Source organism: Silurus aristotelis (genome assembly GCF_946808225.1).
Source record: "Silurus aristotelis genome assembly, chromosome: 16".
In the NCBI taxonomy this organism is placed as follows: domain Eukaryota; kingdom Metazoa; phylum Chordata; class Actinopteri; order Siluriformes; family Siluridae; genus Silurus; species Silurus aristotelis.
The window spans coordinates 2,547,341-2,690,741 of NC_139589.1; the positions used below are offsets into that span (position 1 = coordinate 2,547,341).

The 143,401-nt window shown below is 40.2% G+C and overlaps 10 protein-coding genes and 2 long non-coding RNA genes across 19 annotated transcripts in view; 5 read left to right on the top strand and 7 right to left on the bottom strand.

Annotated features, from left to right (window-relative positions):
• Positions 1-2,768: 2,768 nt before the first annotated feature.
• On the top strand, positions 2,769-9,369 carry septin4a (septin 4a). 3 transcript variants are annotated; one of them, XM_083564493.1, is made up of 11 exons: positions 2,769-3,129; positions 3,250-3,346; positions 3,446-3,532; positions 4,136-4,259; positions 4,749-4,883; positions 4,974-5,091; positions 5,167-5,250; positions 5,435-5,531; positions 6,418-6,580; positions 7,490-7,583; positions 8,762-9,369. In XM_083564493.1, exons 1-11 carry the CDS (start codon positions 2,830-2,832, stop codon positions 8,819-8,821), a joined length of 1,359 nt encoding a protein of 452 aa, XP_083420619.1. In that variant the 5' UTR covers positions 2,769-2,829; the 3' UTR covers positions 8,822-9,369. The 3 variants fall into 3 exon arrangements, with proteins under 3 accessions (XP_083420619.1, XP_083420620.1, XP_083420618.1); XM_083564494.1 differs by having other exon boundaries at positions 5,435-5,486; XM_083564492.1 differs by having other exon boundaries at positions 4,974-5,250.
• A 224-nt stretch (positions 9,370-9,593) lies between these two features.
• On the bottom strand, positions 9,594-36,867 carry mntb (MAX network transcriptional repressor b). Of its 3 annotated transcripts, none has more exons than XM_083564489.1 (6): positions 36,708-36,867; positions 30,596-31,211; positions 30,300-30,341; positions 29,201-29,312; positions 13,597-13,789; positions 9,594-12,017 (listed from the first exon to the last, which is right to left on the bottom strand). In XM_083564489.1, exons 1-6 carry the CDS (start codon positions 36,778-36,780, stop codon positions 11,467-11,469), a joined length of 1,587 nt encoding a protein of 528 aa, XP_083420615.1. In that variant the 5' UTR covers positions 36,781-36,867; the 3' UTR covers positions 9,594-11,466. The 3 variants fall into 3 exon arrangements, with proteins under 3 accessions (XP_083420615.1, XP_083420617.1, XP_083420616.1); XM_083564491.1 differs by lacking the exon at positions 36,708-36,867 and adding an exon at positions 34,664-34,800; XM_083564490.1 differs by lacking the exon at positions 30,300-30,341.
• Positions 36,868-44,906: 8,039 nt separating this feature from the next.
• On the bottom strand, positions 44,907-57,736 carry pafah1b1b (platelet-activating factor acetylhydrolase 1b, regulatory subunit 1b). The gene is made up of 11 exons (XM_083564495.1): positions 57,541-57,736; positions 53,340-53,562; positions 51,211-51,295; positions 51,040-51,114; positions 50,682-50,888; positions 48,519-48,687; positions 48,024-48,126; positions 47,323-47,551; positions 47,130-47,231; positions 46,826-46,982; positions 44,907-45,362 (listed from the first exon to the last, which is right to left on the bottom strand). The coding sequence occupies exons 2-11, from the start codon at positions 53,369-53,371 to the stop codon at positions 45,289-45,291; spliced, it is 1,233 nt and encodes a 410-aa protein (XP_083420621.1). The 5' UTR covers positions 53,372-53,562; positions 57,541-57,736; the 3' UTR covers positions 44,907-45,288.
• A 2,071-nt stretch (positions 57,737-59,807) lies between these two features.
• On the bottom strand, positions 59,808-76,924 carry cluhb (clustered mitochondria (cluA/CLU1) homolog b). The gene is made up of 27 exons (XM_083563599.1): positions 76,444-76,924; positions 74,635-76,209; positions 73,852-74,021; positions 71,600-71,771; positions 71,246-71,389; positions 70,968-71,095; positions 70,336-70,490; positions 70,106-70,231; positions 69,834-69,981; positions 69,488-69,580; positions 68,978-69,372; positions 68,583-68,882; positions 67,768-67,985; positions 66,720-66,820; positions 66,471-66,623; positions 66,316-66,378; positions 65,926-66,182; positions 63,936-64,020; positions 63,648-63,801; positions 63,430-63,569; positions 63,224-63,304; positions 62,024-62,149; positions 61,633-61,754; positions 61,439-61,532; positions 60,646-60,780; positions 60,483-60,556; positions 59,808-60,351 (listed from the first exon to the last, which is right to left on the bottom strand). The coding sequence occupies exons 2-27, from the start codon at positions 75,992-75,994 to the stop codon at positions 60,300-60,302; spliced, it is 5,046 nt and encodes a 1,681-aa protein (XP_083419725.1). The 5' UTR covers positions 75,995-76,209; positions 76,444-76,924; the 3' UTR covers positions 59,808-60,299.
• A 1,104-nt stretch (positions 76,925-78,028) lies between these two features.
• On the bottom strand, positions 78,029-84,524 carry ccdc92bb (coiled-coil domain containing 92Bb). Of its 3 annotated transcripts, XM_083564497.1 has the most exons (6): positions 83,940-84,523; positions 83,789-83,835; positions 81,574-81,719; positions 81,416-81,463; positions 80,261-80,634; positions 78,029-79,543 (listed from the first exon to the last, which is right to left on the bottom strand). In XM_083564497.1, the coding sequence occupies exons 3-6, from the start codon at positions 81,701-81,703 to the stop codon at positions 79,226-79,228; spliced, it is 870 nt and encodes a 289-aa protein (XP_083420623.1). In that variant the 5' UTR covers positions 81,704-81,719; positions 83,789-83,835; positions 83,940-84,523; the 3' UTR covers positions 78,029-79,225. The 3 variants fall into 3 exon arrangements, with proteins under 3 accessions (XP_083420623.1, XP_083420624.1, XP_083420622.1); XM_083564498.1 differs by lacking the exon at positions 83,789-83,835 and having other exon boundaries at positions 83,940-84,524; XM_083564496.1 differs by lacking the exons at positions 83,789-83,835; positions 83,940-84,523 and having other exon boundaries at positions 81,574-81,875.
• Positions 82,115-82,889, top strand: LOC310738986. The gene is made up of 2 exons (XR_014537207.1): positions 82,115-82,466; positions 82,745-82,889. It is a non-coding gene; the product is annotated as an uncharacterized lncRNA (long non-coding RNA).
• Positions 84,525-86,497: 1,973 nt separating the features above from the next.
• On the bottom strand, positions 86,498-87,951 carry liat1 (ligand of ATE1; the record flags this gene model as incomplete). The annotated part of the gene is made up of 2 exons (XM_083565378.1): positions 87,643-87,951; positions 86,498-86,808 (listed from the first exon to the last, which is right to left on the bottom strand). The coding sequence occupies exons 1-2, from the start codon at positions 87,767-87,769 to the stop codon at positions 86,498-86,500; spliced, it is 438 nt and encodes a 145-aa protein (XP_083421504.1). The 5' UTR covers positions 87,770-87,951.
• Positions 87,952-91,398: 3,447 nt separating this feature from the next.
• Positions 91,399-97,600, top strand: LOC310738669. Its single transcript, XR_014537132.1, has 2 exons — positions 91,399-92,442; positions 97,056-97,600. It is a non-coding gene; the product is annotated as an uncharacterized lncRNA (long non-coding RNA).
• A 6,791-nt stretch (positions 97,601-104,391) lies between these two features.
• Positions 104,392-107,779, top strand: trarg1b (trafficking regulator of GLUT4 (SLC2A4) 1b). The gene is made up of 3 exons (XM_083564501.1): positions 104,392-105,031; positions 106,598-106,721; positions 106,867-107,779. The coding sequence occupies exons 1-3, from the start codon at positions 104,663-104,665 to the stop codon at positions 106,872-106,874; spliced, it is 501 nt and encodes a 166-aa protein (XP_083420627.1). The 5' UTR covers positions 104,392-104,662; the 3' UTR covers positions 106,875-107,779.
• A 7,328-nt stretch (positions 107,780-115,107) lies between these two features.
• On the bottom strand, positions 115,108-129,775 carry cpdb (carboxypeptidase D, b). 2 transcript variants are annotated; one of them, XM_083564485.1, is made up of 21 exons: positions 129,207-129,775; positions 126,701-126,900; positions 126,459-126,601; positions 125,902-126,068; positions 125,471-125,817; positions 125,096-125,257; positions 124,797-124,958; positions 124,646-124,725; positions 123,460-123,544; positions 122,517-122,662; positions 121,367-121,536; positions 120,738-121,013; positions 119,904-120,099; positions 118,513-118,651; positions 118,302-118,433; positions 118,132-118,227; positions 117,880-117,941; positions 116,593-116,724; positions 115,718-115,903; positions 115,454-115,556; positions 115,108-115,346 (listed from the first exon to the last, which is right to left on the bottom strand). In XM_083564485.1, exons 1-21 carry the CDS (start codon positions 129,728-129,730, stop codon positions 115,132-115,134), a joined length of 3,723 nt encoding a protein of 1,240 aa, XP_083420611.1. In that variant the 5' UTR covers positions 129,731-129,775; the 3' UTR covers positions 115,108-115,131. The 2 variants fall into 2 exon arrangements, with proteins under 2 accessions (XP_083420611.1, XP_083420610.1); XM_083564484.1 differs by having other exon boundaries at positions 125,075-125,257.
• A 1,168-nt stretch (positions 129,776-130,943) lies between these two features.
• On the bottom strand, positions 130,944-134,799 carry cryba1b (crystallin, beta A1b). Its single transcript, XM_083563486.1, has 6 exons — positions 134,723-134,799; positions 134,432-134,513; positions 133,741-133,859; positions 133,512-133,653; positions 132,131-132,273; positions 130,944-131,362 (listed from the first exon to the last, which is right to left on the bottom strand). Exons 1-6 carry the CDS (start codon positions 134,782-134,784, stop codon positions 131,215-131,217), a joined length of 696 nt encoding a protein of 231 aa, XP_083419612.1. The 5' UTR covers positions 134,785-134,799; the 3' UTR covers positions 130,944-131,214.
• Positions 134,800-137,569: 2,770 nt separating this feature from the next.
• unc119a2 (unc-119 lipid binding chaperone a2) overlaps positions 137,570-143,401 on the top strand; it is a 25,142-nt gene continuing 19,310 nt past the window's right edge. The window contains exon 1 of the mRNA XM_083564500.1: positions 137,570-137,982. Within this exon, the coding sequence (XP_083420626.1) occupies positions 137,664-137,982 (319 nt within the window). The 5' untranslated portion in view covers positions 137,570-137,663. The remainder of the gene's footprint in view (positions 137,983-143,401) is intronic.

Consider the following 143,401-nt stretch of genomic DNA (forward strand, 5'->3'; position numbering starts at 1 on the left):
AGAAACAATATCATATTAGAATGAATTTCCTATTACAGGTGTAAAGTAAACAGAAGATAAACCAAATGTAAAATACTGAAACTATGAATAAAATCAAACATAAAAAATAATGAAAATAAAAAAATCTAATTAACTACTGCTATCTAATGATAAACTTTCCAAGGTTACCTCTAGTAGAATATCTAATTTAGTTCTCATTTTGGAAAAGGACAAATTGTCTTTAAGCCACTGAGATCTAGTTGGTGGTTTAGGGGATTTTCAAAGGATTAAACGGCACCTGGCTTAGACGGCACCTGGCTATCAAAGTTGTAAAGGATAAAATATCTAATTGCTTTTTGTTGTACCTGGAAAAATCCACTAGCACCTCAAAAACTACTACACCAGTGTTCTCTAAACACTTCTGGGTCGGATCCAGTACCCAGAGCGAGACACAAGTGAACACAGGAGAAACTTAATTAAGTCATGAACAGTGTAGAGAAAGTCTCAGAAGGTCATGTGATCCCCACAGAGAGTCGGAGACAAGCACGAACAAGAAGGCAACCCGTTTGGGCTCTAAGGTTTTCAGGACGAAAGGATTATTCGAGACCAAGCAGGGCAATGTTCAAGCGATGTGGTGAGAAATGATTTCATTATTCTTTCACCTCATTCATGTTTCGTTCGTGAAAGATTCGACCTTATTGCCTACTGTGATGGATGTTTCATTAGAAATTAATCACCTGAACATGAATTTGGTTCTAAAATTTGAATGTGAAATAATGTAGTAAATATAAAACAGGAAATTTAATTCAACTCAATTCAGTTTTATTTGTAGAGCGTTTTTAACACGAGACGTCTCGAAGCAGCTTTACGGAGATAAAGAGGTTACAAAGTTGTATAAAACAGCGTAGACATTTAGTGCCTATTAGTTTTGTTCTTTACAATTGTACGTTTATCCATAATGAGCGAGCCAGTGGCAGCTGTTGCAAGGAAAATCTTGCAACAGCAATGGCAAGAAACCTTGAGAGGAACCAGACTCAAAAGGGAACCCGTCCTCATCCTCAACACCGAATGTCCATTTATTACAGTTCCATCATTGTTGAATTGTAAAGTAAAGTGTGTAAAAGCAGAACAGTTTTTCAATCGGTGGTCCTCCTGTAGCCATTGTAGCAGACTGTTAATCTAAATTACAATCCAAATCCATCCTCAAAGTTCTCTCAGGGTAGCGACTCCAGGTGGTGCACACTTCCTTGGACCTTAAAATCCTTTGGAATTATAGTTCTATGATGCTGAAATGTTTATAACATCCCCTTTTATCCATGCTTCCATGCACTCGGACCAGAACCTGAGGTAAGGCAGCTGTGAATTAGATATCTTCGTTTCTTTTGTAGATTTGAGCAAATGCGAAGAAGTCGCCTCATGAACCCTGTCTCCAATGTCTTAATGCAGCTTAGGGAATTAGAGTAAGGATTTAATCCTGCTACAGCAGCTGCTCACTAATCAGAAGGGACAGAAGAAATGCAGATTGTTTACAGGACTTGTAACGGAAAATCAATTAATTTCGTTCTTTTATAGGCTTCAAATGAATAAATGTACAAATTTAAATTTAATTCTCATTTTATTCATCATGTACACATACATACAGAATACGACATGCAGTGAAATGCTTTATACCACTGTCCAGCATTCAAGTACAAAAGGAATAAATATAAAACAGAATAAAAAAAACGATTAAATACAGTAGAAAAATGAAAGAGTATATCAGATATTACCAGTACAAATTAATGTGATTTAGTGTAATTGTCCTTAAAGTGTCCATGTGGAAATACTGTACACTGTATGGCCAGATGTTCTGTATGTTCTTTTCAAACATCCCATTGCTCATTTAGCCCCAATTTACTCTCATGATAACCTCCACTCTTCTTGGAAGATTTGCCACCAGATTTTCTGGAGATTTGTTCAGCCACAAGGCTGATGTAGGTGAGGTGAGGAGGCCTGGGGTGCCATCAGCGTTCACATTCTTTACGTTCAATAGGATGTAAGGTCAAAGCTCTATAGCAGAAGATCTTTCACACAAGTCCAACCTATGTAAAGCAGATCTTTATGGAGCTGAAACAGGTGTTGATCTCCTAGTTCAAGTGAAGGGAAAATTTCATGCTTACTTAAGGTGAAAGTTTGTGAAAGAACCACATTTGTGTAGAAAAGTCAGGTGTCCCAATAGTTTGGCTGTCAAAAAACCATGGGATCATGTGCACCACTTCCTTTCAACTGCTGCAAAAAAACCCATGATGTTTTTGGTTAATGAGAACAGCGATTATTGTTCCAGCCGAGTTCTGGTTTGTCACGTGCAAATTTTAGTTTCTGCTTTTTCTTTTTTAGAATGAAATATTCGATCGATACTCTTTCTTTATTAGCGAAAAATTATTGATTCCGGTTGCTTGTTGTTCTTTGCCTGTTGTTCCTGCTGCTTTCAGGTTGTCCTGCAACGTCTTTTCACTGCAGGCTTATGTTAGTCAACAAAGTCAAAGCCGTCTCAGGACGTCTTTCCCTTTATTCTCTATTTACACAATATCATAATTACGAGATGTGACATTTGAATTGTTGTTGTTTTGATATTAAGAACCAGAAGCAATGATGAAGCAGTACTGAAATTTCTAATGAAGTTAGAAACATTGGGTGGAAGGTTTTTGGAGGTTTAGATTTTTCTTTTTTGCAAAACTCTAACTCTATAATTATATAAAAATATGCTGAGGTAGATGTTATGAGAACAGTTTGTGAAGTGGACTGCACACTTAAAACTACAAATGCCAAATCTCAAGAACTTTCTGTCTGCTTCAGCTGTCCAGTTTATCTATGGAAGATCCACAGGATGCAGAGCTGGTGTACACCATGAGAGATTTGACCTCTAAGGTAGGACACACGTTTCCTGGCCGTGAGACACGTATGACGGACAGGGACCCGGAAGGCAGATACCGTCCTCACACCCCTGGCACACCCACTTTCCCTCGTCGAGTGAGAAGGAACCTGCAGGGCTCCGAACCGGACCTTCTGCGCCGCTGTCACTTCAGTTCCATCGGTTTCCTCGAGTCTCCACTTAGTCCTTCAATATCTAAGAGACCCTGGAGCAGACTAAATCCTTACGATTCTCCTGAGGTAACGTATCTTTATGAGGGCGTTTGAGATGTCACCAGGCGTCTGGTGTCTTGTAAAAAAAAAATCAAACATGGACTATTTTAGAGTCTGCAGTAATTTGTTTTCTGTAATTGTTTTTAGGATCAAGATAAGGAATATGTGGGATTTGCAACCCTTCCCAACCAGGTGCACAGGAAATCTGTGAAAAAAGGGTTCGCTTTTACGCTGATGGTAGCCGGTGAGCCTTAAAGATCATTTTCCAGTGAGAAGAAAAGGTTTACAGTTAAAAATTATTTATTAACACATACTGTGTAATTGTTTTACAAAATCTTTGTAGGGGAGTCTGGATTGGGAAAGTCCACGTTGGTCAACAGCCTTTTCCTAACAGATGTCTACAAGGACAGGATTCTGCTGAGTGCTGAAGGTGTCAGGAAGAGATACAAGAGACCATTATTTACTGATCAGGCATCACATTATGAGCACCTGCCTAATATTGTTTGGGTCCTTTTTTAATGCTGAAACAGTCGTGACCCATTGATCATTAACAGTATGAACTTCTTCAGCAGTTTGAGCTACAGGAGCTCGTCTGTTGGATCGGACCACATGTCCAGCCTTCGCTCCTCACGTGCATCAGTGAGCCTCGGTCGGCGATTCACCACTGTTCCTTCCTTGGAGCACTTTTGATAGATACTGACCACTGCAGACCAGGAACATCCCACAAGAGCTGCAGTTTTGGAGACGCTCTGACCCAGACGTCTAGACGTCACAATTTGTCAAACTCGCTCAAATCCTTACACACGCCAATTTGAGGAAAAATGTTCACTTGATGCCTAATAAATAAATCCTCCCACCAACAGGTGCCATGATGAAGAGATCATCAGTATTCTTCACTTCACCGCTTATAATGATATTATGTCATAATGTGTTGCCTGATCGGTGTGTATACAATTCTTTATTTTAAATTATCTTTGAAATGGAGGAGCATCAGAATCATCTGAATGAAGAAATTTGTTCTGCTTTCCTACAGAAAGGATCACCAAAACTGTGGAAATCACCAAACATACCATCACCATTGAGGAAAAAGGTGTAAAACTCAAGCTCACCATTGTGGACACACCAGGTTTTGGAGATGCCCTCAACAACACTGAGAGGTAATAATACACTGTATATACAAAAGGTTGTTATTTGGTTGTTCCTCAAACTGTTGCCACAATGTCGAAAGCAACAGATATAGAAGCATTACAATTGGCATTCACTGGTACCAAGAAGCTCAAACTCGTTCCACCATGATCCTGTGGACAAAACAAGAATCATGAATATGTGTTGTGATCTGTAAAGAGATCGTACCTCCTTCAACCCCATGAACGCCATTGGAATGAACCGGAACACTGACTGAGCCCTCAGTCAGTCTTATTAGACATCAGTGTCTGCTTTTACTGCTCCTGTAGCTAAATAGCCCACACCTCAAAGCCTTCACAGAAGAGTGGAGCTCATTTTATCAGCAAGAGAGCATTACAACTGTAAATTGGATGCTCAGAAAGCTTCTAATGGACAATCTTTTGCCATTATTCCAAATGTTCACATAGGGTATAGTGTAAAGCAGGCCATAGCCATTTATTTTTATTTTTTTAACGTTATAGATGGAAGCCAATAGTGGATTTTGTTGACCATCAGTTTGAGCAATACTTCAGGGATGAAAGTGGGTTGAACCGCAAGAACATTCAGGACAACCGAGTGCATTGCTGCCTCTATTTCATCTCACCATATGGCCATGGGTAAAATAAAACGAATTGAAACATGACTGTATAAAGAATCTTGGTTATTAAATTCATTATTTCATCTATTTATTATAACCGTGTCAACAGCCTCAGGCCAGTCGACGTGGAGTTCATGAGGGCTCTACATGAGAAGGTCAACCTAGTGCCTGTGCTGGGTAAGGCAGACTGTCTTACACCACTGGAAGTGTTACGGAAGAAGAAAAAAGTGCGTAATTTCCCATTATATCTTCATATCATATCAACGTGTGGGTTATATGACACGGAAGGTTTCCTTTTCCAGATACGAGAGGAGATCGAGAGGTTCGGGATCAACATCTATCAGTTCCCTGAGTGCGACTCGGATGAGGAAAATCAAGACCTGAAAGTGAGCAAATGGGGAGTGTTTTAGACTTTGTGTAAAACGTCATGTGAAAAATGTTAGATACCGAGTGAAGTCAAATCCACTGTTACGATGCGAAATGTCCTAAAATTCGTTATATTTTTTTTCTCTTTAATTGTTCATCATAAATTTGAAGTCTGATCCGTCTTTTGTGTGTTTTGTGTAAAAGGATAGTATTCCTTTTGCTGTGGTCGGCAGTAACGTTCTTGTCGAAATCAAAGGTAGGAGAGTCCGAGGCCGTGTGTATCCTTGGGGTGTTGTGGAAGGTATTTTACAGTCATACACTTTTTCTTTTCTTTTTGGGTTTCTAATACTTTGTATGACTGACTATTAATCAGAGGTTGTTTAATAATATTGCAAATGTATGTTTATTAATATCAAAATTTCATTCATATTAAATATTTTTCCATCTTGGACCCAATGTTTACTAATGCAAACGTTTGTGGACACCTGACCATAAATGTGTTTTTTGAACATCCCATATTCCCCATTTGCTCTTATAATAACCTCCACTTTTCTGGGAAGATGTTCCACTAGATTTTACAGTGTATTTGTGGAAATTTGTGCTCATTCAGCCACAAGGGTGTTAGTAAAGTTAGGTACTGATGTAGGTAAGATCGAGGAGGCCTGGGGTGCAGAGGATCTTGCACTTAAACCCATGAAAATCATATCTTCATAGAGCTGGTTTTGTGCACAGAGGCATTGTCATGCGAGAACAGGTTTGGGGCTGTGAAGAGAAGATTTTATGCTTCTGCATCCAGAGACATCCTGTACAATTGTGTGTTTTCAACTTTGTGGTAACAGTTTGGAAAGAAGCACAGATGGCTGGAAAAGATGGGTGTCCCAATACTTTTGGCAGTATGTCGAGAAATTGATACAAATTTCATGAAAAAATATATGAAAAAAAAAATGCAGTTACATTAAACAATCCTAATTAGTTGGAATAATAAAGAAGAAGAAGTGTGCAAATCATAGACTCAGTTCTCAGCATGAGCAGGACAAATTCAGAGAATAAAACTAATAAAAGAAAATCACTATATCTATACCCTAATACCTTCAAAAGCTTCTGAATCACCAAATTTTTCATGACATAACCATTTATTTATACTGCACTGCATAATATGAATAATAATTTTTGCCTTTTTCTTTTAGTGGAAAACCCCACCCACTCAGATTTCCTGAAGCTCAGGAACATGCTGGTTCGTACCCACATGCAGGACCTGAAGGATGTGACGCAGGAAATCCATTATGAAAACTACAGATCTGAGTGCATCCGGAACATGACCCGCATGGTGATCAGAGAGAGAAAACGCAGGTCTGAACCAAATACGCAAGAAGTCTCACGGTAAAGATCTACTTTTTTAATACGAGTCCATGAGGACGTCTGGTGAAATTGACTCCGGAATGCAGTGTGATGGGGGGAGTTGAAGGTTGAAGTCTGATTTTCCGTACAGTTTTTTTAGATATAGTGACGTCCATGCGAGACAGCGAGAAACAGAATCTGGAACTTCAGTTGTGACATTCGTTTGGTGAAACAGGAAACAGGTGTGGATGATGAAGTGTAGCACATGAACATTGAGGTGCAGGTGCTAATGGGAAACATTCCATCATCCTGACACACTGCTTTTTCAAACATACTTTTAAACCCTGAGACACACCGAGCCTTTTAGAGCAAAGTGTAGTCACTGGAACGAATATGATCCACTATATGGACTAAAGTATTGTGACACTGGACTTTTCCAGCCACATGTCCTTCTTCACCAAAACGTGACCACAATCTTTGGATGATGTTGCATGAAATTCTCCTTTCACTTGAGCTAGACGGCTGAGGTCCAAGAAGATATAGTTTACATGGTTTGGAGTGAAAGATCTCCTGCATTAGAGCTCAAATCGCATTGAAGACCTTTGGAATGACTTGCAATGTCAAAATCTAGTGGAAGATCTTCTCAGAAGATCCAGTGGAGGATATTATAACAGCGAATGGGGACTAAATATGGATTTTTAACAAGCACATGCCAACCATTATTGTCTTTATAGCCTTAAGGAGGGGCAAATCTGCAGAAATGGTGGTGCATGCTTGCCAGAACTCAGTAGAAGGTCTCACAGATGTAAATAAACATAATTATAGTGTGTATTTTAAGGCTTTTACGTACACTTCAGATTGAAGGTTTTGGGATTAAGCAGGACTTGTTTGACACGTGTTTCTTTTCTCTCCTCACGGCAGTCTGTGTAACTATCTGAGAGAGAGCGCTGCAGATTTGCCTCTGGTGCCTGTGGACGATGAAACGGAGCGCCTCATTTGGGAGAAAGACGAGGAGGTAAGAAACACATTAGGGGTGGGAGGTTGCAACAGTCGAAAAGGTTTGAAGTGAATCGAGGAAATAATCTCAAATCAATAAATGTACATTCATGGCATTTGGCAGATGCCCTGATTCAGACAAACTTACAACTAAGAAGTTAAGGGGTTAAGGGCCACGCGCAAGGGCCCAGCAGTGGCAGCTTGGTGGTTTTGCGATTTAAACTTATGTCCTTCTGATACAGTCTTAACCACTGAGCTACCTGCTCCTATTATACGATTATAACTGATTATAAATGTTCAAAACTAAACGTTTCAAGTACTTTATTTATCTACGATCACCTTCAAAACAGTCCCCTTGCACAGCAATACAGCACCCCTTGTGTTCCAGCCACTTCTAAAACTGCCCTGGAAGTCTTAATTTCGAAGCGGCAAGCACCTTCTGCGATTTGCACCGGATCTCCAAAATGGTGTCAAGGAAGAGGGCAAAGTCCGCATGAGCCAAATCTGGCGAGTAGGGTGGGTTGCGGAAGTGAGATCATGCGGATCGTTCTCCGACGATCATCATGAACGAGTAGCCAAATGGTTTCGACATTTCCGTTGGTCGAGCTCGACGAACGTCTTTCTGATCTCCTGTCATCTTCCAGCGATGTTCTTCTGCTCTTAAAGCTCATGCGCCGCTCAAAACACCTCGGACGACTCGTCGCAGCGCCGCTGTATGTCTAACAGCCGTCATGGCAAACATCTCTGTAGCGGATTTGTTTGCTCTTTGTTCTAACTCACTGTCCGTGATGAAATTGCAGACGTGGTTACGCACGTGGTCAGAACATCACCAGTTACACCATTAGTCTAGAAATGTTTGATACCACCTCATAGCTGATGTGTAAATTCCGATTTTGAAACTAATAAATAACGCTAATAATTTCATTTGCACAAAACTCTAATACTTTAAATTACGAATTGTATTGGATTCAGTGGTATTAAATATAGTTGCCTTGAGTAATAGGAAAAGAGATTTATTATAGATTGAGATCTTTTTCAAACTGAACTCCAACCAAAAACCTATAAAGCTGGAATACTTCTTCCCAACAATCCTCATTCAGCATTAGCCAAAGACTTTTGGCTGTATAGTGTGTACAGTATTATAAGTAGTGATACTGCAGGTATGACGGAAACTGATTTGGTGTGTTTTGTTCACAGCTCCAAAAAATGCAAGAGATGCTACAAAGGATGCAAGAGCAGGTGCATCATGGGAACTGAAACAAGAATGTGACGCATTCGGTTATTCATTTGCTACAAATCAATCAGTAAATCGTCTTCTTTCGCCTGCTCCTGTTAAGGCCCTTCACAGCTGATCATCTGCATCACTCCATACTACTCTGTCCTCTGTTTCCCTCTTTCACACCAACCACATCCAAAACCCTCCTCCTTGGACTTCCTCTTTTCCTCCTGCCTGGTGGTTCCATCCTCAGCATTCTTCTACCTTCTACACATCACCAAACCATCTCACCTTGTCTCCAAAATGTCCAACCTGCTCAGTCCCTCTGATAGACTCGTTTTTAATCCTGTCCACCCTCATCAAAATCACAGCATCTTCAACCTTATGTAGATACACTACTGATCGGGTACAACATTATGACCATCTGCCTAATTTTGTGTTTCCTGGTCCCATCGAGCATCAACTTCTTGAGCTACAGGAGCTCCTCTGTTAGATCGGACCACACGGACCGACCTTCGATTCCCACCTCCACCAAACCCGGTCGCCGGCTCACCACTGACCCCTACAGACCACGAACATTCAACAAGAGCTCGTCTAGACGTCACAATTTATCAAACTCCCCAAAATCCTTACACTCGCCTATTTTTCCCGCTTCGAACATCAACTTTGACAAAATGCTCCATAATAAATAAATCCCACTCACTAGCAGGACCCATGATGAAGAGATTATAACATGTGAAAAACACCGATTATCCCACAATTGTGTATTTTATACGATAACAAATTTAAGAAAAGAAAGAATTGGGACAAATGTTTTTTGTAAATGTAAGATTTATTACGAATAGTCTTTTTGTTTTGTTTTTTTGTTTAGGTTTTTTTTTTTTTTTTTTTTAAATTACTCTCGCATATTTCAACGTTACAGTTTCATTTCATGGTGGACAATTCGATTTTAATGCAGCCCAAAATGTACAGGCGATATAGAACTTAAACTTTCTCCATAGGGAAAAAATGCAGATTTTTATATATGTATATATAATATCAATGTTAGAAATGAGGTCTAATGGTCCCCACCACATCATACATTATTAGACATGGTCCCGGAATAATAATAATAATAACAATAATAATAATAATAATAATAATAATAATAATGGGGGGATCGAATGCTAAAACAAAATGGGAAAACATTTTTTTTTGCAATCTACATGCAAAAACCAGGCAACGGTGTAATCCTCAAATACATACACGTATATGTGAATGCGTGCATATCCATCACATTTATATCTATATATGTATATATACACAAACACATACATAGAACATAGACAATTAAAAAATAATAATAATTTTTTAATTTTTTATAAAAAAAGGTAAGTGAATTCTTTTTTTTTTTTTTTTTTACCAAATATAAAGCACAGCATGTATCGTTCACTCTTTACGGTCATGATGGGACTTTCACATCTAAATTGGACATAAGAACGTGGCCTTCTCACCTCAGCGCGTAAATTAAAAAACCTGGAATAGTTTTTTTCTTTTTCTTTTGAAGGACTGGCGAATTGACGAGCAGGGAATCACAGTGTTCTGGTTAAATCTGATAGTACGTCAGCAAGGTTTTTTATTCTATAGTAAAAAAAAAAAAAAAAAAAAAAAAAAAAAAAAAAAAGCATAACTACAAAATATTAAGGATTTACTATATATTAAAAAAAAAAAAAAAAAAAAAAGAAGGCAGGAAGGTACCCCAAGGAAGCAACACGAGGAAAGTGTCACGAGTGTTATATGATACGTGGATGTGGGGAAGAAAGCATCCTATTGTGTAGGTAGAAATGTTAATTAATTTAAAAGTGTAATGTACAAGGTGATGATGATGAACATCTTCATGAAGCTCTTTCTCATACGCACACATACAAAGAAAACATGACGATGCGTCAGGCAAAAGAGAAAAAAAATTATCTAAAGGACAAGCGTTCACATATTGACATTCATATGCCAGGTAGAAAAGTTAATCCGTGGAAGTAAATCTAGTGCCTTGTAGAAGAAATCTCAAGAGGTGTAAATATCGCCAAACAAACACAAGTGTATTGGAAGAAATTTACGCTTTACGGGTCAAATTGTACGCCTACGTTACGAACGCTATGTCCGGTGATTTCCTGGACGCCGAGTGAGGGCGCCGGTCTTCTACTCCTTTAACAGTCTTTATCTGAAGGCCTCGTTTTCTCTGCCTACGTTTGGCATTGAAGAAAACCGAATAATCCTTGTGACTGATGAAAAAGCCTCTGCTGGACCGCGTTTTAAACAGCAGAGGGCGCCATTGGATTTAGACCACAGTTTAGGCACTTCGAGATTTGAGGATTATCGAATGCCAGCCGGATAACGAGCAATCGTTTCTGATCATCATCATCATCATCATCATAATAATAATAATGCAGGAAATCATGTGTTCTCACTAACTGTGATTTTGTATTCGTATTCTTTTTCCTGTTGACCGGGTGAGAAAGCGACGCCTGAGACGTTTATTCTGAGCTGCGCCCATAAGACGGAGTGAAATGGATGCGTCGCTCGCTGCGATTAAAACTCGTGGTTTTAAGGTCGCACGTGTGTTTCTCGTTTGATTCGCTCGGCACGATAACAGTCCTGTGCTCTTTTCTGACAATCCAGATGTTCTTCACAAGCCCTACACCTGTATGTTTCATGCTAGCTTAAGCGTGCTGACAGGAAAAGGCGGCATGGTCACCATAGTCACTGGGTTGAGCACGGCCTGCCCCACGAGACCTGCGTGATGATGGGCCACTACGGCCGTAGGCTTTCCCACAATAGTGCCCTGCTGTGCCACAGCAGCACCGTTCACATGGCTGTGGCTCTGAGGCTGCTGGGTCAGCGTCTGCGTGATGTGGCCCAGCACAGACGACTGAGAGACGGCCACGGTCTGCGGGTAAAGGGTCACCGGGTGCACGGTGATATGACTGATGGATTTGGAAGAAGCCGGGAGCACGTGATTGACGGCCTGGATGACGGAGGCGTGCGAGACGGAGGCGTGCGCTATGACGCTGGGCTGGGGGGCGATGGCTGCGTTCTGGGTCTGTGGAGGGGTGGAGGCTTTGTGCTGGAAGGCTATGTGAGAGGGCAGGATGGACAGAGGAGGAAGTATGGGACAGCGGGGGTCAGACGGTGCCGGCTGACCTCTCAAGGACGTGGAGCGCGCTCCGTCTGCGGCGTCCTGCTCGAAGTTGTCTTCGCCTTCTGTAAAAAGACAACACAAAGAATTCATTGATAAACGATAATGTAATATTTTACATAGAGGTGACCCCAGAGTCGAAGATTCAAGTACCAAACTCACAGTCAAAAATTCGCAGAGTGTTCGCGAATGGATCATACCATTTTGGTTATTGGGGGGTGCTCAAAGTCTAATTTTACATAGAACTACCGGTTTTCTCCCAATAAGTATATTATAATGCTGTGAATATAAATGTGAAAAGAAAAAAGCTTTTAATAAATATTTTTAACCTGCGTAAATAAATCCAACTCAGTTTAGCCGATTTGCCGACACGTGAAATGCGCATTCTTCTGCGGTGTGTCCTTTCTGCAGGACACTGTCCTTTCTGCAGTTTTTTATGTCATTTTGCGGTCGACTATAGGAAAGGCTTAATGATTCCGATTCCACAGTGTAAATCCGTAGTTGATAAAACCCCACATTTTACATGTAGATACAGTGCACTATTTCTTTATACAATCGGGGCTGAGCTCGAGCGCTGGTTTGTGGATGGCGAGCGGAGCCGAAGGAGTCGAGTCGTAAATATCACACACCTGAACAGTGTTTTATTAATGAGATCTGGGATTCCAGGGGACGAAATCACAGAGCAGCGTATATGCATGTGGGATAAAGAGCTGAAAGACGAACGCAAAAGCAAACAAGTGTTAAGGGTGAGTGGGGCAGAGTCAAGATCTTTTTTTGTGTTGTTTTTTTTTTTTTTTTATATATATATAATAGCCTGTCCCTGAGCGGTCGAATTATCAGCGTTTAAAGTCGTAGCTCATTGGTTAAAGTTCTGGGTTACTGATGGGAAGGTTATTGGGTCTAAACCCTTGAGCAGCCATTAACCCTTTCGGTTCTATGGGGCGCTTCATTATGGCTGCCCCTGCACTTATACCTCTGGTAAGATTTTCACACTGCACTAATGTACATGTGACCAATAAAATGTTTCTTTATATTTGAAAGTAAAAATGGCATTTATGTGTCACGTACATTTCAGCACAGTGAAAGTCAATCTGTACAGGGCCTCGCGCAAGGGCCCGAAAGTGGCAGCTTGGCGTTAATTGGGCTTGAAACCCCGACCTCCTTTAACCTTTAACCCCCGAGCTACCACTTCCCCTTGCTAATCCTATACAGGGCATGATTGGACCTGCTGATTAGCATGCTACCATGCTAACCTTATGTGCAGCAATCCAACCATGGTATATGATTTAGTATACAAAAAAGTTCAGCTTGGAATTCAGTCAGAACAAATGCTGCTTTGTTGGGGGATTTTCAGAAGATTCACTCTCTCTCTCAGACTATTAATTTTAATATCTAGGGTTTTTTTTTTTATATATCAGCATCATTTAAAGATGGGAAATGTGGTCAAGTTTTAGCATCATGCACATGAGGACGTGAGATCATCGGCGTTACCGAGGTCAGAATTGTTTCCATTCTTGTCGGAACTACGGAAAACTTTTCCACGCAACCTCACTGAGAAACAAAACTGAGGACTGTTTGTTTCCACGACACTGAAAAAAGAAATCTCTATTATTATTCTCGTGTGAAGGAGCAATGACGCCGTACCTGATGCTGTTGATGTGGAAGCCTGGTCATCTTCAGGTTGGGCCGTCTGCCGGAGGATGCGCTCGATCTCCAAGACGTCCATGCACTGGCCCAGATCTTTCTTCAGCTCAGCCAGTCTCTGCTGAGTGGCGATCTTCTCCCTCGCCAGCTTCTCCATCTCGTGCTCGTAATCCTTCTCCTTACGCTTTAGAGTCTACATGCAAAACATATAAATGAATATTTCTAATTCTATATATAGCAAGTTACAGTACACTGTATGGTTGGAACATCCCATTCCACATTTAGTCGCCATTTGTTGTTATAAAAACCTCCACTCTTCTGGGAAGATGTTCCACTAGATTTTGTGGAGATTTGTGTGAGATTCTTTCAGTCAGGTACTGATGGAGTTGAGAAAATGAGGAGGCCTGAGGTGCAGTTCACATTTACTCATGTTCAATAGGGTTGGAGCTCTATAGCAGGAGATCTTCCACTCCAACCGATGGAAAGCAGATCTTCATGGAGCTGGCTTTGTGCAATGTCATGCTGGAACAGGTTTGGGTCTCCTCTGTCAAGTGAAGGGAAAATGTCATGCTCCTGCATCCAAAGGCATTTAATATAATTGTGGAGCTCCAGCTTGTGGTAATATTTTGGAGAAGAACCACATATGGCTGGAATGGTCAGGTGTCCCAATACTTTTTTCCATATAGTGTATTTGATATATAATATATTTATTATAATTTGTAGAATTAGATAATTAAATTTATAAAAAATAAGCTGATAAAATGTTTTTTCTTATTTAAAAGTGTCTTTGCACACGGATATTTGGTCGAGTCCCAATAAATATAATATAATCAATTTTTTTTACTTTTTTTTTTAATAGGCTTTTTTTTTTTTTTGATAAAACGTACAAATTTACATATTTTTACAAAATGTATTGCCAACGTACAGGTGTTTTGTTGAAGGCATCTATACCCCCCCCCAAAAAAAAAAAAAAAAAAAACAGGTCTGGAGACAGAAATGTGGTTGCTGTAGTATGCTGTGTTTTTTGTTTGTTTCAATATGAAAAATAAATGATGAAATATCTCTGAATAAAAACTTTTTTCTTGCTTAAAATGCACAATATTTTTGTCTCGTTTTTTAAAAAATTCTATCCATTTTTATTTGTGGAGTGCGTTAATTAACTATGGACGTTGTCTCAAGCAGCTTTACAGAGATAAAGCAGTAATAAAGCAGTAATAAAGCATGTAAAAGTTTGTCCCTAATGGCAGCTGTGGAAACAAAGAACTCCCTGAGATGGCATGAGGGAGAAACCTTGGGAGGAACCATCCTATTTCGTGACTGTGGGACTTTTGAACAAATATTATAATATAACAAATATTTGATTGACCATCAGCACATAATCCATCAGTGGTTTAGGGAAGTTCATATGGATCACTACGGTACGGTGGCTGAGAAGTGAAAAACACAAACAAATCCGGAAACACAACGACAATCCAGACAAAGCGGAAAAGGTTTAGTGAATGGAAAACGTACCGATCATTGGACGAGACACCGGTCATTCCAGATATACAGGAAATATGAAATATTATCGCTTTGTTTCTTGTACATGTGTAAAGTTGTCTGTTAACTTTAAACTTTTTTTATTTCGATTAGTGCACCTTTAAATATAAGAAAATAACCGAAGTAAACAGAAGCAAGCAAAGAGAAACTGTTGTACTTCCTGTAAGTCTTGATTGACAGGTGTCTCGTCCAATGATCGCCAAGTTTTTCATTCACAAACGATACCTACCTTTTCCGCTTTGTCTAAACTGTTGCACGAAAACACATTAACAAATCTGAAAACACAACGACAATTCAGACAAAGAGGAAAAAGTTGGTATAGTTTGTGAATGAAAAACTTACAGATCATTGGACGAGACACCTGTCATTCAAGACTTACAAGACAGGAAGTACAACAGTCTTTTTTCTTTGTTTCTTTTTTTAATTATTAAGCAATTAGCCATATACAAACAATGTGGTAATATCACAGAGCAGGTGCATGAAAATACTAATATATACACACATATATTTAGGGGAAAGTGGGAAATTTTTTTTATAAATAAATACAATTTCTAATAATATTAATAAAATTAAATAAAAAAAAGGATCAAAATAAACAGGGCTATGGTTTATTCTGTAAATAGTTTTCTATAAAAGGACAAAAGATTCATAGCATTTCTCTTTTTAATCACTTTTAGGGCTTTTGTGAAAGAAATAAACTCATTATAAAATGCAAAAAAAACCACGTTGGTTTCACTTTCAAGTATTTCGAATTTTGTATCTAAAATTTTCCCATCAGAAGAATTTTATTAACAAGAAAATCGTCTTTGTTATTGTTTATTCTAAGTCCAAAAGATAATGTCCTTCACAGTGAAATGTCTTAAATGGGGAACCTTTGGGTAAAGCCAGTTATGGATATCAGACCATAAAGCGTCTGAAGTAACAGTCTGCAGCAGGAGAAAGTTGGAACGTCTGTGTAAAAGTGTAAAAACTAATCTTTATGTGATGATATACTGCAGCATCTCCAACATCACTGCATATGAATGTCCTTCATCAAAGTAGCTTTGAATTCATTTTATATTCTCTTTACTTCTGTTATTTTCTTATATTTAAAGGTGCAACTAATCAAAATAAAAAAAATTGTTTAAATGAAACGGAGAACTTTACACATGTAGAACAAACAAATTTATAATATTTTATACTTCCTGTATATTTTGAATGACAGGTGTCTCGTCCAATGATCGGTAAGTTTTCCATTCACAAACGATACCTACCTTTTCCGCTTTGTCAGAATTGTCATTGCGTTTTCGGATTTGTTGTTTTGTTTTCGGATTTGTTAGTGTTTTGCCCTTCTTGGCCACCGTACTACAGGCTTTTCAAAAGCAACAAAGATTCCCACAACGTTATATACAACGTTATACCCTGCACAACCTCTTTTTAATTTGGAGAACAACCTCAAACCACATATTTTTATAGATCAGATCATTCCATGTAAATTTGAATAGTAAATCTTAGAGGGCAAATTGCACAAACACAACAAAGACTCATATCTGACGTTTTCTCCAGAACATTTCCGTAACACTGTAGCAACTCTTCCATAGCCGAGTACCAGGCCACGAACCAGTGGTTTGGAACCTCTGGACTAGATAGTCTTGACTAGAGGTCTGGACTAGAGGGTCTGGACTAGATGGTCTCTGAATATGTTGTTCCAGTTAGTATTATATTATAGATCATTTGTGCAAATGGCTCCATTTCTTCCTAAGAAAAGAGCTCCATTGAAATGTCCTTTATTTCCAGTTTAAGACTGGAAATATTGTGCACTTTAGCACACTGATTATATCTGTTTCGGCAAGATTTTGATGACTATACTGTTTGATTAAACAAAATCTGTAAAAATTAAAAAAATGTGACATTTTTGTAAGGAAAGCCGTTTTCTCCTTTGATCTGCTTTCAGCATTAAATCAAAAAGTCACAAACGCATCGTAATTCACATTTTGATTTACAGTCGCTAACCGAAAAGCCAGAGAGCGTGAACGACACAGACCCAGCCCTCTCTACTACAGCTCTATTTGGCATGTTGTGTACAGGCTTTATATCGTTATTGATGTGCTTCCTTTGTTTATTCTCGCTTTCCTTTTCCTTCCCCGACGAAGCCCCACCTCTTCCCAGTTTTCTCAGCGGCGTGGCCGTGGCCCTCAGAGATTAAATACAGCGTTCCGGTTCAGCCAATCGGCTCTTCGTCAGAAAAACCTGCCTGTCCGCTCGCGTTCCGCGTCGGTGTGTCAGCTGAGCGTAAGGTGCGTGTCAGCTTTGTGTTCGCGGGCGTGTCGTTCGTCTCCCACTCGATGTGCTTTAAGTACTCAAATGAGCGCTAATCCCATAGAAAAACAACGCTTTCTTAGCTGTTCCAACTCGCTCGACCTCTCAAACTCAATTAAACCAAGATACTATTTTTAGACTCTGGCCTACATTTTTGTTCGACGCAGACTACAAATAGCCTCCGCAAGTCGCTTAGTTGTACAACAAAAAATATGAACAAATAAAAATGTGAAAGAGGAAATAAAGGGAAGCGCGGATGCAAATCGAGCGACCTGGTCGTCTAATCAAATCACAGCAATGATCCAGGAGAACATTAAGGTGTGCGAGTGCCACTTATGTCCCCCTGAAACAGTTTCCTAGCTGCGATTAGATTTTGTAGGTTGATGTATTTACTTGTACGAGTTAAGCAATTGATATGCATTTGACAAAAAAGCTTCGGAGCTGAGGATGGTTCCATGTAACCAGCCTAAACATCCATGAAGTTACTGAGCAACTCAAGAACTTTGGATTGGATTTGGACTGTAATTAATATCAAAAAGTCTGCTACAATGTGCTCAGGTTCGCAGGTTACATTTATGGGTTCATCACTGAACTGCACACCTCAACAATGATGGAACTGTCATGAATGGACATTCGGTGATGATGAGGAAAAGTTCCCTTTTAAGTCTAAAGGTTTCTTCCGCATGCCATCTCATAGAGTTCTTCCTTGCCAGTCATTTTCGGACCAACTTAATTATAGTAACAAACTTATACATTCTTAACTTTATCTCTGTAAAACTGCTTTGAGACAATGTCCCCTGTTAAAAGCGCTCTACAAATAAAAATTTACTTGTTAGCCTTCACCACAGCTTTTGGGACTCACAGTTGACGCGCTACCTAAATCTAACCTAAAAGTGCCTTGGATATACATTTCCTGCATTGAACATTATTTTTATTTCATACATAAATACCGTAATTTCCGTACTATTAAGCGCACCCATATATTATTTATTTATATATATATATACTGTGTTTTACAACATATTTTGAACATAAATAAGCCGCACCTGTTTATAAGCCGCAGGTGTCTACACTGAAACTAATGAACTTTACACAGGCTTTAATGAAAGACAGTGTCTGTTACACGGTGTAACGGGTGAAATATGTTGTGGCTCCTTTAAGAGCAGAGCGGTATTTGGGGAACAGCCTGCAACCGCATTTTTTCCGGTATTACTGCATGTGTGCAAGACCGAGGAATATGTCCTTATTATTTTCTGATGCTTATTTCTAAGTTTCTTTGACTAACCCGGAACGCTGTTGTCAAGAAAAATAAAAAAGCACGAGTTTTGGAAACCTGTCTGTGCTTATATGATTTCTGTTGTAACTGGAGTTAGCGAGCTCTCCCATGACCCAGACTCAACACGCTACAACGGCTTGGATCTAAACAGTAGCCGACCAAGTCACTGTTCACTGTCTTCCTCCTTCCTTTCAAAACTATTTCTCTCGGGAGTTTATCTTTTGGCATCGTTGTGCGTTTAAAAATCACCATCGATAGCAGTTTTTTCTCCCGATGCCGTGCAGCTTAGAACACAGGTCAGTTTTTTGGCTTGAAGTTTGTGAAACCGGGAAAAACCCAGGAAAAATCCATAAATCCGCCGCTTCATTGTTTAAGCCGGGGTTCAAAGCGTGGGGGGAAAAAGTAGCGGCCTATAGTCTGAAAAATACTGTACATGACATCAGTCCTGGAGCAATCCAGAAAAGTACTGGGTTAAAAGCCACATGTCTCATGAGTTTATATTACAAAGTTTTTGAAGATTTTTATGATAAATGAGATTCCTACAAACATTTATCTGAGATTATGTCTGATCCTTTTCTCTCTCCTCCTGTTTGAGAGCCACCTGCTAAACTCACGTGTCCATTCATACTCTTCATACAGTCTGCATAAAAATGAACTGCTGACCATTAAAGGCTTTTGTTCTACATGTTTGGATATTAATATTGATTTATTATATATATATTGATGACCAGGTAGCCAGACAAGCTATTCTTTTACAGTCATGGCCATTCATATTGATGTCCAGCCATTCCAATCTCAACACACACACACACACACACACACACACACACACACACACACACACACACACACACAAATTTCAAGAATTTCTCTTATAAAAACAAACGGGCAATAAAACCTCGTATAAACATAGTATAAAACTGTAAAGGGAGATATATTGTAACTTACAGATGTGAAATAGGCTCAGATTTTCCATCTCCATTCAGATCTCCAAGTCTCTGTTGTTACTCCGCCCCAAGAATATTTTCCTCCCCTGCTTTGTGCAAATCTCCAAGAAAACACCTTTTTTTTTGACTGTCCATTTTTTTCTTTGTTTTCTTTTTTTTTTTTTTTTTGTAAACAAAGTCCAGTTATCACGAGCTGAAAAAGGCTGTTTGAGCAGAACTGAGAGCTGCATCACATCCTGGTCCTTCACGTGTGCCGTTTGACCAGTAAAAGTTTGTAAAGAGTAATAAAACTAAGCCTGACACGTGGGAAATAAAATCCTCCCATATATCGTTAGAATCCTGCACTCATTGGCTATATTTTCCATCAATCATTTTGTTTCCATAATGCTACTGGCTGGAAATAAAAGGTTTAAAATTATGGTGGTGCACAATAAAAATATCGACATCTGCCTATAGAGTGCAGACTGAAGCCCGAAATTCTGCCTCTTTTACAGTTTTCATTTATTTATTTTCAAGTGTGTGGTCTCATTTATTTTGTAACACTATATTCTACCAGCCATATTTGGTTTTTCTACCTGCAAGATGTCATTTTTTTATGCAAAATTTATTCAGAAACATATACAATACACAATTTAAGTATTGTGACGTAAGTAAAAGAATAACCATCGAAATTACAACACTATTGTTTGGTTGGAGTCAGAAATGCTTTTATTTTTCCCTAATAAACCGGGATTAGCAGCAGCGGATGTGTTTGTGACTCGTTATTACAATAATAATGTAAGTAGTGCATTTTTTATGCATGCACACATTCTTTCCATTGAAAAACTGTGGATCTGAAATCACTGCTTGAGGCTTGGAGCGTTAGAATGATGTATTGTTAGTCATGGTTACACTTGTGCCTTTTAATTTAATCAATTGCTTAACATTAACACCTGAGAACAACGGGATATTGGTTGCGCTGGTGCGCCGATGAGGGCTAAGAGGTTAATTGGATTATTTTTTCCTGAATATTTTTTTTATAAAAAACACATTTTTATTAAACAAGCAATAAGGACAAGGAAGGAAAAACAAACAGCCAAAAACACGCCAAAAAAAAGGATTTTTACTATTCAAGTGCTACTACTGTAGAGCAAGTCCAAAATGTGGTCAGGCAGAGGTGGCAAAAGTACACACCTCCTTCACTAGAAGTTCAGAAACTCATGTTTTAAAAGTCTCTGGTAGAAGTTGAAGTTCTGACTACACTTTCTTTTACTCAGGTGAAAGTAAAGAAGTTTGGGCTCTGACATGTACTACAGTAAAAAGTAGTCATTATTACTACCTGTTTTAGTGTCACGCTGGAAACTGAATCTCACATTATATTAATATATTAATACAAATCAATTTCTAATGTACTCTAATGAATGTGTTCAGGATGAACATCCACCATATAGAAGACAAACAGAGAAAAGATGATGATGATCATGTGACAGGAATGTCTCTGTTCTCGGTCATGTTTACAGGTATGCCATTGCAGTAAAAAGGAAAAAAAAATAATCGATCATGTCCCCTAAATAGATTAAAACTAAAGGAACGAGTCTGGTTTTAAAATGTAAGAAGTAGAAGTACAGATATTTGTGTAAAAAAATCCATAAGTAAAAAGTTGTCAAAAAAAATAAATAGTGGAGTAAAATAATGATACCAGAAAAATCTACTTGAGTACAGTAACGGAATATTTGTACTTCGTTACTTCCCACCTATGTTCGGCGGAATTTATAGAGATCAGCAGTAGCAAAAAACGTGTGCGTCGGATACAAGCTGTCGTTTGTATCGCTCGCTATGCGTCGTTAACACGTGTGCGTCTGTAAAAAATGATTTATTTATTTACCCTCATTAGTAGAGGCGCTGTACTTTTATTATTTAGAAATTGATTGATATTTTATATGTACAGTTTCCCACAAAAATGAGTGCACCCCTCACATTTCAGTAGTCAGTGTGCAGCTTGTATAGCAGTACAGATTTACTGTCCTCTAAAAATAACAACATACAGACATTATTGTCTAAATAACTGGCAACAAAATTGAGTAAACCCTCAGAAAACATCGAAATTGTGTGAAATTCACCAGAGCTGCACAGGTTGTTGCTGGGATCCTCTTCCACTCCTCCATAATGACATCATGGAGCTGCTGGATGTTAGACACATGGTGCTTCCCAACCTTTCACTTCAGGAGCCCCACAAGTGCTCAATAGGGTTCAGGTCTGGAGACATACTTGGCAACTTAATCACCTTCAGCTTCCTCAGCAGGACAGTTGTCATCTTGGCGGTGTGTTTGGGGTCGTTATTATGTTGGTAAACCGCCGTTCAGCCCAGTTTCTAAAGGGAGGTCATCATGTTCTGCTTCAGGATGTCACAGCACATCTTGGAATTCATGTTTACCTCAATGAACCGCAGCTCCCCAGTACCAGCAGCACTCATGCAGCCCCAGACCATGATGCTACCACCACCATGCTTGACAATTTTCTTAGTACTCTGCTGCACCAGGGCATCACCACACATGCTGGACACCATCTGGGCAAACAAGTATATCTTAGTCTCATCAGACCACACGACATGGCTCCAGTAATTTATGCTAGAGGCTTCCCTCTGGTGCTTGTTGCAGTGTGCGGCGTTCGGTCTGAGTACTGATGTGCGGACCTTCCGATTTTGCATCTCATGCGTCTGTTTTTTTTTTTAAGCAGCTTCTGCACCTGACGCACAGAACAAGAAAACGACTGCTTTGATGGACCCTTGTAAGGTCTGTTTCAAATGGAACCAGTCTTGGAAAACCTCTGTATGACCCTGACCACTGTACTGTAACTCAGGGTGATACTGATCTTCTAATAGGCTCGGCATCTTTGTGGAGAGCAACAATTCAAATTCTCAAATCCTCAGAGAGTCTTTACCATGAGGTACCATGTTGAACATCCAGTGGTCAGTGTGAGAGAATTGGACTCAAATCTTCTAATACAAGATACACAATTTTGTATGGTCCTGTCAAGCAAACAAAAACATGATAAATAGGACGTGTGGCTTCGCACAATTAAACGACATACAGCTGTTATCACTGAGGGTGTACTCACTTTGGTTGGCAGCTATTTAGACAATAACGGCTGTATATTGATCGAATTTTCTTCGCTAAACCGTTTCTCGAGCGCGTTCTCTCAGCATCGCTGCTGCTACGTGAATATGACGTATGACAACACTACGGAGACCGAGGCATGTCCTGAGTGTCACATAGAATACAAATTAACATGGCAGAGGTAGAGCTGTAACTTCCTGGAGACACAACAAGTAAATAAAACCAGATTATTATTATTATTTATTTTTTGCATGTTTGAGGCATGTTTGTGGAATAGTGATTAATGGACATGTACTTTCTGGATCTTCTGGATCAAAATCGGCCACAATGAAATTGCTTGTTTAGTTTAAAAATCACTAAGATAATCCAAACGATGCATAATTATCAAAATTTGCTAATTTTTTCCCCAGGACTCAAAATTAAAATGAGAATCTTTTAAAAAATCTTTTATTAGTGTTCCAACGCTGAGGTACAAAATGTCTAAATCAGCTTTAATTTTCAGGACGACTTCAAACTACACTCATGGGCTTTTGTAGGGAGGAAGAAATAACACTTCGGTGAAAAGCTGTTTAACTTGGCCATCTTCCCTCTGCCACGAAGAGAAACTGACAGTCCAAACTACAGCCAGTTTCCTCCTTTCACTCAATAACATTGTGTTATGACACAACCATGTTTACACCAAACGATGAACACAAGCTGAGACCAAGAGGAAAGACCAGCTTATACTACAGAGGTGCCAATATATTCGGTCTGGCTTTAGGATTTTATGAAATTCGGGTAGACGAGAGAAGCAGTCGGAGCAAACAAGAACGAATTTCCCCTCACGGAAAATACAAATCAGGGGAAAGGACACAGGACATGACTGACTTCTTTTTTTTTTTCTTGCTTGTGCTAACTTTCACTTTCATGCCAACTTTATCTACATGATCTTTAACCTGTGAATTCACGAGACTCTGCACTCGGAGTGCAAGAATGTGATTTTTTTTCCCCTTCCCAATTACCTTCCTTTCCTGCCAGATCCCACCCACCAGCCTGACAGCTACCCTAATATGGACAAAACCATCGGGTCACCTGACCATAAGATTGGTATGTGCTTTCTGAACATCTCATTCCACATTTACTCCGTATTTGCTGTTATATAAAAACCTCCTGGGAAGATGTTCCACTAGATTTTGGAGTGTGTTCTGGAGATTTTGCGGTTGGGTACTGATGTCGGTGAAGTGAGTCCTGGGGCCTGGGGTGAACTTAGCGTTCATATTTATCCAGCATTGTTCAAAAGGTTTAAGTTCAGAGCAGCAAGATCTTCCACTCCAAGCCACGTGAAGCATATCTTAATGAACCTGGCTTTGTGCATTCTCATGTTGAAACAAGTTTGGGTCTCCTAGTTCAAGTGAAGAAAATGCACAAAGGCATCCTGTCGCTCCGACTCTATGGTAAAAAGTTGAGGGCAAAAAAAAGCAGGTGTCCCTATCCATTGTTCTATAAAGCGTATTATGAGTGATCATAAATGCAAAAATGTTCTGGGGAAGTAAAACCATATGGAGAATTGTGTTTTTTTTAAACCATTCATGAATAAATAAAGGGAATAAAGCAGTTTGTGTCTGTACCATTTTTGGACCATTTTGCAAATAGACTCGGTTGATTCATCAAAATCATCCAGTAAATGACATCTTTCAGAAAGATACTTGCCGTCGGGGCTTATCTGATCCTGCTGGCCTTTTCGTTTTAAAACCAGCTCCTTTGCTCAGCCCGGGTCTATTTTTAATCCGGTAGCGTCACACCATCGCTGGCTTTATGCTCCAAAAATGGGTGTTTGCTTTTTTTCTGGAACTGTCTCTGGATTTCAGATTAGTTAGAATCTCTCTTTTTTTTTCTTTCCCCGGAAGCAAAATGTCAAGAATAATGATTCCAGGAATAGAAAGCCAATGAGCCTGTGATATATATTATATATATATATTTTATTATTTTGTTTTTATTAAAAATTGTCCTCAATGTCCTCAATCTACAGAATAAAAATGCGGAATCTCTTCGGCAACAGTCTGGATTTTGACGCTGAGCCAAAGCAGGGATGAAACAATATACTTTTTTCCCCTCCTCTCCAATTAAACGTAGCGATTCCTGTGCGGCGGAGTCGTACCGTAAACATCTGTCCTGATGTTTATGTATTTAAATACAATTCTTCTGAATATGTATATTTCTTGTCAGACGACAGCTGGGCCTCGTCGCTGCGGCTTTCGAGCGCTAGTTTTATTAAGAGCGTTAGTAATGGTGTTTAAGGTAACGTGCCACGCGTCGCTAATGGATGCAAAGTGTTTAAGTGGATCTGAACAAAAAATACCTCCAGGTTTCTCAACAGATCTTTTACAGGGTTTCTGCAGGTTTCACAAAGTCAAATTTAAGACTTTTTAAGACCATTAGGAATCAAATTTAGGATCTTTGTCACAACATCAAAAACACACAAATAGGTAAAATTTAACGTTGGCCTTAACTGAGCCCTAAATTCATTATTTTAAAACCAAGTATCGCTAAAAATACACTTCCCTACAGCCGAAAAATAAAATCTGTTTTACTTCTGTGGTATAATCCAAGAAGGATTAGCGCCCATAACAGAAAGCTGATTGGCTGTCGCATTTTGGTATCATTTTTAGTTGTAATACAGCGAATTATATTTGGATTAGCAGAGGAAAGAACTACAACACCGCGGGAACTAACCAACAAGAACAAGTGCTTGTTACAAGGGAGCGTTACAGGTAACGTTACATAGAAATCGGAAAATTAAGACCCGTTTCGGATTATTTAAGACCCAAAACTGCGAATTTATGACCTGAAATTTTTAATTGTAGACTTTTTAAGACCCTGTTTTTACTACAGTTTATTCAATGGTGCTGTAAAAAAACTTTTTCTAATGTCTGATTACTGAAGCGATTATCTCAAAATCCAAGTACAAAAGCAGAAATATTTAAATAAGGATTGCTGGAGAAAGCATGAATTTATAGGACAGATCCACACTGACACACATATCTACACTGTATGGACAAAGGTTTGTGGACACCTGATCATAAAATTGGTATGTGCTTCTTTTCGACCATCCCATTACACATTAATCCCATTTTTCCATTATAATACGCTCCACTCTTCTGGGAAATATGTTCCTCTAGATTTGTGGAGATTGGTAAAGTCAGGTACTGATGTAGGTGAGAAAGTGAGGAGGTCTGGGTTGTGGTCAGCGTTCACATTCTTTATGTTAAATAGGTTTATAGCTCTATAACAGGAGATCTTCCACTCCAACCAATGGAAAGCAGATCATCAGCTGGCTTTGAGCATGCTGGATTAGGTTTGGGTCTCCTAGTTCATGTGAAGGGAAAATTAGGAACTAGGAATTACTCAAATGATTAAAGAAAACGCTTTCAGATTGTTTTTATTCCTTGCTGAGGCCTTGATTTTGTTTGGATCAAGTCGAATCTGTTATTAAGTGAGAGCTCCATATATAAATCTGACGATCAACCAACCACTGCAAGACGTCGGCCGTAAAAAGTCAACCCGAAAAAAAAACCTAAGTATGTTTACTATGTTTATAAGCGTGAAAAAAAAAATCTCAACACGTAAAATTCTGCCCGCAAGATTTAGGTTTTAAATCTAAACTCAGTTCACGGCTATAAATAAGTTAAATTCAGTTTATAAATCCGAACATTGATTTTAACAATTAAACAATTTTACATCAAACCATGACGTCATGATGTCCATGAGTGTCTCTTGGACAGGAAGTGAACAAATGACTGAATATCATGAGGGTCATGTGGTTACATGACACCCCCCCCACCCCCCCTCGCGTTTATGCTTGTGTGACTGATCTGAGGTCAGGTTCGACCTGCGCTGCCTTTTGTTTTTCCCAGCTACCGAGCAGACGGTGTCGCCAGGTCCCGCAGGATATCACCACGGCAACAGCTGGAACCCGCTGCAGTCTCCCTGGCAACGGAAGGAAAAGAGAGCGACGTAGTGACAGAGAAGAAGGCGGAGCTGTAACGACAGGGTCGATCCGATTGGACAGACAACCTCTCAGACGCCTACAACCCAGCACTCGTCCCAGCTCTCCTCCCACACCCTTCCTTTAATTACAGTCGCTCCTCGTGTTCTCTCCTTCACTACCCGGACGCTGGGTCTCCACACGAGCGCAGATACACTTTATGAAAGTGTATGTTTATTGTTAGTGAAACGTTTGTTTTGAAAGTAATTATGGCATTTTAAATGACGTAAATCACCAGAACACCAAACAGAACTTTTGCTATGTTTCCACACGGACGGTTTTAATTACCGGATGTGTGCATCATGGCGGATTTTGGTGCTTGATTTGAGACTTGGCGTGTCAGTAAAAACAAATGTTTAGTGATTCGAAATTTTGTTTTCGGTAGAGTTTTATTTTTTTTTTTTTTATCTGCGTAAAAGAAAGGATGCAGTAATTGAATGTGTGTATATTTGTTTAGATTTTAAATAAAAAAGGTCAAAGAAAAATGCCTGCTGCCTTAATCCCACGTTAATAAAAATGAGTGCTGTTTAAATGAATATATTATATAAATCTTTCAACACGTAGTTATTGGGAAGATTTGCATAATTAAAGGCTATTAGCTGAGACTGATATTATAGCAGGGGCATCTGGGATACCCCTGCTATTAATAGAACAAGTACAAGATGTCTTGGCAAACACAGAACATTTCAAATACGGGCTCAGGATCGTCTCTCCGTGCTCTCAAACCTCCTCAGGAGGCTGCAGCTTCGAGTCGATGCGCCAGTAAGCATGTGCTACATGAGAGCGGCGTGTGCTCTTTGAGGGGCGGAGTTTGTCTGGAGCTGCCGCTGACATCAGCGGACTCGCGCTCGCCATGTGCTCAGGCCTCACGTGGCCCCACAGGAAGGAGGAGGGGGACGGGAGGCTCTGTGTTAGTACAGGAGGATTCGGAGTAATTGTGTCATCGCATGGCCTGTTTCCCTGCACTACAAAACACGGTGCGGGTCAGGTTTAGTCGGGAAAATTGCATAATAATGCGAAAAATGTTCTGTAAAACATCTATTTTCTCGGTGGGATCGTAGTATTTGCTTTTAAACCTGATCTCATGTAGTGCTTAAGATCCGTATGCACCTACAGCGTAATTTCAATGGCTTTCACAGTTCAACATCAGGATCAGAAGGATCAAAATAAATAAAGAAAAGATATAAAAAGAGGGGAAAAATGGACATAATGACAAAGAATAATCTCCCAGGGAGGACTGTGTACTGTGGCATATGCCTGTGACATTTTCCTGCCAAAAGCACCTAAGCTGGGTGAATGTACAAGAGTGAGTGAGTGAGTGAGTGTGTGTGTGTGTGTGTGTGTGTGTGTGTGTGTGTGTTAGGAGAGAGAGAGAGAGAGAGAGAGAGAGAACGCTTGGAACAGAAAGTGGTACTGGCTTTCACACTGGCTTTCTCCCACAAGAAGCAAATAAGGAAAAAAACTATACACAAATAAATATAAACTGCTTTTCTCATTTCTTATTGCGTTTCAGAAAAAACACAAACACTCTGACCCTGATGAACCATTCCATCCCCACCCACAGCGTTAAACATTAGCTTTTACAACAAACTTCCTGAATCCAGTCCTGTTCAAGCTAATCAGACGGCACCATAAAAACATGCCCATTGCACGCAAGAATGTAAGGAAAATCAAACACACACACACACACACACACACACAGTCACAGTCACCCTTCTGACAATTTTTGTTGCAAGTAGACATTTTAGATTGCAGCTTTTTCCCCACACAAAGACTGCATCGTTCAGTTGAAGGAAAATAAAACGTTCTCGGTGTGGGGTCTTCGGCTAATCGTCTTCTCTACAAGGTCAAAACTGTGAAATGTCCCTATAGCTATCAGAACATCATATAAAAACACACGCAAACATCCCGAATCTAAACCGTCATCCTCGTTCTTCTTAACCAATTAATCCGTCAGGTTTCCTTTCAGCAGCTAATCTACCTGTTATTGGGTGCAGGTAGTCCCCGAGTTACGATGCTTCGACTTGGGATTTTCCAGTCTTACGATGACGATCCGCCGTTTGTGAGACATCTTATTATATCCAGCGATCGACAAAGCACAATTTTATCTCGTCTCTCTTTTTTAACCATCGTCGCTAAACACAAACAGAGCGGCTCCGTTATATATACTGTAAAGTTTATACACTACGGTCGTGCAAACTGCTCTGTTTTGTTCAACTATGTTAAATTATTGACAAATTACAGTATAGGACCCCATACCACTCACCATTCTTTGAGACTCCTAGGCAATGTCTCGACTGTATTTTCTAGTTACGATGGGGGTCATTGGAACACGTCGGGGACTACTGCACTTGGACTCCAAACAAACCCAACTCAAGCGCATTGCTGACCATCTCTCCGTTTCAGGAAAGTGCCGAGCTCGTACCTGGATGTAGCGCAGGGCGCTTCGGAGCACGCTCAGATTGGAGGTCTTCTTATCGTCCACGTTGGGGACGTTCCTCTTGAGGGTCTCGAAGCATTCCTTCAGATGCGCACGTCTGAAGCAGACACATAGAGCGGGCGGTAAACGGTTTAGTTTCGATGGGAATGACAGTTAGTGTAGCAGCACAATAATGGACACACAGAACAACAACAGAAACGCAGTAGCGACCTGCCACTCCTGAGCTCTGTACCTTTTTCTATTAATGTGTATTTAACGGTTTATTATGTCGGATTCAGTAGTCAGCTATTAAATTAGCTGCCTGCGTAATTAAGGCCTATGAGGGCTTGCGGGATATTGATAAAAAAATTTTCCACTTTGTTAACTCGCAATTAATTATTTCATTGACCAGAAAGTCAAAAATTGAAATCGGGACTTTTTTTTACGCTTTTACGGTAAACAAGGGTTTAATAATATTACTAGCTGTAAGGTCTGGAACTGCTTGTTGGCGGCAGCAATCAAGAAAATTTTAGGTCAGAAAACTAGTAAAAAATGTAAATAAATAAAAGCCATATCGGCATTTTCTTGTGCATTTAAACAGCGAGCGTCCTCACAAATATTTCATATTATTTATGATTTGTTGAATCGCCCGTGAGCTGCCCGTGAGTCCTGAAAGCCCTGAGACAAAATCAGATGAAGGGACAAGCGGACGGAGCTTCCAGGCAGTGATAGTTAATATCATACAGGATTTCTGTGTCATTTTTAAATGATGTGTGTAATACATTGATGGTCAATTGTGGAGCTCCTAAAGTTGGCAGATCTGCTTATACAAAGTTAAGGTCATCACATAGGGCTGATATTGTAGCGTTTCCTGGCAGCAGTAACCTGGTTTAGAACCATACCCCATATAAATCCATTTGAGTAACTATACGGACGAAAACAGTCACTTTAACACAGGTCCTACGCCCTTAATGAAAATATTGTCATCCTCTTCACCTTTTCAACTATATGATTCCCTCAACTAGACCCCGTTGGTGTTCAAGTGATTATTGCTTAAAGCACAGGCAGAATATGTGGAACAGATATAGAAGTAGAAGTAACTCACCTATTCTTTTCTAGCTTATTGTGCACCTCCCTGGTTCCTGCTCTGTAAGCACAATGTTGATGCATTTCGGTTAGAACTGGAGCTGCATGTGAGCAATATATCCAAGTTACTCTTAAGATGTTCTAGATTTATACCATCCCTTAAACAACCCTTGAATAGCTTCTAAAGAACCTAAAGAACCTTCTGCAAGCCTCGTATTTACTGCTCAATGCTTCTATGCCTTATGATCTACCTTAGCCTTGCTGGTGAAGCAAACCATATTAGGTATAAATGTAAGAAAAATAAAAGGATCCCACCCTCCGGGGCGCCTCTTGCCATCCAGACCGCGGTTGTCCTCCAACGATGCGCCGTTGGGTCGGGCCGGATGAGATATATGACTCTGTGCCAGAGTGGGTTGGGCCAGTATGGCATGCTGAGGGGTGATGACAGGTGCCGGGCAGGGCTGGAGCAGGGCCTGAGGGTGCTGCTTTGGACTGGTGCCCGACTGGGGCAAGGTGCTGCCCTCTGCCTTCACGTGGGTGACCAGGGGGCGATGCTGAAGGTACTGAAAATGCTGCGGGTGCAACGGAGAGTGTGTGTCCTTCACCACATGGTTGAGTAAAGGTGCGCCTGGAGGGGATAGAGCTGTAGCCAGAGGAGTCACCACTGGTATGGTGGAGGCTGTGTGGAGCGTTGAGGCTGCAGGGTTAGCAGGAACCACAGGGATTGGGATTACTGTTATGGGCATGGGTGGAGGTAGGGGAGGAGCTGGGGCTAGAGGGCATGGTTGGTGGTTGCGAGGTTCTCTTCTTGCGTCTTCATTCCAGCTCACGTGGTTGACCTGCACTGGCTGGATGGGTGAGGCAGGAACTTCAGGACGCTTGGGTTGCGCTCGACAGGACAGGAGGGCCTTTTGTTGTCGCTCATCCTCCTCTAAAAGGAGAGAGAAGATCAAGAATCAAGATCAAGAAACCATTTCTGTCCACACAGGCTGCCCAGGTGCCTGTTCAGTCTCTTGTCATTTCAAGACTGGACTACTGCAACTCTCTGCTGGCAGGTTTTCCCCTGAACACTATTCGTCCACTGCAAATGATCCAAAACGCAGCTGCACAACTTGTGTTCAATCTGCCCAAGTTCTCCCACACCACCCCACTGCAGGAAAGTTTCAGCAACAGAAGAAACGACTCTCTAGATTTGTGGCGAGTAGAAATGTGAACCCTAAAGGCAGATGGACTACAACAGCACACTGCGTTCTACTCCAGTCAACCAGGTACAGAGGAAAATCTAAACCTACAGTGGCCACAGAGACACCAATGTCGATGAATATTGGTGAAATGCCACTTGGTCTACGATTGGTGACTAGCATGGTTTGGAATGATCTGATAAATCCAATCAGCTCTGTGTGTCTACACTTCAGGTTGGTTTTACATTGGGACACTTACGTTTTGGTTTAAAAAAAGTCGAATTTTGACACAGTCTGGACCTATAAGACCAATCATGCATCATTTGAATCTGCGATTTTGGCCACGATTTTGTTCGTCTGAGAAATTTAAAAAATCCTTAAAGATTCCTATAATTCTAAGCCAAAATCTGCAGTTTTTGATCGCTGGTTGGACATGTTCACCGACAGCTGATTAATGAAAAATACAATCTTTTTTTCCACCAGTAAAATTCTGGCAGTGTCAGAAGATTTCAGACTCTTTCCTGCAGCGAAAACCAACAAAACAAAAGCACAGAACCTGATGGAGAAATTAGCGTGACAACTTCAAACCACCTCAGAGAAAACGTTGAAACGAGTCAGGTGGAAAAGTACAGCGAGTACAGAAAGTAGCGAGTTATGGAGGGAAAACAAGTGTTTGTAGGATGTTTTAGTTTGCTGCTAGCAACTATTAGTGAGAGAACGCAGGTCTGAATGCGTCATGGACCGATGACGTAAAAACTTTTTCTTGTGTGCGTCGGTTTTTGACTGTCGTACAGTCTGATATTATGACAAGTGAGATCCTACAGTGTGACATGGGGATCAGGTTTGTACAGTCTAACAAGCAACAATCGAAAAGAGAACTATTAAATATCGCACTGCGTGAGCCCGGCGTGAGGAGTGAACCCGAGTGTGACCACAGCACCCCAAACATCACCACTGCAAATTAGGGCCAGACGTGTAAACTCAGGTCACCACATGGCTCTCAGACAAGCCATAAAAAGACAAAAAGATCACTCCTCTTTAACCAGAAGTGTAATAATCATGTAACTTGGCACAGCAGATCCTGTCAGACAACACCGAGCTGTACAGAAAGGTTCCAGACTCAGAGTGGGAGGAGCTAAAGCTAACATGATGGTTTTCACTTCTTTTCCGGTAGAACCGAAGCCAATTTCACACACTGAAACTGGAGACTCCTTCCATGATTGTTCTAATATGTTATTATATCTGTTTAACAACAACAAAATCATTGTGGAGATACCGTTATTTCATGTTCAACAATCACATGACTATGATTTGCGTTATGGCTCGGGACAGCGTCGAGACTGGAGTTGTGGAAAAGGAATCAACCCTTAAGATCCAAAATCAGCAGCACAGGGATGTGCATCTCCATAACTGATGTGCCTCGAAGCTTAGCCAATGATACGATACATTCAAGATTTATATAAAGCAGCTACCGATGCGATACGTTGCTATGCACAGTTTGATTCGATGGAAAAAATACGACGCTGTGCAATGCAGTATGGTACAAAGTTCACTTTTATTTCTTCCGTTCAGACAGACAGCAAATCATCAATTTACCCAAATACCTTCTGACTTTCTTACCCATGGCTCTTTCACAAACAGGACTTTGTAGCGCAAAGAAAAGAAACGATGAGATTAAACCAGACGTTCTTTTCCTGTTGTGTCTGCAGGAAGTTACAGCTCTACCTCTGCCATTTTAATCTGTATTCTACATGATTCTCAGGACACGCCTCGGCCTCCGCAGTGTTGTGATGCGTCATATTCACGTAGCAGTAAATGACTACTTGAATCCGACGCAAACTTTTTTATATTGATGCATCACATCGTTCAATTTTATGCCGATGCACCGACGTGATTCAGGGAATCTTACCATCCCTACAGCAGCACTTTCTTTTTCCTAAAAAGTCATATATTCGATTCAAAAAGTTCTCCGTTTCCTGTTGTTGGCTTGGAGCCATTTTGCTTTCTTTTCACAACGCAAGTCATCGTGAAGGGGGCGTTTCAAACTCATGGACTCGTGAAGGGCGACCTGCACACCGCAAACGTCAACATCCTCGTCTGGGTCGATATTTTTATTCAACAATGGAGTGCATACTTCCTGTTTACACGACATCACCTGCTTAACAAACAGCATTCGCCCTGGCTATGATCTGCCTGCTGTCCGAGAAAAAAAACATGAACATTCCATGCTTTTCAGAAGTTCTTCTCAAAAGCACTTCTGACAAAGCATAATCCAGGCTTAGGAGCAAAGCCTTGGGAGGTGTCTGACCCAGAAACCAGCACCAGATCTCATTCAGCAGCACCCTGATGAAACAAGGAGGGAATCTCGTCTCAACTGCACATTTTGTCGATTGGTCGCTTGCCATTGATTGACAGATGGCGCTGTAGAGCAGACGTTAACCAATGGTCGAGGGTCTTCGCTTTTGTTCTGCGGCTTGTGTTTTAACAGGCAAAGGTGGGGGGGGGGGTCCAAAAAGCCCATTTCAACTGATGTCATTAGCGCTGTGAGACACGAGCTGTATTCCGCTACTGCAGTGCCTACGCTCGAAAAAAGATGGGGTAAAAAAAAAAAGAGAAGGGAGCTGCTAATGCGGTCGAGCGTGCGAAGTGACGGTTGCTATGGATGCAAAGAGACCAACACAGAGGCACGTGGGAATCCTCGAACATCAAATTAGGTTGGTACCAACCGGGTACCCGAAATCTCTCCATTTAAGCTCCTGCGTTTTTGTGCTTTATGAAAGAACAAGGCTTTTGGGACACACACACACACACACACACACACACACACTTAGACTCTATGCTAAAAGAGAAAACTCCATATAAACCATTTGTGAAATGAAGCAGCATCGCTAATCGAACTCCTTTTCAAACCACAAATCGCTCGAGCAGCGGCGTGTACGGCTCGTCTACGGCCCGGAACGCCAAGCACGAGGCTCTCTCGAAAAAAGACGTTAACAGATGGACAGTGTTTTGTGAGCAATAGGACATACACTCTAGAGGGCAGCACAGCTCTTAATGGACATGTGTTTGTGGCATAGCAGAGCCTGGTGTCCTTATAAAGATGACATAAACAAGTCAGGGGAAGGGAAAAAAAACTCTGTACAAACCGGACGCAGCCATTTCACCCCCCCCCCCCTTCTGTACAGCACACGCAATTACTCACACATGCGAGTTTGTTGGAGCGCAAACAATGCAAGGAACCCACGCATGCTCGTCCAGGCATAGATTCACATCTCGATATTACATACCACTCGTTCCATTCACTTCTTGTGCATTGGTATATTAAAATGCTATAAAAACTTAATTCCTGAAAAAAGTCTAATTATCACGAAATTGTAACACAAACACAAGCCCCCCAAGCAGACACGTTTTAAGCCCGGGGTCGGTAACGTACACCCACGACATTGTCAACAAATCGCTCTGCACATCTCAGGCTTTAAAAACTGGAATCCTCAAAGGGTTTCTCAGAAAGAACAAACTCAGCCAGAAGACATTACACAGTCAAATAGGCTGCTTCCAGAACCAAAAAAACAAGTCCGCTTCCACTTCTATCCGGAGGTATTCAATATTTTGGAGGAACATTTAAGTGTTAAATACTCGCCAGGTAACGAATAAACCCCCCATTTTTTTGTGTGGACGAAGCAAAATTCTATTAGACGGCATCGTGCCAACAAGAACGTACAGAAGTGGACTGTAGTGGGGCGGGCGTACATGAAGGTATATGGGTGTAGGAACATCAGGCTCATGCTCCCCAGACTGTTCTTCGAAGAGTACAATCGTACAGGACGCCTTTATATGGTGCAGAGCTTCTATAGGAGCTCTATGAAGACACTGTGAAGATGTATGAGAAGAACTCGAGCTCACCATACATCCGTATCTGATCTTTGTGAGCGTGGAATGAGATCCACATGTAAACAGCCTTTTTTTTGGATTATTAATACAATGAATGCAGATCGAAGGCTTGTTTGTGATCTTCAAGACGTTCAGAAGGATCTGCATACTGACCGAAAAAAAAAAGGAAAACAGATACTGATTCACTCTTTCACCAATGCAAGATCAAATGGATGGAGGGATGGATGGATAAATAAACCAATCAATCAAAATCCCCCGCAAACAGCCCATTATATAACCCCAGCATTAGACAGTCGACATTGGGAGTCGCCCCACTTCCCCACGCTGTGGGCGCAGAGACCCGAGATGGGCGGGGCCACACGCACTTAAAAGGAAAATAGGGGGCGTGTCGTGTACGCACGTGGTCGTAAAGGGCGGTGCTTTTTTTCGGAACACGTTATGCATGGAAGGGGGGGGGGGTGACACGTCATCAACAAAAAATCTCTACTCCCAGATTGTAGCGAAAAAAAAAAAAAAAAAAACACGCACGCAAACACACGTGCGCACACGCAATTGATCACCGCGAATGTAACAGAGGAGGATCTCTCTCTCGTTTTCTCTCTCCAACTTATAGATACGCTACTGTCACGGAGTCGGAAGCGAGACAAAGTCACGCGACAATGTCACGCCGTAAACACGAGCGCGCGTGCACGCACGCACACACACACACACAATCGCCACCGCCCAGTGCACGAGCTTTACGACATTTCCTAACTTTATATTATATATATTAAAAAAAGGGTCCAATAACAAATTGATTTAAGAATCTAATAAATATTCAGAATATGATTTTTTCTTTTTTAGAGAAAAACCAAAAGAAAGAAAAGACGCGCGCGCACGGCGCAAGACAGTTCCTTACGGAAATGGATAACGAGATCGAAAAGAGGAGCGCGTGTGCGTGCGTGTGCGTGTGTGTGTCTGAGAGTGAGAGTGTGCGTGCTCACCCACCCTCCACGGCACGGAGTCGCCGACTAAATATAGCACGCGCGCTTATAACCCGGAAACCGAGCAAAAGCGAAACGCTCGCGCGCACCCGACGCCGATGCACCGTACATATAAATACAAAGACAAGAACAGCAGCAGCATGATCACGCAAAAAAAAAAAAATGCACGTGATGAGCGTTCGTGTGTGTGTGTGTGTTACACGTCCTGTTGAGAACACTGGCGGTTGCACAAGTGCTGCAGCGTGCATCAGTCTATACACACAAATACATTCTTCTTTTTATTTCTCTATATCATGCACAAATCCAGTCATCCCCCCCACCTAACAACCCACCCGCCCCCCATCCACCCACTTACCCCCCTCTCCACCTTACCACGTGTAATCTGTTGTTGCTGGGCTTGCCACTCCAGGTATCGAGCCGCTTCCAGAAGGGTATCAATACTCATTTCGTACACCGAGAGGATACAGTGTATTTAAAACACACACACACACACACACACACACATATATATATATATATATATATATATATATATGTATGTATATATATATATGTATATATATATTTACACACGCACACCGCAGGTCACGTGTATGCGGGCTGACCGGAGTGTTCACGCGCACAAAGCTGTAATTTTAATCCGTAATATTATAATAACATTAAAAACAAAAATAAAGTCTACAGATCTCCCGGAAACTCCTCCGACTGCATGACTGGACTCGCAACAAGATGGCGATGCGAGTAACAGAAAACACAACACAGAGGAAGGCGGCATAGCGATCAGGCCCCGCCCTCTTACAAAAAGTCACGCCCCCAAATACTACCGGTTCTACAAAACAAGGATGACAATGAGGATCAGGAGTGAGAAAGAGAGAAAGAAAGAAGGAAGGAAGGAAGGGATGGATGGATGGATGGATGGATGGATGGATGGATGGATAGATAGATAGATAGATAGATAGATAGATAGATAGATAGATAGATAGATAGATAGATAGATAGATAGATAGATAGATGTTGGATGGATGGATGGATGGATGGATGGATAAAAGATTGGATTGATGGAAGAATGGATGGATATGGATGACAAGGATGACAATGAGGATCAGAAGTGAGAACGAGAGAAGGAAGGAAGTAAGGGATGAATGGATAGATAGATAGATAGATAGATAGATAGATAGATAGATAGATAGATAGATAGATAGATAGATAGATAGATAGATGTTGGATGGATGGATGGATGGATGGATAAAAGATTGGATTGATGGAAGAATGGATGGATATGGATGACAAGGATGACAATGAGGATCAGAAGTGAGAACGAGAGAAGGAAGGAAGTAAGGGATGAATGGATAGATAGATAGATAGATAGATAGATAGATAGATAGATAGATAGATAGATAGATAGATAGATAGATAGATAGATAGATAGATAGATAGATAGATAGAGGTTGGATGGATGGATGGATGGATAGATGAATGGATGGGTGGATGGATAAATAGATAAAAGATTGGATTGATGGAAGAATGGATGGATAAATGTTTGGATGAATAAATGGATGGATGGATTGATGGATGGATGAATGCATGGATGAATGGATGGATGGATGGATGGATGGATGGATGGATAGATAAATGTTTGGATGAATAAATGGATGGATGGATGGATGGATGGATGATAGATAGATAGAAGACCCTTGCACTCCAATAATACGTTTATGTGCAGCTTCTGCACCTGACGCACAGCATGAGGACTCGACATCTTTGATGGACCCTTGTGAGGTCTTTTCCGAGTGGAACCCATCTTGGAAAACCTCTGTAAGACCCTGAACTGTACTGTAACTAAGTTAAGGGTGATACTGATCTTCTTACAGCCTCGGCATCTGTGTGGGGAGCATTTTTAAATCCTCAGAGACTCTTTACCATGAGGTGCATGTAGAACATTCAGTGGTCAGTATGAAAGAATTGGACACAAAGTACCAAATTTTAACTTCTAATCCAAGATACACAAATGTCTATGGTCGTGTCAAGCAGACGAAAACATGAACACGATGAATAGGACGTGTCGTCTGCACGTTTACACGACGTACAGCTGTTATCACTGAGGGTGTACTTACTTTTGTTGCCAGTTATCTAGATTATAAGGATTGTATGTTGAGTTATTTTTTGAGGACTGCAGATCATTTTCCCTGTACTTGTACTATTCACAATGACATTCGAAATTCCATTCGAAATCTATTTTCCATGAACGTCCGGATTCTAAAAATCCAGTCTCCGTGTTTTACGGACGATCTTCCAAGTCGCACCTCATTTGCATATAATTTAAAGACCTCGGGCCGAGGCAGCCAATCAGCGCGCAGAACAACACGGCGTGGTCTTCGTCCACATGGGCGCCCGCTGGGCTGCAGCGCGCCTTATTTGCATGACGAGCGCGTGACCCGGCCTTGCACGTCAATCACGCCGAGTCACGCGCCTGCCTGACACGCCCAGGACCACGTGATCTGAGTGGGTGGTGGCTTCGTATTTTGCACGGTGGCGTCGTCGGAAACAGGATACGGTACCGTCAAATAAAAGAAACATGGCAGATTAGTGAAATATATATAAACACACACACACACACACACACTAGACTACTACTACCACCATCAGCACTACTACTTCTAATAATAATAGTGCATGCTCCTGTTGTATCCGTTTCAGGTTCCTTAGGGTTCTCCGGTTTCCTCCGACCTCCCATTGGATGAAACTTCTACAAAAACTTACCCCTAGGTGTGTGTGTTCATGGTGTGTGATAACACCCAGGCATATTCTCACTACAATTTGGGACATGAACGCTACAAGAGCATCAGTGAGGTCAGGATGCTGAAGGTGATTTAGAAGGTCTGGGGCTCCCTTTGGTGTTCCAGTTCACCCAAGTGATATTGAGGAGGTCAAGGCATAACTCAGGAGTGCAGGACACTCGGGTTCTTCCATATCAAGCATAACACACCTTATCTTCATGGAGCTGGCTTTGTGTACAGGAGCATGGTTTTGGTTTGCTGGGTTCCAGCATGATAATCAGTTGACATTGAAACCTCCTAGAATTCTTCAGAAGTAACAATTCAACCGATTCCTCATACAATCTGGATTATTCCAGATGATTACTCCACACACCAGGAGCATTGGAGTAAAATGTGCTCCACTCAAATTTAAGGAACCTGTGTGAGGGATCTTATTGTGCAGCAGCAGTGCAGGACATTTCACATCATCACTCCAGCCATCTGTATGAATGAGCGTCGGCATGGTAACGGACCGGCGGAGAGGAAAACCCTGGTCGACCAGGAAACAGTCAACGAGGCTCCTCCAATCAGCACGCCGCCCTGGAAGTGCGTCATTTGTGTGAAAACACTGATGCCCACACACACACACACACACACACACACATGCTGCAACGGCAGACATAAGGCACAAGTGTCAGGAGTGCGATCACAGACTCTCGACTCGTTCAGACCAAAAATAAAAACACTCACGGATTCTAAAAATAGACTTTGCAGCATTTCTTATATTTACAGTGCGATCGCACACGACGAGAACTTCGCTGGTTCCTTCTTCGAAACACCTTTGGAAAGAGGAGACGCATAAAAAAAGGGTGTATTTGCATCCTGATGTGTATGCGAGAAAAAACATTTCACCAGACTCGTGTAAAAACCCATGCAAGTAAACTGAGAATTCACTGCATACGTACGACCAATCAATCGCCTCGTAATCTCGTATCGACCAATCAGAAGTAGGCGTGTGATCTCGTTATCTGACCGGATTTCATGCGATTCCGTCTGGACTGTGGCTCGTTGGAACTGACTTCTCATGGAGATTACGGACCTTTAAAGAAGTAGATGCCTGCAAACATCTCGAACCATCTCGAGCTGTACAGTAGAAGCACCATTTGGATTCCACTTGATGTACAGTTTGAACATTGGACCTCTTTTGAGTGTTTAAAGGCTCTGGCGTCTTCTTCTTCTTTCGGCTTCTCCCATTAGGGGGCGCCACAGCGGGGCATCCGTCTCCAACTGCATGTATTCCTTAATCACATCCATAAACCTCCTCCTTGGTCTTCTTTTTTTCCCTTCTTCCTGGTGGCTCCAGGTTCCTGGTTGGATTTATGATGAGCTCAAATGTTGATTTTATGGGTTCCCCTTTTGAGTCTGGTTCCTCTCAAGGTTTCTTCCTCATAACATCTAAGGAGCCCCAGGCTGCTCATCAGGGATAAACAAATGTTCTGTAAAGCTGCTTTGAGACAATGTCTGTCGTGAAAAGCGCAATAGAAATAAACTCGACTTCGCAGTGACCTGCTCAGTCATCACACCTAAATCCCAGTGAACTGCTCTGGGATGAACTGAACTTCAATCCCAAGAAAGAAATCTCCAACCAGTGAAGAACATCTCTAACACGTTTTACAAGAGACACATGGTGGTGTGTGTTTGTGGATCTGTGATGCTTAGTGATAAGTAACAGCTAAAAAAAAAAAACAAGTCAACCTCCTTGCTTTAAAGTGACACTCCAGTGATTTGAGTGTTGATTGTTCTTTTCTCGATTCCTTCTCCTGCATGGATGAAGCACATCATGATTATCAGCAGAGCGAGCAGAGATTTTTAATTGATGATCATCATTTGATTTCTTTTTCTAAAGTTTTACGTCATATAAAAACCATTCTTGCTGATTGCTGCTATAATGTGGAAAAAAAAGGCCCCTACCTTCAGGATGACATAATCGAGTTTTGGTTTTATTTAGTATGCTCTAGTTTATTTTCAAAGGCTAGCGCGCCCTCTTGTGGTGAGTTTAGGAACTACAGGGTGATCTGGCGCTATGCTCAGTGTATTTTTTTCCCGAAACCCTGACAAACGGAGTCTAATGTAAACGGATCATTTACAAATCCTTTGAATTTAATATTTCAACTTAAAGCAAATCAATGACCGAAGAGGATTTATGTCATGAATGTAAAATAACTTATAATACACTAAATCTTCGCATACAACTGAGCAGCTATGAGGTTAGGGGTCTTGCTCAGGGGCTCACAAGTGGCAGCTTCCTGAGGCTGGGATTTGAACTTATAACCTTCAGATCTGAAATCCAATGCCTTAACCACTAAGCTACCACATCTCACATGGTATGAATAAAGTTATCTATCTGGCTGTCTGGCCATCCGTCTGTCTGTCTGTCTGTCTGTCTGTCTGTCTGTCTGTCTGTCTGTCTGTCTGTCTGTCCGCTGTCTGTTTATCTATCTATTTATCTATCTGTCTGTCTGTCTGTCTGTCTGTCTGTCTGTCTGTCTGTCTCTATCTATCTATCTATCTATCTATCTATCTATCTATCTATCTATCTGTCTGTCTGTCTGTCTGTCTGTCTGTCTGTCTGTCTGTCTGTCTGTCTGTCTGTCTGTCTATCTGTCCGCTGTCTGTCTATCTGTCTGTCTGTCTGTCTGTCTGTCTGTCTGTCTGTCTGTTCTGTGGCAGGATTGATTCTGTGGCTGATATTTCCGAAACCACTTCCTGCATGTGATGTAGTGCAGTAGTGTAGTGAAAGAGGAAGTCTGTCCATTCGGTCACAGTCTGGCGCACAGCTGTATGATGTAATGCCTGATCTTCTGACAGAAACCTGCCACTAGTGGGGGCACCGTGGAGATTTGAGCAGAACAGTTCTCTCATGTCCTCATCACATCACACATCAGTGCAGAATTCTTTCATAACCAGTCATAACATTCAAGAACTTCGGATTTTATATAGTGATTATTACTTCTTCACACTTTTACCACAACATTGAAGGCACACAGTTAAACAGGACGTCTTCGGATACAGTAGCATGAAATATTCGCTTCAATTGAACTAGGAGATCCAAACCTGTTCCAGCATGACAATGCTCCTGTGCATAACACCAGCTCCATGAACATCTGCTGTACATGTGTTGGAGTGGAAGATCTTCTGCTATAAAGCTCCAAACCCTATTGAACTCCTTGAGATGAATGTGAACCCTGACTGGCCTTCACACCTTCTCACCTACATCAGCACCTGACTTTTACTAACATCCTTGTGGCTGAATGAAGCTCATACAAATCTCCACAAGCACAATCCAACATCTAGAGGAAGATCTTTGCAGAAGAGCAAGGCCCTTAACCCTCAACTGCTCAGTAGTAAGAAACTCTGGATAAGGGCGTTTCCCAAATGGCATAAATGAACTTTTCGATGCATGTGATGTGCATTCGGTTGTTTCCAGAAGCATCATTGTTTTTGCTTACAGGAAGAAGGTTACAGGTGAAATCCACCTGAGCTTCAGTTGAGCGGAAAGCTTCCTGTTTCTGCTCGCACAGATCACAGACTATAGTTGTGCATAGTTTAGATGAAGTCAGCCAAAACAGCACATTAGTGAGAAGGTCTAAGGTTCCGTCTTTGTTCCAGTCCATCTCACAGATTTTAGGTGGGGTTGAGGAGATCAGGGTTCTGTGCAGGACACATTTGAGATCTTCCATATAACATATCTTCATGATTCTGTCTTTGTGCATAGTCGAATTGTCATGCTGAAACAAATTTGTGTGGATTGCTGCCCATTCAGCTACATGGAGGTGAGTTCAGGTACTAAAGGTCTGAGGTGCAGTGTTCCAGTTCTTCTCACAGGTGTTCAATGGGATTGAGAAGGTCTGAGTTTTTTTGTGCAGGACACTTAAGTTCCTCCAGTCACACTATATATTTATGGAGCTGGCTGGGGAACACCCACCAAAAGCTACAGTTTTGGAGATGCTCAGACCGAGACGTCTAGTCATCGTCAAACTCAAATCCTTCCGCTTGCCCATTTTTTCTGCTTCTAACACGTCAACTTCGAGGAAAAATGTTCACTTGCTGCCTAATAAATAAGTCCACCCACTAACAGGTGCCATGATGAAGAGATCATCAGTGTTCTTCACATCAGTGTTCTAAAGTCAATGTCTGATCAGTGTGCAGATTGTCAAAAAGAGACACACAAACCAGTACTGCTTTATATTTACAGTTTTTATTACTCTTATGTTTGCAAACAATGACATCCAGCTATATTGGTACACAACTTATATTCTTGTCAGTGTATATGTGTGTAAGTGTGTGAACAGTGAGATCACCAAAAAAAAAAAACCCAAAAGAAAAAAAACAATGGTCTTTACGTCAAGGGGGCTTCAGTATATTAACAAGGCATAGAGAGAGCAAACGACTGGATTCCGAGCGAACTGAATGCACAAACCTACTGCACATACAGCGAAGCTCTACGAGCCTTTCACATGTCCACTGATACTACATACACGGCTTTGGAATAGCAGAGGTCCGGCCTGTACAACCGCCTGCACCTCGTACAGAACTCCTAAAAGAGGCTAAAAAAGGTCCACCCTACCGCTATCTATCAAAACGCACAGGGGTTTGTTTGTTTACACGTCTGCATATTTGTCCGTCTAGAGACGGTGCAGTCTATTCTTATTGCACTTGTTCTAGCTAGGAGGCGTCTTTATGGTTACCACACACAGCCAGACTCGACAGGTCCATCCGAAAGAATTAAGTGTACATGACAATGGATAAAAAAAGAGAAAAAAAAAAAAAAGTCACTAGCCTCCCTAATTTACGACAGGCCTGGCTAGAGCGCTCGTCCTGCACAATGACGCGAAGCGGTACCACTGAGATGCGAACTGAAAAGCTTCCTTCAGTGGCAGCTGAGCCACACACACACACACACACACACGTATAGAAGCTGCAGAATGAACTCAAAGCTGTGACCATGCAAGACGTGGCCTCCTTGGTGTGTATTGGTGGTGGAACAAAAACCTGTTTTACTAATAAAGCAATATATGGAAGATGATTAAGCTGATATACAGACTGAATGTCCAAAAGCTTCTGGTGATACATGGCTGCGTTTAAACATTTCGGTGTCCCTTGGAATAATTCCATACACATAAGCAACCATTATATATATATATATTTTTTTTTTTTATCAACTTCCCAAGTGGAGCGCGAAATGAAATGGAGATGACAAGATGTTTCGCATATGCAGGACCAAGTATCTGCTTTGCGCGCGCACGCGCACACACACACACACACACACACACACCGTATTCCTCCTTTAAGAAGTGCACTTATAAGTAAGTCAGGGCTTTACAGATGATTTTTCCACCTTCTCTGATTTGTCTTTCCCGTCCCCAAGATGTCTTTTATTATGTACAAAATCATATAATGGGGTCAAGTCAAAATCCTAACATACAAGGAATTTTTCCTTTTTTCCCCCTGAAGCACACATTCAAGATCCATTGAATTCAGTGGGATTTTCAAATGTCCCAACTCTAGAACGATGACTGTACAGCGTTTAGCACCTAAAATACAACAATAGAAGTCCTGGAAGAGGACAAACATTCAGTCAGATTTTAATTTGGTTTAGTGACAGAACTAAAAAAAAAAAAAAAAAAAAAAAAAAAAAAAAAAAAAAAAAAACAGCTGCTTGTCCTCTTCTCTCTCTTGTCCCTTTCTCTCTCTTTGAAGTATCAGCGGATCATGAAAGGAAAGAAAAAGCGAGCCTGGTTTTCAGTGCCCTGCGTTTTTTTGTTTTGTTTTTTTTGTTTTTTATTCCCCACAAAAGGTTTTTTGTAATGCGATGCTTGATGTTCCTAAACCCTTTAAGATGATGGTAAGCAAATAATAATAATTACAGTATACAAGTTTGGGATTCACCATGCAAGAATACTTTTTTTTTTTCTTAACTTATTTTTCTCTCCCTGTGAGGGTGTCTTATGTAACATTTAATAAGCTGAAACTACATCCAGAATAGTTTACATAAAAGGACAATAGTTATTAGAAGAGTGCTGGATGGGGTGGTAGCCATGGTGATGAAGTGCATCCCCGAAGGACGAGTGTTGTGGTAGGGAGGAGTGGGGGGTACACAGGAGGGGCGGGGTCAGGGGTCGGGGGGCGAAGGGAGATCAGCGGCATTCCCACACTTTAACTATTTGATCTACGCTTCCAGTCACCATGTAGGGGGAGGTCTTGTGGAAATCTGCAGACACAAACGAAAGAGTAATAGATGAAAAAAAAAAAGGATAAGCAAAAGCATCTTGAACATTTATGACATTTTCAAGATCAAATCTTTCCAAGATAAAAATATTTTCTTTCTCTGTCTGTCACAAGTCCATTTCATTCATGTCCTGAAATCAAAACATCCCTATAAATCACATAAGAGTGAGGAGTTGAGGATGTAAGAACACTCCACCCTCATGACAGCTGTTAATGGAATTCTCGGTCTAATGATATTGATTTGCCTCGGCGCAGAGTCATGGATCAATACCGAAGCACGCTAGCTGGCAACGCCTTTTCAGTCACAAATGAGACAAAAATGAAAAAAAAAAAATGTGGACAATCTTATTTTCCTAATGTACTAATGAAGCAAAAATGAGGCCTGGCATGTGTCTGACCAGAACACTTTCAAGATTGCGTCCATCTAAATATCCTGCGGCTTTGAGTGGGGAAAACAAAGGGGTGTGGCCAGACGTCGTGTACACATTACATCATTGAAGAAGAGGAAGAAAAAAGTCAGCGGTGCTTATTACGAATCGACAGCATTCAAAAGACAAATCATTATTTCTGCAAGTGCTGCTTCAGTTTTCCTACACATTTTTCATTTCAAAATTTTCCAAATATTTAAAACTCTAAAACATGTATTACATTGCGATCTCTGATGTATTAAAGAATCAGAATCTCTGATGTTCTCCATGCGTTTAGTCGCACAGTTTGGGGCGCTGTACTGTCATGGCAACAGCTACCTCACAAATCAACAACAAAACGCAGCTGTGCAGATCCGGTCTACCGCCGATCTTTTGGAAGCGCTGAAAGTCTGCTCCTAACACCCACACTGAGGCGGCGTTTTTCAGTCTCTGAAAACTTAGGTTTTTGCGTCACAGTGCGGACTGTGAAAGCAAAGGTTTTTGAAATTGATCACGTTTCTAAGAGCTGGTTTTCAGATTTATCTAGATTAATGTAGTGTATCTGGATTCGCCTTTGTTTCAAAATTTTTTATTATCTTTTAGAAAACTAAATAAAGCAATAGTATGGGGACAAATATTTCAATAAACAGTGGTGGTTTTTTTTAAGCATATTAATCCAGACCTGGAAATCCCTCAAATCATATTCCATTCTTTTACATACTTTCCCAAAGTGCGTAGGAACCCTGTTGCATTTTCGTGCTCTGCTTTGAAGTCAGACACCAGACTATTAAGGTTTATATGGGAGACGTGACAAAAATACTGTATTGCAGCAGAGACTATGCTTTGGAACGACACTGAAATCCTGATGTAGGAGCAGGATGATCCGCTGTGGTGACCCCTAATGGGAGCAGCTGATAGAAGAAGAATAATAGTTAACTTCCCCAAGCATGGTACACTATCTTATTGAAACCATGGTTTATCTCCCTGTCTGTTCCGAAGTCAATATCACACAGCATACAGACTGCTAAGTGAATCTCACCCATAGAGGTAACGAAGTGTTCGTGGGCACTCAAGGTCTTCATGCAGCGCTTGTTCTTATAGTCCCAAGTGCGCAGGGTCTTGTCATCGGCACAGCTTACAATGAACCTCCCACCTGGGTGGAACAGCACACCACGCACCCAGTTGTCATGGCCCACCTTGGAGAAAGAAAGCAGGGTATGTAGAAATCAGTATATTCTACAAATAATGTTAAGTTTACAGTCAGTAAGAAGTTTCACGTTTCTTCATGCTGTGTTGTAAATAGTAATATTTTGGGTTGAACCAAAGCACCAAGGTTAACTCACCAGTGTCATAAGGCACATGCCAGTACTGACATCCCACATCTTAATGGTTTTGTCTCGAGACCCAGACAGCAAGAAGGGTCCGGGCTTACCGCTCTTCTTGTTCTGTGGTGGAAAAAATGTGAAAAAAATATTTATGGCTATAATACACTCTGCAGAGCCAGTAACATACGATGAAACACACACACACACACACCTCAGAGCCAGTGGCCTCCAGTATAGTAGAATGGGCACTCTCTGGAGCCCAGGAGATACACTCCACGACATGCTCATGCTCCCGCAGCTCAGCTTTGCACTCCTTGGTGGCAGTGACCCACACTCGAACCGTCTGGTCGTTTGAGCAGCTGGCCAACAGCGTGCCGTCCTGGTTGGGTCGCACCATCCTCACCCATTCCCGATGGCCCGTAAACGTCTTCACGCAGTAACTACGTGCAGAGGGGACATTTCTAGGTTACACTCTAATGAAAATATATTCAGCTCCATATTATTATTGTTTGCTAAGTGCTGCTTATGCAATATTAACACTGGTGCATTTTCCCTCTTTAATGTATTAAGTGTGTATTAGAAATCTGGAACCAGACTGATGGGGGTTTTCTCAATCGAATTCTAATCAAACTCAAAGAACATAACTACAAAAGGTTTTAGACCTGATTGCTGTATATTCATAATTATTTCTATAAATCCTCTTTGCATTAAAGACAGACATCTTAATTCATTGTGTAATATAGTCCAGAGACTGAAAATGTAATACAGGACATTTAAATAGCATACTAATTATAAAGTGACATTCAGTAAAATCATAAACAACATGATCTATTTCTAGGCTATAATATTCACACACAGTGAAGAGTCAGCTCCGTCACCCGTCTAATCAGATAACCCGCCTTCTCTACTCACCCAGTTGCCACCTCCCACATCTTAATGGTTTTATCCCTTGATGCAGAAACAATATGATCACCGTTGGGCATGATGGCTACTGATGACACATTATGGTCGTGTCCTAGGAAAAGTGAACACAACATTACAGCTTGCACATGACTCCTGAGCAGGCAATACTATAAGTGTAATAAACCCGTTAACGCTGATCACCGGTTTAATTTCGTCTTTGACGGATTATCAATCAGTATGAATGCAATATTTAAAGCTGCAAGGTGATTAAAGCAATGATCAGCTAGGAGCCATCTGAGGGGGAAAAAACGAGGTTCAAGTTCATCTACACGGAAGGAGCCTGATTAATTATTGAAAGGCATAAACAATGAAATGCACCAAGGAACCGAACCGAAGCGCCGCTCTGGTGGTAGATGCTGAAAATGATCCTAATGCTGTAAATAATTGTATTTTTTTTTTTTTTTGCACATCCTTGTGGACCATTTATTTGCCTGGTTTGCTCACCGTGCATGGTCCTGATGCACTCAAAGCCCTGGAAGTCCCAGAGTTTGATGGTCATGTCTGCTGAGCAAGAGGCCAGCAACTTTCCAGCGTGGTCAAAGGAAATGTCCTGCACCGAGTCTGTATGACCCTTCAGAGTTCTCTCGAAGTCTCCTGCTTCATAGTCCCACACCTAAACATACAGATAAAGGCATTTTTTTCAGAGTAATCTAGAGCTGCTGCTGTCGAGTATTTGATTAATCGATTATTCCGTGGATTACCCGAGTAATCGGATAAGAATACTTTTTCTTGATTATAGATCAATACTAAACAAGAGAGAGGAAAAAAAGACGGGTCTCTTAAAATGAAGTCATTTGTTTCCTTTTTAGAAAAACTTAAATTTTTATTGCGGAAAGAGCTTTCAAAAACATGCTCCACTACCTGCTCTAGTGGAGGGACTTTTTGAACCCACTGTTTATAAATAAAAAATAAAAAAAATCGATTCCAGATTACGCACTGTATGGTGTTTTCCTCATGTTTTCGTTTGTCATCTCAAACTTTGGAGTCTTTTTTAATCTTTTCCGTGCCGTTTTCTTCCCGTTCCGCCATTTTTCATTCTGCAGCATCTTCTATGTTCTACGGTCCGGTGCGCTCCAGAGTCTAGCGGGCGGTGCGTCAGTAGTAATGGTCCATGGGAAACACAATGCTCTATGTATAGTTAAATGGACTAAACGAAGCATCGAGGCAAATCATTTGCTTTAATTAATTTTTGTAAGCGAATTACTCGAGTAATCGTTACAGCCCTACAGTAATCTGCCCACTCATCTCCATCCTCTGTCTTCTCCAGTACATCACCATTTGAAGGCCTTGTTTATGCACATGATCCTGTCAGTCATAAAATATTCACATGCAGATGGATTAACCTCTTGTTTGCTTGGGCTGGGCTTATAGTTTAACAAAGCGGTGCAAGTTAAATATTTTAAAAAATTATGGCAGACTGTATTAAACATGCTCCTAAAGCACCAGTGGCCAGCTGAGGATTGTTCCACATGATCAGCCTAAATATCCATGAAGTATCCAAAAAGTCTGCATCAATGGTGCAAACCACAGTTTGCACACGGTTCCACATTTAAGCGTCCATCACCTTAACAATGATGTAATAACTGTAATGTCACTGGAATAAGTGGACATTCTGTGTCACCCAGATAAAGATGGGTTCCATTTAGAGTCTGGTTCCTCTCGAGGTTTCTTCCTTATATCTCGGGGAATTTTCCACCGTCACATTCGCCAATGGTTTACTTATTAGGGAGCTGATAAACTTATAAGGAACAAACTTATAGGCATTAACTTATACATTTCAACTTTGTAACCTCTGCTGCTTTGGGACAATGTCTATTGTTAAATGCCCTCTACAAATAAAAAAATAATTATTGATCAGGAACACGATCAGAAAATTATCAGAGACTTTCACTAGAGCCTTGTAGCATTTCTATTGTCTTAATTGCTACGTTTCTGGTCATTGAGGATGAAGATACCAGACATTGCGGCTATTAATTATAAATCCATGTTGTCCACACAGAACTGCATGTCGACCGTGTGCATTTCCTCTCCTCCTGTCCACCACTGGGACCAAAAACTCCTATTGTAATAGACTCCAGACTATCCATTGAAATCATCTGAGCATCCCACAGACCAGATTGGATTAGCCTCTGAAAATGCCCCCACACTAAAGCCTGAGGTGTCAGAGTTACATCTCCAGAATAGTATACTATTTCCCTATAGCATCATGACCCAATCAGCTTGTAAAAGCTCGACAGATTCCAGCGGCAAAGCGTTAAAAAGGTCAGGTGGTCGATTCGGTAGAGGGCTGCTTCCTGTGAAATGTCAGTGGCTTCTAATAGACCAGGCAGGAAGGTGAAAAAGCCTCTGATCAAAATGGAGAGCTGTGTGGAAGGTGCATGTGATGCCCAGACAACTGCTTGCTGTGCTGTTGCTCTGGGTAACTGGTGCATCGTGAGCGTCTCTATAGAGACAGCCAGTGCCAGTGAGTCAGCATAAAACACAGAGCACAGAACACAGAGTTTTTCGGACAAAAAAAAAATGGCAACATCACAGCACAACATAAACACTTCCTACTCCCCCAGAAGAGCCCTATACTTATAGCTCTCAAGATTTTTTGCAACAGACCTTAATTGTGGCGTCTTCTGAGGCAGAAACCATGACGCTGAAGACAGGGTGAAAGATAACACGTGTAACGGGACTCCTGTGCCCGCTGAGCGCGTACTTCTCCGGGGGTCGCGGGATCCACTCTTTGGGGTCCCTCTTCTGCCCCATGGGCCCTCCTAAAGTGATCTCCTCTTTTGCTTCGTTAAGCTTTGACTCCAGCTCCATCACCTTATTAAATGATAAAATCAGTTAAAAAAGAAGTCTGTAGATTAATATAAATACACACACAAACACACACACACACACGTCTAACACATATGAGCCTACATTTACAACACATACTGAACAAACTAGACAAACCTGATGCAGGTGTACTGACCTTCTTTTGTAATCTGATGACTGAGGTCCATTTCTTTTCCAAAAGGCCTGCATACTTCTTATCTAATTCTTCATTCTGAAGACCACAAACGCAAACAGGAGGTTGTAATAATTACATTTATTTAGCATGTTTTTTTTCCCTTCTTCTTTGTTTGGGATAAAATAATCTTACCATATCTAACTCTGCTTCCTTCTTAAAAACGGAATACGCTTCTTCGTAGCCATTTGATCGGAGGTAATCTGCTATCGCTCGATTTCTGAAAAGACGAGAATTTCCGCTCAGCTCCTTATACCGACAGTGATATTTGAGATGAGGTAATATGATTGTTTCTGTATATAATACAATATCAGGATACAACTTGCACTGATTTAGACCAAATTACTGATAAGAATAAATTCAATGCCTTTGAGAAAAATTAAAATAACAAAAAAAACTTGACGTGTCATATTACATATAAACAGGCTTAGAGCATGGAAGCGTTCCTCAGCAGATGGACATTGACAACCTTGGTCTTTCGAGTGCTTCGATATTATGTGAATGCACTTTCAACTTCTTGATGTGGTGGTAAATATTTTATAAACTGCGCATGCAGCATGGAGATGTTGGGAGTCGATGCCCAAACCCTCTTTCACACTGGTGTTGGCGAAAGAGGTGTGGCTTTGATGAGACTAAAGGAGTGGATATAAACCAGAAATCATTTTGAATTACATGGTGCATCTATGAAAGAAAAGTAAGGCCAGATATGTGGTTCCTCTCTAAACTGCTACCACAAAGTTGGAAACGCGCAACTGTACATGAAATGTCCCCTTTCTTTTTAAACCTGTGCTAGTACAACAATGCCCCTGTGCACAAAGCCAGCTCCATGAAGATATGCTTTCCAAAGGGTTGGAGTCTCCTGAAAGATCTCCTGCTATACAGCTTCCACCCTACGGAACACCTTTGGGATGAATGTGAACGCTGACTGCACCCCAGGCCTCCTCACCTCCATCAGTACCTGACTTTACTAACACTTTTGTAGCTGGATGAGCGCAAATCTTCACAAACACTCTTTAAAATCTAATACAATGCCTTCCCGTAAGAGTGGAGGGAATTTTAACAGCAAATGGGGATAGATTTGGAATAGGATGTACAAAAGGCAAAGGCAAATCATGTGCTCTGTATCTATGTTTTGTCTCTTAATAGTGAGGCTTGAACCCATTTACTGAGCTACCAGTTTATGCTTTCTGGTTTTTCAGAAAAATGACAAGCTGCTTTCTAAAAAAGAGAGAAATAGGACCACGGCTGGTGAGGGAATGACTGAACTACTTTACTTAAGCTCTAACTGAAATGACATTAGGAGCCAAATTGTCTCAAGGACATTCTACAACATTAAATCACTGTGGTATAAGTGGAATTGAACACTCAAGATCATGCAGTTTTACATAAGTGAGGCATGACAAATGTGTATATTAGAAGAGAAACTCATATATATATATTTTAAATAATTGATGCTCAATCTATAGCCTTTTCATGCAGCTACAAGAGTGAGAGTAAAGTCAGGTACTGATGGAGGTGAGAAGGTTTAATTCAGCATTCACATTCTCCCCTAATGGTGTTCAATAGTGGTCGAGCTCTATAGCAAGAGATCTTCCATGCCAAACCATATCTTCATGGAGCTTTGTGCACAAAGGCATTGTCATACTGGAACAGGTTCGGATCCCATAGATCGAGTGAAGGGAAATGTTCATGCTACTGCATACAAATACGTCCTGTACAATTGTGTGCCTTCAGCTTTGAGATTAGAGTTATGCTGTTGGAAATATTATGGCTGGGAAAATCAAGGCATCCCAATAGTTTTTCTATATGGGGTCTCTGTGTGCACAAGAGACACGTATGAGAAAGACATAAGTACTCATTACATTTTGGTTTTGCCAACTCGAGCATGAAGGCTGAGAAACCGACGGCTCTCGGTTATAGGCGTCCTTTATTAAATAATGAAGCTAACTAGGTCTCTCGTGAAGCTCCCTAAGGTGAAAGCAGACAATGTGCAAGACTGAACAGGATGGACGGAGCACAGGAGTCATATTGGTGCGGTTTATTTTAATGAATCTGAACCAGAACCTTGACGCGACACCATCAATGAATCAGCACCGCATCAATTGCAAAAGGTCACGCACCAAAAAATCTGTCCAAAACATCTCTATGGGCACAGGATTATTAGCAACCAGGATTTGTATCCTGATGCGTGCCAGATTCTCTGCATATTTTCAAGATCTCTGTGAAGCTAAATGTTTCAAGGCTTTTGTTATTTGTGAACTCACAGCTCATCTCGTTGCCTCTGTGACAGCACCATTGTGGCAGGTGTAAAGGGGCGCTGTCTCTGCCCCAGGCAGGGAGGCTGTCGATGATCCTCAGTACGCTCAGCAGCTCCTTGCAGGATGGACGCCTGGCAGGAGGGACGCTCGCTCTCTGCGGCCTGACGTCACTCGCTTTCCTGATCGTTTAACTCACGGAAAATCTTCAACACCGTGTTTTTCCTTTCATCTACACAGACACGGAAAAAGAAACGGAAATCCACACGTCATCTCTACAGATCACATTCAGGCGATTCAAATCATGCAAGAATAATACTTGTTTATTACTAGTTTATTTCTGAGACATCTAATTACAGAACATGCGTTCCACTGTGTCAGGGTGCACAGATCTAGGTCCCCCTCTGCTTTTGTTTCAAAATAAAGAGATGACAAGGTCCCACACCACACCATTATGTTTACGGTTCCCTCGAAAATGATTATAGCGGCATCTCAATGTGACCTCAGAACAGACTACGGCAATGACCAAAGCAGGCAAATCTACAATTATTCCTAAACTTTGGAATTCATGCTGAATGGTACAACGTATAAATGAGATGCACTAACAGCAGGTGCTTTGCAAATCTTCTCACCATCTCATCGCTCATTCATTTGTAAGTTTCGTTACTAGACCACGTGATTGAAAAATTTCAAGCAGGCATGAGATCTGCAGGACATTCCTGCTTTAAAAAAATGCAACGGAATTGCTATCAGATCGCTTGAGGTGGAGGTTAACAACCCCTGGCTTAAAGCTTTACGTATAATCCAGACCCTGAGTTCACCAAAACCAGGGTAACATTGGAATCGGGTGAGGAAATGGTTCAGCTTTGTAAACAGCTAGAACAGCTCAATGGATGTGAAAATATTCAATCTGGCTATTGGTCAAACCCATACAACATACATAAAACACGAGCTACAGACGTCTCATTGGCAAGAGCTATTAATATTGAATCGGATCGCTGTAGTGTACAATAGTCTGACTCATAATTCAAAGGTTGGTCATAAGAGCTGAGCTGTGAAATAGTTTGTGCCAAGGCAAGGATCCCATCTCGGCCACAGGTCACACCGGGACAATATGATATGAGGAAAGCATGAAGCCTAAAAGAATGATGCACAAACATCTATTAAACCATCGAACAAGCAGAGGTCGACCCAGCGATGTTTTATTCTGTTTGACAATGGCGTGTGTGGGCATTAATAAATATCCATCAGCGACTATCAGCGGGGCATCAGGAGCTATAAATCTTTACGGCTGTGAACTTTGCCTGAACGTTAACACATATCAGGTTCAGCTCTTTATCTTGAACGATGTGTGGCTTTAAACTTGCGTAGACCTGCTACGCTGACAAGTCGAAATGCCAATTCATCTATAGATATGAATAGAGAGATAACGCCGATCAAAAACAAAATTGTAGAGTCTGAGAACACACTTATGAAGTGTATAAGAAAAGTATTTTTTTTCCACATTTCTAATCTTTAGGTTGGACTGAAAAAATGACAGACAGGATGAGCATCCATGCAAAAAAAAAGAAAAAACAAGCAATCCAGACCATTTTCCGCACACTGTTTATTTCAGGAGATTTTGCTAAAGCCACTGCATAACCAGTTGTTAGAGATTTTACATGCTATCTATACCAAGAAATAAAATACAAATTCTAATGAACTTTGTGTGAACCAACCAATATCTAAATCAGTCAAAACAATACGTTCCGGTGAACTTCATAATCCGACAGAACCTGTACAATAATTTGCATGCGGCTCTGAGAGCGTAAAGTTATTTTTAACCACAAAAACTCCAACGAGCGGGTAGCATGAGCGGACACGTGGACGAAGAACAGTGCTGGATGGGGCCGACAAAATCTGACCGCAAAAACCTGTAACCAAAAACGGGATCGCGTTAGGCTTGTGATAGGACGGTGTATTCGTCATGACTTTACGGTCGAACGCTTAAATCGTTCAAAAAAAAAAAGATGCTCTCATTTTTCTTTGCCTAAATGGGAAAAAAACCTTCTTTAACACTTTGCTAATAATACTGTCAGTGACCATTGGAAAATGCTTAAACACTCTGTGTTATGTTGATCTTAAAATTATATGAAAAAAATTCTATTTATAGAGTTTTTTCCCCTCGACTGCCACCGCCAACAAGTAGTTCCCGACCATCAATCACAACAATCGCAACAATCACATCTCTTTTTCTCTTTTCTTGAATTTAAAACTGAGGACAAAAAATGCTTTGTCACCTGTTTTACCAGGCTATAGTTTCTCATAAACATTTTTTTAATATAATAAATCATTAGGGAATTAAATAAACCCTGGTGGAAGAGGGAAAAAAAATCAATATTGCACAAAGCAAGAATCGCATTACAGAACAGGGTCAAATGAAGCTTGTGGTTAAAACAACAGCATCCGTAGTCTTCACTTATTAAAGGCAAAATATTTACAGCTACAGACGGAGGAGTAAAAATATTACTTTGACCAATTATATACAGTATGGAAGAGATTTCTTCGATCCAACCACGCATTATATTGTATGCCCTTGAAAATATGATTACACCAGTAAATTGTGTGTGTGTGTGTGTGTGAGAGAGAGAGCGAGCAGAGACAGGCCTATCTATCCAATTTAGACATGGCTTCAAACGGCCAATGCTATGACTTTCTAACAGCTGGAAATCCCTGACGCAGGCAATTTTCTCCTGCGCTAGACTTTCATTCTGACAGACACTGTACTACAAATTGCTCGGGCTGGCACGAGAAGATTAGGACCAGCATCATTGTGCCAGAAGCTCATCATGAAAAGCTGGTGCGGGTTCCTGGGTGGATAAAGTGATGTATGCAAAAGTGGGTAAACATGCTGCGATGAACCAAATGCAATGTTACATTGACCATTAGGGCATTTGGAGGACACCCCTTATCCCTGTAAACATGCTGACGGGTAAAGGGCCGTGCTCAAGGGCTCTGGAAAGAGAAGGAATTAGAACTCACGGCCTTCCGATCAAAGATCTAAAGTCTGAACCTGAATCAGACTTCCAGAAGGATAAACATCAAATTCCAGGCTATAAGAAATGCATTTTAAACACCCTTTGAGTCGAAGAGCTTTGTCGATCAAACCATCTAATACTAATAAAGATATTTAGCAAGTGATGGGACCAGACCCCATGTTGGGGATTGGGTGGATCATTCTTATGGTCAATTATAGAGCTGGGACTGAAAGTGAAAATGTAAACCTGGTAAACCTGTTCTTTCCCCTGAGGACTGATACAAACAAATAAATTGATTGAACTGAAGTACTGTATACGATCTCTCTCTGTATATAAACTGTGACGCCACACGAGCTGATGGAAATATACTGAAGCAGTCTTGAATGTCCATTTCATCCTCAACCTGACACACCATTTTCTCTAAATAGTCATAAATCTGAAAAGCCCTGATTTAGCAAGTCCAACCATCGTTGCTTAGCCAAATAAACAGCTAACGCTAAACCTAATGATTGATCATTCTGAACAATTTTTAATAGTCAACATCCACAGGTTCGGATATATCCATGCATCCATAATTAAAGATGAAAATAACCCTTTAGAAAAAAACGAGCAAAGAACCGCTAACGTTACACGCCCTTCACAGCTAGCATGCTAGCGCCGGGTACCGTGTACAGACCCACCTCAAAAACATCACCACAGACAACACCCAAGCTAACGCTAACGCTAACCGAGGTCCTAAAACGTCCAAGAAGTGAACATTTCCCAGCACACGTCTTTGAACAGTAGTAGTAATGATAATGAAAATATGTAATAGTTTGATAGGCAGGTATTGAGCTAGTCAGTGAGTCAGTCTGAGAGAAAGTGTGTTAGCCAATTAGCCATAACACGAATCAGCAATGTCGCCGGGTGGTTTCCGTGCTTTAAGTGTATTAAAAACATTCAGTAGAAATCTTATTTCGAAAGCAAACGAATCCTTAAACTAAAAGAAGTCCATACGCAAGATTGTATTTTTTAGAAATATTTCTTTGAAACACTGACGCCCTGTTCTTTTTTTTTTTTTTTTCCTCACTCTCTTGCTCCCGCGCCGCCATTTTGAGAAACACACCACTGAAACGGCGCACATTTCTTATTTTGTTTCTCTTTCCAGAACAAAATAATATCCACTGAAACCTCCGATGCCTTCCATTTCTTACCTTAAACGACTCACGGCGACAACGCAAGATCAGCGGAGGTAATAAAAAAAAATGAAGACGAGGCTCCACAATAAAGTCACTTCCGACTCCCCCGCCTCGGTCAGCCCTGTTTCTCCTTCCCCGAGCTCTGCGCCGCATTCGCCTACGGACGACGTGCGCGCGCTCGCCCGCACACGAGTGCGCGCACGCAGGCAGGCCTGCAAATTGCGTAGGGTCCTCGGGGGCGCGCCCTACACGAAAAATGGAAGGAGCCCTGCAGAATTTCATTTTTGAAATTAAAACTTAATTCATTTGCACACGTTTAAACACATCCTCTAACATTGAATACAGACATTTTCACTTATTCACATTTAACTCCAACTGATCATACTGTTAGGTTTAGGGTGACTAAGGGTATAGATGGTGACCAAGAACCCAATAGTCACGCTGACTGAGATCCGGAGATCCTATTTGGAGTTGGGACATAGTTCCAGAAGGACTTCAATTCTTTTCCAATCTGAGCTTTATGGCAGAGTGGCTAGACCTCCCCTCAGTGCAAAACCCATGGAAGCCTGTTTGTTTGCCAACAGGAGGACTTTTAGACAGTGTGGAACAAGATTCTCTGGTGTGATGAAACCAATGACTGTTTGGCATCAATTCTGAGCGTTATGTCTGAACGAAGCACCATTTATCACCTGCACAAAACCATCCCAACACATCATGCTGTGGGGGTGTTTTTCCGCTGCAGTGACTGGGCAACTGGTCAGTGGGAATGAAGCAAAATGCAAAGATATAATCAATAAAAACCTGTTTCATTGCACTCTAGACATCAGATTGGGGCAAAGGTTCACATTCCATGATAAAAACGACCCTCAAACAACTCTGTCAATGTCCCCAGAAGAGTCACCCAGCCAGAGCAATGACTTGAACCCTATTGAACATCTTTGGAAAGACTTGAAAGTGACTGTCCACCGATGGTCTTCTTCCAACCTGACTGATCTTGACAGGGTTTGCCACGAAGAAATGCAGAAAATCTCCCAATCCAGATGTGCAAAGCTTGTTGTATCATGCCCAGAAAGTCTTGAGGCAGTAAAGGCTGTGAATATTTATGTACATGTGATAGTTAAGTTTTTAAAACAAAAAATACAACTATCTCTAGAATTCTGTTTTGATATTAAGTTCTGATCAAGAGTAAACGATGTTTTAATATCAGATCAAAAGAAGACTAATTCGTGTTCAAGAGAAAAGTAGAAAGAAAGAAAATGACAATGCATGGCCTCTTATGATTTCCCTAGTACCCTTTCTTGACCTACCTTTCCTATCTGTACACCTATGTACAATCATTTTCCAATGTCAACATAGATCATATTTGTTTACACGTTCAGCTCAGCCCTCAATTTAAATTTTTTTTATATGCACTTGCTAGTCACTTTAATAGGAACATATTGTAGGAACTTATTAAAGTTTGTTTTTTTCCAAAGATGTTGTCCAACTGTCCAGTTTCTAGTGAGTCTGTGTTCATTGTAGATTCCTGTCCATGGGTCATGATGTGGTCCTTGTAGTCAATCCACCTCAGGGTTATGTTCTTTGAAATGCAATTTTGAATTTCAGCTCATGCGATGTTTTTTGTTTTTCGCACCATTCTGGCTTAATTCTAAGATTCTGCTGTGCATGAAAATCACAAGAAACCACCGAATCCTGGCACCATCTAAAACTTTCATGCCATTACTCCTTTTTTAAATTGTAATCTTTTATGTGAGCATTAACAAAAGCTCTCGAACTGAGGAGAACAACGCTCTCATTAACTATAGATGAAGCACTAACGTGACCTGCTGGCCCATTGTGCTGTGTTAGCTGGCTAAAACAGTGTAAATGTGTTGTGTGATATTGTCTGTTGTGGAATTCATCAGATAAATAAAACATAGTTGAATTACATGAACCACATCCTGCTTGGTTATGTGCAAAGCATGGCGTTTGTGATATTGGCTGTCATTAGGTATTGCAATCAGCAAACACATGAAGTTAAGGGCGCATAAAAATAGTACTAGTTTTACTAGTCATCATCATCATCATCATCATCATCATCATCATCATCCACATCATCACCGTATTACAAACAACAATGCTCTCTATAATGTATGTTTTTGGCAGTACAATCATAAAAAAGCATACACACACACACACACACACACACACACACACACACACACACACACACACACACACACACACATATTTGCAGTTAGCATGAAACTATTGTTTATATCATATTTAGCACGACTGAGTGATTCAAATTCATACCAAATTTATTTCTATTAGCATTTTCCTAACATGGCATTTGGCACGAACAAGTCAGAAAGTAGCGTCTTTGCTTCTGTTCCCTGTAAACCATGCAACGACATCAAACTGAGTAGCCTTATTCCAAATATATAACTCATTCCTATGACCGAAGATACAAAATAATGCATATACAGTATATCATCATAAGCAGTTACAGCCTTATTATATTAGAATACGAAAATAATGAAAAGAACTCCAGATTTATTTTGCAGGCACATTTCGCTGTGAACCAAGATCTCAATTCATGTCATCACATGTTGGTGTTTCACTCGATCATGTTTCAGTCCCATCATGGCTTATTTAAGTTTTCTTATTGACTTCATGCTGATTGAGATTAATGCATATAGTTACTGTAGTATATGTTGGTATTTCATGACAGTAGAAGCTGATAGTCGTGCTCCTGTGATTCCTGAATGTTGTAAAAACCTCCTGTTTTCGATTCAAGCCGATGTTTTTGGGGGGTGGTCCCTTAGACTTTCAAGATCAGTGTTGCTTTAGGGTCGAGTATCCGGTGCACGGTGAAGAAGAGTAAAAAATATTAAAAAATAAATTTTAAAATAATGCTAAGAAGTACAACATTGACATATAACATTGACATGTGTTTCATAATCTGTAGAGTTTACCTGAGTGGGATGAGGACAATGCCATTGACCAGATTTAGCTGCTCCACAATCCAGAGCCGACTTGGAGCTGCAAGCTACGGTCGACAGAATGTTAAAACACATTCGGGATTCTTCATCCATGCGTTTCTATATCTTACACCCTACAATGCACTTTGGTACTTACAGTGAGAGGAGTAATACTGGATCCAGAACTGTTTGTGTATATCATGTTCATAGTCCTCTGCAGAATTACAGCCTGATTCGTGAGGTGCTTCAGGTACTCGGAGCTCTCTTGTGTCTTTTCATGTGCTTCTCCAACCTGTGGACAGTGATTGGACAGTTAAACATTGATTGACTGGAAGAAAGTCAAATAGACGGTAATTGACTAGAAGAAAGTTTAGTGGAGTCCAAGAGGGACACTTTTGTCTCCAACAAAAGAACTTGTGCAAGACGGAGAAAAGGAGAGAAGATGTGATCAGACTCCTCACTCCCACAGTTGCACAAGGAGGTAGAAGATTAATGGTTTGGGGTTGTTTTGGAAGGTTGGTGACTTATTCCAGGTGAAAGGAATCAACATGGCAACCATTCCATACTTCAAAACCATGCAATTACTTCTGAACTGTGGCTCATTAGAACCGACTTCATCGTACAACAAGACAATGAGCCATACGTCTGAGCTCTGTGTGTTTTATTTACAGAGCAAACAGTCGTCTGAAGTGTTATCTATCATGCAATGACCTGCCCCAAGTTTTACAAGAGGCACAGCAAAGTATTTCAGCAGAACGTTCAGATGCCAAGAGTTAGTTATTATTAATGCTTAGGGAGGATCTGAAAGTAAATTAGTGGAATGTTTTAATAACGAAATGTCCTGATTTTTATATATGTCATTCCTAAACGCCTCCTACATGGATCCACACAGTGTTGATCTTCCTATAATCGGAATTGTATTGGTCAAACAAAACAAGCTTGGTATTCACCTGGCTCCGGTAAATCACGTAGCGTTCCTTCTCATGTCTCAGCGCCGAGCGGAAATCCCCTTTGCTCTCGTGCACCTTTGCCAACAAGTGACGGCTACAAAACAGAATCGTAGAAGAGGGTACATCAGAGCTGAACATTGCACACTTTCTTATGGAAGACAGTGGTTCTTGTGGAGCAGTGGTTTATTCCTCACCCTTGTGCCACTTTTAGCGAGGTCGGCCCCTGATATTTTGAGGTCAAAGCCAGGGCATTCTCCAAAAACTTAAGCGCAAGGTCACACTGCATCATGCCATGTAACACGAGACCAATCTTACTCTGAACAGACCGAAAAAAAATGGTAAAGCAAGCTATCAAGAAAGGTTTATTGCTGATTCAGGTATAGCAGGAAATTGATAAGTTAGCCTAATTGCTAGAGATGGCAGAATCCTATTTTTAGGATTTTCCCAGTTAGGATATTTGACAATAGGAATCCAAAGGCTCTGTGTTTTTATGGAAATTAGGACATACAATCGGATGCTGCAGTGTCTGAAAATGTTTGCCCTAAATTTTCTTTTTCTGAAAACACTTGCTACCAGTTTCCTTACATCCAGTAGAGCCATTTCTGGATGATCTTCTCCACACACCAGCAGCATGAGGTAACGGGCGCGGTAGAGCAGTCGCAACCCTGTAGACGTCTGTCCACCGGCAAAGCAATAAAGACCAAGGTGTTTCTAAAAAAAATGGAGAGTGCAAAAACAGAGTTAGAGATACACCTGCATTTACAGTTTTGCCAAAAGTATGTGGGCACCTGATCATCACACTTATATGTGGTTATTCACTATAACTATAAAGCCGTCAGGGTCAGCAAGACCTTCTCTGGAATCACTAACTCAAATTTTATCCATTTTGTCCATGAAAATGTCTCAAATTATTCCCAGTAGTTGGGATAGTTGAAATTGGAGTTTCTATCCAATCAGATTTCAGACAAAAGAAAGAGTGTCGGCTTTTTAATCATTAACTCCATGTTGCTTGAAGCTGTTGCTTTAACCAGTCAGACTGCGATATGGTCACTTCAGTCACATCAGCATTTTCACATCCTTTGATTGGACGGTCAGAGAGCGCGCTAGTCAGATCTTACAACCCGCATCTGTAGCAAACTGCACAAGCTCAAATATATCAATGTGGATTTAATAGCTGTTTTTTTTTTTTCATTTTACAACGGCTGACATAGGAAAAGAAAATTAATTGGGCGCAGATTCATTTACAAGGATATTTACAAGACGGACTTTTCAAGAAATGTTGGACATCTTGAGGAAAGGTCACCAAAACAGTCCAAGTTTTTCATGAACCATTTATATGTTTGCGTTTTCTTTCCTGTCGAATTTGCACAAAAACACAAGCATATTCTGCCTTTATTTCAAATCCCAAGAAAACCATAATGCACGATAAAATGCACCATAAAAATGCACGAAAATGCAAAAACCCAGAGGTGATTTTATGAGGTTAATTTCAATGCTTCTGCGAGAGATGATCTATGCAGGCGGTGCAGTTGTGGCTACAGTGAAAGGAGACGTGTTGAATTGTGTTTATTGGGTTTCTTGCTTTAGTGATGACATTCATTCTCACTGTATGAGATTCCTGTCTGTGATGCAGCGCTCTGTTCTACTACTTTTCTTTATAAATGTTTAAAAAGGTTTCCACATACAGTACTTTCAGCATTATGGTGCACCCACTGTGACTATGGAACAATTTTATACTCTTTTATAAACATTTTACCAGGAAGTGACATGACACTTGACACTCACATATTCCTGTATAGTGTTCGGATGGTCTATTCCCAGAACTCTTTCGCTGATCAGTACAGCTTTCTGCTGGTGACTCAGTGCCTAAGATAAAACACATACAACTGGAATGGGATAACGTGTCTACCGTGTTTATTAGGAATTTAAAATTACATGCACACCAAAGCTTAAATCTTTAACTGGATGAGTAAAGAGCACAAAATCCACACCTCAGCATAGTCTCCGAGTATGTAATAAATGCGTCCCAGCAGACGCAGACAGATGCAGACATCCTGGTGCAGAGCCCCATAAACATTAGTGAACAAGCTTAATGCTTGGCTGATTAGCTCACAACCTTCATTCAGGTTTCCTGAAGATGATAAAAGATTAGTTATTGTGTTGTTGTTTTCTGTGTGTTGTTAGCTGTTGGAGAAACTCTTGCACTCACCCTGCTGGATGCTGGCTTGGCCGCAGTGCAGAAAATAAATCCCATCATTAGCTTTCGGGATGACGTGCTTTATAACGGGGAAAATGTTCAAGATGTCCTCCTCGCTGAACGCCGGCCTTTGCTTGCCATCAAACTGATACTCTCTGATATGAATCTGAACATTGGGTACATTTGAGTGTTGGTGTTTAAAGTGGTGGCAGGGTTCAGAGAGTTTTGGCAAACACATGGGGTGAATTTTTACCCGAAACATTGCATTGTTGGAAGGATGGCAGATTTATCTTACATTACCTGGATGCCTGTTTTGATACAGATCTCTCTGAGCAGGGTGATTCTTTGTAAACCACATTTCTCCACCGCCTGCTCTATACTTTCACTGCCGGGCACAAATAAAACATCAAGATTAATTGAGGTTTATAATTTTGCAATTCAAGCTATTAAAAATCGAAATACATTTAAAAGAAGCGAAATTAAAACCTTCAACGCAACATGCATTTATTCACTAAGTCCTTTCTTTACTTAGATATAAATTAAATAATAAACTCCACTGAAAAATATTTGTAATCGCTATTGATTAGATTTATTGATGCGCCAAGTCTCAAATCAAGCACCAAAAACCCCCGTGATGCACACATCCGGCGTTTAAAACCGTCCGTGTGGAAACACAGCAAAAGTTTCGTTTGGTGTCCTGATGATTTTCTGTACGTAATTCAACACACCATTATTACTTTAAAACATTTACAAGAATATTTTGTCGTCATGCTCTATCTTGAGTTTGGTGTCACTTATTATAAACATACATTTGCATAAAGAATCAATGTATCAATCGGGAGCAGCCGAAAGAAGTAGAAGGAGTAGAAGAAGAACAGTAAAACACTATTAATTGTGATTAAATATTTTAATCGATTGACAGCCCTAGTTTATAAAAAATACATCTGCATTTACAGAATATCTGATTTATTCATCCAAAACAAAGCATTTATAGTTGCTTTGACATTCCGATAAACCTCAGGGAATTTGGTGAAATTACCTACAATACTTCAATGACAACATCTTATTATTAATATCTACCATATCATTCACTACACTGCTATCGGTTTCAGATCGTCTGTATAGCTGCAACATTTGCCATTTTTTTATTTTTGTTTATATTTTTTCCCTTAATCCTCTCAAATTTGGTTACCAGCTAAATATCTCACCTACTAGCAAGGTGTTTTTTCACCTATGACAATACCTGCAAATCGGAGACAATTACACATTTCATCTGAAACACTTGAAACAAGCCAACCAGGTTTTTTCAAACCGCTTCCCATGTTGTGTCAAAGAGCACAGAAATGTACTGTATTTACAGGGAAAATGCTGTCTGTCCCTATTACACATACATGCACCTGTCACAGACATTGCACACACATTACGATTGCCTATTGTCATTGTGATTGAGAAGAAAGAGAAAGATTCCCATCCCACACACACAGACCTCCCTTTGTACTCACTGGATCTCAGAGGTGGAACGTAAACGAATTACATTTACTCAAATTACTGTAATTGAGTCGTTTTTTTTTTATTATTTACTACGACTCTTAAAAGTAGATTTTAAAATCTGTAATTTTAATTTGACTGAAGTATGTTTTGTTTGAAGTATTGTACTTAACTACATTTTAAATCATATCCATTACTGGGTAAAAAATAATAAAAAATAACTACTGCACTGACTGATTGATGGGCGGAGAACAAACGCGCTAAAACTCCCAAAAAAGAAAGATGGAGATGGACGAGACAGTTGTTCGATGTGTGCGCTCGCTACCTGATTTCTGAATCTGCATGTTTGCGTTTTTTCTCATTATCATAACTTAATTTTTTTTGCTTTAAAAGTGCACAACTAACATTAGACTTAAGTCATGGACGGTAGTGTTTTTTTTTTTATTTATTATTACTTTTTTGTTATTGCACTTCAATTTATAAAGGTTTTAGTTCAGTTATTAACAACTGGTTTGAGATTTATATCTCCATATCCGTTTTGAACTACACTAGAATTAGAAAATTTATAAAAAATTTATTTGAAGTTACAGTACTTTTACTTGAGTAGAATATTATATTACTCTTTTCACCTCTAATCTTGAACTAGAATTTAAATAACTGTAAGTTTATGCGAAAAAACAGAAGCTATGAATAATTAAGTCAAGGAATGTTCACAAATGTTTGACTTGCATTGGATTTACCATGCATATATGATTTAAACCTGTAATTGTGTGTAAATACTAGGTAAATATTGAGCTTTTACCACAGCAGGCTGTAGTGATAATACTCCTGAGCCTCAGCCTGGATAGTCCTCCAGAGTTCACTGGAGGTCAGGTTGGTTAATGCACCTCCTACACTTGGCACTTTGCCACTTAAAGAGCCACGACTCCGCCTCCGCCGACTCCTGCGCTTGGATGACAATCTGTCCATCTGCTGGGTCCCCAGAACCTCCGGCGAGGGGCTGAGGAAGCAGTTGAGGAAATGGCTGACTGAGACAGACAGGGAAGATGACTCTACAGCCTGAGGGCAAAATATGCAACAGTGGTAAGATCAAGGGTCAACAAGGTGTGGCGGATCTAACAATGAATTGTAGCATAAGATTAGAGAAAACGGTATTCTACTGAACATTTGGGATTTCAAATAAAAAACTTACTAACAAATAGGTCCTGAACGTATGTTTTGCACATCTAGTGATCAACTCACATAGTGCAATTCGCTACAAGGAAAAAGCGAGACAGATGAGTGTCATTTTGTGTGCAAAGTGCTCAGTAATAAATTCAACAGAACCCATGGTATAAAATGACTCACATAAACATGGTCCAGTTTTGTCTTCTGAGGACTTTTCTCAATAAACTCCAGTACTATTCCCAGGTAACGGATGTTGATGCCATTTTGATGGAGAGCCTCAGTTAAGGTAAAACCATCCATCGGCATTGTGGTATGATCAACGCAGCTCTTAATCTGCATGCTCACAACATGGTCATTATTAGTTTCTGGGAATATTTATGATATCGAGAAAGATGCATAGATCACAGAGCAATAAGGACTCATACTCACTAAGTTTGGGATTTGGGTTGACACAAGGAAAGCTGCCGTATCCTTTAAAAGTTGTTTCTGTTCCTGGATATCTTGCAAACATTCTTTTGGGAATCGAACACCTACGATATGAATACATGAACTATGATTAGGATAAAATTGGAATATGTTTGAATTTCAGTAACATTCAATAACTCATGCATAGGGACGAGCAGAGATCATGACTGAAGTGTTATCTCTGAAGTGTTAATGAAGAACTATTATGTAGTAGTACTATATTGTAAAGGTCTGTTGGATTTTGGTGCGCGTTTGTGGAGATTTATGCTCCTTCAGTCACAAAGGCGTTAGTAAAGTCAGGTGCTAATGTAAAATGCAGTCGGCTTTCCACTTTGTTCCAAAGGCGTTCAATAGGGTTGAGGTCAGCGCTCTAGAGCAGGCCACCCAAGAGCTTTCACGCCAAACCATATAAATCATATCTGGTTTTGTGAACAACACCATGGAATGGGTAAAGAACTTTAGTTAAGACACTGGACTTCTGATCATAATTTTGAATTTCAGCACTGCTGGTCCCTTGAGCAAGGCTCTTAACCCTCAACTGCTCATTTGTATGAATAAGATTATTGTTGCTCTGCAGTGGAGCGTCTGCTAAATGTGGGAAATGTAAATTTCATGTGAGCCCAAACCCTGACCACCCAACATCGTATATCTTTTTTAATAAAATGAAAAACACAACAAAGCACACCCAGAACTGTTGAGCAGGATGTTATGTTGGAACAGGTTCAGGTCTCTTAGGAAAATGTCATGCTACCGCATCCACGACGTCCTGTATTATTGTGTGCTTTCAACTTTGTGCTTTCAGGTGTCCCAATACTTTTTTCTTATATATTTTAATGACTAAACAAACCGTTACGTAATTTTTTTATGTACTTAGTATTTATTACTAGATAAAAGTAAACACTCGGGAGTTAATGTAGTACTACTTTTTCATTCCCTGCATGAGTTATTAAACAATATTGTTAAGATTTACCAAAACTTTTGTCCACTAAAAGCTACTCACTAACCCACACACCTGGTGAGAAAATGTCAGGGTTGAAACGAATGTCAAGAGAGGACGAATGCATAGACCGATGGAGAGAATCGTTCTTGTCAATATCTACATGCTTGCTGGAAACATCTGGTGTTGGATCCAAAGCATCTACCTCTGGACTGTCTGGTAATTCAACATCTCTTATTCTGTTGCTTTCTTGATCAAGGCTTTGAGATTCGTTACTCATGTATAATTGATGCCTAAAGAAACAAATATGAGTAAATCTAAATTCTTAAATTGCCAGTACACACAAATATTTATACAGAAATATACACTGATCAGGCATAACATTATGACATTATAACATTATGAGCGGTGAAGTAAATAACAGTGATTATCTTTTCATCACGGCACCTGTTAGTAAGTATTTGGCAGCAAGTGAAGCAGAAAAAATGGGCAAGTGTAAGAATTTGAGCGAGGTTAAAAAGGGCCAAATTGTGACGTCTAGACGTCTGGGTCAGAGCATCTCTAAAACTACAGCTCTTGTGGGATGTTCCTGGTCTGCAGTGGTCAGTATCTATCAAAAGTGCTCCAAGGAAGGAACAGTGGTGAACCGGCGACAGGGTCATGAGCGGTCGAGGCTCATTGACGCACGTGGGGATCGAAGGCTGGCCCGTGTGGTCTGATCCAACAGATGAGCTCCTGTAGCTCAAACTGCTGATGAAGTTAATGCTTGAAAGGTAAAGGATTGTCTTGGCAGCAAAAGGGGGACCAACACAATATTAGGCAGGTAGTCATAATGTTATGCTTGATCAGTGGCTATAATGATATGCGGAATATAAGAAAAATATATTGACCTATACTTCACAAATGCCTCAACTAGCTCTTGTCTCAGACAGACCAGGCGATGTCGGTGTTGCATTGGGAAACCCAGTTGTTGGCACTCGGTGTTTAGTTCCTCCCCTTCCACAGGCAAGAAATTGAGGTCAGGGGGAAATGTGAACAGCAGGTCGAGAATGTAATGACGGCCATCGTTACCCACGATGCCCTTGCATTCCACTGAGGAACACAACTCTACAGCGGAGTCGTCTTTGTTAAGCACAAAGTGCCGCTGCACTCTCAGATGCTTGCTGGGTTTTTCCAGTAACTTTAGGAACCTTGAGGAATCCAGAACCAACATAATCTCTTACTTTCAATTATAAAACATTTCTGTCAACAATGCTAAAGACAAAGGATTTTAAAACCAACTTACTGTTCGTTAGAGACGACAGTCTTTCCGAAGTCAGTGGAACCGTAGATCACACTCTGTTCCTGGTCACATTCAAGAATTCCAGGGACAATCGACTGTGCAGTGATACGGTAACCTCGATAATCCACCAGTACTGTACCAAGCATGTATAGGCCATCTGTATCCAGTGCACTGTATGCTCTCACACCATTCAGGTCAATGGCTGAGGCGACATAGGCTGCAGCCTCGCCACCTACCTCTTTATACTGTTCATGTCCGTCTACGCCCATGCTAAAGAAGATATTGTTCCACACATACATGTGATTGTGTGGTTCCTCACTGGGGTTGATGGGCATCACATTGCCATCGACTACTGCCATTGCACCTCGTGTAGCAGTGCTCACAAAATCACTGTTAACCTGCGGAGGACAAATCGATTTTTGTCTTTGCTTTAGTAATATTTTAGTACTAATCAGTGATGTCAAACTGAGCTGAAAAGAGTTGGGAGGGACCCCTGAAAAACGTTGGCCTTACCTTGAAGATTGCTCTGTCTCTTAGCAGGCGATCTCTGAGGCTCTGACTCGGTAGCTCTCTAGTGCTCTGAAGCTCTTCATTCCAGTCACAAACCTAAAGTTTAGCAGCAACATTTTCAACATAATTGTAGACTGTAAGTTTTATTGATATCTTTTTTTGTTCCCTCATGTTTTGGAACCTAATGGAAAAAGCCTCCAGTCGATACAGTGCTTGTCAAAAGTTTGGAAACACCTGGCCTTTTATTTATTTTGAGACATTTGACTTTTTTTTTTACATTTATCCAGGTCGACTTACATTTATCTCATTTAATACAAGTGAGCATTTGGGAAAAAAGACAAAACGGAACCTGTCCAGGCACATGTCCTTCATAGTACAGTTGGGAAGAGCTGGCCTCTTCAGCTCGAACACAGTCCATGGCATGGTCGAGAGTTGGAGCAGTCCAGCTAAACACCTGTAATGGTGTACCTATTCTCTCAAAAGGGTGTGTCGATGTTCTGAAAAGCAAAGTAGCAAACATTAAGCTTTGAATTAAATAGAAGAATTACTTGGAAAACATAGCTAATTTTCATAGTCTCAACATGTGAATCTACAGTAATATCTATGTGTTAAGAGATTTACCTTCTCTTGAGTAAAAGACTGAAGTTCTTTTTAAATACTGGACTGATCTGATTCAGAAGCTCCACTAAGGAATGACTAAGCATACTGGGATTTTCTGGCTTCGGGTTAAAATTGTAAGTGGTAGATCTAAAAAAAAAAAAAGACATTCATTCATTCATTCATTCATTCATTCATTCATTCATTCATCCTTCAGCAACAGAACAGCATCCAAATGTCATTGATCTACTCACTGATTCAAGTAAAAACCTCGTGTTGAAGCTGTAATGCTGAATTGTCTGTCCTCCATGGTAAGGACATTGAGGTACATGAGATCACCATGTATTTTTCTGTTTCCTGGAGGAGGGTTCCAGTTGCTGGTCATCAGCACCTTCAGGCATTCGATGGACTGTTAGCAAAAGGACACAGAGTACAGTTAATGCCAAGTTAGTTTCTTTAATATTTCAAAGATTTATCAATCTATATCGAACACAATAAAAAAAAATATTTAGGTGCAAATCATACTAAGGATTTTATCATCAAGTGGAGTTGGTTGGGTTTTTGTGTTTTATGGGGACATTTCATAGATGTAATGGTTTTTATACTGTACAAACTATATATTCTATCCTCCTACACTAACCCCGTGGAACACGACTGGATTGGTGCAAGCTCTGGATGTACATAAACAATACACTTACTGGAAGACTATTCCTGGTTCTCAGAGAAGAACCACACATACAGTCGCCCAAGCCAGGATCAAACCCGGGGATTCTGGAGCTATAAGGCAGCTACATTATTGTGCCATACTGTGCCACCATGCTGACCCACATAAGCTTGCAGTACCATATTTTGCGCTCATCCTTATACACACTTGTCTGTAGTTTACCTTTAAGTTCTCACTTTGAGGCTGCAGGGGTCCCAGTAAACATTCCTTAGTCCCTGGAAGAATGTACTCAGGAGGGCTACAATTAAATTGCATCACATCTTCAGCTCTTTTCTTGAATTTGCTGTTTTCTGAAAAGAATGTATACATTTTTCAAAGAACAGCTGGATAGTATAATTTAGCTCTTTTGCATTTGTTCTCCCTGTGTCGTTCTCTAAGAATGGCTTTACAAAATTCATGTAGAGAATTGGTATTAATGGGTATTGTCTGTTGCATCTCACCTTCAGCACGATCTTCAGTGAAGAACCTAAGGAAGGACAGAGAGCTTCCCTCGATGCCGTTATAGGCATCTGTGAGGTCCAAGCTTTTCAGCAGGTCTCTGATGTGACGAAGGTGTAAACGTACTTCTCGAACTGTGTATGGCTCTACAAGTTTCATAAAAGTCATACAGACCATCCAGGTGGATAAATAACTTGGTACTACCTGACCTCAATGGACTAATGAATAGGACAGTGGTCATCATTATTGTTACCTAAATTTGCAGACGCATGAAATGTGCATTCAGCTTAAATATAGTATTTAAATTTGATAAAGTCTCCAATGGTCAGTCTATAAAGTTTCAGTTGAACACTTGCCTTCCACTATCTTCAAAAGCGAGCCCTCTTGCAGACCACTAATGGCCTTCAGATTAGAGAAGTTGTCCAGTGTATTCCCATCTAACTGCAGGGAGAAACAGGTACGATAACAGGTCTCCTCACGGTCCATCAACACTTGCTTGATTTCCTGCACCATTGCTAATGGAGATGCCTGAATGTCACACAAGGCAAAAAAAAAAAAAAAGCATTTATAAAAAGGTCAGCAGGAAGTATCAAAAACCTTTTATTGTGAGAGTAACCAGAGATGTGTTAGTAAATAGCTACAAAAAGATACAGGCATAGGTTTTCATTTCAACCAATTTTCTTTGGAGGATTCTGGAAGAAGGGGTTGTAAAGAAGGAGCACATCAGCAGGACTGTATACATTGTCGAGCTGAGATGTGAGAGCTTAGTGGTTAAGGCATTGGCTTTTGGATCCGAAGATTGTGTTCATAACACAGCCACAACCAAGCTGCCAATTCTGGGCCCCTGAGCAAAGCCCTTAATCCCATAGCTGTTCAGTTGTATGAATAAGATAATGTAAGTCGCTCTGGATAAGGGTGTCTACCAAATGCTGTAAAGGAGGATGCTATATTAAAAAGCTAAGCTAGACCATGTACATTTTACATCATTTTACACCCTTATTCAGAGCAACTAGTCTCATACAGTCCACATGTAAAGTTTTTGTTTAAGGTTCCAGCAACCCAGCTTGGTTGATCAGAAGTCAAACATCTTAACAATTGAGCTACCACTTCCCCTAAAAGCTACCCAATTCATGGGGCAGGAATGTTTTACCCAGCGCAAAGAACTGTTGAAGCATGCACTAGAAACAGGCCAGTGACTATGAAATGTACTTCCATTAGAATAATGCTAACTATTTCATCATAAGCCACTGGCTTGTGAGTCCATTCCACAAAGGTATGAAACCCAATGCAATGTTGAGCTATTCCTATCCTAAATAGAGCATCGTATTTCGTTGGGAGTGACGAGGATGGACAGGATTAGAAATGAGTTTATAAGAGGGACAGCACATGTAGGATGTTTTGAAGACAAGGTGAGGGAGGTGAGATTGAGATGGTTTGGACATGTGCAGAGGAGGGACATGGGGTATATCTGTAGGAGAATGCTGAGGATGGAGCCACCAGGAGAAAGGAAAAGAGGAAGACCAAGGAGGAGGTTTATAGATGTGGTGAGGGAAGACATGCAGGTAGTTGGTTTGAAAGAGACAGATGTAGAGGACAGGGTGGGTATGGAGACTGATGATCTGCCGTGGCGACCCCTAATGGGAGAAGCTGAAAGAAGAAGAAGAAAATCAGTGCAAAAATGATTTTCACCCTTAATATCAGTATCATAAGAATATCAACACCTTCATGTTATATATCCTGTCTATCGGTGCTATCTGTAATTTTAGGGCAAGGTGTGCTATTAGGACATGCTATAATGACTTCTTACAGCTTCCATAAATCCATAATAGCCCACAAAAGAAAGCAGAATAGAAATGTATATATTTACCCAGGGTAAAAGAGAAATCTATAACTAGGTGGAGGACCACCAGCTCGTTTTTTCATAGGGTGCAGTCATAGAACCATGGTACATACACTATATGGAACAAAAATGTTCTTTACCAAACTGTTGCTACAATGTTGGAGGGACACAATTGTATGGGACATCTAGATTGATGCAGTAGCATTTTCCCCTTCACCTGATCTGGGAGGCCCAAACCTGTTCTATCTTGACAATGCACAAAGCAAGCTCCATGAAGATATACTTTATATGGGTTGACCTCTAACCTTAACTCTATTGAACACCTTTGGGATGAATGTCCTCCTCACCTCAAGAACATCAGTACCCGACTTTACTAACACCCTTGTGACTGAATGAGCACAAATCTCTATTTACATTTATGGCATTTGGCAGATGCCCTTATCCAGAGCGATGTTATCTCAGTAATACAGTTGAGCAATTGATGGTTAAGAACCTTTCTCATGGGCCCAGCAGTGACAGCTTGGTGGTGGTAGGATATGAACCCATGACCTTCTGATCAGAAGCCCCACATCTTATTCACTAAGTTATCCCTTCCCTAGTGGGACATCTTTCCAGAGGAGTGAAGGTTATTTGAACAGCAAATGGGGACTAAATGTAAAATACTAAATGGGATGTTCAGAAAGCACATACAAATCGTATGTGTCCCTAATCTTTTGTCCAAATACCGCATGTAAACATTCATTTTTTTAACTAATAAAAGCAAAATACCTGGAAATCGGTGGGCTCGGTCCCAGGGGCCTGGATCCTGATAGTTAACCCCGTGTCCTCATTGGGGTCTAAATCTACAGAATCAGGATCCTCCTGGAGTTCCTTGTCCCTGTATCTGTTTAGCTCTGAAATCTCAGTTTGGTCACTGAGCATGTTATTTGGACTTTGCCCTTATATAATCAAAAGAAATGGCATACAGTGAACGGTTGGACATTTGATATGACATGTAAAACACTACTGTACACTGATCAGGCATAACATTATGATCAAATGCCTAATATTGTGTTGGTCTCCTTTTGCTGCCAAAACAGTTCTGACCCATTGAGCATTTACTCCATTATCTTCTTCAGCAGTTTGGACCACTTTTGATAGATTCTGACCACTGCAGACCGGGAACAGCTCACAAGAGCTGCAGTTTTGGAGATGCTCAAACCCAGTCGTCTAGCTGTCACAATTTGGCCCTCACTCAAATCCTTACACTTTTTCCTGCTTCTAACATCAACTTTGAGGACAAAATGCTGCCTAATAAATATATCCACTCACTAACAGGTGCAATGATGAAGAGATAATCAGTGTTATTCACTTCACCGCTCATAATGTTATAATGTCATGGTGTTATGCCTGATCTGTATGTAGTTTGTCAGTTTGTTGACTATACTCTCCAGGAAGTACTTCGCCATTTCGCCATACTTAGATGGCGAAATGTCATTTTTGTATAGTATTTTTCAATAGGTGTCGTCTTTTTTTATTTTTTTTTAATCAGTGGTATCACTGAGCACATACCTGCTATATTCGGGGTGGCCAGGAACAGTTTATCAACCACAAACAGGGTAAACTGTTCATTTTTCACTGGTCTTTGGTACAAATTTGGACCTATTTTGACCTGATCCTTGTCTTCAGACCAGTTTTGTTCCTTATTAAGAGTTCTTAACTTTACTACACCTTGTATATTTGATGCAAACTTAGCTTCATTCCCAGGTATGTGCTGTGTTGAAGTCTTAGTGATCTCTGTAGCATCCCCTTCTGTCTGAATGGAGTCCAGTTCCAGCATAAGCTCTCGGTTCTGTGCCATCTCTTCCTGGTTTCTCTCGATATCCTGGTTTGTCTGAAGTCTAACCGCTAACTGTTTGTTTTCTTCGTTTTGACTAATCAGAATAACAGTTTCCTGCCTTTTTTCCTCCGTCTGTGCTGTGCTTGGTCTATGTTGTGCTTCTGTTTGTCCTGATTGGACCGGAGAATGTTTTGTTTGGTTGCTTTCATTGAGGTTCATTTTTGCTACACCTCTCTGTGCTGCATTTGCATCTGAACATACAGCACTTTGTTCACACTCGGCTACATTGCTGAGAACGTCATTTGCTCTCTGTGCAACTTCCTGTCCCAGTTGTGCTCCGTTCTGGTCTCGGTGTACCATGTTTAGCTCCATTTGTTCTGTTTCTTTTCCCAGAGTTCCTTCTTTGTCCTCATCTTGAATTCCACTTTCATTTACTCCAATGATGTCAGTCTCAGTCTGTGAAGATCCTTTTGCTTGGCTGTCAGATGAAGGTGTTCTGAAGGTGCCAGAGGATGTGGCCTCTGAAAAAACTTGTTGATGGCTTGCATGATTTCTCTGTGCTAAGAACTGCACTTCTTGACAAGAGGAATCCTGCCAATACCTGGTTTCCTGTCCATGTGTGTAGATAAAGGTGTGAGAAGCTAAATTTGAAGCATTCGATTGCTCTGATGGCCATGAACGCAAGGCTGATAGTAAGGGCCATTCGTTCTCCGTGGTGCATAGCTGATTTCGGTCCAAATAGTGAAATTCCCGTTGACTGATTCTTGTGCTTGGCATTTCGTCTTCTTGAAAATCCTCTTTTACACTAGTTTGTTTTTTGTTTTGTCCTCTCTCTGGTAAAACAAGCTCTACCTGCTGTGAGACGTCAGCCATGTCCAGGTTTGCTCGGTGACTACTGCTAAGGACAATGTCAGGGTAAATGAGGTGGTCCTGATCCAGGACAGGAGATGCCAACATGTCAGACGTTGATGGAGAGAGGCTTTCAACATCACTATTCTCTCTTGACAAGAGCGGAGATTGCTCTTCGATTCGCTCAGGAACGTCCTTACAGCGGAACAAATGCCTGAGACAGCACTGAAGTAGGTTTCCCATGCTGATCGAGAAGTGTTCAACACGCTGTCACACTCCAGCAAATCTGTCATGCATGAACATCGATTCCAGCCCAAGATTTCATCATAGCGAACTCTTCTGAAGTTTTTGGAACGCCTGTAAATACGGTCATCGCAGACTTGGTAGTAATGTGCACTTTGATTTGTAGAAATAACCAGGCTGAGAGCTGATTCAGTCAGAAGTTCGGCACCACGGTACTGGAATGAAACACAGATTGAACCCAGCCTGAATATTTTTATAAATAGTGATGATTTCATAAAAAAAAAAAAAAAAAAAGATCTCGATTTAAGAAGTGTTCTTTTGGAAGTATTTGCGTAATAGGTTGATTACGTCATTGGTTTTGAAAGTTCATAGATCATCTTTCAGCCTGGTGACCTGCAGAAAAGCACCTTTATGTAAACAATGCTATGAGAAAATGCACCACTTCTTACCTTTGGATTTTCTCATCTCGGAACTCTCCTCAAATTTCCCTGGAAGCCTGATTACGCCAAACACCATCCATTTCTTCTTTTGCCCAGGACAGGTTACACAGCCTCTTCTTGTATCCTTTTTTGCCCTTCATTATGTGTGTGTGTGTGTGTGTGTGTGTGTGTGCCTCTCTTTTGCAGCGCCCCTCCTTCATACACACTTTTTTCCAGGAAGGAGGAGTCTGCCCAGAGCCCCATGGCTCTAGCCCACTTCTGTTCCCGAGCAGCAGAAATCTCAACTCATTTTTTCAGCTCTTCACATAAACCATCTGAAAAAAGGCACAGACTGCATGCTAGCCTCCTGCATCCCGCTCGGCATATGCATCACGTGTAGCTGCTTTTTCACTCGGGTCACCCGTATAAATAGCTTCTGCTTGTAGTTCATGCTTATCAGGCAGAAGGAGGCTGTGCAGGCTTGTGTAAGACACACCTCCTTTCTGTCCCTAATGAATTGACTGCTGCTCCAGAGCAGTTGCTATGGCAGGGTGCTGCAGTAGCAGCAGAATGCTGTGGTGGACCTCGGCAAGGTTGAAAAAAATGATAAAGGAGCTTTGTGTGGCAGTAAATTTCAAGACTTTCTTTTTCTCTTCCTCTCTCTTTCTCCGTCTCCCTCTCCCCCGACATCTCTTTCCCCGTCTCATGATCCAAGATTCAAAGGTTGCTTTATTGGTATTACAAATATGAATTCTAGCTCGGGTACAGACTTTGGGAACAAATCAGTTAATTAGTATGTACATACAATTTGTTTAAGTTAGTATAATATTATTATTAATAATAATAAGTAATATGCATCAGTGATTAGAATAAATTATTATTATTATTTATTATAGAAGGGCATTTATATATATATATATATATATATATATATATATATATATATATATATATATATATATATATATATATATATATATATATCAGTGATGGGCCATCAGGGCCAGAAAGGCCTTTTTTAGCAGAAATGTTATAAATATGTTTTATCCTTAATAGTCTATTCTCTTCATTTAATAGCGTTTCTCTCGGGGAAACGTTCTTATCCAATCATATTTCAGCTGACATGTCATGTGTTGCTTGGGTCAAAGGAATCTGTGCATCTTTATCAGTCCTGGAGCTTACAAAACATGTAGCTTGAAGCTGTTGCTTTAAACGATCAGATTTGTTAACTCATCATATCTGCATTTTATCGATGCTTCTGCTACAGATGATGTATGAGGGAGGTGCAGTTGTGGCTACAGTGAAAGGAGACTTGCTGAATTGTGTTCATTGAGATTCTTGCTTTAGTAATGACATTCATTCATTCTCACTGTATGAGATTCCCGTCTGTGATGCAGCGCTCTGTTCTTCTGCGTTTCTTTATAATATTGATGGTTATAATTATCCTAATTATGTCCGAGCAACCGAAAGCTTTCATGTAATGGAGGGATGGACATCCTGAGTGTGTCCTATATAAAAGACTATTTATCTAATAAATGTATTGGTTGCTTACCTTATTAAGCTAGCAAATCAGAATAAGATGTGAATAAATAACAAGTGCCAAGTAAACAACATAGGAAACATAAATATGAATCTGTTTATTCATCTAACTCATACATTTGTCCTGTTTGTTGCACGTCATTGATTAGTTCTAGCTGTTTGGTAGCTTGTTCATCATGGGAAAAAAATGGCAAATAAGTTTTAACATTTGGTGCATTTGTCGTGTCCATGTCATCATCTCTGGACAAATATTTTTGAATGTCTATTCTACCTTTTACTACTTCATATTACCAGCCACTTGTATAAACACCTGGACGAGATCATTAACTATTTCATTCTGTGTGTGTGTGTGTGTGTGTGTGTGTGTGTGTGTGTGTGTGTGTGTGTGTATCTATTACACATCACTCTACTAGAGAAAAGGACAAGAAAGCCACCTTGACACCTCAATAGATCCTGAATACGACTACGATAGTATTGCGAGGCTATCGCATGTGACTCATGCTAATGTCTAGTGTATTTTTTGAGAAATCTGTAATTCTATAGAACTGACGACATCCGCACTATACAAATGTTTGTGTAACTGTGTCCCATAAAGCATGTACGTTTTCCAAAGAATTAATATAATTATTCAGGGTTGCCTGGTACTCAGAATCTCAACTACTGTATATCTCAGAAAACACACGAAACACCTGAAGCTAATTGCAAAAATCATAGACATCGTTTTTCTCAGCCTTTGCACAAGAAATAAGGTCAATGTTGTGCACACGCATTTCTAACACGGACATTATCCACGAAAAATCCTCTCCTCCTTGCAAATATCAATCAGCTGAAATGCTTCTTAACATCATAGACACTTTCTATGAAGTTTATTAAACTTATTTAATTTAAATAATTAAAATACTTAGTCAGCGTGAGTCCTGCCCCATAGGGCTTCTTTTAGTGCTTGATGCAGTTCCTATGTTGACCACTAGATGTTATAATAACTGAGGAGCTAAATAGCTAATAGGAGCTAATAAATGACGTTTTTTTAATCACTGGACACCCGAAAGAACTGATTAATTATTTGAATGTAATTTAAACATGTGCACGAGGATTTTACATACACTAACAATTGTTGAACAGCTGATATTAATAATAGTGGCACTCAGCCATACCTGCCCCCAAGGATGAGCGGAAATGTGCAGTAAATATGCAGTAAGAAATAAGTTCCATCTGCCATTAATGAGTCCCAGACTATACACATGACCCAAAGAGTAACTGGTCAGTCTATATCCTATAAATCTGTTGTCTCTGGTCTGGTGTCGTCTCTCGTCACTCGAGTCCGTAGTCTACCCATCTGCCTTTGTGAATCCCCCTCGCCACAGTGTCCTCGCAGTGATATGTGCAGAGGGAGCAATCTTTGAGGGAAGGGATACAGGAAGAGGGCAGGGTCAGGCATTGGAGATGGTTTTTCAGGCCCCAGGATGCGTTCCTGTGGCACACATTCCCTCACACGTTCTGACCTTCGCAGTCTTGCTGAACAGTGGCTACGATGTCTGGCTTCTGGTCTGGCTGGTAAAACCTGCGGGAAGCTCGATAAACAGCCTGGACCCTGTAAAATACATACAATGACAATGTGTTGCTGTATATACCAGCTAGGTTTAGCACTAACATTAACTCTTTTTATGACACTTTACGCAGTGGTATCAAAATGTTTCAAGACCAACTTGGTTAACAAGTAAGTACTTTATTTATCAACATGTATACACTATTACTTTCAAAATAGTCAGTACAGTGCCCTCAGAGTTCCTGCCACTTCTGAAATGTGTCCTGCAAGTCTTCTTTTCGAAGCGTCAAGCACCTTCTGCGATTAATGCCAGATCTCCAAAATGGTGTCAAAATGGCAACCTTTGAAGCCCATCTTCATCTTCGGGAATAGGGCAAAGCCCGCAGAAGCCAAATCTGGCAAGTAGGGTGGGTGCAAAAGTGAGATCATGTGGATTATTCTCCAATTATCATCATAAACAAGTTGCTAAATCGTTTCGACATTTTGGGGGGTTGGTCTTGTCTTCCTGATCTTTCGTCTTCTTCCAGTGATGTTCCTCCGCTCTTGAAGTGCACGTTCCGGTCAAAACACCTGGAATGACTTATGTCATGTCAAACTGGGGCAGATTTGCCCGGTTTCACGCAGAATTTTCACGTTTGCGTTTGTTCTACCTTGATGTCTGTGATGAAATCACAGGTCACAAGGTCAGAATAGTACCAGTTAGCCTCATTAATATCAAAATATTTTTGGTACCACCACGTATAGCAGTCTTTCCGTTCTTACCTTCTCGCCTCTTTCACCTTTCCTTTCCTCCTCCTCCTTCTTCTTCTTCTTCTCCTCCTCTTTCTCCCCCTCTTCTTCCTCTGCTTGATGGTAGAGACGAAAACGTGCCGAGTGTAGTTGGAAAGTTAGCTGGGCAGCGATGTCTGTCTGCTTGCGGAGATCACGGCTAAGTGCAGTGATCTTATGGCTACGCCGCTTTAGCTCCTCTAAAAAGCGCCGCTCCTCTTCACGCAGTCGCACCTGCAGAGCGCTTGCTTGCTCCCCCTTGTGGCGGAGCTTGGCTTTCAGCTCCCCCTGCGAGCACTCTTGTTCTGCAATATGATGTTCTGTCTGCAGTATGCGAGCCTGCAGGAACTCCTCCTCAGTCGCAATGTCTGACCAACACATAAAGATATGTATAAATGCATTGTTGCAAGATTTTCGCCATAAAGTCTTCAGAGAAATATGTATATACAGGATATTTACTACAAATGTTTGTGGATAAATTTATGGCATTTGGCAGACACCCTTATCCAGGGTACCTTACAATCATCCTATTCATACAACTGAGCACCTGAGGGTTAAGGGCCTTGTTTAAGGGCCCTAAAGTGGCAGCTTAGTGGTGCTGGGATTTGAAGCTAAACCTTCCCTACCTATACGTGTAGTGCACAATAGATTAGAACTCCATTGCCACAACCTCTTGCCATCAAGGGTTTTTCCACCAAGTACTAAGTCATGTTTTGCGAAAGGGTCAAATACTTATTTCACACATTAAAATGCTATTCAATTCATAATTTTTTTTGTTAATTAGTTTTTCTGGATTGTTTTGTTGTTATTCTGTCTTTCACTGTTTGAATAACCCTACCATTAAAATTATAGACTGATCATGTCTTTGTCATTGGGGGAACGTGCAAAATCAGCAGGGCATCAAATAATTTTTTACCTTACTGCAGCTCTGGATAAAGGCATCCGCCAAATGCTGTAAAGATAGATAGATAGATAGATAGATAGATAGATAGATAGATAGATAGATAGATAGATAGATAGATAGATAGATAGATAGATAGATAGATAGATAGATAGATAGATAGATAGATAGATAGATAGATAGATAGATAGATAGATAGATAGATAGATAGATAGATAGATAGAGGGTAGTTGAAATAGACCCATTACCGACTCTATTTCTTGCAGGAGAGCTTTTGCTCAGTTCACAACTCAGATCTGCGAAGAGAAATCAGACGATTCTGTAAACAGCTCTATAAGATACACTCATGTCTTCATTCTGTATAGTTAAAGTTTTCCCACATGCCCTAAGAGAGAAGGCGACAGACCATTACATCTCTTCTTCAGGTGACGGATCTCCAGGCGCAGACCAGTCAGGAGGACCTGATGCTCTTTTTGTAAGAAAGCAATGTTCCGCTCGACGCTCTCTACCTGTTGGGTGACGTTGCTGGTATCCATGGACACACAAATGGTCCTGAATTGAAAAAAAAACAGGACTCGGTGTACAAAAAACAGAAGTCTATGAACATTCATTTTATTATGCAAATCATAATCAATCCCAAATGTCAGCTTTGAGGAAATGTGTCTTCTGTATGACAAAAATATTATACTAGTGTAAGGTGATGAGGTACAAGTATTTTGTAAAGTTCATGTAACATTATTCAACCACATACACATAAGAAATAATGAGATAAGAAATGATTTGACATGCAGGAAGAACAGTAGAGTTTATACCCTGGAATCTTTGTAAATAGAAAGAAAATCCTGTATTATATCATTTAAAAATACACTATATGGACATTCCTGCCATGTGTTCCTCAAAATGTTACCATAAAGTTGAAAGTAAACAATTGTATTGGACATCATTGGATGCAGGAGCACGACATTTCCACCATGTGTTCCACCATGACAATGCCTCTGTGCACAAAGCCAGCACCATGAAGATTGGTTTGGGGTGGAAGATCTCCAGCTATAGAGCTCTGACCTCAACCCTCCTGAACACCTGTGGAATTAATTTGAATGCTGACTGCACCCCAGGCCTCCTCACCTTCTCACCTACATCAGTATCTGACTTTACTATCACCCTTGTTTGGGAATCAACACAAACCTCTACAAAATATAGTTGAACATCTTCCCAGAAGTGTGGAGATTATAATAACAGCAAATAGGAAATAAGTGTGGGATGAAATGTTCAAAAAGCACAGACGGATCTTATGATCAGGTGTCCAGAAACTTTCATCCATATAATGTATGTCTGGTAATAGTGATGTAACACAGTCTTTTTTTTTCATTGCCTTGTATGTGCATTTGTTTATTATAAACACTTTTAGTGTATTATTTTTTACTTTTCCAACTGCATATAAGTTGTGATTAACTAATTATTTAATTAAATAGTTGTGTTTGCATCGTGTTGGAACAAATCAGCATCCAGCATTTAATCACTGATTTCATTTTTGATTAATGACATTCATCTACTGTGAAATTAACATTATGTTTCAGGTGCAATGCAACATATTTGTCCAGGATTATTCGAATAATGGCTTAAGTATGAACTTATGGGGTCACTGGTGTGTGTGTGTGTGTGTGTGTGTGTGTGTGTGTGTGTGTGTGTGTGTGTGTGTGTGTGTGTGTGTGTGTGTGTGTGTGTGTATTTTTCATCATTTCAATTTAACTTTCTGCAAATGGGATCACTGGCAAACTCAGTGTTTGTTATTATAAATATTGTACAGCAAATTTCTCATTATATTTGTAAGACTCGGGTTTGGTGATGGATTTTGCTACCAGTTATTGAGACACAGGCTGAGCTGGGCAAACTGGTAGACCATCTTTTCCAGCTTTTAATTTTTCTCTTGAAAGCATCACAAGTTATTAATGAGAAAATAACACAGACTTACACCAATTAGAAAACAAAAAATATCATATCAGCAAACAAATCAAAGACCAGTTTGACCATTTTGACCTGTGTTTTGGCAGCTGGTCAGATCAAGGTAGTCTATGTGGACCACCCAAGACCCCATGATGCAATGCATTAGTATTACTCTAAGGGAATTCCTGTAGAATAAGTTACTGGTTAAAATCTATTTGCAAATTCTTCAACCTCGTACGCAAACTATAGGATGCTTTACTTTCCCGAAATTTTCCAATAAATGTTTACATCCGGGGCCATGCGGCCAAATAGGAGCTGCGCAAGCACTTCGGTCATCTCTAAACGTCGCTATCTGACCTTTATTTTTCACTTTTTCCCCATTAGCACTGGTCAGACATGTAGAAATAAATGTCTATCAGAGGTCTAATACTGAATGTTGACGTTAACTGAGACTTCCAGCCGGACACTTCTCTTGCGCCGAGTGCGTAATTGAGGTGGATGATGATGATGATGATGATGGTGGTGTTGGTGATGATGTAATCTTAAACAAGGCTCTGCTGTGCAGCTAGGCGAGTTGATCTCAAGTTTACATCACAACCGCAAGGAGAGCAGTCATCGGTTTTACATCTGCCGAACATCTGTTTGCAATGTTTTGAATACAAAGCGGCGTTACTTACAATCAGGCGGAGAAAAGGCGCAGGACGGCTCTCTCCTCTATTACCTCCTGGGAAGAGAAGGTTCATATGCCATTCTGTCCAACATCCAACATTTATTCAGCCAATGAGCTGAAGTCACAAACCAGGGCGATCTGATCTGATCTGAACTGACCTGATCTGATCTGATCCACAGGAACCTGGCTCGCGTTGGTTTTCCACCCCGAACTGATGTTAATCCGCACTAGGATGAAGAATCAGACCTAAAGAGCAGATCCCATGCTGAAATATAAACCCGGATTACTATTAGGTTACTTTTTATTTTCGTGAGAAATGATGTCCCTGTCCTTTTCAGAACCATGGACAGGGACAGACTGCTCCCTAGTGGTGACAAATGTGACTTGAAGGCAATTACATCACGGTATATAAAATAAATGAATGCTCGTGAGATGCACTCATAATGTATCTTGAAACCAGAGTTTACTACATCATATTACACTGTATGGCCAAACGTTTGTGGACATCCGGCCTGTTTTTTTTTTACAGTTCCAGTTTACATTGCGAAATCTTTTTTTGGAGCGCGTCTGTCTGATCAGCCACATAAACATAAGGCACTGATGTCAGACACCGATGTCTGGGGTGCATTCAAAGGTGTTGAGGAGTTGAGTAGGTCAGGGTAGGGCAGGACAATTCCAGGAAAATTGTTTGAATTAATAATTTTGTTTCCCTATTAAAAGTAATAGTAAGTAAAAACAACATGGAGGCATGAAGTACACCACTGTAAGTTTGTTTGTTATGCAAAAGTAATGTGTGAATGCTCAACTGTTCTCAATGTCCAATGAACTGTCCAATTTTTTCATATGCTACACTTCTGTGGCACTTAATAAACTATGGGGGGGGTCAGTAACTCATGACCTTTGGGTTAATAGTTAATGATAATGTGACTAGTGAGTGAATAGCACTTCATGAATATTTGTATATTTTCGATATCTTTGTTTTACTATATTTTATTCTATGAACATTTCTAGTTTATTTGACTGGAATGCTTTGTCATTGTATCAAATCCTTTCGCTTTTCCAGAAACCTTTATTTGACATTTGAGATTGTGCGCCCTCTAGTGTTAAATAAGAGGAGTTACATATTCAAACTCTCCATTGTACAATATATGGAAAAATTGGATGATCCGCTGTGGCGACCCCTAATGGTAGCAGCCGAAAGAAGAAGAAGAAGAAGAAGAAGAAGAAGAAGAAGAAGAAGAAGAAGAAGAAGAAGAAGACAATACTGTATATGGACAAAGTATTGGGTCGCCTGAATTTTCCACCCATATGTGCTTCTTCCACAATCTGTCAGCATGCAACTGGAAAAAACACAATTGTTTAGGACGTCTTTAGATGCAGTAGCATGAAATCATTCCTAACAGGAGCCAAACCTGTTTCAGGATAACAATGCCTCTGTGCACAAAACCCCAGCTCAATTAAGATTTGCTTTGCATGGGTTGGAGTGAAAAATCTCCTGTTATAGGGCTCTGACCTCATGACTTAATGTGAACACTATGAGAACTACTATGATTTATAATATTTGCTAGTGCTTTAATTGGCTCCTCAAAAAAATCAAACACATTCTTCATTTCTAATGTAGTCCTAGTTATATTTATTTGAGGTAGAGTTTAAAGAGTGTATAAACTTATACTGTATTTTGAAGGAAACTGAATTCCTGAGTAGATCTCACAGGAGAAGCATGACCCAGTAGAGGCTGATTGTGTAAATGTGGCTTTTCTCCATTTTTCTCCCCAATATGTCATCCGATCAGGGAGGGTGAAGGATTTATCTGAGGGAACCAAAGCCTCATGTTGTGTTACAGTGCAGCAAAGTAGTTTTGTAAATGTAAATGTAAATGGGTTTAGGGTTCAAACTCTGGACAAAGTGATTGTTGCCTGATTTTTCTACTTTTTAATATGAATAATATAAAAGCATCATTTTCTTTTCACTTCGAAATACAGTACGTTTTCCAAACATAGAGATTCTATAAAAATGTTTCAAAACTAGTTTTGTAACACGCCAACAGATGGCAGCACAAGGCTGCACCCACGGTCACAGTGAGCACCGACCTTCATATGTCAATATGCCAAAAGACATGGTCCTGTGTACATCAGGAGCGTTGCAACTGGTGCTTACTCTGATCACGTGTGTTACCATGTCTGCTATTTCATCATGAACAGAAGAGCAAACAAGAAATTCTGCCTGAAACTGGGAAAATCTACCACAGAAACAGGGGGCTGCTGCAGCAACATCACTGAAAGACGACGAGAGATCAGGAAGACTTTCAACAAGCTCAACTCCCAAAAACATCGAAACCATTCGCCAAATTGTGCATGATGATCGTCGTGGAGAACGATCCACAACATTGCTGCCCTTGTCGGTGTGTCAGTTCAGGCAATCCTCACGTCTGCCAAGAACTCTTTCAATAATGGCGAGGATCATTACCGGTTACGAAACTTGGGTGTGTGGGTAAGACCCTGAGATGAAGCAACACAGTGGAAAAAGGTGAGGCAGGTCCGCAGCTCCAACAAGTGCATGCTCATTGTCTTCTTCGACATTTGCAGCATCGTGCATCAAGAATAGACTGAGTTCTTCTGCCATGTTTTTTAGGTATCTGATTCAGGACATTTTGATACCACCTCTTAAATGCTGCTGAATTTGAAAAAAAAACCACAAACAAAATCAACACCAGTTTCTACACAATAGTCGCCAAACAAACGTTGCATGTTTTATACAGTTTATTTCCATTTGACTCAGAACCATTTTCTAACAGTGTCTGTCTAAATGCTATGTAGCGTTTACGCCGGTTTGCTTTGTACACCTCCAGGCGCTCTGCTTCAGCAACAGGATCATCCAGAACCCCATCCCACCTCAGGCTCTCCTGTATTTGTCTGTTTACTCCCTCTTGATCTGTACACGAAGCTTCCTCTACTGCAGTCTGTGCTTTGGCATGACACAGGTCACTGCTCCCATCCACGTTGGTTGACTGCTGCGTCTGGGGTTTTCCTAAAGAGCACCAAAACAAAAAGAAAGGCAGATGGATTTCAGCGTACCTTCACCTTTTACCTTTAAATTGGTTAAATCTTAGCAGCACACATGCACGGGTGAAGTTTCCCAAGGCATGGAGGTCTAAAATCTAGTGCTGATCTCCTGAGCACCAACCTTTTTGAAACTGAGAGCTACTTCTTGGGTACTGATTAATGTGAAGGGCTGCCAGATTGATAAACACTTCTGAAATAACGAATGATGTTGGCACCATGTTGGTGACCCCTGATTTATAGTCTTTTATGATTTCTGAGACACACATGAACAATCCTTTTGTTTCTATGCAACAAACAAAGTAAAAGACAAAAACACACAAGATATGGACTGTGAATGAGTGGAAGAAAGTTCTGTGGAGTCCAAATGGGACATTTTTGTCTCTAACAGAAGAACTTGTGTAAGACGGAGACCAGGACAGAAGATGTGATCAGACTGCACTCACCCCCACACTCACACATGGAGGTGAAAACTGGGATGAACTGGATCGCAAGAAAGAAATCTGCAACTAGTGAAGAACATCTTTAGCAAGTGTTACAAGAGGCAGGCAAAGTATTTCAGATGGATGTTGGAGAAACGAAGAACGAGTGTGAAAAGCTGTTCATGAAATAATAAAAATTATGTAAGATTTGTACAATTATCTATTTGTTTGGTCAAAGAAAATCCTCATACTTTCGTTACACGACCGAGTTTGTTGCATGGAGACAAAATGAACACGAATGTGTCTCTCATAAAATCAAAAAATAAAACCATAAAATAATAAATGCATAATGAATATAAATAAAAAAAATTAGAAAGTACCTGAGTCATCAGAAAGAGTAGGTGTGCTTGGATGTCCTCTTTTCTTCTCCTCGCGGGTGGGTTTGTTTTTCTCTTTATTTCTTCTCTTCTTCATCTTCTTCATCTCCTTCTCGATTAAATTCGCCATAGGTTCCTCATAGCTTCAGGTTCTCGCTCCATTATTTGTGTTTCAGCATTTCAGCATTGTGTTTCAAATCGTGAGCAATTTAAAAAATTGTGTTTTCCGATTTTACTCATGAAGGGAAAAAAAGATACTGTGGGTGAACTGATTGAAACCGACAGTGTGTGTAGACGTCACCATGGAAACCGGGCCCCGCCCACATTTTTGTGCTGCGGAATGGAAGCACGCTGGGTGGTGTGCGCATGCGCCGACCCCTACCGGCAAGCAGCTGTATTTACATGATGACTAGAAAAAGCTTTTCAGTGATCAAACTGTCAATTAATGATTTCTTTTTAATGTTTGGGTTTACTTCATGGAAAGGTAAGCATACCGTTTTTTAGGGCTTAAAAAATATATATATATTTCCCAGACTGGAAAATTAAATCAGGAACCAAAGGAGCAAAAATATGTTTTTGTTCTTTATTGAATACTCAAGTCCAGAGCAAGAGAAAACCTGGGAACACAATGATTTAGTGAATATTCTGTTATAAAGCTGGAAACTACCATATTACATTTGATCAATTAAAAAATGATTAAATAAACACTTGAGAGTAACATGCATGTTTATATAATGGTAAGAAGATTTATTTTGAACAAACATCTATCAATGTCCAGATGTTCCACTTCATTTTCATTGAAGAATCCTCCTTTAGTAATAACAGCTTTACACACTCTTCTACACAGACAGTTTGTTTCTCCAAATGTTTAGCTGAAATACTTTGCAACGTCTCTTGCCAAAAGTGTTCTTCACTAGTTGGAGATTTCTTTCTGACCTTGTGATCCAGTTCTTCTGTTACATATGTCCCAATTGGACTTTGCAGAACTTACTTCCACTTATTCAACATCCAATAAATTTTTTTTAGTTTTTTACTTTAGTTTGTTGCATAGAAAACAAAACATGTGTCTTAAAAACCAAGAAATGCTCAGTATTTCCAAACATTTGACAGACTTGATCAAATATACATATACATCTATATATCATATATTATGTTCTATTAAAGTTACAGGTATGAGGTAGTGATTAGAGATGAGCTCTGGGCAGATTCAGAGGTGCATTGGGCAAAGAAATGTCGTTTAAAAAAATATCCAGTGACTTTTAGATGACTTCATAGAGATCATATAGTAATCATACATGTATGTGAAAAATTACAAGGAACAAACAGAATGCAAACAGCATTAATGATGAATAATAAATCATTTAGAGTGTCATAAGTGTCAGATATCTAACAAAGCTTTATGTTATAAAATAAATGGATTGCATCAGTGTGTCTATGGGTGTTTAGTTTGACTTTATATAATTATAACTTACTTTCATATGTCTTATCATATAAAAGACAAATAATGTCTAATTGGTGGTGGTCCTAATGGTGGTCCATCTCATTTTTGTCACTCTTGGGCCCTTGAGCAAGGCTCTTAACCCTCTCTGCTCCAGGGTTGCTGTATCATGGCTGACCCTGTGCTCTGACCTCAGCTTCCCGTGTACACGTAACAAATAAAAGCCTCTAAGTGACTTCCGTCAACATTCAGTAAATTCGTAGGAGCACATATGAATAATGTATTTTTAAGTGTGCCATATAAACCGGTGATATCATATTTCATATAGAAATGTGATTATATTAAATACACTGCTCATTATGCACACCCAAATGAGTGCATATTTGAATACTTAATTAGGAAACTGGCATTTCTGTTTGTGAAGTATGCTGATAAATGCTTTGATATGACACCTGATTATGGTTCGGAAACTGAGCCTATATTTAGAACGGTTGGAACGCTGGAACGTAACTTGTGCCAGGGAGACAAATTTAGCATTCAGAAAGGTTACGGTTAGGCACAGAGACAACATAACCTGTAATCTAAGCAGGAAAATGTCCATTAAAAAGGGCAGAAGACACATCATTACATATCATGTCATATCGTGGACATGATGAGGGAATCTGACAATTCCGGTTTTGTGTTTTCTGAAACTCTAAAGCAAAAAGATCTTGTACGAGTGTTGCAAAATCATGGAAAGTTTAAGTTTTTTGATAACTAACATGCGTGATTATGTCTAAACGTAGACCCTATACGATGCGTTCTATACGACTGCAAATGATTCAGAAGCAGAGCTGAGCTTAAACATAGATACAGGGAATCCAAGGCAAAGAGGGCAAGTTATATATATATATATATCTCCACACAGCTGTGGATGGGGATGTCCCTAATCTGACCGTTTTGATTACAGAGGCCAAGTTCAGACACCTGGAGCGGAAAACGAGATACGCAGTGGCATGGGTTTGAAACAGTGTTATAAATGGGCTATAGGTGAATTTTAAATGCTAGATAATACAAGTTTTATAGATTAGTCTGTTAGTGTTCCTTAAGCTCTTTGATAGAACACATGATTTACTGGAGCTGAATATGACAAGGAAGTGATTTTTTATATCCTTTATCCTTTTTTTTATCTTTTATTATGTTCAAAAAATACTTTATCCTGGTCAGCATTAAGAAAGATTTTTTTTCTTTGTAAAAAGTCTCTAAGGTTAAATGAGTTGGAGTAAATGAAGGTTTAAAAATTTCCACTCATGTACATAAAGCTCCGCCCCCGAAATGTATCATGGTTCATTTAGAGTTAGCATGCTAACTTATCATTAACAAGGTCTTTCATGAGACTATTTTTCACTTTTCAGCCGCTTAGAGTTACAACTTTACCAGTGGTGAGCTGTCAGGCCGGGCAAAACTTTCTCTGCTGACTATCACAATCACTGACTTTGACATTTTAAAATATATTTTTATATGATATTGAATCAATTATTCATCAGTATTTTGTTTCATAGCTTTCCTCTTGGTTGCGCTGCTTCCAGTAGTAAATGTTTATGTTAGAGTTTCTAAGGGACAAAGAAATCTGTCCTGAAGCCTTCACAATCAGCACTGTGGGCACACGTAGCTTTAAATACATCAGAATGAAATAAAAACAGAAAGGAACTGGCATCACTAGCGCCATCTAGCAGGTGTACAATAACGTCGCCATTTTTACATCCTTTGATTGAATATTTTATCAACCAAACTTCCTTATTATTTTAAGTCAAGAGCTTTTATCAAGTCATTTAATTGAATAATTGGGAATGTGAAGAATTATACAACAACAATAAAGATATTCGTGATTCTCAAGATGCCAGTCACTCACACACACACACACACGACTTTGCTACGACTTTGACATAAATAAAAAAAGACAATTTTTTTTTATAAACTTGTTTATTTTTCAAGCTAATTTTTTTATTACACAAATGTAAATGCAAGTCTGCTAAACCGTATTTCTCTGTGTTTTATTTGGAAATATAATTATACCTGGATGATCCAAAGCCTTTAAAATTGTCTCACTGTGTGATTTTAATTGATATTTTTTACAATTGTATAATTTCTATTTTATTTTATCTTTTTTAATGCTTTCTGGCCTGGAAAGCTCTTCCAGCTCATTGTGATCCAATTTGCCTTAATGTTTTTCTTTTAATATGATTTGAATATAAAAAAAATGTGTTTAAATTTTGTTTAAAAAAAATTAATTACATTTTTTTAAAATTTGGCTGATTGCACCTTTAATTACGATCCCACGAAGCCACGCCCACACCAAAGAACTTTCGCGTTCGCAAACTTTCACACGCGCTTCGATTGGACCAAAAGTGAGCCGTCGTTGAAAAACCGTGATCTCCCATTGGTCGGAGGAGATAGAGCCCGCCCCTTTGCTCTCTCGCTATTCGCTGGAACCGGGTCTCCGGAACTTCGAACGTCATCCGTAACCTTTGACGTTGGAGCAGCAGTGAACCAGCTGTTCCAGATCGCGTCACTTCTCGTCCAGCTGATCGGCGGAGACGCTGACACGAGTCCTGGAGCGGTGAGATGATTCTTTATTCATTTTTTCTAACCAAAAACTTTTATTCTCTTTATTTTAAATATCCTTTTATTCATCCTGCGGGTGAGAAGCGGATCTCTGAGTGCGGGCAGGAAAAGGCTTGGAGGGGAATGAAATAGATCTCGAGGTGGGGCGTTGGTTAAGATAAAAAAAAAAAAAAAAAAAAAAAAAAGGATTAGGTTTTGAGGTTCTATCACCATGATCCAGGTTTAATTCAGGGTTGTTCTTGGTGTTGGTCGGGTCAAATGCAGGTTCTGGTCTCGGATCCAAACTTGTAGAAGAAATAAATCAGGAATAAAGAGAGAAAAATGTCCAAACTGTGATCACCTTTCAGAATTCTGGTTAATACCAAGATCATGGAGGTCAAACTCCATGTAAAGCACCTGTGTGATGTGTCATGAGCCTGTAATGACCCAGCAGAACCTCATGACATGAAAGGCAAACTTAGTTGGCATGAACAGTATCTGTGTGTGTGTGTGTGTGTGTGTGTGTGTGTGTGTGTGTGTGTGTGTGTGTGTGTGTGTGTGTGTGTGTAAGGCTCTTGCTGATCTCGCCAGCGTGTCTGTGTGCTTAGCAGGGTTTTCCTGATTTGGATTAGAGGCATGGACAGAGTGTGTCCTTATGTAATTCTCTCCATCTAGGAGGAGGAGGAGGAGGAGGAAAGCCATTTTGTCAGCGGCACGCTTTCAGTTCTGTTCTCGAAGCTGCAGCACACACACCGTGGAAAATGTCGTCTACTGAAAACCAGGTTTGTTCAGCTCTCTCCTGGACGTGACCTTCTAGGCAGACGGAGCGCACAGGCTCGGGGCGATAAATTTATGGGTGTAGACCCTAAAAAAAATTCCTAATTTCTGAAAAATCACCTTAAGATCGATTTTCTTTTCTATTGTAATGCTACTCATTAGGATCCAAACTATGTCCTGTTTTTGAAGAACCTCGGCCTTGTTCTAACGCCTGAAACCGAGTACACACCCGGAGGCCTCGAAGGAAACCAGGATGAGGATTTTTGTTTCGAAGGCCACGCCCTGCTTCCATTTCAGACGCATCCCTGTCGTGAAAAACGTTCCTTCTGACGCACTCACGAGGGCTTGATGTTCTCTGGGTTATAAATATATTAGGCGGGGTAAACTGATAACTCGCTTCCTGGGAGGTTCTCCAGTTTTCTTCTCTTTGCAGAAGAAGGTATTAATGAGAACCCTGGATCGTAGGTTAGGTTGCCAGGTGAATTTAGGAAGACACGGAGCGTCTGCGATCATCAAACCCACCCGAGTACCCTCTCGTGCAGCCCGTTCGCCATGCAGATTATGATTTTGATTATAATTATGATTACAGTCGAACAAGAAACAGGACGTCGTCTTTACAGCTACATGACGTGGCTGCGACACGTGCGACGTCCGTCCTCAGAGTCCACGTCGGGTCTGAATCCGCCTCTCGAGTTCTGCATTTGGAGATCGAACGAGACGGCTCGAGTCACTCTGCTCTCCTGCTTTGCTCGTTTTTACCTCCTTCGTGCCACAAAGCCACAGTTTAGGGTGTGGCCACTCAAAGTCTTGCCTTGTAATGAGACGCTTAGCTGTGTGTGTGTGTGTGTGTGTGTGTGTACTTGTAATTTTGTACATACGGAGGATACGTTTTTGTTTTTTTTTTCACGCATTGCAGGGTCGCACCCACGACCGATACGTCTATCGATCTTGACTGGTGACACGAGCAGCGAGGACGGGACGAGGATGAATGCAGATGTTTTTATTCGCTTTATCTCATTAACCCCCACCACCACCACCACTACCACCCCCACAAACCCCCCCCCCCCCCCCCCCCCCCCCCCTCCACTCGGGCGCCGCATCATAAGAGTTTATGATTCAAGATGCGGAAATGTTTACTATATCTGCGGGTGAATAATAGTGAGAGCGGATCGGATGATTTATTCGCCCGCTGTGGTGAAAGGCGTTTATGACTCAATGCCAGATCAGGATGCAGACGGTCTGTTGGGGCTTCGTAATGCTTAAAAAAAAAAAAAAAAGGACAAAACAAACCAGCAGAAAGACGCGATGGCGTGTACGGGTGTCGTTCTGACGCAGAAAGCCTTATCTTGTCCTGTAGCGTTCCTGTTTCTGCCTGCTTATTGATGTCTGTGCTTGAGCAGGGGGAGGGGTGAGGACACACACACACACACACACACACACACACACACACAAAAAGAAAAAGAAAAAAAGAAAGTAAAGCAAAAGCATCGTAAATTACTACTAAACAGGAAGGAAATGGGTCGGGAGGGAAAGAGAATGATTCAGCAGATCTGATTTGTCTTCAGCGACGGACGGATCGCTCAGGCATGACGCATCAGAACCTCGATTCATCCAGTCCCGGTTGGTGTTGAAGTGCTGCTTCTTATCATCTCATCTGGAACCTATTAAAGGAATGTAGAAGGATTTAAGGATACGGAAGAACGTAGAACGGATGACGCACTTAGAAGAAGTTCTACCTGCCGCCTTGGCCTTTTCTGGGTTTCTGCTGTGGAACTTGAAGGTAGAAAAAGAGAATGCAAGCGAAAAACCTTTCCCTGAAATGAGTGTGTGAGATGACCAGGCAGAGCGTGTGCGGAATTTCTAACATGTGCAGGAGGAATCTTAGGAATTCCGGGCATTCTCGCGGAAGGAAAGGAGAGACTCGTTACGGGACATCGAGAGCGTTCTTCGCCTTTTTTTCTTTCTTTCAGGATATTAAATCCAGCTGTGCAGCTTTTTGGAACCATCTTAGGGTGCCTGAAACCTGATGATGAGCGCAGTTAGAAAGAAAGTGCTTAATGGGACCGAGGAGCCGTATTGAGTATCTGGACACACAGGAGGCTTAAATATGAGCTTTCAACTTCAACTGTGTTTAAGAACGTGCCCATTTTCCACATTCATTACGCGAGATCCAGAAGTTTCTGGATCATTTACTTTCCAAAACCGGAGAGATACCGTTCCTTATATTTGTTCTGACCAAATATGAGAAAACGGTCTAAAATCAGAAGGAATTATAAACGACGTCGACTGCAATTGCTTTCCTGAGGGGTTCCTCAAGTCCAGTTTTACCCCCACAAGTGGTCTATCAGTTTACAAGGGCAGGATAGACACGTTTTAATACTATTCTCCACTGAATAAGGCGGTTATTTGTGTCTAAGGAGTTCATCTGGTGCAGTACAAATGAATTGTTTGGCAACTTTTTAATAAAAAAGCAGACAAGCTAGCATTCGAAAAACGTCCCGGCCTGTACAAGGGTTAAAACCGTCCCTCACGTTTCACCGCGTAGAAGGCGGTTCCAGGTCGGGGGAAAAATCAGTCATTTTCTGGACCTAAGAACTTGGACTGAAACCTCAGAACTGGTTATGTCTGGGGTGGGGACCAGTGGCGTCACCAGGAAAGGAGCAGTAGTGCTGGATGCTAGCATGTACGCTCCCATCTTCAGTAACTACTGCAACAGAAAGAAAGAAAAAAGACTAAATGTCTTCAGCAGAGGTTTATATATTATACTGTATGTATTTTTCTGAGAGCCCGGTGAACAAATTACAAACAAAAGAAACGTGAAATGGAGTCCAGGGAATAAAACATGGAGCTCAGTTAAAGATCTGGACTTGGTACGTAGACACATAACACGAAGCCTGTTATGTCGCTGCTCGTGTCTCATTCCTGTGGAAACGCCGATTTGCAAGTGAAGGTGTTTCATACTTGTTACATGTACATTGGAGCACAAAGAAATTATTTCACGTATCTCAGTAATGTTAGGAAGCTAAGGTCAGATCTCAGCCCCAGAGCGGAGATGGTTTAATGCCCAAGAATGGCATTTTGGCGATACTCAGGGGCTTGACCCACCCCCACAAATCTGGACAATTTACCTCAGAATCAGTTTTATTAGCCAAGTGTGTTGACACGCACAAAGAGTTTCCAGCTGTTGGTGACTCGCAAAAGTATAGACATAAATAGCAACACTATACATTTAGCTACAGACTATTAGAGACTACAGATTGAATAAGATGTCAGGATATAAAGATAAAGTGGTAGCCTTTACGGTTTTATACAGGTAGTCCCAGAGTTGCGATGATTCGACTTGAAGACGATAGCGATACAGTATTTAAATTTTCGTACGATACGTTGGGACACAGTCGAGATGTACGCATCTTCCATCTTGTGAGATCCTTACTCTCGCTAGCGGTCAACAGAGTTCAGTTGTCTCTGTGTTTTCTGTGTTTCAAAGCCCAGTTGTAGCGCGTCCGGCTCTGCCTTCCACTCACTGTCGCCGCTCGTCCACGCGCCTGCTGACACGAACAAATATACTGTAAAGTTTCAACATTACGTTACTGTAAACTGCTCGTTCTTGCTAAATTATGTAGTGTAAGTTGCGTTTGAACCAAATACAGTAAACTACCCCATACTGATCACCAGTCTTTAAGACTCCTGGGTAGGTTAGGCCACATCTGTATTTATGAGCATTTCAAGTTACAATGGAGTCAAAATGGAGTGCAAAGTGTCTCCTCATATGTAAGGGAACCACCTGAACATTCAATCCGTCTACACTCCGAGTTCATTCAGAAAGCCTGATTGTTTTGATTGGGACTGGATCCGTGTAACAATGTCTAACAAACCCCCCCCGAGCCGTTCCCAACACACGTTTCATCGTAAGACAGAGGTTGTTCTGTGCACAATGTTGACCATCTTCAGAGGCTTTCTCTTTTTGAGAAACATCAAAGCGTTGCTCGAGCTGAACAATAGCGAACACACCTTTTCCCACACTCGGGTGCTGGAATGTCGAGAGAAAACATTTCCGTGAACATTCTCTGAGCCACAAAGGCTTCATGTAAGTGAAGTGATTTTTTACGAGTGATTCATGTAAAAAAAAACACAAAAAACTTGTGTATGAGCACAATATTTGTTTTTGTTTTTTCTAAAAGCCAAAGATCTAGAGACAGGAATACGTTCCTCATCTGAGTAGTTTAATAAATGGATGTAATTAGTACCATCAAGTCAGGAATCAGGGCCTCTGGTGTTTGTATCCAGTAAGACAACTCGCAGGCTGGAAGCCCTGGAATTCCAAAGATGGTCATGTTTCCTCTGAGTCACGTTAACAGGCGTTCGGGTTGCGCGTGGAATGCCCGTGCCCATATGTGGATGATAATAGGCCTCGACATTCCTCGGATAAAAGCTGGTTTGTTTGACTTGAGCAGCTGTGTGGAGCTGATAAGAAGGTGGTAGATCCCATATGTTGATCATTACCCTTTTGGGAACACCATTGTATTGTTACTTATATTTAACCCAGAAATATTTTCCTTCTCTCTCTCTCTCTCTCTCTCTCTCTCTCTCTCTCTCTCTCTCTCTCTCTCTCTCTCAGGCTGGCGAGCTGGAAGATCAGGAATGGGAAGATCAGGGGGATCAAGTGTGTAACTTCTGGCTAACCTACAACAGTTCTTCTCTGGCAAACTTTATGTTCCTATATACATGCTAAAGCTGCCAGCTGAAGAGCTGTTGTGGTCAGCTTTGTCCTGCTTTCCAGATGTGAAGAGTTTATTCTGCATCTGTAGCACCATATTTAAGGTCCTTGTGACACTGTACATGCAAGATCTTTTCTTCATTCTCATGTTTGTGATTTATGTGAATATACAAACTGCTGTAGTACTTATTTAAATACAGTGCCTTGCATAGTTACCCCCCCCACACACACACACACACATATATACACACACACCACCCCTCTCTAGACTTTCACCATTTTGTTTCCATCTAGCGATTGGAATGTAAATAAAATCTTTTTAGACCAATCTCTAACTGTAATTCCTATAGACATAGTTATTTTGTACTCTTGCACATCTGGATTCTAATTCCTTTTTTCTATTCTTTATGGTCAAATAAACGTTATTCCAAGTCTCATATTCTTAATCGGGTTGCATTCTGGGCTTTCTAATCTGTTGTTTGTTTTAAATCCCACTCCCTGCTACCACCATCGTGCTTCACTATCAAAGCGATACGTTTGGCGCAAACTCAAGCTCTCAATTTTTACCAGAGAATCAATTTTCCTCACAGAGTCCTCAGTGTGGTTCAGGATCTATAAAAAAGGATTCCATAACACATACTCACTCTACCATTTAATGTGGACATCTCATCCTGGTTTCTTGGAGTATTGTTCTCTGTTTGGTGGATGGATGCATAAGTTCTCTAATGAAAGTAGGCTCACATCGTAACCACTTCCTGTGACACAATGCTACCCCCACCATGCTTTTCTGTCATGGCAGTGACGAGCACTATAAAACCAGGGTCCTTAAAAAGGATTGTAGTGTTCCATGAGATAAAACATGTATTTTAACAAAGAACATTGTCTCATAGCAGCTTCACGGAGATGAAGCGGTTATTAAGTCGTATAAAAGAATATCTAATTTTAGTGACTATAAGTTTATCTCTAATTAGGGAGCCAGTGGTGACTGTGGCAAAGAAAAACTCCCTGAGATGTCATGAGGAAGAAACCTTGAGAGGAACCAACCTCACCTGTCCTCATCCTCAACAGCAAATGTTTATTATTGTTAAGGTGTGCAGTAAACGGTGATTAAATGCAACATAGGGTCCACTGTAGTAGACTGTTAAAATTAATTTCAGTCCAAATCCATCCTCAAATTTCTTGAGTTGCTCAGTACCTCTGTATGTTCTGTATTTGAAGAACCTCATGCAGTTAAATTTATAACTGCTTGGACAACTAACTATGGACATTGTTCGACGAAAAAAATCAAATTGTCCTGTATTCCTGTTGAGCCACCCGGAGTTGATGAGGTGACGGTGGTGAGGGGAAAAAACCCTAAGAGGAACTTACAGGAACCTTTTATACTCGTCCATGTTACATATTAAATTATTGACTTCTGTTGTCTTAAATTGAACATTATTTATTGTAAATAAATATGTTTTATTACAGCAAGGCTAAATTCACACTGGTTCTGATTGGTCAGGTTTGGCACAAACAGTAGGTTTACCTCTATGCTAATTCCTTGCTAATGTTTTCTAGGTGCGAAGAGAATACATATCTCCTCAGTATATTATTTAATAGTGATGCGATGTGGATCCAGACACTGGTGAAATGGTGGGGTTTGGTGTCGGTTTGAATTAAATAAACTGCTTTGCTGTCAAATTGTTGGTCAAAATGCCTCTCCCAATAGCGAGCTACCAGTGATCCTGACCCTTTTTCTTTCCGGACCTGAATGATTCATCCTGACACCATAGTTGGAGAACACACGGTCCATGAGGATACTGTGAAAGGATAAAATCAAGAACCATGAGGAGGGATTTTAACTGTAACTAATATAAACTGTCCTACAATGACTCAGGGCTACAGTGTCCATCAGAGAACCTCAACAATGATGGAGCTATAATGAATGGACATTCAGTGTTTAGATGAGGGTGGGTTTCCTTCTGGTTTATCTCAAGGGTTCTTCATCATACCATTTCAGGAAATCTTTCCTTGAAAGTCTCCACCGGTTTACGTCAGGGATAAACTTTTAGAGACTATTCTTAACAATGATCGAATTTTGATGAATGGACATTTGGTGCTACCTAGATGAGGATGGGTTTCCTTTTGAGGCTGGTTCCTCTCAAGGTTTCTTCCTCATGCCATCTCAGGGAGTTTTTATTTGACACAGTCGTCACTGGTTTACTCATTAGGGATGGATTTACAATTATAATACATATTATACATATAGGTACTAAGCGTATCCACTGTTTTATACAACTTTATAACCGCATTATCTCTGGACAATTGCTTTGAGATGACGTCCATTGTTAAAAGCGTTTGACAAATAAAAAATGAATTGAACTGAATGGAATGGAATTGAAAATGTCTGACTGTCATGTACACCAAATGCTAATGAGGTTCTAGAATGAACCTAAAACCAAACACTTCCAAACAAATGGAATGATTATTGTGGGAATCATGACCTGAACCACAAGTGCAATACAAGAAACCGCATGCTAATACAAGTGAGTAGAAAAAGGCTTTGCTCAAGGTGGTCTTTCTTGCCCCTAAGCACTGTTTCGCAAGCATTATTCCTATTTAATTCTTCTTTGCTTTTTGCTCGCAGACTTTCCTTATTCACTATCCTGCTATACAGAGCACTATACAGGGTCCAAATTCTGATTAAACAACTTAATTTCCTATTTTTCCATACTGCAACATGGAATCTCAGAAAATTATCACCAAAATATAATCAGCAAATTTTTATGGCAGTTACATCTGCAGTCATCTTGAGGACACTGACAGGAAACCGAATGAAAATGTTCAGTACATGATGACATTTTTGTGACTGACAGTAGTGTTTTTTATGTTTTTTATTATGTAATAGACATAATGGTTCCCTGGTGGTCTAGTGGTTAGGATGCGGCGCTCTCACCGCTGGGTCTGGGTTTGATCCCCGGTCAGGGAACCAACCCCAGCCATTAGGGTTGCACAAGCCTTAGTGCCGGTCCCAAGCCCGGATAAATGGGGAGGGTTGCGTTAGGAAGGGCATCCAGCGTACTCAACTCAATGTGCCAACCTAAATATGTGGATGATCTGATGTGGCGACCCCTAATGGGAGAAGCCGAAAGAAAGTTAATAGACATAATATTGAATAAACCTGATAAGCTCTTGTTTATATGAAAATGTACACCACATATACTACCACAGGATAGGTGTGATTGTCCATGACCACAGCCTTTCCTCTCCGACTTGTGACATTAACCTCAGGATCGGAATTCGTCACTCCTTCTCATTTCCATCTTCCCATATAGAGAACTCCATTGATGCCATTATCTATATTGGGATTAGTGGCCTTAGTTTTAGGCATAGCATCTATTTCTGGTCAATTCTAGTACACTGTCCCTAGTGGATATGCACATATATGCAAGTGTTGTCTCTTTTCCAAACCCTGATAGTCTTGTAGCTCTCGTTTGTAAGTGCCTGCAAGGCCGTTGGATGCCCCGTTGGTCTTTCAGGGTGCTCACAAGTGCCATTTTGAAAACACACAAAAAATACAATTCAATTTATTTTTATTTGTGGAGCGCTTTTAACAATGGACGTTGTCTCAAAGCAGCTGTACAGAGATAAAGCGATTATAAAGTTGTATAAAAGAGTATCTAATTTAAGTGCCTATAAGTTTATTAGGGAGCCAGTGGTGACTGTGGCAAAGAAAAACTCCATGAGATGTCATGAGGAAGAAACCTTGAGTGGAACCAGCCTCACCTGATTATAAAGTTGTATAAAATAATGTATAGGTCTAGTGCCTATAAGTATGTTCCTTATAATAGTAAGATTATCCATAATGCGCTAATTAGTGGTGACGGTGGAAAGAGAGGAACCTTGAGAGGAACCATCCTCAAAACTGAACGTCGATTCATTAAAGTTCTATCATTGTTGACGTATGTTGTTTAGTCTTGCAAATGCAAAACTGTTCATGCAACCTGTGGTAGTGAGCCGTTGTAGTGGACTGCTGATATTAATTACAGTCCTAATCCATCCTCAAAGTTCTTGAGTTGCTCATTAACTTCATGGATCTTTAGGCTGTTGATGTGGAACCATCCTCAGCTGCACAGCGTGGTCTCCAAATGGATCCAAATGGATTTTGTTAGGAGCAAAATCACTTAGATCGAAATCAAAAAGCATACACACAGCAATGTAAAAAATAACTTTGATTTACTTCGCTATCCAGATGAAGTGAGTTCTGAAATGGCTTTCCATTGAAATGTGACTTTACATCAACTTGTGAAAAATGAATCCTGTACTAAAGTGATTATGAACTCCGTTTGTCTTCGACTGGAAAACAAAACTTACTATTTTGTTGGTTATCGCACAACAACCATTAGATTTCTCATATAATCAGCACTAAGACCAGAGCGATGAGTAATGAGCGCAATTACGAGACTCTTGGCCATTAACGCTGAACGCCAAGCACTACGCTAAAAAGCACCGGAATATGATGAAGTTTTGAATATTATAAAGCTTGCATTTATACCCTAAAGCACTCTGTCACCTCCTGGAGAAAATTCGGGACGATCATGCCGACAAGGCAAGACCAAGCTTGAAGCTTTATATTTGCATTAACCAAATGAGCAGACACAACAATCCTAACAAGACCCGACAGCGGAGGCTTGGAAGAGCTCTGTCTGATCATTAACCCAATGCCTTAACCAGGGATGTACACCTGCCCCTGCTTTATCCACATATGGGGGTGTCAACAGTAAAAGGGTTAACCATGAAGTTTCAACCATGAACCTTTGTAATAATAGAACAATCAACCTCCGATAGTCTGTGGTTCGGAAAACATGGCTTGGAAAATTCACAGGTTCTCATTTGGAACCTAACTAACAGCAAGTTATCTTAAGATTTGTGGAAATCCGCAGCAGGACCGAATGTTCAGGAACGTTAGGAATAACATTTTAAAATATGTTTTCACTACAACTATAACTTCTGTTATAGTGGAGAACCTGCTGAATCAAAACATGGCCCTTTTCAGAAAACTTCGGGTTTGAATGTTAAGTAAAGTGTTTATTGATACAATGATAGGAACTGTACCAAGGTGTTAATGAAACCAATTTGTCTACAGTTATTTCTATTATTATTTACTACTCATTTATTTATTCATTCTTTGTCCCACAGATTTTCTGCTCTGTTTCAGATAATATTTTCCAACCCTGGACCTGGTCCTGGAGAAAAGCTTCCACCAGTCCCCCACCAAGCTCCACTCCAACTCAATGTTTTTCAAAACACATAATCGGGACCCATGTGATCCAAGCCTCATGTACTGTATAACTCACAGATTTCCACCCTGGAGATGCTCTAACACGCCCAAATATATTAAAAGAAGGGCAACTTGTTAATTAGCTGATTTATCCGACCTGATGTCTCCATGCCTGAGGAATGGAGAAGGGGTGTGCTGGTACCGATCTTTAAGAAAAGTTGTGCGGTTGCAGGGAGAAGGTGGAGGAGTTCAGGTACCTAGGGTTAACAGTGCAAAGTAATGGAGAGTGTGTTAGAGAAGTGAAGAAAAGCGTGCAGGCAGGGTGGAGTGGGTGGAGAAGAGTGATAGCAGGAGTGATTTGTGATAGAAGAGTATCTGTGAGAGTGAAAGGGAAAGTTTATAGGACTGTGGTGAGACCTGAGATGTTGTTTGGTTTAGAGACAGTGGCATTGAGTAAAAGACAGGAGGATGAAAGAATATTGAGGATGGAGCCACCAGAAAGGATTATGGAGACGGATGATCCGCTGTGGCGACCCCTAATGGAAGAAGCCGAAAGAAGAAGAAGATAAGACCAGATGTCTCCAGAACGAGGGTTGAGAAGTGTGGAAATCATTCACACCCTCGACCGCAGAGCACCCTGAGAGTATGGCAGCTCTCAGATTCAACGCATCTTTCAATTAAGTTTGCTTTTTAGACACATCTGTGTGTGTGTGTGTGTGTGTGTGTGTGTGTGTGTGTGTGTGTGTGTGTGTGTGTGAGTGAGAGAGAGAGAGAGAGATGGAGGAGGAGAGAGAGCGAACGAGAGCGCAGGAAATTGTACAAGTGGTATTCCAAGACCAGCTGTATGCCCAGAACCGCACCCTGTACACTAGATTTCTATTGTACTGTTGTAGATAGATAGATAGATAGAAAGATAGATAGATAGATAGATAGATAGATAGATAGATAGATAGATAGATAGATAGATAGATAGATAGATAGATAGATAGATAGATACGTGTCTGTGAGCATCTCAGCATGTTCTCAATAAGAGTTAGACACCTTAGGCTTCCAAAACAGCATCAATAAATACAGTTTTATATCAGAATCACCTGAAGATCTACCATATTCATTATAATCTAATGATGATGAAACTTTCATTATTCCTACATTCAGTGTTTTAGGAACAAAGATTCATGACACCTGACCATCACACTTATATGCAAGAAATGAATGGTATAAAATGTCTATGCATGCTGTAGCATTACAGTTTCTCTTCTTTGGAACTAAGAGGTCCAAACCCTGTTCCAGACCTCCTCAACCCCACTGAAAACCTTTGGGATGACCTGGACCATCATCTCCACCCCAAACATCAGTTCCTGGTCTCACTCCAGGACTAAATAAACACGGCCCAAAATCTAGTTGCAAAAGCTTTGTATAGCAAAGGTTCTTGGCGTGATGTTCTGCAGTCCACAAACTGTAGAAAACGATAGGAACACGAGACCCTGTAATGCACTGCACTTTGCTTTGTTGTAATGGAGAAAGGGAATGAAGTAATCATGAACATTCTCCACCAATAAGAATTTGAACCCGGTTCCTGACCACTAGAAAGCATTCAGACCTTTACTACAGTTATCTTGCTGACCATCACACCCGTATGTGGACCAAAATTTGGCTTAATGTCTTGTGTATGCTGTAGCATTACAGTTTCTCTTCTTTGGAACTATGAGGTTCAAATCCTGCATGATGAAAGCGAACACACAGTTTACAAAGTCTGTGTGTAGAGCCCTGACCTCCTGAACCCTTTTGGGATGACCTGGACCACCAACATCTGTTCGCATTTCTTGAAGAAAAGAGAGTTTTCTTGGGTGTGATGTTTTCATCCCACACAAGACATCCCATTTAATGCATTAACTGCACTTTGTAGGTTGTAGGAGAGAAGAGGAATGAAGTAATCATGAACAGGATCCACCAATCAGAATACGAGTTTGGGTCTAACCACTAGAAAGCATTCAGACCTCTGAGTTCTGCTGCTCTTAAAGCCTCTGTCTTAATGCAGGACGCTTTACTTTTTTTCTGTGCATCTCTTAATACACACTGAGCTTCGCTGAAATATTGATGAGAGAGTCGGATGAGAAATCAATCTTTCCTGTAAGAAGGGGCTTCGCTTCACCCGGCGGTGGGATTAATTAAAAACCAAGGGTCCTATGTTTCATTTAGAGGAGTTCCGCGTTTTTATTGGTGCGACTCAGTGCGACTTTTCCCAGTGATGGCAGTCAATACGGATGCCGACTTTGAGTCCAGTGTCGTGACCGAGAACGCGGCGGGGTTCCGGGACGCGCAGTGCAGGGACACGCAGAAGCTCCTCGGCGTGGTCACGGGCGACCCCAGGGACAGTGTCGGGGGCTGCTCCGACTCCCGGCGGCCGAGCGTCAAGTCGCAGAAGTCGCTCCGGTCCCTGAGCGCCGACCAGCACAGCTACAAGTCCGCGGGCACTGGAAGCATCCAGTCGCCGCCACGCTCTCCGGCGCCCGAGCGCAACGAACCCGAGCCACGCAGCTACATGTGGCTTGCGCTCTTCTCGTGCTTCTGTCCCGCACTGCCGCTCAACGTCATCGCGCTCTACTTCTCCCACGCGGTGAGTCTCACCTCATTCTGTACACCTGTCACCAGGTAACATGCCACCAGGTGTGGGTTTTTTTATGATCCATTATTTATTAGCGGTTCTGAGCATAAACACATAGTTTCTATGTAAATATATATATATATATATATATATATATATATATATATATATATATATATATATATATATATATATATATATTGAATATGTATATAATAGTGTCCACTATCACTGAAGAACAAATAGATAAAGAATAAAGATAAAGAAGGAATGGTGTAGACTTGGATTTTTGTATAAGGATTTACTATATTTATAATAATAATAATAATAATAATAATAATAATAATAATAATAATAATAATAGTTGTTGTAGTAGGATTCATTTTGATGGACTTGGATTTTCTATCAGGATTTACTATATATTTATAATAATAATAATTATTATTATTAATTATTATTATTATTAATAATAAAATAATTGATTATTTTAGTTGTAGTAGAAGTAGTAGGATTCATTTAAATAGACTATTATTATTATGATTATGATTATGATTATGATTATGATTATTATTATTATTATTATTATTATTCATTATTGCTTGCTCAGATCCATGATAGTTTATTAAAATAAATATTAAACTACACATACATCCTATAATACTGGGTGTATAAAGGCAGTAAACACCAACATGGTCTGTAGTTGGATTCTAATAAAGACAATAGTGATAATTTTCACAACTTTCACACAAAAAAATCAGTGAGTTTAAACTTCTTCGGTGTCAGTGTTCTAAAAAAACCAAAGGCAAAGTTTTTCTGCAGTCCAGTAAATCAGGCCTCTTATTCAGACTGACATAATAGTAAGTAGGGAGAGTGGAATTACTGCTTTCAGAAAGAAGAGCGTTTATTCTGATGCACTACTTTGCATTTTTTTTGCACGTATTCGGATATCAGATCTGTAAATTCTGCATATCGTCCTGACACGTGTCTTTTATTTGAGATTGAATTGAAATATTGCTGTACCTAGATGCTTCTGTCACCAAAAACGTGTGTGTGTGTGAGTGTGTGTGTGTGTGTGTGTGTGTGAGTGTGTGTGAGAGAGCACACTTGAAACACTGATTGTAAAAAAAATAGTCATTACCTGAAAACATTGAATTTTTTAGGATCAATCCTTGTTTTTCAAGAAATCAGGTTTCCGGTGATGTATTATCTGATATGGATCTGAAATATGTCTTTGGAGAAATTGAATAAAATGTTTGTTGTGTAGTTAATGGAGAATTTCTTACGTATTCTGGAAGTAGCAATGTGGCAGATATAAATCTTTTTTTTTTTATATTATTTTAATATTGAAACCCAATTAGATGAACTGAATTAGATGAGGAGGTCAAGAACTCTGATGTGGCTCTGGAGAGAGTACTTCCTGTTGTTTTTTTGATGAAGTAATATGTTGTCAGATCATCTTGAAAGTTTGAGCATCTTGATCTCTAGGGCCTAATGAGTGAGTGTGTGTGTGTGTGTGTGTGTGTGTGTGTGTGTGTGTGTGTGTGTGTGTGTGTGTGTGTGTGTGTGTGTGTGAGACAGTCACGCTCCATGAGCCAGGCTAATGATTTTGATGGAGCGAGGAGACTGGGCCGGCGTTCACTACTCTTCAGCATCATGGCCATCGTTGTTGGTCTGACCATAATCCTTTATCTAGCCATCACAGGTAAATACACAACCACACCATCACACAATTTAACACACACACACACACACACACACACACACACACACACACACACACACACACACACACACACACACACACACACTACAATCTCTATTGCTCTTTCTCTTTCTGTCTTCCCTAGAGAGCTGATGCGTCTTGGTATATAAAGAACGCCTTTGTATCACGGACGATCTTTCGGGGCATGGCATGTCCTCCTCAGGATGTGAACAACCTCGTCCAGATCTTAAAGGACTAGAATATCTTGCACTACAATTACAAAATACATGTCATGCCTTACTATATCTCAGGCAATATTCGAAATAGTTTGGATTTCTCATGCATGCTCTGTCTCCGTCCTCCGGGGCAGTACACGACGTCTGAGTGGGCCGTGTCCTGTCAGACGAATAAACTGTCATGAGCTGAAATCTGCCATTAGAGCTTATAAACAAAGCAGAACAAACAACAACAACAAAAAAAAATACATGATAATTCTATGGACTAGAATAATTTCTATGAATTCTATGCATTTTCTTAATAATTGCCAATCCAATGCAGGCATGCCATTTGTATTCTAACCATCGAAAATGTCATTTGAAGGAAAAACCTCTAATATTGAAACGTATGCATAATTAAAGTAATATATTTAATAATCTACAACCATATATAATAACCACAATGTGCTGCTGTCAGTTTCAAGTGTTATTTACTTCTTCTTTTTTTTTTTTTTCAAACAAACTGCTGGATTAAGGGATCATTTCCTTTTTTCTCTCCACTCTAACAAGCACAGTTTTCTAACTAATCACCAACCGAGCCACAGGTGAGGCTTTTCATTGGATTTCAATCGGATTTTCATGTTTCATGATTTTCAAAACAAGTGTCAGGAAGGTGGCTGGTCCACATCCTGTGCCATTTTACGTCAGTTTTTCTATGTATTAAAATGATTTCGAGTCTTTGTAGATTTGTTTTATCTTATTATTATATGCAAATGAAGCGTCAGTATTGGTATTCATGCACATTTCCTGCATGTCTTGAAATAAACAAGCCTGGTTCATCGATGTGTGTTTGATTTTAATTGTGCTTTAAAAAATATAGTGTATGGACAATATTTTGTGGACACCTCACCATAACATTCCAGGTTTAGTTCTAGATTTAGTTCCCATTTGCTTTTATAAGAATCTCCACTCTTCTGGAAAGATGTTCCACTAGATTTTGGGGTGTGCTTGTGAAGATTTGTGCTCATTCAGCCACAATTTGTTAGTAAACTCAGGTATGGATGTAGGTGAGGTGAGGAGGCCTGGGGTGCAGTCAGCAATTATGTCCAATAGGGTTATACTTAGAGGTCTATAGCAGGAGATCTTCCACTCCAAAACATATCTTCATGGAGCTGGCTTCGTCCGAAGAGGGATTGTCAAGTCGGAGTCTCGACTTGACAAGCCGAGTTTAAGTTTATGGAAAATGTACAATACAATTGTGTGCCTCTAACGTTATGGTAACAGTTTTGGGATTAACCACATATGGCTGAAAAAAGTCTCCCAATACTTTTTGTCCATATAAGTACATACTTAATTCTATATTTTAATCCTTTAATCCTGAATTCCAATCTAAACTCCTAAATAGGTATTAATTATGTTCCCAAATCGGCATTCTTGTTGTATGCTCGTGAAACTCAACCTAAAAGCGTTAACAACCATCCTGTCAGATGTGTAAGTGAGAGAAAGACTTGGCAACCCACAGATCAGAGGAGGCAGAGGCTAGTCCGGTAATCGATACGATGTCTCTGTAAGTGCACTACTTTCATATGTCTGTGCATTTAGTCATTACCAGCTTCTATGTGCATTTAGTCATTACCAGCTCCAACGCATGCAGGACTAAAGCAGGCTCTCGCAGCAGAAACTAGAGCTGTCTTCTGTCCTGTTGCTGCACGATTATCGCATAAAATCTCTCTCAGCGAAGCCGATGGGAGGGTATGCAGACGAAACAGGAGCTCTCAATACACCCAGTAATGATATAAAGAGATTTGATTAATTATTACACACACTATAATATCAGAATGCTATTACTGTAGATGGTTCGGTGCCTGGTTTTCAGGATCACTATCTATCACCAGTTATCAATAAGAAAGTGTTTTTTGATTACACTCGGGTCCCACTTGTGAACATTATTCAGGATGAAGCTGAATTTTCAGAAGGTACCTGAAGCCCTTCAAATGATTTGAAAGCATTTATTTTTATGGTGGAGAAAATGATAAAATAACTTGTATAAAGGCTCTGCTGAAAGGACCATAGACCGGTATTGATAGTTGGATATACAGTATGTTTCAAGTCCAGTGTCAGCACTTCTATTGTCGGTATCAAGGCTACTGTGGTACGCATTAATTATTGCTGTACATATATTATCCACTTTATATTCTACAATCTTGGTAACAGAAATGGTTTCATATCATATACACACTTCTCTTTGTGTGCACAAATTTATTCGATTTCATTCCACTCAAGATTTTGACTTCATAGTGAGTATTTATCCCAGCCCAAATTGGAGTAAAAACATGTCCCTGGCGATGCTGTCATTAACTTTCCTGTCTTTTTCTCCTTCATTGAAAATACTCATAAAGTAGCATTTTGGGGCAGCATGAATCCTGCCTCACTGGGCCTTTATTAGAGCTTGTTGCAGTTCTCACTGTGACCACTGGGTGTAATAAAAACTGCTGGTTCCCAACACCACCTCGTGTGGCGCATTGCTGGGAATGATGAAGTGGCCCACCGTTAAAAGCAGGAGAGATCCTGTTCTGCTTAAACAAAGTTTTGGAAATCGATAGTACTCTTCTAGTCTGACTCATTCAGACTCTTCTCTTGAACAAAGCCACATGCGGCCCATGGGGGCGGAGAATGGGGCTGAAACTCGCCTCGCTGAGAATTTCCAAAAGTGTCGGCTATTTAATTACAGCCTGCTCTATTACGCTTCATGATTTTATCCCAGAGCCTTTATTTCATTACCTTAATGAGAGGAAAAGCAAGTGTGAACTGTAGCGTGTAGTTTAAGAGCATTGCTGCCATGCTGGTAGCAAGAGAAAGCTGTTCCATGGCCTTATGGCGGTGCAGCTGATTGCTTCTACAAGGCTGTTGTAAATGTAATGCATAAAGAATCAGATAAGTGGTGTTATTGGGTTGTAGTGCACGTTATTGAGATTCCAGTAAACTTCTAATGCACTCTCTTACTCGTATGTACCCACAATCTCTCTCTCTCTCTCTCTCTCTCTCTCTCTCTCTCTCTCTCTCTCTCTCCCTCAGCATTGTTTCGAACCAACATGGACAGCACATCATTCAGCTGCAAAAAGCTTGGTTTACTTAAAAATGCTACACACACACACACACACACACACACACACACTACAAAATCCTGGAAGCTCCCGAATAAACCGTCTGAGAAAGCAATATGAACTAACCCAGTGCCTGCACTCTAGTAACACACACACACACACACACACACACACACACACACACACACACACACCCTCCCAACCCTTTACTCCTCCTTTACACTTACTGGAAGTGATCACTGCTGGGACTTCCTGCATGACTGATCTTTCTCTTCCTCCAGCCCAGCCCTACTTTTTTCCTGCACATCCACAGACAAAAAGACAAGGATGCTTCGCTCTGCATTCAAATCAAGGTTGTGATTTTGTTTTCCTGAACACTTCACTTTAAATTCAAAGTCATTGAATTAAGCAATAAACCTGTTGCCTAAAAAATGTGTATGGATTTGAGCAAGTTCATGCTGAAGATTATGCTGTGAATGCTTGATGGGTCAGGACTGTTTTGGCAGCAAAAGGGGGACAAACACACAATTAGACAATATTTTATATTTAGATGCCAAAACAGTACTAATATTATATATATATATATATATATATATATATATATATATATATATATATATATATATATATATATATATATATACAGTGAGGAAAATAAGTATTTGAACACCCTGCTATTTTGCAAGTTCTCCCATTAAGAAATCATGGAGGGGTCTGAAATTGTATCGCAGGTGCATGTCCACTGTGAGAGACATAATCTAAAAAAAAAAATCCAGAAATCAAAATATGATTTTTTAACTATTTATTTGTATGATACAGCTGCAAATAAGTATTTGAACACCTGAGAAAGTCAATGTTAATATTTGGTACAGTAGCCTTTGTTTGCAATTACAGAGGTCAAACGTTTCCTGTAGTTTTTCACCAGGTTTGCACACACTGCAGGAGGGATTTTGGCCCACTCCTCCACACAGATCTTCTCTAGATCAGTCAGGTTTCTGGCCTGTCGCTGAAAAACACGGAGTTTGAGCTCCCTCCAAAGATTCTCTATTGGGTTTAGGTCTGGAGACTGGCTAGGCCACGCCAGAACCTTGATATGCTTCTTACAGAGCCACTCCTTGGTTATCCTGGCTGTGTGCTTTGGGTCATTGTCATGTTGGAAGACCCAGCCTCGACCCATCTTCAATGCTCTAACTGAGGGAAGGAGGTTGTTCCCCAAAATCTCGCAATACATGGCCCCAGTCATCCTCTCCTTAATACAGTGCAGTCGCCCTGTCCTATGTGCAGAAAAACACCCCCAAAGCATGATGCTACCACCCCCATGCTTCACAGTAGGAATGGTGTTCTTGGGATGGTACTCATCATTCTTCTTCCTCCAAACATGTTTAGTGGAATTATGACCCAAAAGTTCTATTTTGGTCTCATCTGACCACATGACTTTCTCCCATGACTCCTCTGGATCATCTAAATGGTCATTGGCAAACTTAAGACGTGCCTGGACATGTGCTGGTTTAAGCAGGGGAACCTTCCGTGCCATGCATGATTTCAAACCATGACGTCTTAGTGTATTACCAACAGTAACCTTGGAAACGGTGGTCCCAGCTCTTTTCAGGTCATTGACCAGCTCCTCCTGTGTAGTTCTGGGCTGATTTCTCACCTTCCTTAGGATCATTGAGACCCTACGAGGTGAGATCTTGCATGGAGCCCCAGTCCGAGGGAGATTGACAGTCATGTTTAGCTTCTTCTATTTTCTAATGATTGCTCCAACAGTGGATCTTTTTTCACCAAGCTGCTTGGCAATTTCCCCGTAGCCCTTTCCAGCCTTGTGGAGGTGTACAATTTTGTCTCTAGTGTCTTTGGACAGCTCTTTGGTCTTGGCCATGTTAGTAGTTGGATTCTTACTGATTGTATGGGGTGGACAGGTGTCTTTATGCAGTTAACGACCTCAAACAGGTGCATCTAATTTAGGATAATAAATGTAGTGTAGGTGGACATTTTAAAGGCAGACTAACAGATCTTTGAGGGTCAGAATTCTAGCTGATAGACAGGTGTTCAAATACTTATTTGCAGCTGTATCATACAAATAAATAGTTTAAAAATCATATATTGTGATTTCTGGATTTTTTTTTTTAGATTATGTCTCTCACAGTGGACATGCACCTACGATGACAATTTCAGACCCCTCCATGATTTCTAAGTGGGAGAACTTGCAAAATAGCAGGGTGTTCAAATACTTATTTTCCTCAAATATATATATATATATATATATATATATATATATATATATATATATATATATATATATATATATATATATATATATTATATATATATATATATATAAATAATTTTCTTTTTCCGGCTTCTCCCATTAGGGGTCGCCACAGTGGATCATCCGTCTCCATGCTACTCTGTTCTCTACATCTTCCTCTTTCAAAATAACTACCTGCATGTCTTCCTTCACCACATCCATAAACCTCCTCCTTGGTCTTCCTCTTTTCCTCCTACCTGGTGTCTCCATCCTCAGCATTCTCCTACTGATATACCCCATGTCCCTCCTCTGCACATGTCCAAACCATCTCAATCTCACCTCCCTCACTTTGTCTCCAAAACGTCCTACATGTGCTGTTCCTCTAATAAACTAATTTCTAATCCTGTCCATCGTCATCACTCCAAATGCAAATCTCAGCAATATACAGGTGCATCTCAATAAATTAGAATGTCGAATGTTTGAATATGGTGACATGCCAATCAGCTAATCCACTCAAAACACCTGCAAAGGTTTCCTGAGGCTTCAAAATGGTCTCTCTGTTTGGTTCACTAGGCATCACAATTATGGACACTCTTCACAAGGAAAGTTCATTTATTGCCAAAGAAGCTGCTGTTCACAGAGTGCTGTATCCACGCATGTTAACAGAAAGAACTGCAGCCTTGAGGGGCTCATCAAACAAAATCGATTCATGAATTTGGGTGAACTTCACAAGGAATGGACTGATGCTGGAATCAAGGCATCAAGAGCCACCACACAAGAACGTGTGAAGGAATTTGGCTACAGTTGTCGTTTTTCTCTTTTTAAGCTACTCCTGAACCACAGACAGCATCAGAGGCGTCTTACCTGGGCTGAAGAGAAGAACAACTGGACTGTTGCCCATAGGTCCAAAGTCCTCTTTTCAGATAAGAGCAAGTTTCATTTGGAAACCAAGGTCCTAGAATCTGGAGGAAGGGTGGGGAAGCTAATAGCCCAAGTTGCTTGAAGTCCAGTGTTAAGTGTCCACAGTCTGTGATTTGGGGTGCAGTATCATCTGCTCGTGTTAGTCCAATTTGTTTTTTTAAAAACCAAAGTCACTGCACTCGTTTACCAAGAAGTTTTAGAGCCCTTAATGCTTCCTTCTGCTGACCAGTTTTATGGAGATGCTGATTTTATTTTCCAGCGGGATTTGGCACCTGCCCACTCTCCCAAAAGCACCAAGAGTTGGTTAAATGACCATGGTGTTGGTGTGCTTGACTGGCCAGCAAACTCACCAGACTGGAACCCCATGGAGAATCTAAGGCATATTGTCAAGAGGAAAAATGAGAAACAAGAGACCAAAAAATGCAGATGAGCTGAAGGCCACTGTCAAAGAAACTTGGGCTTCCAATACCACCTCAGCAGTGCCACAGACTGATCACCTCCATGCCAAACCAAATTGAGGCAGTAATTAAAGCAAAAGGCGCCTCGACTAAGTATTGAGCACATATACATAAATAAACATACTTTCCAGAAGGCCAACAATTCAATAAAAATGTTTTTTTTATTGGTCTTATGAAGTATTTACATTTTTTGAGATGTGAATTGGTGGGTTTTTGTTAAATGTGAGCCAAAATCATCACAATTAAAATAACCAAAAGACTTAAAACTACTTCAGTCTGTGTGCATTGAATTTATTTAATACACGAGTTTCACAATTCGAGTTGAATCACTGAAATAAATTAACTTTTCCACGACATTTTAATTTATTGCAGCTTGTATATCAGTACAGATTTACTGTCCCCTGAAAATAACTCTACAGCCATTATTGTCTAAATGACTGGCAAAAAAAGTGAGTACACCCTCAGTGAACATGTCAAAATTGTGAAGATTTTGTGTGAACACTATTGTATTGTAGCACTGCTTCAATCCTCCTGGGTGTGGAATTCACCAGAGCTGCACAGGTTGTTGCTGGGAACCTTTTCCACTCCCCATAATGACATCACGGAGCTGCTGGATGTTAGACACATGGTGCTTCTCCACCTTCCACTTTAAGAGCCCCACAAGTGCTCAATAGGGTTTAGGTCTGGAGACATACTCGGCAACTCCATCACCTTCACCTTCCTCAGTCTTGGTGGTTTGTTTGGGGTATAAATAGAGAGATTATATATATATATATATATATATATATATATATATATATATATATATATATATATATATATATATATATATATATATATATATATATATATATATACACACATACATATATACACACACACACACAAACACACACACACACACACTTGTATACACACTATTTGAACAAAAGTATTGGGACACCTGACTTTTCCAGTCATATGTTGTTCTTCCCCAAACTGTTAGCACCAAGCTGAAGGCACACAAATTTATGTAGGATGTTTTTAGTTGCAGTTGCATGAACATTTTTGCTTCACATGAACTAGGAGGCCCAAAACCATGTTCCAGAATGTCCCAGAGGTGTGGAGGTTTTTATAACAGCAAATCGGGACTAAATTTGGAATGGGATGTGAGAAAAAAAAAAAAAAAAAAAAAAACATTCACAAACTTTTGTCTATACAGTGCATATCCATGGGGTGTCTACTGTTTATATTAAATCCTATGGTATGCTGGAAATGAAGTACTTCTGCAACTAAAGTATTGAGATTTTATGTTATCAGGTAATTTATATAATTATTATAACATGGTTGACTTTATAACTATAATACAACAACATCATAAGCCAGTGTGTTTGTGTGTGTATTGTAAGAACTCAGATCTACTTGAAACTGTATACAAATTCATTACAGTACAAGAATCTCGTGACATCAAAAACATTTATTCCATCAGTGTCGCTCGAGGTAAAAAGCATCATCCTCACTCTCACTAGTGTCCTCCAAAAACATGCTCTGTAGAGGCAACTTCTCCGATGCTGAAGCCCCGGTTTGGGCATCCTCTTGCAGATGACGGAGCCGTCTAACAAAGTCTCTAATTCGGCTGAACTTGACTGAGCGGATGTGCCACATCAGGAGCAAGCAAAGGAGGATAGCAATGATGGTGACTGAACAAATGAGGGAAGCAAGAAAATAATGAATATAAATAAAAATTGTGAAATTTGTTTATAAAATTGGAAGGAAAAAAAGCTCTTAAAGTTTTGACTTGTCTTACTCGCAGCAGCCAGCGCTAATCCCTGTCCTTGGTGCCCACTTTTTTTCCAGAACTTCATCTTGATTGTAATAGGAACTGTCCTTTGATGTGATGAAACATTTACCTGACAAGAAAGAGGCAGAAAAGTAGTTCCGTAAATACAGAGTTAAACCAGAGCACACGGCTTATACTACCATCTACTGGACACTAGAGGTAGTACTTTGATATCCTATTCACTACTCTAAAACCCACTCCAGATTCCCCTCCCCTGCTCTTTCCACTGACCTGCATGAGCTCTTCGTGAAAACCTGGAGCTTGAACCTGCAGCTGTTGAGTTCCAGGAGCCAGGAGAGTGTGGAAGAAGCCTTGCGCGTCCGTACGTGTAAACACAGACCCGTTTAGCTTGATCGCCGCGTCAGCCACCGGCCGGTCGTCCTCGTCCTTCACCAAACCGCTCAGGCCCTTATGAATCTAGCAAGCATGAACATGTGTAAGAAAACGGTGTATGACATTTCTGCATCTTTGTGCACTAGAGATCACACACTACAACAACAAAAGTATTGGGACAGCAGATTTTCCAGCCATGGATGTTTTTTCACAGATTTACCACAAATCTTCATGAAACTGGCTTTGTGCACAGGGGCATTGTCATGCTGGAACAGATTTCGGTCTCCTAGGTCATGTGAAAAGGCTATCCTACACAACTCTGTGCTAGAGTTTTGAAGAAAAAACATATACGGCTGGAAAAAGTCAGGTGTCCTAATACTTTTGACTTCGCTTATAAGCGATAGTATGGTAGCGCAGTGGTTGAGGCTCTGGGTTGATAATCGAAAGGTTGGAGGTTAAAGCCCCCTGGTATTGCTAAGCTGACATTCTTGGGGCCCTTGAGCAAGGCCCTAAACCTCTGTGCTCCAGGGACCCTGCACTCAGATTCCTAATATCGCCAGGGTACATGTGACAAGTAATTTCTTTCTATAGTCTTTAATATCTGCCTTTCTGCTTTATGAAAGTATAGGAGTCAGTCTTATAACGACTCTGAACAAATCACAGTCCCTGTCCGAGTGGAAATATCAGAATACATGGTAACATTATGGCCACCGTGATCTCCATCATGTGCTGTGTGAACGTAGCTGTCCATGAGCAGTAAAATCATCGCTGACCTCCAGCAGCATGGCGAACAGGGCCGTCCTGTGCTCGGCCCAGAGAGGAAGCAGCTGCTGAGCAGGAGGGTACAGACAGCAACCGGTGTACACCGTGATCTCAGGACACAATCCCACATCCACACTAAAATCCTGCAACACAGACACATGACATGACACTATACTGTATCTCACAAAGTATATACAATGTGTTTGTATAGAGGAGAATAAACTTTACACGTCGGTTCAGATTCTAACAATCATCGTATACAATACACACTAGAAGGGACTCAAGAGCAGTGGTGGATGAAGTACACAAACCAGGTAGTTAAAGTGGAGATTCATTCAGAAAAATATGACTATTAAAAAAATTATAATATTAAAAGTGTCCCTTTAAACATTCACTTGAGTAAAAGTACGAAGTTTTTGCCTTCAAATGTACTTAAGTATCCAAAGTACTGATTTATTATAACTATAAAATGTTCCTATTATAATTTTTCTCACAAGACTCTTTGCTTAATCAACTCTGTGGAAAGACTTCTATCAGCACACTGATCTATTAATAGAATGATGTTAATGACTTAAACACTGATTGATATTTATTCAAATGATCAAAAGCCCAAAACCGTCTTTTCAACTATTTAAAAAAAAACAAATAAATAAAAAAAAGTCACCAAACAAATTCCACGTGTGTTGTGGCGAGTTCGAGTCTGGAGTTTCTTCCATCATTTATTCCTCTCGAAATGTTCTGCTTGCTGTTGAACTGATGCTGAACTGTATGTTGGTGATCAGTAGATACGCCGAGCGCCGATCAAAACGGGTTCAAAAGTATTTTATCCGCTCATAAATTAAAAGTAACAACCAATTTCGCAAAATGTAGTCGTGTAAAAAGGAAGATATTTGTGTAACGCACCACTTATTCGTACCGGATAAGCTGATTTCAGGGCGTTTTAGAACTTCATCCATTAATTACATGTTTCTGGGGTCTTTTTTAGGGGCGGAGCTAATCACGTTTGCATTCACATTGAACAAACCCAACTGATTCTGTATGTTTTTTTTGCACATGGGTTCACTAAACTTTTGTTTACAAAAGTTTTTTTTGTTTTCGTTAACACTAAAATTGTTGTCCAGTATTTCAGAATTATTTGACTAGATGTGATAATCATGTGATTAGACACGTGGACCAGAGTTCCTGAAAAAACGACCCGACTGGAAAATCTGAGTGTAAAATCTTATCAAATTGACCTATTAAATTGTTTTTGTGAGTTTGGATGAAACTTAAGAAACCTGAGAAAACCCTGTACAGACCTTCATACTGCCCAGGTGACTTCTGAATGCTGCACCTCTCAGAACTCCTCCTTGGACCGAATCTGTGATTACAGTATTCATACAAATGCACAGTTACAAGATTGTCATAAAAAAAATAAAACACCCTCCATATGTAGTCATTTTCCCCCACATTTTATAATGTTTCAATATTCATGCAATGCAGCTTCATGTTCTTTTCCATGTGGGGAAAAAATAAATAAATAAATAAATAAATCCACCTTCTGTTCTTACCCAGTCCGTTTCTGCATCCAGGGTACCCCAAGTGCATTACGGGGTGAGTGCTTGCATAGACCGAGGCCAAATATCTCAACGTTTCTTCACTGTGTGCTAAAGAGATCATCCATCCATGGTAAACAAAATCTATTCATTCAGAGCAAAACAACAGCAAATAAGCAAATCACCTGCTTCACCGGTTCGGTCATAGGGGTACGTAGTCAACAGAGAGCCTCCGTCGAGTGTGACAGAGAGAGAAAAGCGTCCTCCCTCGATCAGATCCACCATCGCACGTGTTTCAGGCTGTGCAGACATGTTGCCTAAATGCATTTGAGTAGAAAGAGAAATCATTCAGGAACAAATAGCAAGAATCATAAAGGGTGAAGTGCAATAACTGACCAGACATGAAATCTGTGTCCAAATCTACACCGTGAGCATTGCAGTGTCCTTCCATGGAGAAACAAGAGCCTTCCTGAGCCAGCTCTCTGCCATCCGGATTTACACACGGTACGATCACAATCCGGCTCCTGTCAATCAGCTTAAAGAGCAGAGAAACAGAGGTTTCTTTTATGCCAATGTGTCTGTGTATGAGCTAATATACACTAGAGGTCGACCGATAACATCAGCTATGTTGGATCATACTTGCCGTAAACGATAAATCAACTGATTGTTTTTTATTCAGTATCCATTTTAAAAACTAACAAACAACATTTAATGTAAAATAGTACTGAAATGTATATAAAAAAACACTACTGAATTAGGAAAATGTGCTAAATGAAATTAATATATTATTGTTTTAATAATTAATATAATTAGTAAATTATAAATATAACAATTTTACGTGTAAAAACAAACAGCATGTGGCATCATTGATTCGCCTCTAGAGGCCGCTCTCGTAACAACAAGCCGCTCCAACAACGAACGCAACCCAGAAAAACTATCGGTATGGATTTTTGCATATAGCTCCAGCAATCAACTATTGGTGATGATTATTCGTCAATAACAATAAAATCAGCCGAACTCTAATATACAGTATTCTTAGTGAACTTCCTAAATTTTTTCCTCTCAATTCCCACACTTGAAGCAGCTCTACCCCATTATTTGGCATCCAGCAATCAAGAAGTTTGTAGGCTAACACGTGCTACCTCAGGTTTGTTCTACAATAATCCAGTTTGAACAGTTTACTCTTTCTACAACACGTTTTTAGTCTTTTCCAAAAGTTGCATATTAAAATAACTGAAAATATTTAAGACCTAACAGAAATGGCAAAGACCAAAATTTATCAGCCGTTTAATTACTTGTCCAAGTCTTTAACACAATCAATCATTATTCTAATGAACAGATAAGCAGTCAGAGATGTTTCTTTGGGTAACCTGAGACTACAAAGTATTTAGTTTCGAGTTGAAGGAGTCACACTACATTGCAAAACAGCATTTTCAACTTTATCTACTTCAGAGTGCATCGTCTTTTAACAGCATCTGCTGTGCAAAAATGCAGACTCTGAGTGGACGCAAATAACCGAAACATTTTCAAATATTGGATAAATGTACAACAAGCCACCACAAGTCTTTTTCAGAAGCTATCTTGGAGAAAAATGCTATCTGCCCCTCTTCCACATAAATGACCTGACAAATACCTGCAATTAATTAATGGAGAGAGTAAAACACCCCCCACCCAGAAAGTGTGGCCAGTTTAGCTCTTTTGTACCTGTGCTCACTAATAACTGTGGCATCCACTATATATGAATTCCTGACCTCTGGCATTTTAGAAAAATTTGTTTCGATACCTACATTTGTGATTGATGGGTTCCCACCATAGTTCATACACAGAACAGACGCGAACTCGATAAGCAGCTCCGGGCCTGCTGCAGCGTTTCCATGGACACCTGCGACGTACCGGATTTTAGGTGTCACGTACCGTGTTGACTCAGGACTAGCAGAGATCTCCAGAGCCCAAATGGGCCGGAATTTCCAGCTGTTTCCCAGACTGACCCAAAAGAAAAATAGTTTGTTCACATAAAAAACCCGCAATTTTCCAAATTATTTCAGTAATTTTTGCTGAAAAGTAGACAAGGGATGCAGTTAATAAGAATAATTGTTTTTCAAAAACAGCTTTGATGCTTTACAGGTTGGTCTGGACTTTTTCAGACTATTGTTGGCGCTACAATGCAGTGCTTCACATTTTTTGTCTGGAAAATTTGTGCCCACACATTCCAATCAATCAACCAATCAGTTATGAGGCGGAGCTTAACTAACTCATGATTTTATTGTTTTGCCCAAAATAATAAAATATTTGGGGCGTGGTCATAATTAGGGGCGGAGTCAAGTTGTACAATTTTGATCACGTTTGGTAAAATGTTGATCTTTACTAAGTGCTAATCCGTACATAAAAAAAAATAATAATAATTGCTTCATAAGAGCAACCAGCATCAACCAATCAGGTTTTACCAGACATTTTATAAAGCAAGCAATGAGTGACCATCACAAACATCATGTATATGTTCTACGGTCTGTTTTAAGTTACTTGACAAGATCCGGATACTGGGATGATGTTTGTGAAGGCTGCTTGAACCCAATAGAAGATAAAAACAAAGATAATGATGATGATGATTGACAACAGGTCACCTGTATACTCGAGTAATTTGAGGAAAGTTGAGGTGAAGCCCACGCAGGAATTCCGAACGTTCCGTGTGCTTCCTGTACTGCAGAGTTCGGGCTGTCGGATAGTTCTGGACAAGTTGTTTAAGGCCATTAGAAGAAGACAGGTTTTCCACCAACCTCAAAAACTCTTCATCCTCTGACAGATTTTGAGGTTTGGGTTGCAGATCTCGAGTCAGCACGAAATCCACCTGCTCCCCCTGAAATTCAGTCACCGTGACCGGCGCTGAGAGCGGGAAATATCTAAAGAATATGCAGCAATAAATAACAAACTAAAGCTACTTTAAATATGATTGTCTTATATGGTCAGCTATAGATTTACACAAAAAGGGTCCATAGGTAAAAGATTACAATTAAAGTCAAGTGAGAAACAACACCTTGGACAGCTCCTCCTCTTATAGGCTGATTGGATACTAATAAATAAATAAAAAGATTGAAACGCTTGCACTACTAGATCTACATTATAATCATAAGAAATCATTAAACCTTTTTTTTTTTTTATAGATTTGTATGAAATGTTTACTGTATGTTTGGACATCGAATCATATGTACACAATCATTTTTCACTTTAAATCTGGTACAATTTCATTTCCCACCCTGGAGCAGAGGCATGGAGCTGGTACGTCCCAGGAGACAGAGGTCTCCAGTACTCTCCTGTACTGCTGGTGTGAACACGATGCCTTGAGCCGTGAACCTCGATGGTAGCATTAGTAATAGCCTGACCGGAATGGCTATCAGTCACACTACCCCTGACTGAAAAATGAACCTGAGAAGAAAGGAAGGTGGTAATCATGCAAGAGAACAGAGACAGGACCCACTCAGGCATGGGGAGTATATGGACAAATGTCACAGACAATCTTGTAAGCTCAGAAACGAGGGATGGGTAAGTGCAATGTTTAGAGTATCTATGCATGAACTGTGTACATCTTTTAAATTGATGGTCAATCATCATCAGAATACTTTATTGACCCCACAAGGATATTGTTAGGATGCAGTTGCTCACAGTAAAATAAGTCAAATAAAAGAGGATTTTAATTTAAATAAACAGATAACGTTATAATTATGTATAGATGATATACAATCAATGAATTTGTGTCACATGACACTATGGCAGTCTTCTTCCACATACATGAGCTCACATGACTCTGAGATCTGTATCTCTGACATTCTCTAGCAGCTGAGAGTCTAGAAAGCTCTAATACATCAGTATGGATGGACCACAGAGCAAAGGGAGGCTGAATTTATATTTATAATACATATATTTATAAAGTGTAATGTCAAATAGTGAACAGTGTTTAACGATACTACCATTATAGATACAAAAGTGATCGAAAGTTACCATGTGTGGTGTGGTATTGGACATTCAACATTCACAGTTGGAGAAATTCTTTTTTTGAAGGAAGGATTTTCACTTCTTTTTTTCCTACTCTTGAGTCCATTTATCAAGTTTCTTGACTTTTTTTTTGGGAACCGTTTACATGACTACATTTAAATGAGTAACATCTCATTTTTTTAATCTGCAATAAAAACAAAGAATGTTAAATGAGAATTATGAAAAAATGTGTGGTGTTTGGAGTGAGGGTTCTCTCACTATGTGTGTTACTATAAAAACTGGTGGACTTGAGCAAAGGATTGATACTTTTAGAAGATTAGTAAAGGAAATATAAACTTGATGCAATACTTCAAAACATACCTTGGTGGAAAGAAGAACAGAAAGAATTAAGGCAGGTCAGTAAAGGAGAGCACCTGCTGGATTAGGTGCAGCAGAGATCTTCGATTCTGTATCCAGTAAGCTGTAATGTTCTCAACTGGTGGACGTAGATCACAGCTAACTCCCACACCGACTCCCAGTGTGTCTGTGTTACGGTACATCCAGTCCTCCAAACCAATCCCTGCACTCAGAAAGAATTCCAAAATACCAGATACCAACGATGATATGGAGAAAAGTAAAACTAAAAATTATATCATATTATATCATATAATACACACACAATACTGACAAAATTATTGGGTCACCTGACCTTTCCTGCTGTATGTGGTTCTTTTTCAAACTGTTACCACAAATCTGGAGGCACTCAATTTTACAAGATGTCTTTAGCTGCACTATAATAAAATTTTGCATTCACTTGAACTGGGAAACCCAAACCTGCTCCACCATGGCGATGCCCCTGTGCACAAAGTGAGCTCCTTGAAGATCTGGTTTACATGCTTTGGAAAGGAAGATCTTGAGTGGCCTGCTACAGAGCTCTGATCTCATCCCTACTGAACATCTTTGGGATCAATGTGGACACTGACTGCACCCCAGGTCTCTTCACCTACATCAGTACCTGGCTTTGTGGCTGATGAACACAAATATTCAAACGCACACTCCAAAATCTAGTGGAACATCTTTTTCTAAGAGCAAATTTGGAATGTGGAATGCGATGTTAAAAAAAATTAAAAATCACATACTGTACTTATGATCAGGTGACCCAAATATAGTGTGTGTGTGTGTGTGTGTGTGTGTGTGTATGTAGATAGATAGATAGATAGATAGATAGATAGATAGATAGATAGATAGATAGATAGATAGATAGATAGATAGATAGATAGATAGACAATCACTGTACTTTCCTATGAAATGAGGGCATGGTTATTAATATGGATAATTGACAATAGACAATGAATAAAAACCAAAACTAGGCCTCACCTGTAGGGGCACTAGGATTAATTTTATTTCTGTCCAAATACCCAGGGTCCTCACAGGTCTGTGGCAGCTGGAGAGATGAAAATTCCTGAACCAAAAAATGAATATAAATCTTAAAAAAATATATATTTTTAATTCTATTTCAACAAAGTTAACAACATTTATACCGACACCTTTATCCAATTACAATTTGAAGTTACTTTATTCAATCCAATGATCCTTTATACAACTATTCCATTAGTATAACTGACCAATTGAGGGTTAGATCCTTCCTCAAGAGACCAACAGTGGCTGCTCGGTGAAGTACGGGATCAAAACCAAGCTTCCAATCGAAATAATTATAGCAGGAATAATTTGCCCTTCCTTGAACAAAACCAAGGCTTTTACCCAGACAGCTTGTGTTGCTTTTCAGTGAGTTGAAGCATTTTTACATTTTCAGGCACAGACGGAAAAAAAACAACTCTCGCCACGCGCTGAGAAGCGACAGCTGTGCATGTTCTCCATCTCTTCCTGTTCCTGTTGTCTTCGGGTGATTAGGCGAAGGCACAAATAATTGTTAACCGTTTTAAAGCTGACGTGGACGGTTGCTACTCTGAGCCTTGTACTCATGAAACTCATCATGCTCTCAATGCACTCAAGTTCGATTTATTATTTGATATCATTTTTTGGGACCTTTCCTTTTCCTATGATCTGGGTAGTGCAGATACGTTATATGGACAAAATACATTTGTGGACACCTGAGCATAAGATTGGTGTGTGCTTTTTGAACGTCTTATTTCACTTTTTTTTTTATAAAAAGTTTATTAATCGTCACTCTATTGGGAAGATGTTCAAGATTTTAATGTGAACTTGTAGAGATTTGTGATCATTCAGCTACAAGGTAGTTAACTTGTTATTTAAGTCAGCTACTGATGTAGGTGAGGTGAGGAGACCTGGGGTGCAGTCAGCATTCATTAATCCAAAGGTGTTCAATATGGTTGAGGTCTATAACAGGAGATCTTCCACTCCATCACATATAAAGCAGATCGTTCAGGTGGCCCAATACTTTTTAGTGTATATTACTGTCCTTACAGGTAATATTCTAGGAGATGATGCTGCAATGGTTCACATTTGTTTATGTATATTTACTATCCAATCCAAGTAATTTAACTCAGGCTAGAAAACAATGATCTGAATCTCTGACTCTTACCGAATAGGCCTGTGAGATCGATTTAAACACAGCCTCATCAATGGAATCAGCCGACCCCGGATACATCACTCCAATCCCCCCTAAAAACACAAAGGTGTAACTTTGCGAGTCCGAAAATCTCAAACTCCATTTTAAATATTGTGTAACGCACCACCAAGTATGCTGGCAGACAGAACAAACGAGTGCGCCGCAATCCACTTCATGACTGCCTCGGTTTCTGGCTGCACATAATCAGCTGGGTGGATCTGGTCAGGGAAGTTTCCGCTCGAGTCGGCGTTTTGACCGTCGCCGGATTTCACGCCGCTACCGAATTCTGAATTAACGTGAAAAGCTTAAAACGTGTGAAACAATGCAACTCTAATGGCTGGGTTGTGTATGTTTTACATTATAGGATAAGATCATTGAGATCGTCCTTTCCCAAACTCGTACCCTTTTCTGGAATTTCCTCACCGTCTGGGTTCTTGTTAGGCAGGATGTGAACTCTGGTACTGTTTAACAGTTGGGTGATTAAAGGTTCGCTGCCATAATTGCTGCACAGACACTCCACCAGATTTAAGAGAATCCCTTGGCCTACAGAACCACTGCTATGCAAGAACGCAATTTTGGGTTTACCTGCTCAACAAAGGCAAGCAAATGGGTTAGAACTAGATAAATGGGGTGAAGAACATTTACATCAAGGGCTAGACAAAGTAACGTCATCTGGCTGAACCACTTTCATAGTACTGGTGTGGCTCCTATTTTTGACACAAGTAAACAAGTGACTCATGCTAAGGCCAAAATTACACCCACATGACTGCCATAAATTCATGATTCTAAAGATCTTACCTTCATCGGATTCCAGGTTAAAAGATATCTTCATGGCGTAAAGTTCCCTTCCCAGCACCGATTGGCCAATAGAGTACAACTGGGCAAGAGACGGATAAACAGAGCTCATCTGCCTCAGGAATACCTCCATATCCGAGTAACTAAAATGACTAAAGTCCTGTTTCTGGACTAAACCGTCAGATGTAGAAGCTTGTTGGGTGTCAAAAACTTGTTCAGTTGATTGATATGCTGCTGTGGTGAAATGTCTGGGCATTAGCACCGCTTCACTCAAATCCATCAGAGTGAAGTTGAGTGGAGTAGCTCTGCCTTCGGTTACTGTGACGTTGTTCACGGTGCTTGGAAGGTACCTGAGATGGATACAGGTAATAAAAAGGTAAGATCTCAACCAACATCAACTGATAAGCTAATAAATTCTGATTTTTGGGAATCACCCATAAGAGCTGGCTGTGATGGTATACGTTCCCGGCAGCAGTAAGCGGTAATAATCACCAAACATCCCTGTTGTAGTGACGTGATCCATTCCGGTGACTGAGATGTTTGAGCCTAGGATGCCCATTCCAGAGCTGGTCTTGACATAACCACGGAGTCCAATATGAACCTTGAAAAGAAAACAAACAAATCTATTTTTCTCTATTAGCTTCTCAGTTTTGACCCCCTCTAGCTAACTAGGCGGAAGTATACAACATCTACCAGCTGGACAGGGTGAAAGCTAGCATGTGCTTCCACCTAGAATTATCAAGAACCTTTAAGTCAACCAATAGCATGTTTTTGACCATAGTGGCGAACCATACTCTGATGAAAGTGCAATCTGTGCTGTTTTACATACGAGCTAACAGACACCTAATGATTAGCTAGTGCTGATGTAATTGACCGGGGAGGACGAGCATCAGAATTGATCAATTGGTTAATTGACCAATCAAAATATCTAACAAGTGTGAAAACAAAAATTCTGAGCAAAAGTCCCAGAACATCTACAGCATTCTTTTACCTTTTCCATGTATGCTAGCAGAGCTTCCCTGTTATTGTTCCATTCAGAATAGAGATCTGAAGCCAGTGGATATTTGCAGCAACTCAACTGCAAGGTGACCTCAATGCAGTCTCCACTGAAGCGACTGATTTCATGTATGCATCCTGCAGATTACAAACACTCTGAGAACATCTAGAGCATCAAGCAATTTGACCTCATAATAAATAAAAATTAATCAATCAACACCACACCCATATTTTCACCTTCGGTCCACTCGGTAGTCGTCCCATTTCGGAACTTCTTGTTCAGATCAGCAGGACACTGGGACTTCCGTAATTGGTTTTCAGTGAAGGTCTGAGCCAGATAGCAGAAGAGAGCATCATCATCATCATCTGTATGGGAAATGGAGGAATCAAAATGGTAGTTGGCCGAACCTCCACGCAGATTTCCAGCAAGAACAAACCTTGGGGCAACAAAAAAAAAAGGACACTGAGGGAATTTGGTTAGAATCCAAACCCACACACATGCTATATAATGCATGATCAAAAGTATGTGGACATTTGAGCATCACCCACATGGTTCTCGCTGGTCAACAGTATCAGAGCATTTTTACTTATTGTATACAAGTACTGTATATTTACAGTGAGGAAAATAAGTATTTGAACACTCTGCTATTTTGCAAGTTCTTCCACTTAGAAATCATGGAGGGGTCTGAAATTGTCATCGTAGGTGCATGTCCACTGTGAGAGACATAATCTAAAAAAAAAAATCCAGAAATCACAATATATGATTTTTAAACTATTTATTTGTATGATATACAAATACACTACCTCCACTACATTTATTATCCTAAATTAGATGCACCTGTTTGAGGTCGTTAGCTGCATAAAGACACCTGTACACCCCATACAATCAGTAAGAATCCAACTACTAACATGGCCAAGACCAAAGAGCTGTCCAAAGACACTAGAGACAAAATTGTACACCTCCACAAGGCTGGAAAGGGCTACGGGGAAATTGCCAAGCAGCTTGGTGAAAAAAGGTCCACTGTTCGAGCAATCATTAGAAAATGGAAGAAGCTAAACATGACTGTCAATCTCCCTCGGACTGGGGCTCCATGCAAGATCTCACCTCGTGGGGTCTCAATGATCCTAAGGAAGGTGAGAAATCAGCCCAGAACTACATTAGAGGAGCTGGTCAATGACCTGAAAAGAGCTGGGACCCCCGTTTCCAAGGTTACTGTTGGTAATACACTAAGACGTAATGGTTTGAAATCATGCATGGCACGGAAGGTTCCCCTGCTTAAACCAGCACATGTCCAGGCACGTCTTAAGTTTGCCAATGACCATTTGGATGATCCAGAGGAGTCATGGGAGAAAGTCATGTGGTCAGATAAGACCAAAATAGAACTTTTGGGTCATAATTCCACTAAACGTGTTTGGAGGAAGAAGAATGATGAGTACCATCCCAATAACACCATCCCTACTGTGAAGCATGGGGGTGGTAGCATCATGCTTTGGGGGTGTTTTTCTGCACATGGGACAGGGCGACTGCACTGTATTAAGGAGAGGATGACCGGGGCCATGTATTGCGAGATTTTTGGGAACAATCTCCTTCCCTCAGTTAGAGCATTGAAGATGGGTCGAGGCTGGGTCTTCCAACATGACAATGACCCGAAGCACACAGCCAGGATAAAAGCACACTCCAGACCTAAACCCAATAGAGAATCTTTGGAGGGAGCTCAAACTCCGTGTTTCTCAGCGACAGGCCAGAAACCTGACTGATCTAGAGAAGATCTGTGTGGAGGAGTGGGCCAAAATCCCTCCTGCAGTGTGTGCAAACCTGGTGAAAAACTACAGGAAACGTTTGACCTCTGTAATTGCAAACAAAGGCTACTGTACCAAATATTAACATTGACTTTCTCAGGTGTTCAAATACTTATTTGCAGCTGTATCATACAAAAAAAATAGTTTAAAAAATCATACATTGTGATTTCTGGATTTTTTTTTTAGATTATGTCTCTCACAGTGGACATGCACCTACGATGACAGACCCCTCCATGATTTCTAATTGGGAGAACTTGCAAAATAGCAGGGTGTTCAAATACTTATTTTGCTCACTGTATATTACTGTATAAAAGTATATATAGAAGTCCTATGAGGCCATGATTTATAACCTGTTTTTTTCTGTTTTTCTTATCATAACTGCAAAACAAAGATTTTTTTTCATCCCTCAATTTGGCTGGCAATGAAATTGACTACATGCTCAGGGTCGATGATAAAGTTGCAGACCTGACCAGACCTTCTCAGAGTGATTTCAGTTTGAGCTAATCTGTGAAAAAGAGATTGAATACAATCATCCGTGATGCCTCTATACAAGATACAGTTTGAAAAAACAATTCACCCAAACCGTTACGACAACGACGGAATCCCACAATTGTCCAGAATGCATTTGTACGCTGTAGAATTTAATTTGACCGAACCTATTCTAGCCTGACATGAACAGACATTCCAGACATGAAGACATGATCTACCAAGGTTAAAGTGGAAGAACTTCAGTGGCCTTCACAGATCCCTGACCTCAACCCATTCGAATACTTTTTAGATGAGCTGGAACACAGACCTTCTCATTTGACTTACTAATACGTGGATGAATAAAAAAAAAATATATAGAATTATGTGGAAAGCCATCCATGGAGGTTAGATTTCTCATATTATTAAAAAAAATAATCAAGAAAAAAAAATAATTGTGTTTAAAATGAAGACCTACTTTTTCTGTAAACCCCAATTCGTAACTGCTGACATCTCAGGTGCACTTTCCAATGCACTTGGATCAAAGTGATCATGGCCATAACAATCTCCTTCTACAGCCTTCTCCAAGCCATCAGGGTTCACACTGGGGATGATGTAGATATCAGTGTTGTCTATAAGATCAGTGACTCTGGGGTCAGCTCCATAGTGAGTCAGGAGATAATCAATGAGGTTGATCAGGAGCTGTCTGGAGAGCATGTCGTCCCCGTGGATGTTACCCACGTATCTGAATCGTGGAAGCTCGGAGATGTTACGTGTGGAAGCCGCGATCCTCATCACCCAAAGCTCTCGGGCATCAGCAGACCTGCCTGCGCTCACGAGGCTGCAGATGTGCGGGTGTTTTTCTGCGAGACGCTGAAGGCGAAGACTGAGCGCTTCGTAGTTCTGGTACTGGCTGTGCGGCTCCTCGTCGTGCGCGCTGGCGCAAAGAGCGATGCGCCACAGAGCGAAAAGTTGCGCTAAAATCGACCGGATGTGCGCCATGTTGCTGAGCGATTGGCGTGACCTTGACCTGGTAATGAAGGCGAGCGCGCGCGCTTTATTATTGGCCAGAAATAAGAAGCACAAAAAAGCTGATTAATAAATAACAAAATTAATAATCAATATATTAATCAGTCAACCAATCCACTATTCAATCAATAATCAATTATTAAATGTAGCTAACAATTGCAGTGTAAAACACAACCTATAATTTAATTTAAAATCCCATTTTAATAAATAAATATAAATAAATAATTTGATTAAAATAAGTAATCAGTCAATTAACCAACCAATAAATCAATCAAGTTAACAAGTGCTGTAAAACCTGCCCTAACTGTACATTATTACAACAATATTTCTATTATTAACAATATTATTATTATGGTTTAAACGTTTATAGTTTTATTATTACAGTAAAAAACACATTAAAAATCTATCAATCAGCCAACCAACCAACCAGTCAATGGATTGTTAACAAGTGCATAGTGTAAATTACCTGACCCACATTGTAACTATATTTATTATTATTATTTTTATTATTATTATTATTATTATTATTATTATTATTATTATTATTATTATTATTAATAATTCGAAATAAAAACATTTTATTCCTTACATTATTATTTATATTTGTAAAATAACTTAAATAACTGTCCATATAATGTATGTTTTGACCATTATCCATACATTAGTCATGAATTTCTTTGTAAATTAAATAGTGTAATGGAGATTAGCTAGTTGTTTGATAGTGGTATCCAGTGTCTCTTATACAGACAAAGACTATGTTAGTTGTTTGTTTAATGATGTAACTAGGAATTAGCTAACAACTCAACATTATTTAACTGCTCCTGAAACAAGCGCCATGTTTTCCTACCTCGAAACCTGATTAGCTGAGATTTCCTTTTTTGCTAATGCAAATGATTAGCATTGATGTTGAAGTGAAATTAGCTAGGCAGCGAATTCTAGCTAATGGTGAATATTAGGTATTTATATTATATTTGATATTATTATCATTAGCAAACTAGGCCTTGTGTTAGTCAACCACATGACTAGCAAACTTACAGAGACTGAATATTGTTTTATATTAAAAAATAATCGTTTTTTGAACAGAAATTAAAAACTGAACTATGATGCTACAAAGAGCCACACATTATTTTTTTTTGTTTAGCTTTTCTTCCCTTGTGGTTTTTATTCACCAAGTCTCACACGAAAGTTGACAGGAATTGCAAGTTTATTGTGATAAAAGCAGAGCAACTTCCCAGGTGTCTCCACGTGCTACAGCCTTTCTGCAGCTTCAAGATCTTTATTTCTTAAGTTTTCACCATGTGTCTTTTTTTCCCCCAAGCAAAAAATCATTGTACACATTACATGAAAGTAGCACCAGTTAGTCGGCTGGCAGTGAGGCAGTGAGGTATGTACTGTGACTCTGAGTCTGGAAAATCTGAGAGGATGGAGAAGAACGGAAAGAAGAAGGACACTTTTTTCTAGTGTTGGATTCTACGGATGGACTGGATCTGGGGAGTGTGAGCGTGACTCCCGAACTCTCTGTAGCATCTGTACTCGCCTCCGTGGCAGTCGCACTCCATGATGTACTGATAACCACGATAGCCAGGGTACTGGTAGCACACCCAGCTAAAAGAATAAAAGAATATGGTTTTGAATGATATCATATGATAAAACACATATAACCCTTAATGTTGGTTTTTAATAATATGTTTAATAGTATGTGGACTCCTTGCCCTCACATCCACACGGGTTCTTCCCTAAAGTGTTGACATGAAATTGGAAGTACACAATGTACAGGATATATTAACACGACCCACAATGTTTGTTTATGTTTTGTTTATGTCTGTGATACTTATCTGTACTTCTACTTGAGTAAGGGTTAAGGGCTAAACAACAGCAGCTTGGATTGGGATTTAAACTCATGACATTCCTGTCCCAAGTTCAACGCCTCAAAATGTGAGCTACCACTTTATCCTAAACATAACACCAATACATCTCCAGCTACCTCTGGTTGTGTGTGTCTCATTACTGGAATTATGTATGTACTATATAGTCAAACAATCTATTTTACATGCATCCATCCATCCATCATATACGTATACATAAAATCATGGCTAATCTTGCTAATGCTCTTTAAGGCTAAATATAGACAAATCTGAAAAATCTTCTGAAAAGAATAAACATGGAATGGAATGCTTGGAAGCGTCGAAAGGTGTCCACATACTTTTGATACTTTTGTCTAAGCCAAGCGCAAAGAAACAATTTCTGTTTATGAATTATTTTCATTCTACATTATAGATCCTGTTTGCAGTAGATGAGAGACAGGGGTTATTATAGGTTATGACCGTGATGGTGTTATGTGCTTATCGTAGAGGGGCTGGTGTCGATACTCACGCGCCGCTTTGAACCCGCATGGAGCCGATCTCGTTGTTGTGCCAGCCCATCGCCTGCAGGGAAGGGTAATCATCACACAGCTCCCACTGTCTGCCCATCATGTTCTCGCACTCCCACACACACATGCGGGACTCCTTGTGGCACTGTTTCAACATGAAAAAAAAAATAAGGACCCAAAGCATTTGCTCCAAATACCTGCCTCGTAGACCAGCAGATGATCTTTTTTTCTTTTTCTCTCTGATTTCTCACAGGATATATTGGAGATTCTTAGAACGGTGATTCATCGAGGTATCAACTCTACTCCGCAATAAATGTTGCTTGTAAAGTCTCTAAAAAGACGAAAATGTAGTTTTTTTTTTTTTTCTAAATAGAGAAAAAAGCTGCCATGGCAGGATTTAAAACTCCAATTGCTTTTGCTGCCCTGAAAATCTTTTAACCAATAATGCAACCTGGATTAGTTATGCGAGGATTCATTAATACAGGACATATGGTTATAGGAAAATAATCAACAATAGGATGGTGTGATGGAGTTCAATAGGAAACAACAAGAAATTTTTCATGGTCCTGAAACTACATGTTTTTATTACATTTTATTATTGAACAACCCTCTGTAATTGTAACCATTTCTAGTTATTTATTGCTTACAGTCTAACCAGGTATTAGGAATTTCTTTTTCTGGAACGTAATGATACTAAGTACACTGGGTCGTACATAGTCCTCATTCCTGAAGACGTTCCCGTTGGTGGAAGCGATACCAATACTTCACATTGTCACTGGAGACTCCTTCCGTAAGTCTCATTTCAGAATATTATAGTTACTTTGCTGAAAACTCAACTCGAACTTTTAGGATGAATTTACTACAATGGCTCAGGACCACAGTTTGATGGACAGCGCCCATCACTCAACAGTGCACCTCATCAATGACGGAACTGTAATAAATGGACATTCGGTAAGGATGAGGATGGGTTCCCTTTTGAGTCTGGTTCCTCTCAAGATTTCTTCCTCATGCCAAGAAAGGAACTGGCTCAGTCATTACAACTTAAAATGATAAGGAATCAACTTATAGACACAAAATTTTCATTTCAACTTCCAAATACATTTATGCATACTGCATACTTTTTAATGCTGTAAAGCTGTTTTGAGACAATGTCCATGGTTAAAATGCGCTATACAAATAAATATGAATTGAATTGAATTTGTCTGAGAGATAATGGTCCTTGTGAAGGAGCTGTTACTATAGAAACAATACTTTATCGTTCGAATTATTACGAGGGCAGCTGTTATAGAATACTATAATATAAACACTAATCAGATTTCTGAATTGAACTGGTACCGTATATTTGATTATTTGAACGAAATTCAGTATTTTGGAGGAACTTACAGCCGAATAGACCGGGCGGAAAGACATCATCCTCTCGACGCGGTAGCCATGGCTTCCCATGTAGGCCTCAAAGCAAGGGTAGTCTCCCTTCTCCAGGACAAACTGCTGGCCGTTGTAGCTGCTGTGCTCGAAACCCACCCAGCTTGTCATGAAAAAAAGCAAAAATAGGATTTTTTTTAAGCATCCTATTGAATATGTGTCTGCTTTTGGTTTATGTTCGATTACTCACGCGCCACATTCCACCTTCAGAGAGCGGATATTTTCCATGCCATACTCCACAATGTTCTTGCAGCAGGAAGTGAACTCCCACCATCTGCCTTGGTAGTACTCCTGGTCATAAACCGTGATCTGGTGGAAAGCAGAGATGCGTTAAATGACCGTGAGAACCTGCTTCTCACAAGCATTTCTGCATTTTGTCAAGAGAAAAACTGTAACATAAAAAAAAAAATTATACACCGAGGAAGATTGTCAACAGGTCAGATAACGTTGGTTGATTTCCTAAAACAACATGACCTGGTGTAATTTAGTCTTCTCGCAAGCAACTTAAAAAAAAAAAGTAGCACATATTGGATCCAATGGAAGTGCCAGATAATGAGCTGATGAGCTGTTAGTATAAAACTGTTAAAGTGTCAGGGATTATTGTGGCATGATTGGAAGGTCTTGAGTTCAAATCCCAACATTGCCAAGCTACTGTGGCTAGGCCCTTGAGCAAGGCCCCTGACCCTCAACCACTCAGCTGTGTAAATGAGTAAGTATATATATATAATTGTAAGTCGGTCTGAATAAGGGCGTCTCTTAATGAAAAGCTAATACAGATGAAAAAAAAACCTTCTGTCCAATCACAATTCACTTCCGCTGTGGTGCCTAATGGGGTGTGGAGGAAAAGTAAAATGAGAATTTGGATTTGATGTGGCAGCTACCTTCCATGGTCCCATGTGCATGTTCATGTTCATCTGAGTGGTCTGATTGGCCATCGTGTCTAATATCTCAGTACTGTTTGACCTGTAGAGAAAAATAAGAACCATTTCAAGAACATTAACATATTTCTGATGTTTATTATAATTTTTTTACTCAGAATTAAATTTTCATTATTATTTCTGATTTTTTTTATCGTATGACTTTCATACCCTGGATGAACCACACAGTAAAAAATCCCTTTCATTAATGAATCCTGTGAATCAGTTGTTTTAACGAGTGCTTGATAGACTTACCCCGAGGTATGAGCCGTGTGCGCTGGGGGGTTTCCACAAAGTGGTCTTTTGCTCAGGCTCATGGAGGGGTATTTATACAGAGACGAGGTGAATGGCCTTTTTGACTCACAGACTCTCGGCTGCTGTCAGCACTTTTGCTTTGGGAGACTTTTTGTCTCTGGACTGAGCTTTGGGACTTTCATTCTTTCACCTCGCATGTCACAAAAAGGCTCTCTTCCATTAAAAAAACAAAAAACGAACACGTAGCTACAGTCAGTTAATATTTGAGATGATGGTTTTTCCTTTTTACGCCCAGCATTACACTGGAAATGTTATCAATTTTAAATTTTTTCTGTGGATTCACAGAAAACAGCACAATAAACTCGTTTCACAAACTATATCGAATATTTCAACCGAAGACAAATAATTGTGTTTCCTCTGTCACTGATTTTACTCTGACTTGTCAGTGTATGTGAAAAAAAAAAAATTTTTTTATTGTATTAAGAATTTTTTTTTACTTTTGATCATTTGACTGTATAGTTGTTGTTTTTTCTACATAACCTAAAAATAGGGGAAAACTTTTTAAATTATACAATATTTTTTATATTTTATGTTATTATGTTATTTAAAATGATAAAACTATAACTATAAAAACTATACAAAAAAACTTTAAAAAGTAAAATAAAAATAACTGTAAAAAATTATTTGTTTTAGTCTTAATCTTCTTTTGTTGGGGAAAACACTAGGCCTAAAAGCCAGTGTAGACAATTGATCATTTCAATGGTTTTATTTCTGTATAATGATCTTTTACTTAAAGCAAATAACTGTTCATTTGACGTTTGAGGTTGATGTGGTCGGACACTTCGATCATAATCAGATCATCAGCTGTACATTCACATGTCCCCACACGCTGTGAGCATGTTGCTTATCTGACAGAAATTCCACAAAGAAAGTCAACAGTGTGTGTATAAAGTGAAATCAGTGTCTCTTTATGTGTCTGTGTGTTTGTGTGTAAAAAATTGTGCGCTTGCCTGTGTGTTCATTTCTGCTGATCAGAGCAACACACCTTTTACAAAGAGGGTAGCCATGTCAGCAGGCTTGTTAGATGAAATGACTGTGTGATGACGTGCTTCTGTGTACATGGTGTGTGTGTGTGTGTGTGTGTGTGTGTGTGTGTGTGTGTGTGTGTGTGTGTGTGTGTGTGTGTGTGTGTGTGTGTGTGTGTATAAATTTTAATTTATAGTTGATTGGTCACATAAACAACTATAAACAGTACAAATGGCCAATGAAATGCCTTCGTTCTAATGTACAAATAGTATTTAAAAAAAGATTCGAGACGATTGATAATCGTTAGTAATCAATAATTCAGATTTTAGTGCTTTAATTAATTGTCGAATAAAATCAAAATATTCAACAATGGAATTTTTTTAGCTGCAATAAAATACAATTAACTATAAATAATAGAATGGACCGAATCTAAACTAAGGGCGAGATGGTGATACACACGAGACACACACACACACACACACACATTTATAACCCTATTCATGAATTCACCTACATGCATTCTTCTGTATGGTGGGAGGAAACCAGAGGAACATTTTAAGGACCCTTCAGCTGTAAGGTGGCAGTACTACCACCACCGGCATCACATCTGACAACAACAGCAAGGCAATGGTTAATGTTGCTTACAATTAAGGCTGACATTGCTTCCTTTGTGTTAAAGATGATGATGGATGATGGATGATGATGATGATGATGGTGATGCAAGATGTTACTTATCCTCAGTGTTATAGTGGAATTCATCTATTAAAGTAACTATGGATTATGGATGATTAAGTAAGGATGATGTTAATAGGCCTGGAGTATATATATATATATATATATATATATATATATATATATATATATATATATATATATATATATATATATATATATATATATATATATATATATATATATATACATACATATAAACAAAGGTTGTGTTTTTTAAATAACCCATTCCACATCTTCTTCACATTTGCTGTTATAACCAGATTCCACTTTCCTGGGATCTGGATTTTGGAGTGTGCATGTGGAGATTTGTGCTCATTAAGCTACAAGAGTGTTAGTAAACTCAGGTACTGATGTAGGAGAGGTGGTGAGGAATCCTGGGGTGCACAACAGGATCATGTATGGCAATGTATTTAACAGAATGCATAGCTGCTATTGTACAATTGTTCTGTATTTTACTGTGCATATCAGTAACACACAGGAATTGGGCTTTATGGACCCGCGTACATTATATGGACACACGTGTGTGGACACCTGACCATAAGATTTGCATGTCCCTTTTGAGAATTTTATTGAACATTAAGTCCCATTTTTTTGTTGTTTTAATAACGTCTCCTCTCCTGGAAAGATGTTGGAGTGTTTCTGCCGAGACACAAGGGTGTGAAGGTGAGGAGGTCTGGGGTGCAGTCAGCATACAAAATTCGTCCCAAAGGTGTTCGGTAGGTTCGGGTTTATAGCTCTTAAGCAGGAGATGTTCCATTCCAACGCATGTGCATCTTTTGTCATGCTGGAACAGGTCCAAAGACATCCTAAACAATGGTTTGGGGAAAAGTTAGGTGTGTGTATGTATATATATATATATATATATATATATATATATATATATATATATATATATATATATATATATATATATATATATATATGAACATTATATCAGATGGTGATGGTTCTGGAGACCACACCCCTTCGCTCTGTTTCATTGTGCCGACTGTCTGGGTAAAATAAGCGCCTTTGGATTGGGGGGGGGGGGGGGGGTTACATAAACAAATAAACAAATACAAAATAAATAAATAAAACACCACCCTTCTTTCCGCTTGGAGACGGAGAGCGCTCTGCTGAGGACCGAGGGGTTAGAGGAGGAGACGGGGGGATAAAGGGGAGGAGGAGGAGGGACAGGATAATGAGCTATTCTTGGAGCAGCGCAGGCAGCGGCCAGGACGCACCGACGAGCTGGAATAAGAAGTGCGGCGGCGGCGTTAATCCCGCCAGTCGCAGCGGCACCGGACACGACGAGCCCAGTCCAAATCCCAAACCCGGTCCAAGTCCTGCTCCCAGCGACGGCGATTCGAGCTCGAACCACGAACCAAAGGAGGCCATGAAAGTCAAGAAAGGCTGCAACACCACGGACGTGGGAGTCCCCATCACCACTGAGGAGGACCTGCTGACCAACACCATCATCACCCCGGAGGACGTGCTGGGATTGCAGAAGATCACGGAAAGTAAGCGATCTCTCACTGCGTCGCGCGAGCGTCGGTACGATTTGGTGATCATCTATTGATTGATTTATTGTCTTCAGACGTCATAATTGCTCACATGATCTAAACGAGCTCGGATGGTTTCATGCGTCATGCACTAAAACCACACTGTCCATTAGAACTCTGTGCGCGCACGTGTGTGTGTGTGTGTGTGTGTGTGTGAGTGAGCAGACACTTGAAAGACCCATTTACCTCATTCTGACATCATTTCACTTGAGTGTCTCTTCTACTCCTTGAAGAAGACAGATGGCTCGTTCCACAACCTCGTTTTATTTATCTTTCCCTTAAAACATCAGGATCAGCAGATGCAGGAAGAGAAACATGAGAAGTGTCCTGCCTGATCATCGATATAATAATAACACACAAATGATCAATGGATTTTATTTTATTTATAAAATCCAGACTGTATATAAAAAAAAAAAAGAGTCCTAGTATTTCCTAGTATAAGATATTAATAAGTAAATATGCAATAATTTCTATATATTTTTAAGTATCAAAATGGTTGGTGGAAAGTTTTTCTGATTAACAGCAATTAGTGAAAATTGTGCCTGATTTAAAGTCTGGTTTATTATAATAATAGAAAAGGAAATTCATTTCGAAACCAATCCGTTCAAAGATCCATTTCCCAAAGATCAGTGTGTAGTCATGTCTTAGTCATGTGTTGAGTCGTGTGTATTTATAGTCCATCATCATCATCGTCATCATCATAAATCCACGTGTAAACATCTCTACACAGCATAGATTAGACTTGCATTTCTCTGCCGGTGCGTCTTTTTTAGATTTGGTCACAAAGAACTAAAGATATTTGATGTTTTTTTGTAGCTTTTTCTCCCGAAACCATTCAGATAGTTCACATAGTCCATATCAGAAAGTGTTCGAGTAAAGCAGCATAATGTTCAGTCCAATAGGATCCAAAATGCGATTTGTTTTGAATCTTATGCCTTCGTTTAAAAGCGAATGTTTTTTAAATGACACAGTTCTGGATTTGTCCTAACAACAGATCATGATTTGCACAAACGATGTTGTAATTAAAGCGAAATTCATTCCTGCAATTCAGGAAAATATTTCGCATTTCTCACATTTGTAAGATTCCACTTTGCTCCTAATATGATAATCTTCTAGTTCTTCTAATTTCAAGTCTCTGCTCTCAGACAACCTGTTGCACAAATGACAATATTAACCGTATGCAAATCATCCTTCATTTATTTACAAACGACTTCACCTACACTATATGGACAAAAGTTTGTGGACACCTGACCCAAGAGGATTTTTTTTTTTTCCGCGTGTGCTTTTTGAACACCTCATTCCAGATTTAATCCTCATTTGCTAATATAATAACCTCCACTCTTCTGGGAAGATGTTTCACTAGATCTTGTGGACATTTTTGTGCTCATTTAGATCAGGTACTCATGGAGGTGTACTAACTTTAGTGAGGTACTGTAGATGAGGTGAGGAGGGCTGGAGTGCAGTTCCAATTCATCCCGAAGGTGTTAAATAGGGATGAGGTCAGAGCTCTATAGCAGCCCATTCATCTTATTTAAAGCATATCATGGAGTTTGCTTTTTGGGAAAAATGTTTGGGTCTAATAGTTCAAGTAAAGGAAGATTGCATGCATCAGAAGCCATCCTTTACAATTGTGTACCTTTGTGGTAACAGTTTGGGGAAAGTTGAGTTTCCTAGTACCTTTGGCCATATTGTGTGTTTTCTATGTTTGGGATTACAGTCAGTTGTTCTCTATTTGTTGGTTTGGAACTGGAGATTGAATTTTCATGTTTAATGCCATCAATTGGACGCTAAACAGTCAGAGGCTGAAAATGCTCTCCTTACTCCAGACTCTAGTCCTTAGGGGCTTTGTTTGCTGTTTTTTTTTTTTTTTTTTCCTTCCAGACAAGTCTACAGCGTATTGCACTTTCCATTGCAACCCGTGGAAGTTGTACCTGGTTTCAGCTTTCACATGTTCTCTGTAAAAACAGCTGGAGGATTTTCCAGGAAATGAAAAGCCATTGTAAACTTAACTACGATCCCAAATACAGTAAACTAAATCACTACAGGAAGTAATGAAGTACAAATACTTCATTACTGTACTTTAGATTTTTTTGGTATCAGTATTTTACTTCACTATTTAATTTTTTACATAAATATCTGTATTTTCTTACTTCTTACATTGAATCTATTTGTTGACATCATCAATATTTTTACATTCCCATTTTCAGCCAATCAACCTGATTCTTGTCATTGCGCAGCTTTTACAATCTACAACTGGTGTATCATTTCCTGGCTAACACACACCACAGGCGTAGGCTAGTTAACGAAGCTAACATCGAGCAGGCAGAAGGTTAATGTAGACTGAGAACAGAGACGTTCCTGATCATCTTCATCTTTTCTCTACTTGTGTTCTATATGGTGGATGTTCAACCTGGATGCATTTATTAGAGAACAACATTTAGAATTATTTTGTATTAATATGATGTGAGGTCCAGTTAACATCGTGACACTAAAACAGGTAGTAGTAATGACTATTTTTTACTGAAGAACATGTCAGAGTCCAAACTTCTTTACTTCTTTACCTAAATCAAAATGTTCATGTTGTCAGATAAAGAAAATTATATATATATGTATTGTATATGATGTAGATATCTTAAAAATCTTGTGTTTTCGAAGCGTGCCAAGCACCTTCTGCTCAAAACAGTGACCTTTGAGCTGGATATTCATCTTCGGGAAGAGGGCGAAGTCTGAAGGAGACAAATCTGGCGAATAGGGTGGGTGTGAAAGTGGGATCGTTCTTTCCAGCGAGAAACTCACGTGTGTTGAGAGCTCGCTGACAGGGTGCACACGTGGTCAGAATAGCAGACGTGGTAATTCATGTGGTCAGAATAGCACCAGTTGCCGATGAACACAAGCCGATGTTTTTTGGCACAATGACTTTCGAAGGTCGGCGCTCCCTGTGACTATGCTGCCATCTGTTGGCGTGTTACAGAACTAGTCTGGAAACTTTTTAATACCACCTCGTAGTTACACTACACTTCTAATTGAAATGGCTTTTATTGTTATTTTATCCCATACATTACACTATACCATTACACTACACGGTGAAATGAAACAACCTTCCTCCAGGACCGAGGTGTGTGTGTGTGTGTGTGTGTGTGTGTGTGTGTGTGTGTGTGTGTGTGTGTGTGTGTGTGTTTTAGTCCATGCTTTAGAGGAGTCTTACTGCTTGTGTGGGAAAAACTGTCTGGCTATGAAGTCCCAAATGTGTTTTCCTTTCCCTAGAAGGAAAGAGGGTGAAGGGTGTGTGAGGGAAGTGTGTGAGGGGTATGTATATGGAGATGCAGTAAGTGGTGCAAATGTACTTGTTGCAGGGAAGAAAGACCCCAATAATCTTCTCAGCCATCCTCACTATCTGCTGTAAGGTCTCGCGATCCGATTCCCAAACCGGGCAGTGATGCAGCTTCTCGGGATGTTCTGCTTCAGGAACAGTCCCTCTGTAGAATGTGCTCAGGATGGTGGTGCATGCTGGATAGGATTAGACAGATCTCCTGTTTATTTTTATTTTCCAATTGTATGATGCAATATCGTACATGTGTACAGCATAAATTGCATCTAAGGACTGTGATGAATCAATTATCATTTGCTAAAAAATGCCACAATGTTTCATGCCTGGTCTTCAGAATAAATATGATTTTTTTTTTTTGTAAACATTAGTAAAAAAATTTCTGTAACATTAATCTCATGGGCAAAGCAATAAAAAGAAATACTGCTTGTAATGATCAGACATCATTCATAGGCCATGTAGGTGTATGTGGGTATTTATTATGTTATAGACTGTATATAGAAGAGATTTTGTATTTTATAAATATGGTTTCGAGCAGGAAACCATGGTGGATTTTGGACTACTGCCATTCAAAATAAACACACATACACACACACACACACACACACACACACACACACCTGTATCCAAGGCATCCACATCATTCCAAATAAATAAATAAATAAATAAAAATTTCTCTACATTTTGGTCTTCTGTTCACACTGAGGTGCCACTATGCAGCACAAATAAAGACTAATGTCACAATGTACAAACGTTTTGGATCACATTGTTTTTCAAATGATAAAGTAAAGAAACCCGGGACGGAAATCACGCATGGCGAAGCTTCCAATGTTTCTACACACGTGAATACGAGCCACAGAAAAACAAACAAACAGCAGAGATGATCTTTGCTGTGAATATTGTCAAGTAGCTAAATGTGTTTGTCAATTTAATGAAATGTTACACTTTATGGACAAAAGTATTGGGACACCTGACTTTTCCTGCTGAAGATCTTCAACCCTGTTGAACCCATTTGAGATGAATGTGAACGCTGACTCGATCCCAGGTCTCCTCACCTTCTCACCTACATCAGTACCAGACTGAATTTACTAAATGAGCACAAAATCTAATGGATCATCTTACCAGAAGAGTGGAGCTTATAACAACATTGTGGAATAAAAAAACACACGACTCGTATGGTGTCCACAGGCGTCCACAAACTTTTAGTCCAGAAAAGTGTGTCCTGGATTTAAATAATCTCATTATTTCTTCCTGCGAAAAAAGGAAATCCTCATACAGGATAAAACGCTATGAATCCACAAAGCGAAACTTTTCCACACATTTCATTTGTTCAGATGCTTTCCTCTTTGGAAACAATATTTTTAGTGACTAAGGATGAAGGCGTACGACCTGCAGCTTCGTTTATTTTTAGAAGCGCTGCTTTGTAAACCCCTAAGCCAGACATTGTTAAATCCCTGAGGCATCTTGTTGGAGTTTACTATGGTAACAGAGTGTGCTGGTTGAGGTGAGGCGAGTCCTGCTCTCTCTCACACACACACACACACACACACACACACACACACACACACACACACACACACACACACACACACACACACACACACACACACACACACACATGTTAATGAGCTTCTCTGGGTGACCTGGGGCCGTGGACAGCCAGTGCTTTCTCTATTAGTTATAAAGCATTTAAACTTGAACAAAGCAGTGATTAGGATCAGCTGAAGTGAATGTAACCCTCGTTATCTGGGTCTTTCTTGGATTTCGGAAAGGTTACAAGAAGACTCTTGTTAAGTTTAATAATAAACACAGTGATTTGTTGTCACGATTTTTACAATCGATCCTAAAGATGAACCAGGAATCATTTTGGATGTCCTGAAGAGCAGTTTGTGGACTCCTGAGCATAAGATCCAACATCTCATTCTACATTTAGTCCCCACTCAATAATGACCTTCACTCTTTTAGGAAGATGTTCACACTAGATTTTGTGGAGATTTATTCAGTCACAAGGGCGTTAGTACAGTCAGGTACTGATGTAGGTGAGGTGAGGAG

Bases quoted from the DNA above. Each gene is read 5' to 3' on its own strand.
- cryba1b (XM_083563486.1), bottom strand. From the start codon at position 134,784: ATGAGCCTGAGCAAAAGACCACTTTGTGGAAACCCCCCAGCGCACACG. The intron at 133,860-134,431 runs GTAGCTGCCACA...GCTTTCCACCAG, and splicing joins TGCACATGGGACCATGGAAG to ATCACGGTTTATGACCAGGA. The intron at 133,654-133,740 runs GTGAGTAATCGA...TTTCATGACAAG, and splicing joins CTGAAGGTGGAATGTGGCGC to CTGGGTGGGTTTCGAGCACA.
- trarg1b (XM_083564501.1), top strand. From the start codon at position 104,663: ATGGCAGTCAATACGGATGCCGACTTTGAGTCCAGTGTCGTGACCGAG. The intron at 105,032-106,597 runs GTGAGTCTCACC...TGTGTGAGACAG, and splicing joins CGCTCTACTTCTCCCACGCG to TCACGCTCCATGAGCCAGGC.
- ccdc92bb (XM_083564496.1), bottom strand. From the start codon at position 81,778: ATGAATGTTCATAGACTTCTGTTTTTTGTACACCGAGTCCTGTTTTTT. The intron at 80,635-81,415 runs GTAATGGGTCTA...TGTGTTGGTCAG, and splicing joins TCCTGCAAGAAATAGAGTCG to ACATTGCGACTGAGGAGGAG. The intron at 79,544-80,260 runs GTAAGAACGGAA...TGTATTTTACAG, and splicing joins AAGGTGAAAGAGGCGAGAAG to GGTCCAGGCTGTTTATCGAG.
- pafah1b1b (XM_083564495.1), bottom strand. From the start codon at position 53,371: ATGGTGCTGTCACAGAGGCAACGAGATGAGCT. The intron at 47,552-48,023 runs GTGAGTAGAGAA...CTCTGCACGTAG, and splicing joins ATGTGGGAGGTGGCAACTGG to TTACTGCGTGAAGACGTTTA. The intron at 46,983-47,129 runs GTGAGTTAACCT...TCTTTCTCCAAG, and splicing joins GCATGTGCCTTATGACACTG to GTGGGCCATGACAACTGGGT.
- cpdb (XM_083564484.1), bottom strand. From the start codon at position 129,730: ATGGCGCACATCCGGTCGATTTTAGCGCAACTTTTCGCTCTGTGGCGC. The intron at 120,100-120,737 runs GTGACCTGTTGT...CTTTTGGGTCAG, and splicing joins CAAATTACTCGAGTATACAG to TCTGGGAAACAGCTGGAAAT. The intron at 115,557-115,717 runs GTCAGTGGAAAG...CTTTCTTGTCAG, and splicing joins TTCACGAAGAGCTCATGCAG to GTAAATGTTTCATCACATCA.
- cluhb (XM_083563599.1), bottom strand. From the start codon at position 75,994: ATGGGAAACCTACTTCAGTGCTGTCTCAGGCATTTGTTCCGCTGTAAG. The intron at 62,150-63,223 runs GTGAGTGTCAAG...CATTTTTTTTAG, and splicing joins CGAACACTATACAGGAATAT to AAACACCTTGGTCTTTATTG. The intron at 61,755-62,023 runs GTAAGGAAACTG...CGGTCTGTTCAG, and splicing joins CAGAAATGGCTCTACTGGAT to AGTAAGATTGGTCTCGTGTT.
- mntb (XM_083564489.1), bottom strand. From the start codon at position 36,780: ATGAGTATTGATACCCTTCTGGAAGCGGCTCGATACCTGGAGTGGCAA. The intron at 30,342-30,595 runs GTGGGATCCTTT...TTGTGCTTACAG, and splicing joins GGCAAGAGGCGCCCCGGAGG to AGCAGGAACCAGGGAGGTGC. The intron at 13,790-29,200 runs GTACGAGCTCGG...TTTTGCATGTAG, and splicing joins GCGCCCTGCGCTACATCCAG to ACTCTAAAGCGTAAGGAGAA.
- septin4a (XM_083564492.1), top strand. From the start codon at position 2,830: ATGGAAGATCCACAGGATGCAGAGCTGGTGTACACCATGAGAGATTTG. The intron at 3,130-3,249 runs GTAACGTATCTT...AATTGTTTTTAG, and splicing joins ATCCTTACGATTCTCCTGAG to GATCAAGATAAGGAATATGT. The intron at 4,884-4,973 runs GTAAAATAAAAC...CCGTGTCAACAG, and splicing joins ATCTCACCATATGGCCATGG to CCTCAGGCCAGTCGACGTGG.